Source organism: Bubalus bubalis, chromosome 11 (assembly GCF_019923935.1).
Source record: "Bubalus bubalis isolate 160015118507 breed Murrah chromosome 11, NDDB_SH_1, whole genome shotgun sequence".
In the NCBI taxonomy this organism is placed as follows: Eukaryota; Metazoa; Chordata; class Mammalia; order Artiodactyla; family Bovidae; genus Bubalus; species Bubalus bubalis.
The window spans coordinates 91,752,417-91,896,595 of record NC_059167.1 but is presented as its reverse complement, the minus strand read 5'-3'; the positions used below and the strand labels follow the sequence as shown (position 1 = coordinate 91,896,595).

Here is a 144,179-nt window from a genome sequence, read left to right as displayed (position 1 = left end):
AGGGTTTCTCCCAGGCTGTTCTTCCCTGCTATTCAGCACACATGTCTGTGTAGGAGGCCTCTAAGCTCCTGGGCCCTTGGATGTCAGGAAATGTGGCCAGCGGGGCTGCAGTAAAAGTGAAAGTTAGTCGCTCAGTCTTGGACTCTCTGCGACCCCGTGGACTATAGCCTGTAAGGCTCCTCTCCATGGGATTCTCCAGGCAACAGTACTGGAGTGGGTTGCCATTTCCTTCTCCAGGGGATCTTCCCGACCCAGAGATTGAACCCAGGTCTCCTGCATTGCAGGCAGATGCTTTACTGTCTGAGCCACCAGTGATATCTTCAAACAAACACTGGGTGTCCAGGTGTCTGGAGCAGTGGTCAGGGGAGATGTGTGTTTGAGTGGGATAAGATGCTGAGCCATCTATCTACCAAGATGGTAGTCCTGTTTTTCCTCTTTCCCTTCCTTCCTGTTCAAGCAGATAACAGCTGACTCTGTGTTCCTGCTTCACAGGAGGTTTGTGGCAGGGCATAAAGCAAAGACATTGCTTCCAAGCTTTGGGAACAAAAGCCAAAGCCCTTGGCAGAAGAAGACTCAATTGAAAGAGAAAAGGGGTGGGAGTGGGGAGGCAGATTGTACTGAATAGGGAAAGAAGAAGCGATTTCCCCAGACTAGGGCGATATTCTGTTCGCCTAGGAGGAAGTGAGGAGGGAGGTGACAGGGAGAAGGATGGGTAAGCTCTGCTTCCTGGCCAAGTGCCGTCAGCTGGGTACAGAGGTGCTTGGGGGCAGAGTTAGGTGGGGAGGGAGTCACATGCAGCCAGAGGCACAGAGGAGCTTGGCCTGAGGACCAGTGCAGACGGGCAGGGGCCGGGGGGGCTGGCTCAGAGGTGGACTGTATAGATGAGGGCAGGTGAGCCCCACCCTAGAGGCCTTGGCACCACCTAACAGAAAGACTGGCACAAACAGTAGTAGGGAGGGGTCCACAGGAAAGACTGGGGTTATGCATTTTCTGTTTGTTTAGCTTTTTTTTTTTTCTTTGTTTTTTCTGCTAGCCGGGAGAAGTAAGAGCTTGGCATTGGGAATTTAGCCGTTAGAGAAAATGAAGCAAGTTATTCTTAAACCTAGAGTCGGTGGGCTGAGATCGGAGCCCTCTCACCCGTGCGTGCACCTCTTGTGTGAACCCAGGAGAGGAAAGACGGTGCTCATGGTCTGGCCCAGGCCTTTGGTGAGCTTCAGGCCTTCCTTCGCGGACCTGAGGATAGGTAGCCTTGCTTTCCTATTGTACTTCCGTTCCCATTCCACCAATCATTCAGTGAAACAGTTTTAAGTGGAAAGCACTCAGTAAACAGAATTGAGTTTTTCCAGGACATGAACCTTCAGAGGGATGTCACAAAATCACCTTCAGAGAAGTGGAGTGCTTGTGAGGCCAGGAAAACAAGAGTCCTTAAAGGAAAGTTCTTATCAAACCCTGCAGAGTGCTGTATTTCCTGCCTTATAATTGTGATGAATGGTATGGCTTTGTTTTTAAACAACACCTAATCTTTAAAATACTCTGCTGGGAAGCCTAGCATTTTTCCCCCAGAATACGTCCACTGTGTATATTAAATTGACTAAACATTCAGAAGAAGGAGCACAAACCAGGCCCAGGAGAGTCTATTGCTCAGTATAAGTAGGAGGGAGGGAGATGTTACCAATACTGAAAATACACTAAAATTCTGATTAAAATACCAGATCCAATCCCATGCAGGTCTCTTAGGAACACTGACATTATTGAAAATAAAATGGAAAAAAGCGATTACTGACTGGCATCAGCACCTAATTGTTTAATGAACATAACATGGCCTGGATCCTATTACTAACGTTCCTCTCTTTCGACAAATGTCCCCTGATGAAGGAAAGTTCTTTTTTGGTTGCAGAGTGGCCTTCAGAAGTTGGACGCTCTGAGAGATGACAAACAGGCAACATCTTTTCCTTCTTGATCCCAAGTCAAGTTCTGGCAGTTTTTGACAGGTCATAAACACACGCGAAATGCTAAACTTAGTGGGCTGTTAGATGCTTTGCTTAAAGTTGAAAAACATTTTTTAAATAAAATTTCCTTATGTCTCCTTTTTTCCACACTCTCAACTCTGACATTCAAATGTACTTCATGAACCAACATGTGATAACATTTGAAAACCAAATTCAGAAAACCCTCATGAATGCAGACTCCGCTCTTGGAGAATCTGCAGACAGTGAAGGTAAGGGAACTATTGGGAATCTTCTTAGGGACAAAGAGATGAATACCACCATTGATTGTTAAGAATGACGTTTCTGTAATCCAGAGAAACGTGTCTGTTAGAGATCACTAAGCATTTAGTTACTGTGAAGTCTGTCCTTGTTTTCGTTAGAACGCTGACATTCATCAGACCCTTCTGGAGAGGGTCTCATCCATTGGTTTTCCCAGTATCACTCTTCCTTGGGTTTCCAACTGGCTCTCAGAATATATCTTCTCCAACTCTTCTGTAGGCTCTTCTTCCTCATTCACCTTCTTAAATGCTGAAGTTACATGGGATTCCACCCATAGGCTCTTTTGTTCTTCTTCTCCTCAAACTCACTGGGTAAAGTCAATCCAAAAGCTTCAGAAATTCTTCAGAGACAACACTCCTATTTACGGCTCCAGCCCTGACCTTTTTGTTGAGGTCCCTCATGTGTCTCCTGTCTCTGAGGATGACCTCACAGTCTCCTTCCAGCCCAAGTTGCAAGCCTGGACACAGTCCTTAATTCCTCTCTCCCCATCTATCATCACCCTAAACACACTTTAGCCATCCACTCTGTCTCTTCCCACTGTCACTGACTTATTCCTGCCAACATCATTTTGTGTCTGGATTTCTTTCACAATGTCCTAACTGGGATATCTCCTTCCAACATGTTCCCTCTGACTGAGACCACAGGGATTTTATTAGAGTACACATCTGAATGTGACACTCCTCTGCTAAAAACCCTTGTTCAGGACTCTCATGGCCCTCAGCATAGAGTCCAGACTTTGTACAGGCGAACAAGGGCCTTCATGATGGAGACCACTTTCCCGTCTCAGGAAAATCTCCCCTGTCATTCATTGCACACCAGACTGAATGTACTATGTGGGCGTTTTCTGTTCCCTTTGCTTAGAATAAATACCCTTTCCCCTCACGCCAGCTCTCTTCTGGATCTGTGACACCTTCTTTTGGCTGAGACAGCACCTTTGCTGGGAAGCTTTCTCTGCCTTTGCAGTACTGCTAAGGTACCTCTCCTAGGCACTCCTGCGTAATCCCCATGGCATGGCGTGTAACTCAGTGAATTGCAGTAGCACGTTTTTCCTTCTGAACTGTAAATGCCTTCAAGGAGAGAAGTATCTTGTTCATTATATCCCCAATGATCATTTATTCCAGATGCTTGACAAATATCTGAAGCCTGAATGAATGCAGTTGCCTCAAAAATCTGTTTCTTAGTTTCTTGACTCTGAAGTCTGAGCAAGGAGAATCTCATCATTAGCTCAGCTTGGGTCAGTTTCTGTCCCTGGTCCAATGAGTTAGGGGTGTGAGGGCAGGGGTGGAATCTCTTAGAGAGGAGTGTTGGGGTGAAAGTAGTACTTACTAGAACTAGCATGTTCTAGCATGCTTGCTAGAACTATACAAAGTCCTTCATCGAAATAATAAAACTACATTTTATTAAAAAAAATCATACTTTGTATATTTTTCAGTAAATCATACAGCTTCCTCCCATTGGTCCACTATAAAGAAGTAAAACTGTTATTTTCATGATAACACATAAAATAAAAATTATAGTCATGTCTTACTCAATACTAGCCACTCACTCATCCATCCAATCATTCACAAATATTACTAAGAGCCCACTGTGGGCTAAGCTCTCTGCTAGGTACTGGAGAGGTAGTGGCAAATAAAAGAAAGCCCTTTTTTCAGAGGGTGTGTAAAAATAAGACACATTTATAATTATCAGTTATGAAATTTACCATGAAAGAAATGAGTAGGGTAATGAGAGAAAGAATAATTGGGAGGATTAGTTCATTTATTGACGTCAAGGTATGCTTCTCAGAAAAAAAAAACATACATTCAAGCTAAGATCTGACTTCTTTGGAAAGAATGGCTGGGGATGCTGAGCTGAGGGAGGTGGAAAGGACAAGAGCAGAATGAGAGATCTCCAAGGCAATATTATAAAAGTCTTGGCAAAAGGCTGGGGTGATGGTAACAGTGATGGAAAGAAGTAAATGATGAATTCAGGGCATTTTTGGAGGTTGAACTGTTTGCACTTCTGATAAGCTGGATGTGAACTGATCAGGAGTGAATCACAAAGAGATTCCAAGAATAACAGTTTGTGTAGAAATTGATTTAAGCACATAGACCCTGACACCATATCATTTGAGTTTAAATCGCAGCTCCACTATTCAGAAAGCTGTGTGGCCTTGGGAAAATCACTTAACCTCTCTGTCCTTTAGTTTCCTCATCAATGATGTAAGTGATAATAATAATAGCCACCTTGCAGATTCGTTACAAGAAAGAGTTATTACATATTAAACATTTTGGACATTGCCTGGCATGTGATTAGGTTTTCTTACAAACGAAGAAAGAGGTAAATTTTCAGGTCTCTGATTTTAAGCAGTGGGGTAGTATGGGCGATGTTTATTGAGATGGGAAAGATGGGGGAGCCTCGTGGGCTGCCGTCTATGGGGTCGCACAGAGTCGGACACGACTGAAGCGACTTAGCAGCAGCAGCAGCAGCAGAGGAAGAGGTTTTGGCAGAGTGAAGATCAGAGTTCAGGTTTAGATACAAGTTTGAGATTGCTGCACACCTCTTAGATCCCCTTTGAATAGGAGTCTGGTCTCACAGGAGATGCCTGAGCTGGAGACATCAGTCTGTGAGACTTCAGATTATAGGCAGAATTTGAAGACCAAAGATGGAAAAGACAAACAAGAGAAAGTGTTAAAGTGGATGTGTGGAGCGAAATGTGAAAACATAGCCAAGAACTAAGCCATGAGAGCTCTCAAAGCTGAGTAGTGCTCAGTCGTGTCTGACTCTTTGTGACCCCATGGACTATAGCCCGCCAGGCTCCTCTGTCCATGCGGGATTCTCTAAGGCAAGACTACTGGAGTGGGTTGCCATTCCCTTCTCCAGGGGATCTTCCCAATCCAGGGATCGAATCCAGGTCTCCCGCATTGCAGGTGGATTCTTTCCTGTTTGTGCCCCCAGGGAAGCCCAAGCTGAGTAGAGAAGTCAAACATAACTTAGGTGCGGTGCTGTTACACATGTGCATGAGCCAAGCAGAAACAGAATCAGCTAGTAAAATGTGAATATAAGGAACATGGAAACAAAGGACCTCTGTTGGGCTGCACCCCACAGGCCTGCAAGCCTTGTAGTTGCCCATCCTCTAGCCTGAAGAAGGAGCCCAGAGCCAGCACAGAGACACCGGTGGTTTAATGGAGAGGGGATCTTACACATCTGAAAAAAAGGCACCCTACCCCAGCAGACAGGATGTGGCAGTAATCTTTACTCCTTGGGGGAGAAGCAAAGGGCTACTATTTGCAGGAGGAATTGTCCTCGGGTTGGCTCATCAGTTACCAGGGCAACCGGCAGCTGGGCACATCCCTCTCCCTCATCCCTCAGGTTACCCACCATCACAGGGCAGATGTTCCCCTTTAATAAACCAGCAGGTGGAGCTGTTCTGGCCCAAAGGTTAGAACAGTCACTAGCAGGGGCAGGGGCTGAGCAGGTTCGGGTGAGAAGTGAGTAGGTGAAGCAGGGTCTGGTGGAGCAGATAACAAAGAGCGAGAGAACAGTCATCTTGAGTGTCCTGACTATGCACCCTCCCTTCCATTCCTATTTTAATGGAGCCTAAAAATAGAATTCTCTGTTGAGTCTTGTTAGGTTGGTTTTGTGGCTTCTCTGTGACTCACTGGAGCCTCTTCATCTGAAGATTTAAAAGAAAGTATGGGGTTATTTGGAGATTTAGGTGGTTCGGTAGCTGGATTTTCCATGGTGAGGATAGAAGGTGGGACACAACTGAACTTGAACCAGACAATGAAATGCATTATACACTGTGTAGAGGAGCTTAAACACAACAGTTCAGTTCAGTCACTCAGTCGTGTCCAACTCTTCATGACCCCATGCACTGCAGCACGCCAGGCTTCCCTGTCCTTTACCATCTCCCTGAGCTTGCTCAAAATCATGTCCATCAAGTCAATGATGCCATCCAACCATCTCATCCTCTGTCGTCCCCTTCTCCTCCTGCCCTCAATCCTTCCCAGCGTCAGGGTCTTTTCCAGTGAGTCAGTTCTTCGCATCAGGTGGCCAAGTATTGGAGCTTCAGCTTTAGCATCAGTCCTTCCAATGAATATTCAAGACTGATTTCCTATAGGATTGACTGGTTGGATCTCCTGGCAGTCCAAGGGACTCTCGAGTCTTCTCCAGCACCACAAGGCACCATTAAAAGGTATTAAGCAAGGGTGAAGCATGTTCTTTATGCATTTTAGAAAGATCACTCTTGAACACTGTGGAGAACAGTTTGGAAAGGATCAAACAAACCAGACGGTGGGAGGCTGACGGTGTCTCTGCGGCAGTGACCCAGGATGGCAGTGAACCATGGTAGGCCCGTTCAGATTCCAGTGATAACCACAGTGAGAAACAGTGAGGACTCAGTGAGCGACTAGATAGGGAAAGCGGTAACACCAGGGTTTCTGCTTTGTTCACAGACTAGTCTGTGCCTTTAAAACACTATACTTTTTCTGAAACATACTTAGGCTTCACACAGCATTCTCAATGCTTTCTATAGCAATAACCCTTTAATTTTCAAATGTGTTCTCATCCTGTCCCCTGATGAATGCACAGTCATTAAGTAGCTCGAATAGAAAATAAAGATGCCGATTTACTTCATTTGGGCTCAGTTTTCTGGGCCCCAGGCCTAGATAGAGGAAACCAACTCTATTACCTAAACCACAGAAGCTGAAATCCTCTAGACAAAGACTACTCCAGTGATTGACTTGGTCTCTGCTTCCTCTGGCTTAACTAAGTATAAACATACTCATATGCTAGATCTTATTCACAAAAGAATTTCACTCATCATTTTAAGAAAAAGCCCATGTTTTAAGTAGCAATATTTTTGTAATAAATAAAAAGTCCCTTGACAAACTCTGTTAAACCCCATTTGAATCTCTGTTACTGGGGAAGGTTTCCTAATGACCTAGCTCAACACTGCTGGCTGCTTGCTGACTTGATTTGCAGTTATACATAAATATACATACATAAATAGGTGGCTGCCTCCCTGGTGGTAGCTCAAGGACCCAAGGGAAGGCAGTTTTATCTCTAGATATCTTTCCCAGCTCTGTCGTGCTGTTTACAATTATCTCAGTCGTCATTTATTTCTTCTCACTCTTCCTAAATCCTCTCTTCCTAGTCCCTCTTGAACTATTTCCTATCCCCCAGTCCATGGAAACTGCTCCTCAGGGTCATTTTGCTAAATTCAGCAGTCACGTGATCCCTCTCCTACACAGTCTATCACTCTAGTCCTTGTGTTTAATCTCTCCCTCCCCCTTCTTCATGTGGCTTCAAGGACATCACTTTCTTTTGATTTTCCTTCAGATTTATTGGCCTCAGGCTTCCTCACTGCTTCTGTCCATGGTCTCTTGATGCTCAGCGTCCTGGTCTCAGTTATTAGACCTCTTCTCTTCTCTACAACTAAAGCCCTTGATGATCTCATTTAGTCTCATGGTTTTAAATAACATCATCCTCATGACTTTTCAGTTGTATCTCCTGAACTCCAAACTTACGTCTACAAAAGTGCTTACTCACCATCTCTACTTGGATGTGTAACAGATATCACAAATTCAACATGTCAAAAATGAAACCCCCAGTCTTCTCAAAATCTGTTCTTCTGAGAGTCTTTCCCATCTCAGTTGATGGCAACTCGATCCATCCGGTGCTCATGCCAAAATTCTTTAAGTCACTTTTCTCTTTTTCTTACAACCCACATCTAAGCAGTCGAGAAATCTTGGTGGTGGTACCCACAAAATACATTAAGAATCCAAGCTCTTCTTACCACTTCCACCGCTGCCATCCTAACGCATCTGAGCCACTACCATCTCTTGGCTAGATGACTATACAATGCTCCCACCGGTCCTTCTGCTCACACTCTTGTCAATCCTCAGTACCACAATTCAAGGAGTCCTTTTAAAAAGGAATCAGCGACATCACTTCTCTGCTCAGAGTAAAGGTCAAACAAAGGCTTACAAATACCCGTAGGCTCTTACCTGGTCTGCCCCCACCCCACATCTTCCTGACTTCATCTCTGTCACTCTCTACCTTGATCATGCTCCTCCAGAGACGCTGGCCTCCTTGCTGATTCTCAGACAAGCTAGACAAAACTTCCCTTAGGACCATTGCTCCACCTGTGCCCTCTGCCTGGCATGCTTTTCATCAGATATCCAGGCCACCCGATGCTTCATTCAAGGCTTTGCTCATCTTCACAGTGAGCCTATGCCACCCTGTACCGCTGTCACTTGCCCTCAGTCCCAGCGCGCCCAGCCCCCTTATCCTGCTTTACTTTCATTTTCCATGGCACTTACCACTTTCCACTACATTCTATACTCTGCTATTCATTAGGTTCATTATCAATTGTCCCCCCTTCTAGAATGTAGAGCCACAACAGCAGAGACCTGTGTTTTGTTCACTGATGTATCCTCAGTTCTAATGACAGTGCCTGGAACACAGGAGATACTCAGTAAATACTTGTTGAATAAGTGGATGAATTTTTTTAGCCTAAGGGCCTTCTGTTACAAAGCAACTACGACTGGGGATAGGGAACACATTCAGCTTCGAGCCTCCAATATGAGCCATTAACATACCTTACAAGAGAGAACTGCAACTACAAGAAATATGCCTTTGACACCTCTCCTTTCCAGCTTACGCCTTCAATAGATTCTCTGCACCGATGTTCTGCTCTTCTTTTCAGAGCGGGGAATGGATACATTAAGCATTACCTGCTCAGGGTTTGTCCTCCCTAGAATTATTTGGTCTTCTTTCTCATCTCCACGAAGTTCTCACTGTGGCCCAATTCCTCAAGTTCTTGTAACAGAAAACATTAAATGTGGTGGTTCCATTTAAAAAACAAACCAAAAAAAGAGTTGGAAATTTTTGAAGGGGGCCAATATCACCAATATATCTGATTTAGTTTATTGACATCTAGAGAAAATACAAATCATCATTAGAGGTTTATAGCAAGGGAGGAGGATAAGGGATAGTAGGCAACACAGGCAGGGGGACTCTGGCTACTAAGGATTAGCAGGATTAGCATGTTGAGGCCATGATACTGACGAGCAGACGCAAACACAGCAGCCACAGGAAGAGAGAGTGGGGGGCATGGCTGGAATGGACAGACTGCCTCGAGGACTCACATCTTATTTTTGCTTAAACTGGATCCTGTACTAACTCATGAAGGCTTTGTAGGGCCCCCTCATGCTGCTGGCAACTGGATAGCCTGGAGGGAGCTGTTCCAAGAATTCTTGGCAACACCCACTGAATGAGCGATGCCCAGGTAGGCGTATGGCAAGTGATCTTTCCTATTAGGACTTCAGATTCCAGACCACTTCCATGGTCTTCTCTATACTGATGATACTCTAACAGTCATTAGGACCAACTAGAAGAGAGGTTGTGCTTTTGTGGCATTAGGTACTGAGTTAACCTTCAAATCTCTGTTTCTTGCCTAGCATCAAGTTGCTAAATCTTAGTCAAAAAGAAATCAGTGTGTAAAGAGCCACATCATAGTACTGGACATGTAGTGGGCCCTGGACACCTTCAGTTCCTGCTTCCTACTTCTCTTGTTTTCCTCTAGCCTCTCCGCACTGCCCCACCCCCCAACCCCCAGGCTCCTTTGAGATGACTGTTTTCCGTGTTTGTCACTTTCATGGCATATCTGTATTTCTTCTTCTTTGGCCCCAGATGTCAGATTGGCTTGCATTACTCCAGACTGAATCATTTGATTTCCTGTCCATGTTCCTAACCTTTCCAGCTCCTTTTGTATCATTTCTCAGTCATTCCTGATGTTTACAATACCTCTCAATTTAAAGCCATCTGCAAATCTCATTAGCGAACCACTGACTCTCTCCCGCATGATCCCAGGGCGAGTTGGACAAAGCAAAGCCTGACACCAGTTCACCTCCTTCCTTTGGAGGCACCAGAGCTCGGGATCATTTTAACTTATTACCATTTTACAATATGGTCATGTCGTTATTGCATATTTACTCCTAGTCTAGCCAAATCTGATACACGAAAATCAGAATTAATCATTTTTTAAAATTAAGTTTTTCACTTTTCAAAATTTTAATATTATGAGTAATATAACAACTAATATTGTTTTGTATTATAGAAATATTTATATTATCTTTATAAGTAAATATAATAAATTATAAAATTTATAATCTTTATAATATAAATTATAATGATATAATTCATTATAATTAAGGTGACTCTTTAGTCACCTTTCTTAGTGTACTTAAAATATGTACCCGTTAGCTCACACACAAACACCTCAATTTTTCAAGACTACATACTTATAGGTATTTAATGTCTTTATAAGCAATTATTTCTTATATAGCTTTGAGAATAAAACCTAAATTCTTCCATTTTAATAGTGAGCTTTTGGGTAAGTTTTCTCACTGCTGATTCATTGGCTCTTGGCTTCGACTTTTCTCACTCTTTTTCCTGATATACTCAAAATGTTTTCGAATCCCAGCTATTCCTCCTTCCTCAAGAACTGTTTGAGCTCCTTCTCCGCTCCAAGCACTGTACTAGGTGCTGGGATAAATAAAGAAGGAAGTCTCTATCCTCTGGGAGCTCTTAATCCAGGAAGTCACGTGGAAGGAAAGACTATTGCCACACACCTGCTGCATCCTGGATCTGCTGTGTGTTACTGCATTGAGACCACATGGAAACCCCAGCTTCCAGCGGAGAAGCCAGGGTTTCAGAGAAGTGAACTTATTTTCCTTTTAGGCAGAGTATGAATAGACCACTTACAGAAGAAATACAAATGGACTGCAAATACAAATGGACCATTAGAAGAATTTACCCTAATGTTCATCACAAGGGTGTGAAATAAACCATGTAACATCTTACACTGAAATTGCACACACCCTTTAAAAATTATATAGAATATGTAATAACCTACAAGATTTTCTGAACATTAAGTGAAAAAGCACAGTCTGAATAGTATAAATATATACTATAGGGTTATAGCATACAGGATTGTGTGTGTGTGTGTGTATAGAAAACAAAAGACTGAAAGACTAGATACCAGTATGGAAACAGGTTATTCATAAGAGGTGGCATGGGGCTCTTTTTATTGGTAGCTTCTAAATTTTAATATATATTTTTTTTTAAAAAAACAAACATATAAAAACATTTATCCAGATTCAGTTATTCCATTGCATTGTAATGAATAATATAAATAAAAAATTAAGTGACTTGCTTAAAATCACTGGTTTGGTGTGCTGTTAAGCCAGGCTTTCTAACTCTAAAATCCACTGTCTTTCTACGTTGCATTCCCCTTCCTCCCCACAGCCGGTTATATATTTAGAGTTTCTTTCTCTTTGTTTCTTTTCCCTCTTACTTTCTACATCTACTATATCCCATCCCACCTTTTTCTAAGCCATTTTATCAGTAGTCATGCTTTGAACTGGATATTATGTGTAATATAAAATGCAAACCATGTTCATTGGTGAAAAAGGCAAATCCCCACTCATGGAGAGAACTGGGAGAACACACATCAGAACAGGCACAGTCTGACAGCCCTCAGATAAGTCAGCTTGCTTCTTGCATTTAAAATAAAACTGAAATCTGTTTGGTCTTAACTGTGATATTTGGAAAGCGTCATGCTTCCTTCTATACCGAAAGATTTCTTAACTTTTTAAAAATGTAAATTCTTGAAAAGACCACCTGCCCCAAACTCAGATCTGAAACACCAATCCCTAATTTTATTTATAAATGTCAAGATTTCCCTATTTTTACTCACTTACTCAAAAAGCAGGATAAATATCCTAGCCTCTCTCTTGCTTGGTAAAGTACAACATTTGGGACGTCGAGTTGGCTGTGCTAGAAATTAGAAACGTCTTTGATGATGCACAGCTGTCTTAATTTCTTCATCACGGATGTCTAAGGCATTCCAGGAAGCTGACTAATGTACCTGGAGAAATGTACTATGTTTTCCCATCCTTTCCCCCAAAATTGTCAGATCAAAAAGGGATGAGTATCCCCTTTGCTTTACAACTAGGAACATACGATGATCTTGAGTAAGACAAGTCCTTCCATTTTCCACCGCCATTTCCTTCCTGTTCTCATATACACTTGTCTCAAACGTGTGGGCAGTACTCAGTGATCTTAGCGCTTTCCCCTTTAGCTCAGTCTCCTCAGGACAAGATCCCAGTGTGGCAAAACTTAACATCAACAGCTGCTATTCGTGCCAAAAGAAAACAGAGCACTGTCGACACTGTAGCCTTCTGTCCACCAAGGGGCATCGCACTGCAACAGGCATCCAGGAGGCCTGATCACCCGAGACCGTCCCAGGCCAAAGGCAAGGCTCCGAGCTGAGCAGTTAAGAACCAAAATTTCTGAAGGTCTTTGGTGAAAGGTTCCCAGCTTTGTGACTCAGAGTTGTCTTTCCCCAAAAGAATTCTATTATCCCACCAATACCAACTCTTCTTTCCTGCTCTCTTGTGGAAAGCAGGTGATTACTAACCACCTCAATCCACCCACGAGTGAATTGAAACCCGAAGTTCATATGCAATTAAGGCTTGTGTTCTTTGGGACAGAAGTATCAACAAAGCTGTAGTTGGCTTTCCATGTGAGAGAAATACATACCTAACAGCTCTACGTGGAAGGAAGACTACACATAAATTATACCTCAATTAAAAAGAAAACAACTCTACGAACAGACTCAACCCCTCGGGGAAACTGCTCCTACTAGACTAACAGCTCTCACAGGGTTTCTATACCTCCATATCCTGCCCCATTTTTTTTTTTCCAAAAAGCAGCAAAAAAAATATGAATATCTTCCCCTTTAACTATAATTATTTTTCTCAGTGTATGTCTTCCATCCAATTATGTGGCATATCACTGGACTTCCCAGGTGAGCAAAAGAGAAAATTTTAAAGCAACTTACAGAGCTGAAGGGATGAGTTAACTGTAGCCCTGAGAAGTTGAGCTCTCTGAGGTCACACACATACCATGGACTAAGAGCAGGCACCTACCCTCCTTGAGCACAGGCTGGGAAAACCACAAATGACCTCAATGCATCATGGAAAGAATGGGCATTTTGTTTTATTTTTATTTTTTTAAATCTTTTTAATGTTTGTTTATTTTTTAATATAAATTTATTTATTTTAATTGGAGGCTAATTACTTTACAATATTGTATTGGTTTTGCCATACATGTAGCTCAGTCCCAGCACAGAACTATGTTCAACCACCCCAAAATTCTTCCCAATGAAATACTCACCTCAAAGAATAAATAACATTAAACCAAGAGTTAATAAACATTCAAGCAACTTGAGATTTTATTTTGAAAATAGCTATTTTGACATAATATCCAGTTTCTCGTGTATCAGAATAAATTCTTTACAACATTGATCATCATCACTTCTGTACATAATCTCTGAGTAAAATATATTCACACTAGGCAAGGCTAGAATATTGAAACTATGACAAATAATGCTTAAGTTTGTTAATAACAAAACTATAGTAGTTGTACACTAGAACAGATGTTTCAAATGTTTACCATTCAAAGACAAGCTTGGTGGAACAAAACCAATATAAGTATACACAAATTTCTTGTCATCTTTGCTATCAGTCTTTCAGAAAGCTGAAGTTACATTACAAACACTTCAAATTTCCACTTCAGAGTGAGCAGAAAAATGAGAAGACATTATTTCCTATTTTACAAAATAAAACACCAAGTCAGAAGAAGAATAAAGCTCATCTTTATGCAATTAACATAAAAGCTTGAGTACACCGATCCTTCCCCAAGAAATAGACGCCAGCCCTGCAACACAGGCAGCCAAAGGGCCAAAGAATGGATGGTCAGCACACAGCCTTCTCCACTCTGCATGACTTACTCAGGACTGATGCAAACTCTGGCAAGTCATTTTTTCTAGACTTCCAAGGATCTTGGTTATGTAAACTCAATGATTAAAAGGCATTTTTCTGAATTTGCATGAGGAAATCTAAAGAATCAGAACAAAGATCCAACTGCTTTGCACATGGATAGGTGTTCACCATTACACCACAACTCAAACGCAATGGCAGGCTTTCTATCAAATTCATATCCAAAGCATGGAGTTCCAAACATGCAACCATATATACTGCAGAAAACAAAGAGCCTCCTTACAATGAGTAGGCTGATTTTGTACTTTGAGATGAAATCAAACATATTTGGTCCTCTAAGAAGGTCTAGTGAGGCTTAAACGGGAGTTGGGGGGGGGGATATAGAAACTGCTCAGAATAAAAGCTGTAAACACTCATCCTAGAAAAAGCATACACAAACATGCAATCCTTGTCTAGACAATGTCTTCAGTAACAAAACTTGAAAATATTAGAGTTTCTTTGCTTTTGTCACTGAAGCAAATGTAGACTTTCTACGACACGATGTGTGTATGCATATATATATATATATGTATAAAATACCCAGCTCGTATGTGACTTTAATGCTATAAATACTCATTGCCTTTTTGGTACTTTTAAAGCACAGCCAAAATCAGTTTGGAAATTTGTTCTGGATTCCCAAGTTGGTTCGCTCTGTCTTGTAGATGCCTAAGAAGTGGCTGGTTCTCTGAAACCGCCAGTTCACACCCCTGTGCAACTGTTCCAAGCTAACTGGGATTCCAGGGAAAGTGACTGGACTGACCACAGGCCTCACAGGTGCCTAAACAGCAAACTATGAAACCCGAAGCCACTTCCCAGTCAACTCTATGGTCCAAGGGAGTCCTAACCTTTCTCTTCCCATTTTCCCACCACTCACTAGAGGGGCAGCCAACAGCTGGAAGCCTTTGCAATGAGTACAAACAAGCAGAAACACTCGCAGGGCAGCATTTCTCTAAGTGTATTTCTCAGAACACAAGTCCCACATGACACTTACGTTAAAAAAAAATCCACATAAAAATAGGGAAATGGTGTGTAAAATACAGGTCCTCAATGGAGTTTGAAACCACCAACAGCATATCGAAGGTTCTGAGAAGCCTACAGTAACTTCACTTTGTCTAACCCAGAATTTTCCAAACCTATTTGGCCAAAGACCTCTCAATTCATACAATAACAATATATTCTGCCAAAATATATCTTGAACTGCTTCTCCAAAGAACTAAAATGTAGTTTTTTAAAAAAATCTTACAATATAATTTCAAATTAAGAATAATGAGGATATAAAACACTTATTTTCCTGCATTTTTTAAAGGAACTATTTTGTTTTGCTTTGAACAGTCTTTTATTATAACATTTCACTCTCTATTTATAAACATCCAACTCAGAGTAACCGTTTCTTATATCACTGTTCAAGAATGTTAGTTCTCATCAGTAATCATTGGCCTCCTCATCAGGACAAAAAATTTTTGTATGCTTACTGATTCTGAGAATACCTCTCCACCTCAATCACAATAATTTTAAGTCTAGGGCAGGTAATCTGGGCTTTAAACAAACATTATATCCCAACATGAGTTTTGGGATAAACAATTTTACAAATGCTTAAAAAAAAAAAAAAGCAAATCACTCTATGTCTCTATGAAAATCAACATTTTGAAGATTTAATTACACTTCAGTTAAACCTTTGAGACTAGGATTACTGACCTTTGGTTCACATAATTAACAAATTTCTTAATAATCTAGTAATTTCTTAGGAAATATGAAAACACTGAAAAGTAAATGCAAATTACACAGAGCTGAACAAGAGAAAAGGCAAAAAATAATTCTAAGTGCCAACAACATATACAGAATACCATCATTACAACTCAAATATGCTATGTGGCTCTGCTCAGGATTTCAATTAGATAAGTAACTAAACCAAGACAAAGTCAATCACTAAACCCCTGTAAGCCTAAAACAAAAAACACAGACACACACTACACTTTGTTCATCAAAGCATGGTCCTAGTGTTCTTAGCAAGAGAACACCTGCAAAATAAAGAAGGATTACCACATGGAGACACAGAGGAGCTTTTTTTTCAAAATATTTTAAACCCAGGTAAACCCAGGTACCATAGGAAGAAAATATATAATTATAAACATAAAGATCATAGAATTTTTTCTATCTTAGGAAAAGGGGTTCTTGGTTTTAGCTTGTTTTTTCTTTGCTGATAAGGCAAACCAAATATTTAGATAATCATATGTTATAAAGTTGAGTTTGTTTTTGTCTTTAAACTTGGAATGAAATAAATTAATTTATAATATGCATTTATTCATCTGGAACTGAATACTATGTCTGAAGCATTAAATTGTAAATCAGTTTATCTAAAGATAAATTCACTCTGTTGAATTTACTTTTAAAACCCTTTTATTCTGAAATAATTACACTCACAAAAAGAAGTTGCAAAAATAGTACAGAGAGAGCCTATGTAACCATCCCTCAGCTTCTTGTATTCACATGTAAGCATTTGCATTTTGGTTTTAGAGGGATACAATTTTTGACAGCTTATGAAAAAATAAACAGTTGATGAAAAAAATCTAATAACCTGGTAAATGACTATTCCTGGAAGAGGCTCTAAGAAAACATACTGTTGACTTCAAATGCCACTTTTATCACGAAACTACCTTTAAAAATTGGTTTTCTTAGATGCTATCACTGTTACCAATTTCTGCCTCTTTTGATGTCTAGTTTTTTCCATTTTTGTAGACTTATGAGAACTGTAACTTAGCTCTGATCGAAATAAGCTTTCCCATTCTTTTAAGTTAATGTATCTTGCCATATTAAATGAATAGAAATGACAAATGGAAATCAAAATTCTTTGGATTTAATGTAAACTCTCTAGCACTCAAAAAATAAACATATCTAGGTTGAAATTTGATTCTTTTGCCAGTGCCAAACTTTTAGGGGAAAAAATATTGTGTAGGAATGACTATCCTTAAAGGTCTTTTGTAGTTTCTTTGGTGTTAGGAGAATGGTCAGCCTTATGGACAACTGATGACAGTCTGTGGATGAAAGATGTTTATCTTACGGGAATTATCTGTCCAATTTTCTCATTCTATACTGCCAAGAAACATAAACACCAACACAGTCCTTTTAATCATATTATCCTCTACCACAGTGTTTTAAGATTGTGGATCACTTATCTCAGCGAACTCAAACTTTATCCAAAGCATATTCTGACAGGTTGATCATAAGCTCTCTGTCGAGTCCTGAAAGTTGTTTCTTTCCAAGAGTTTCCTATATATGCAGCTGATGCCTGGAGTGGTTTGTGCTCAGTGATAACTTCCTAGCATCTCATTAGCTTTTACCAAAAAAGCAAAACTAAGTAACCCAGCATATAAATTCTCACTTATCTAACTCATACTTTGCCTCTTAGCAAAGATAGTCTGGAAGTATCATGGCCTATATGGCACACAGCCAAAGGCTGTTCAAAGCAGGAATGACTGAAAGGAAATAAAATCATATTTATATTCATCTTTTCTACTAAAAAAAAAGGGCAAAACTTGCTATTCCAGAATGATACCTTTTGATTCAACTTTCAACACATCAAACATTACAGTATGCTTATTAGCTGCATCTTTGTGTCATAAGAACACAATACCTACGTTCTTTAAAAACGTAAACACATTTTTCTTACTCATGGACATTAGTCACTTTATTGAAAGAAAACTTTACATAACCCCGTATTATTCTTTGACTTTGTCCATGGGGAAACTTGGGAGTTAAATTTACCATTCAATTTTAGAGTTAGTATAGTTAGGGTTGGGTTAGTATAGTTCTATCTCCTACAAATTTTTTATTTTTCCAAAACCCAATTTTAACTGTCCTATTTTACACATGTTTAACAATTGTAAGTCACTTCAAATGCTTTTTGAAAGCTTTAATAGAAACCATAATTGAAAATGACTAACCACTAACGCATAAACAGATGTCTGATTAGTGTGCTAACCACGCTTCTTCAGTATACATTAATCCCAGAGGATAATAAAGTCCTACAGTCACGATTTCCAACATAGAATATTCATACAGATTTCTGACTGCTGGAATCTAACAGAAGACTAACACAGAACAGCACACACACACACACACACACACACACACACACACCCTCTCTACAGATTTCAGACTGCTGGAATCTAACCAGAAGACTAACACAGAATAGCACACGCACACATACACACACACACACACACACACACACACACACACACACCCCTACAGATTTCCGACTGCTGGAATCTAACAGAAGACTAACACAGAACAGTGCGCGCGCACGCACACACACACACACACACACACACACACTCTCTCTCTCTCTCTCTCTCTCTCTCTCTCTCTTTCTCTCTCTACAGATTTCCGACTGCTGGAATCTAACAGAAGACTAATAACATAAAACACGCTCACACCCCCATGCACCCCCACCCCCACTCCCACCCACCCTCCCACCTGTTGCAGAAGTAATGTGAAACAGATGAGTGACTTTCTCTCAATGTATCCAGACAGACAACCAAGACCTTGAAGATTACCTTGTTTCTCATTAAAACTTTCAAGAAAAAATATTTATGATGACTTAAAGACTCCTATATAAACAGCTACCTAATACAGAACAAATTGAGAGGATGCAGGTCAAACACTGCTGAGCTCCACTCAGCTCAAATTAGATGAGTCTACTGACTCCAAAGCTGTTTTCCTAACATGGGGGTTTCAGCAGGATGAGATAAGATTTGCTGAGCACCATAGTAATCTTTTAAGACACTAATCAAAAACATGGTCCTATATTTAAAAAACCCCAGAAGTGGTTTTAAGATGGCAGAAGCACCTCAGCCACTAAAATAAGCAAGATTCTAAGTAAAATTACCCACACAGCAAATCTTTTAACAGTTCAGCAACCAATAAATGGAAAATGTTCCTTAAAATATGCTATTTCCGATTATTCCAAAGAATCCTTCAACTGTAGTTAAGCTCTATGGAAAATAATTAGTTGTCATAAAGCTTCTGACTATGTGGTATGTTTCTCAGGAAAGAACACTAGTCTGAGCCAAGCATGGTGAACTTGGATCAGATACACAGTAGGTGCTTCCAGTTCTGTGGCGGCGGGCTCCTCCTGAGTAGTGTCTAACAACTGATCAAGTGTCGTAAGACTTTACAGCCTAACATAAAAGTGATGCTAACATTCAGCTCTCCTGAAATCAATCCAAGAAAGAGATGACTAGTGTTAAAGATGTACTACAAATACACAGGCCTAAAGCTTCAATTACTCTTGCCTGGAAAATCCCATGGACGGAGGAGCCTGGTGGGCTACAGTCCATGGGGTCGCTAAGAGTCAGACACAACTGAGCGACTTCACTTTCGCTTTTCACTTTCATGCACTGGAGAAGGCAATGGCAACCCACTCCAGTGTTCTTGCCTGGAGAATCCCAGGGACGGGGGAGCCTGGTGGGCTGCCATCTATGGGGCCGCACAGAGTCAGACACAACTGATGTGACTTAGCAGCAGCAGCAGCAAAGCTTCAATAAATTAAAACAGCCCTTGCTAACCTATACTGAACACATCAGCAAATACTGTTATATTGAAGTGCATATAGTCAGACAAATATTATATGTTACTACCTTTAATATTTATATATATGGTAACTCCCCCAAAGGTTAGACTTGTGAGATTATTAAGAAACACATTCCTTGTTTTTTAACATTAAATACAGGTTTTCTATTAAAGAGAATATTAGAATAATATATTTTTCCTGGTGTCTAAAATAGGCATCAGATTTCTAAACAGAAGAGAAAAGGCCTTAGGCAAAGAGCCACATATTAAATATTCAGACTGGTCTAAGGATACTAAATTAATAAATTAACTTAAATAAATTAAGTGTGCACATTCAGAACAGAAGTGGAGCTTTGGGCCAGCAACATGTGAACCAAAGGCAAAAATCCGCCAAGGTTAAGGCTGGTTTTTATATACAGTACAATGTATTTTCTGCCCCCCTCCCCACCAAGTTCATTTAGCATTCACGCTGCTGTTATTTAAAGTGCATTGCCAAGCTAAAACAGAAGCTTCCTAATGAAAAAAAATTGCTGTCATAGAAAGTTTCTTTTGTTTTAGAGTCTTCCTTCTACCTATTTTTAGCATTTTCTTTTTGCCCTTCACACACTTAGTGTAAGAGATTGCTGCAACAATTACATGACTCTGGACACAAAGCATGATGACTGTCAGGGTGATAGCCGGTGTAAGGAATTACTTTCTTCTTCTGCTGGAGTCAATTTAAGTGTTGGCAGTTTCCGAGGAGGAAGCTGAGGGCTTTGGCGAAGATTGTCATCCATCTGTGGAAAGTACAAAAGGTACATCTGACTAATAGCTGTGGTACCACGAATATGGACTGTGGCGTCCCCACCTAAACTATAGCCTAGACGAGTACAGAACCTTATGTTTCTAGCACTGCTAGAGAAATCTCTTCTTGCAAATAATCTCTAAAGAATTCTAAACATCATACCTAAATACTGCCTGACGTAGTACATGTATGGGGCTTCCCTTGTGGCTCAGCTGGGAAATAATCCGCCTGCAATGTGGGAGACCTGGGTTCGATCCCTGGGTTGGGAAGAGCCCTGGAGCAGGGAAAGGCTACCCACTTCAGTATTCTGGCCTGGAGAATTCCATGGACTCTATAGTCCATGGGGTTGCCAAGAGTCAGACACGACTGAGCGACTTTCACTTTCACTTAGTGTATGTATAAAAGCAGTATGGCTCATCCTGGATGGCTCACAAAAGTACAGTAATGACACAAAATGAACAGTCTACCGAATGCAACCACAGTGCAACTGGGTTTAAGAAACCTTCTCATATTAAGTGTAAAAGCAACATTTCTGTTAGACTACTTTCCACAGGTTACAAAGTATGTTCTCATTTGAGCTTCCCAAGACAATTATAAAGAAAAAAAGACAATCATTCTCTATTTTACAGATTAGCAAAAGGAAGCTCAGGAAGGTTCTCAGATTTGCATTAGCAAAGCTAGCATTAGAGCTGAAATGTGAACCCTGGTCTTATACTAATACTATTGTTCTTTCAACTATACCTCAATGTCTCAATAAAAATGACCTGTACTCCACTCAAAAAGATCACCTCTTTTAGGCTCTGAGTATTTAGACCAAGGAAGGCTAGGAAAAGAGAGAGAAGGATAAATACTTTAGACCTCATCCAGAGGCACTGCAAACAATGGATCAGTTCTAAGTCTGCTCTACAGAAACAAAGTAACGTGGAGCACATTTAGAAAATGTCCAAGAGTTTTAGGAGTACATTAGCATCCCTGAAAACATCAGAAGAGGGGTTATTTAGATCTGAGTCAGACCCTAGAAAGCTACCTTTAACCAGGGTACCCCAAAACCAGAGTGCAAGGTCCTGGTGTTAAGCTACTTCATAAAAGTCTTGAAAGCAGCTGCCATCAATGACCCAAAACCAACAGAATACAGCGTCTTATCACCTAGCTGGTAGACAGGCTTTTTTTAGAGTTTTAACATGTGTAGCGCAAAACTTGGAGAAGGCAATGGCAACCCACTCCAGTGTTCTTGCCTGGAGAATCCCAGGGACGGGGAAGCCTGGCGGGCTGCTGTCTATGGCATCGCAGAGTCGGACACGACTGAAGTGACTTAGCTTAGCTTAGATTAGCGCAAAACTCTCTCCTTTCAAGATGCTTTTATAAAGCACAGAGGAAATGTTTCAGCAGAGGTACATGGGGTTTATAATCAGAGGAAAAGAATAAAAGACTAACTCAGTTTTCCAATGGACAAGAGTATTCCCAGTGAACTATTTGAATCAGTTGTGTTGTCTTTTTTCCTTGCAAGAACTAAGTTCCTCAAACATAACTCTTTTTTTTTTAAGCTCTAGATTTTCTGACTAAATGGTGAACAGTGGTAGTCAAGAGAATTTGTTGTTCTATTGTCTTGTAGCAAACAGTGATCTGTACTGAAGAGCAGATGGGAAGTGGGGTGGGGAGAGGTGCTGGCATAGGGCTAGGAGACTCTCATATAGTGATGATGCTACAGTGAACTCTACAGAAGTGGTGGCAGGGCCTCTTGGTTTCACTTTCTGCACATGTAGGTCTGAAATGAATTTGCCACAGATGGAAATGAAAACTATACTGGATAGTCTTCATCCTGCAGAAAAGTATCTACAACAGTCTGAATAATTTTTCCATTATCCACACTTAACTCTTGGTGTATTTCCTCTCATGAGATTTACTGCCTTGGGCTAAGAATTAAGACAAACTCGGCTTTCACTCAGCTTACCCAAACTTTAACAAGAGGTACATAGGTAAGAAGTTAAGTGTTAGTCGCTCAGTTGTGTCTGATTCTTTGCAACCCTGTGGACTATATAGCCCATCAGGCTCCTCTGTTCATGGGATTCTCCAGGCAAGAATCCTGGAGTGGGTAGCCACTGTCTTCTCCAGGGGATCATGAAGTGAAGTGAAGTGAAAGGTGCTCAGTCGTGTCCGACTCTTTGCGACCCCATGGACTACACAGTCCATGGAATTCTCCAGGCCAGAATACTGGAGTGGGGAGCCTTTCCCTTCTCCAGGGGACCTTCCCAACAAAGGTCTCCCACATTGTAGGCGGATTTTTTACCAGCTGAGCCACAAGGGAAACCCAAGAATATACCATAAAAAGAAATAAAACGGTCATTCCAGAGAGTAGCAGTTGTAAAACTGGCTATTACCACCAGTAGTAATGGATACATAATTTCATTCACGAGTTACATAGCTGACTACCCAGCCCATGCTGGAATCCAATTACTCGGGTTCAGGTTCTCTCTCTACTTCTTGCCAGCTGAATGACCTCAGGCAGATGATGTTACAAGCTACTTGAAGCTTCAGTTATCTCATCTGTAAAATGGGGATAACAGAGTACCTGCACACACAGGGTTGCTGTGAGAGTAAATGAGATAACTCATATACAGCTCATATGATACAGTGGCTGTTACTCAATCCCCCAAACCTCTAGCCAGTGTTATTAGGCCATAATGACCCCTTAGTTTGTGAAAGAATGAAGCATTATCCATTTGTATAAGAAAAAAGCAAGTTTATCAAACACTTGAGGAAAAAACTGTATAACTCTCTTTTTTCCACCTAGAATCACCCTTGAAATTTCCATTGTTGGTTCCCTCCCCTGCCCAATTCCTCAATAGTTCTCTCAACAAATGCATAGTCCCTAAGTGGCAAATATCCACACTAGCCAAAAACTGTAAGCAACATTTAGAACAGAGGATAGGAAGGAGAAAAAAATAAAAACACTTATGTGAAAGAAAGAAAAAGATACCATAGTGCTATTAGTAAGAAAGAATAAGCACAGGAGCTGACGATCAAGAAAACAACCCCGAGAGACGGAAAGGAGCAGACGAGCAAGCAAGAAGTGTTTTTCTGTTTCTTTCTCTCTCCCCCTCTTTTTTTTTTTTTTTTTTTAAAGCCAAAGTCTCCTAACTTGAAAAGCACTGCTAATTGTGTGGTAAAAGTAAACCCAATGCTATTATCAGATCTTTCCCCCAATCAGTCCATTACTGGCTTCAAAACACTGTATTTTGTACCGCTTTAGTAAATGTATAAACAACTTTCTGAAAAAAATAAACTTAAAAAAATAAAGAAAAGGGTAAAGGTAATGCATAACCCAAGTTACAATATTAACTGCAGAAAGGAAAATGCTGAACTAGTACAAAATAACGACTGAAGTAAACTTGACCTTTTCAATCAAGTTGGATTCCTTATTTACAAGTTGTGTCAGTTTCTGTAGATTTGCATCTACCGTTTCTTGTCCAGCAGGAGAGATGCCTAAGAAGCCAGGACAGAAATCAGAAAGAGGAAATTTTGAAAGCCTTACAAGCTGTTTAGATTCAAAGAATATTGAGTCTATCCACCCCCTAAGTGCTCCATCCCCCACCCACCTCCCCAAAAAGGCAAAGTGAAAAACCATTCTCGGTTCAAAGGCAAACTTAAGACATACGGTAATACTCCAAAACCAAACCCTAAGCCAAAGGACTAAATGTGTCCTTAAGGAGACCCAGTTAGCCAAGTGTTAGGCAGACAGCCAGGTCTTTAATAAGAGCACAGCAGTCCTCATTGCCTTCTCAAATTTGACTTGTACCTTTTCCCCACCCATTTCAAATAGGCCTTTAGTTACAACTACTGCATTTGAAGAGCTTTCTAAGGGCCAAACAAGTATCCACGCCTCCAAAGCACTTGAACGGACTTTAAAAAAATACAGTTTTCTGGGATCTATTCCAGGAGTGGATTCTATTCTAATTCAGTGAATCTGGTACAGGACTTAAGATTTTGTATTTGTTCTGTGGTCAGGTTTGCTAACCACTGCTCCCAAGTAACAAGGTTGAAAATTACTCAGTTTCATGACTTCCAAACTACTAACCCCTCCCTTGTTACATACAAGTGTATTATACACAAAACACATAACCCACTATATAAAAAAGTAAACTGTTCCTAAGTCAATGGTCCTTATGACTTGTTTCTTAAAAGGACAATTTCTGCCAACTCTGCCCACACAAACTTAGTGTCCCAATCACTTAAGCACAAGGCCCCACGCTCCCGAAGAAGCAGAGCCTAAGTGACCGGTGCCCTCTATTTACTATACCTCCAGTCTGGTGTAATCAGTTTGCAAGTAGTGGAATCATGGGAGTGTACCTCACCAAAATCAATCTGCTGCTCATTTCTGTTCACGCAGGAAAATGCTAGAAGCAACATTTAAAGTAATTGCCCATTTGCATTAGGATAAAGGCTATCTTTCAGTAGGGACATAATAAATACCTGTGGTTAACTTTTAGAAGAAAATGACCCACTTCAAAGGGGCAATATTTAAAGAACAAGAAGGGAGAACTGTATAAAATCCAGAAGAACAGACTAAAGGCAAATAGATATTTCTCTATTGAAAGAAGAACTAACACATGGAGGAAAAAATGAAGTTGGAAAAAATGCCACTTTTTGAAGTTTTATAAACCAGGATTTTGGAGAAGGAAATGGCAACCCACTCCAGTGTTCTTGCCTGGAGAATCCCAGCGACAGAGGAGCCTGGTGGGCTGCCGATTATGGGGTCGCTCAGAGTCGAACACAACTGAAGCGACTTAACAGCAGCAGCAGCAAACCAAGGTTTAAAGACAATATACACACGTTTTAAATAAGTAATGGATTTGGTGTATACCTCCTTAGGAGAATATGCAAATATTCTATGCAAACAAAGATTAGCTGAAGAAGAACCAACTTACCTCCAAGACTAACCCTAAAATAACTGTTTAGGATGTCATCACAAAAGCGACACAGGTTGGAGAGCTGCTTCAAATGTTCTTGTAACTGAACTTTAGGAAAACGTACTTTATAAAGAGGTGCGAGAAAACCAAACACATAGGCATCCAAAGTGGAAGGCCTGAAAATAAATTAAGGATTTTTAAAAAGCACATAAGAAAATATTAATCTGGGATTATGCTAAAAACTTTTTCTCAAATACATTTATCAATTCTGCAGTATACAATATAGTCTTTTAAAAGGTTTATTACCCATTTGGGCTTATAAAAATGAAACAACTAGGGTTTTACTCATTAGCAGTTTTTTAAAATACTCTTATCCATTTTATTTAGAAGAAAATTTAAGTTGTAAATTAAAAGATTTACTCACAGGCATCATATAGAGAGAGACTAGAGACTGGGTGGGAACAGTCTTAAAAGTTTCAAAGTCACATATGCAACATATGAAGTCAATATTAGATTACCCCAACAGAAAGTTTCCTATAGTAAAAAAATCCACCAAGTATTTTTTTAAGTGGCAAACTCATTGGGGATGGGGTAAAAGGACCTGGCAAGGGAACTTGCTTTAAGTAACTGCTCGATGGATATATGCAAACAAAACATTAAAATGGTTTTATAAGGGAATGTACTCACATATCTCCAAAGAAAAACTGAGATGTTCCCAATCTGTTTGACAGAAGATTTAGGCACTCCTTCGCATCTCTGTATATCTAATAAGGATGAAATTACATCTCAAAAGTAGGAAAGATGCTCGAGAACTCCTTTTCAGGCTGGCATCAATAAGTATTGGGCAGGCCAAAAAGTTTGCTCAGGTTTTTCTGTACCATCTTATTGTACAGAAAAACCCGAACGAATTTTTTGACCAACCCAGTAGTTTCATCTCTGCTCTCTCTTGTCCCTCCTCCAGAGAGCCCTTGCTGTGAAGGTAATTCCAACCATACCTGAGCTTCTACTTCTCGAAGGTGGTAGAAGGGAGGCTCTCCCCTGGTTAGGAGAATCCTATTCAGTGCTCCTTTAGACATTCTTCCAGGCAGGATCAAACTCAAGGGAAAAGGCATTCGTGAAGCAAACCATGGCTTTGTCACAGTAAAGTAATTGTCACTCTCAACCCAGAATGTGTGAAGCTGCAAAAGGAGGGGGGAAAAACACTACAAGGATATTCTTTTATTAAAAGAAGATCATTCAGTAGATGTAAAACTTTTTCATAAATATCTCTGAGTGAAGTTAACTTCATACCCATTTTCCAGCTAGGATGATTCAAGGATAAATCAAGATTTTTAAACATGAGAGTTTTGTTTTGTTCTATCCCAAGCATCCAGAATAAGGCCTGGAACATACCAGGTGCTTAATGAATATTTTCTGAATGAGTTACAGTTGGCCCAAATCTATACATGCAGCAACAAACTCTGTCTTTCACAGAGAATTTTTATTTCCAAAATGACACTGTCATTCACTTTGTTGGTTCCTATACTAGTTGAATGTCTAACAGAATCAACCCAGTTTCACAGTTACGTGAAACAATCGAAAATAATACATAAATGAAATTTCCTCTCTTAAGCCTCTTCCGTTATTTTTCTTTTAAGCAGACTAAGTACCATTCTCAGTAAGTCACTAAAATACTATAATATTCACCAATGCTCACCACTGCAGGAAGAAGCTTCTCTTCAAGGAGAGCAATGTAAGCTAGCGTATCTGCCCCTTGTTTTGCTGAAAGTTCATAATCAGCATTGTATTTCTGTTAAAAAATATAAAACCCAAAACCTCATAAGTCAAGAACATCCCACAACAGTGAAGCTAAATAAACTAGGACTCCTATTCTTCTTCAAAAATGGCAAACATATTAAAAGGGAAAAAAGAAATACAAATTCAGTAACAAATGCTACTTAATGCAAATAAAGTTCTGAGCATAGCATCATGTACACAGTAAGGTCCATAAATGTTATAGTTAATTTTTATTTTTAACTATTATTTCAATGATTGTTAATGACCTTAGTTTAGTGCACGGCATGTAGTACAAACTTAATATAAGCTATTATTATTTCTGTTAATTTATAACAAGGAAAAGTTCTAATTAGTTGTATTCCCCATGAAAAGAGAAAACTTTCCCATTTAGAAAAGTTCTAAATTTTGTTGACATAGGACTTCCTTAACTATTGGCAAAACCATGATAACTTTCACATTTATATAAATTGCTACATGTTTAAACATTTTAGATACATAAACCTTGGCATGTTCAGATATATTGGATACATTATTTCATGAAACATTTAACTACAAGTATTAGTATCAGTATTAGTATCAGTTCAGTTCAGTCGCAGTTTAAGTAATTTTAAAAAATAGTTGCTAGTTGATAGGAACTCAGATCTCATACCAAGAACAAAATGTGTAGCAGTTATGGAACTAAATTTACAATCATATCAATAAGTGTAATAGTGAAGATAGCTAAATTGAATCTACTTATACCTAAACTTCAATAAAAGCCAAGCAAAGTGCATGATCATATAAGTTGACTGTAACTCACTATATGGCTTTCGAATCACAGTACAACTCAATTTAGAGCAGTGACTCTCAGATTTATGGGTTTTTTTTTTTTTTTTTTATCAAATCCTATGTATCTCCAAGGTGGTTAGGTGGTAAAGGTTAGGTAAAGAATCTGCCTGCAATGCAGGAGACCCGGGGTTCGATCCCTGGGCAGGGAAGATCCTCTGGACAAGGGAATGGCAACCCACTCTGATATTCTTGCCTGGAGAATCCCCATGGACAGAGGAACCTGGTGGGCTACAGTCCATGGGGTCACAAAGAGTCGGACTCAACTGAAGCATTGCATGTATCTCCAAAAAGGAATTCTAAACAAGTATTTTTAATGTTTTTCTTTTTTTTAAGTAACATGCAGGGATGGAGAATCTACTTATTCAAAAAGGACCACCCACCTGTTTTCTTAAAAAGTTTAGTATTTTTGCTGGCTGAGAAATAGTATTGTCTTCAGTTGTCAAAACTGGTACATCTCCTATAATCAAAAAACATTTTACACACAAGAAGGCATTTCGATATCCTTTGAAGAGATCCCAGTACCCTTAAAACTACACCAATCACATTTGGAGGAGGAAAAAAATGAGTAAGATATTTTAGGTTTTTGCAGTGTTACACACACACACACACACACACACACACAGTTTTGGAGAGCATTTCATTTCTCATAATTTCCACTTATTTGGCTTGTCCTTTGAAGTATTACTCAGAATGAACAAAACATAAGCAACATACAATCAAGGTCATGGTGAGAACTAAAACCCCAAGGTACTCCATGGCTACATGCCTTCTAGCTTTAAATGAGAGGGGGGAGGGGGCAGAAAGGAGCGTTTAAAAGTTTACAGTGTACCTCTTGAACCTCTCCAGTTGTTATCTATGACATTGACTTTCAGGGGTGCACCAGAAAATTTGGCGTAAGCCTGAAAGAGAGTTTGCAATAAAACATTTTAGACTGAGTACTAAAGGAAATCTGCAGAGCAGCTTGACTTCAAATCTGGGTCCCCCGAAAGGTAGACACATCAGACTCCGGGGCTGCATCCCTCCCCAGACTTCTAGCCACCGTTGCGCACGCCAGCTACCAGGGCTTTGGGGGTTTATTTCACCCCCACCCCAACATTCAGGGGATACAGAGCAGGGAGCGCGCGCCCCCTGCTTTGGGCTTTCATTCCACCGCCCAGACAGCTTTGCATGATTGAAAACACTCGGAGACAAGCGGTGAAGCCATGACTTCCCCGCCGTGGCTTCGGCGGGGACACAGGCTAGGCTGTAACTTCTCGGACGCGAGGGAGCCCAGATTGCTTCAGCAAGCAGCGTCCGGGCCGGCCCGGGCCGGTGCGCCGCGCGGGAACCACCTTTAGCCGCCGGGACCCGGCCAGCCAGCCTCGCGCCTCTGGCCCCGCCCCTCCTTGCCCGCGCCCGCGCCAGCGAGACGGCCTCACCATCACCACCAGGGAGTCGCTGTGCACCGACGGGAGCCCCCAGCCACCTCCCCAGCAACTGAGTTCCAAGGGGGCCGCCATCTTGCCGGGGCCGACCTTTGTTATCCCGGAAGTGCTTTTGCCACCTACTTTACGGCAGGTGGAATCACGGGGGCGGGGCGAGGAGAGAAGAGATCTCTGGGGACCGGGAGAGATGCGAGAAGGACCCCTGGAGGGATTAATCGCATGCTTAGAATCGGCTTGGCCTAGGGGTTGAGAGTCCTGGGCAGTAAGTCAGATAGCCTGCTAGTAGTAAGTCCCCAGATCCTTATTGCATGCCTAATGTGTCCCATGGAGAAGGAAGTGGCAACCCACTCCAGTATTCTTGCCTGGAGAATCCCAGGGACGGGGGAGCCTGGCAGGCTATACAGTCCATGGGGTTCGGACACGACTTAGCGACTAAAGCAAGCAATGTGTCCCAAGCCCTTTGACCATTACTACCCTGGGCCTAAACTAAACCATTTGTAGAACTAGGCATAGCAGTTTAGTCACAAGATTGTTCTGTTTAAAACTATGACATGGGGGTAAAGAACTTGACATACATCATAGGCACTCTGATTGTTTGACCCCTTTCCCCTATGTATTTGGCTTCTGCTTCTTGCCATTCTCAATCTCAATTGGTCACCTTCATGTTTACTTGTTACACTTTTTCTAAAAGTAGCAAGTTTCCTGGAGTTTGTCAAGTTTCCTGAAGTTTGTCAAGTTTCCTGGAGTTTGAAGAATTCTGCCCCTCTTCAGTCTGGAATATCTTTCTTTCTTCCCTGGCTCTGCTCCCTCAAAGATGAACTTAACTGTCATCTCCCTGGTACAGTTTTCCAAAGTCAGGAACTTCTGGATCCCTGCAGCCTCTTGTACATACTTGAATTGTAGCTTCTACCTGATGCAAACTTTTTGCCTTTCAGTGTACTGAAAGTTCTTGGAAGACAGAACTGGGCTGGCTTCCTAGATGTGAGACCTCAGCAATTACATAGAGACCTGTGCTTAGAAAGCTCACACTTGCCTTAAAGTTCTGGTCTTATTGTTTTGAAATTCTTAATTTTTTAACAGAGGGCCCTGAGTTTTTTATTTCAACTGGGCCCTGCAACATGTCATCAGTCGTGTCTGTGGGCCTTGTGGGCATGAACTAAATGTTTCTTAAACATCAAACTGACAATTTCTTATAAAAACTGAGGAAAGAAAAGAAAGATGGACCTTGGAAATGCCTTGATCATAACATGCTCTCTGGGTCTTGAAATTAGGACTTGGGTACCAGGTGTCTTTCTAGAAGGCACAGTAGACTTTCTGGGATATTTTCTCAGGCATTCCTCTGAGCTCTTTCCTTTTCCATGCCCCTGAGATGATTGGGTCCCTTTAAACAACTGAAAACTCAAAAGAAATCTCTGCAAACTTTCATAAAGTTACAACTCAACAAGTAATTGCTAAACAGTCTCTTCCTGTTTACATAGCCATCTAAATTACAGTATCAATCTGCTAGAGTCCTTTTTCATGTTTCAAAAGCAAGAGTTTGAAACTTCTCAGAAATGGGTAGAGAAGTTATATCAAAGGTGAGATTCCATTAACAATACTTAAAATTGGAAAACGTGTAACATAAATATCATTAAAATTAAATGTCAAAGTATTTATTGAGCAGCTGCTATCTCCAAAACACTGTAAAATTCTGGGATGATACAGAGATAAATAAGTTATTAATTCTATTCTCAGGAGTTTATAGTCTACCAAGTAGACAAAGAATTAGGTGTAACAAATCAGATTATCAAGAGAAAAGTTGGAGATTAAAATACTATGGAAGCAGAGAGCAGGAATGATACATCCTCTGTGGAATCAGTGGAAACTGTCTGTGTAGTCTTCCGTATAAAGAAGGTAATTCAACTTTCAGATTCAAGTAATTGGACTCCCTGTTTAGAGGATTAAAATCCAAAGCCATAAATCTCAGAGTCCAGATACGACAATTAGGCATTTTAAATAATTGTACACAGAGAATGTATGTTGCTTGAGTCTTGTTTATAGAAGGGAGGGGGATTAAAGTGGATGTACATTCTTTGTGGACACACAATTATTATTAATTACTCAGCTCAGCCTTCTCCCTTATTGCTACTGTTACAAAGGACAGTTTCATTTGCATTAAAGGGAAATTGAATCTCTTAGCATTGGGTTGAGACAGAGAATGGCATGCTATTACTTTTGATGAGAGAATCTTTACACACAGGTTTATTTGTATCTATTTAATAGCAGTTTTTTTTATTGCTGCAGTTTCTCTGGAGAGTCTATATTTGCTAGATTGAATTTTAAAACCCTAGCACAGTTGATTGCACAACCAGGCTGAAATATTGTTCCAGAGAACCACACAGAAAGCCGAAACCTTCAGGAATTATGCATGGTATGGGTAGTTGGCTCCTGTGCATTTTTATGGCTGCTAAAGAATATTGTTCAAAGTTTGTCAAAATCATAATTTCAGATTCCTACCAGGAAACATAATATCTGCAAAACATTTATGTATGTGTGGGATGACCTGAATTACAACTTTCTAATGAGTATTCCAGACAATGTTTTCCCTGAAAAAGAAATCTTATTTTTCAAAAGATAGACATTAAAAATAGTTTCATCTAGTGATGGTCATCTGGACTCCAGGGACTTGATCTTGGCATCCATTCCTATCCCTCATGTGTTCCTTAACTTAGGAGCCATGTTACAGATTCTGTTAGGATCCTTGGTCTGGGTTGTTAAGAATCTGAAATGGAGCTGTCAGCAAAGATGACAGTAACAAGTGATCGTGCATTATGAACTAGAAATCCTTGAATGTTGCTTTTAACTCTAAACTTCTGTAAGTCACATCCATGTTCAGATATGGAATTCTTGGGGAGGAAAATAATGAATACTGAATGGCGATCAGCAGAACCGGTTTCCTGACTTTGTTTCTAAATAGCCCTATGACCTTGAGCCAATTATTTTACCTTTATTCCTTGACTCACTCACTTATAAAGGAAGTAGTTCTGAGATACTATCATTTTGTGTCTGATAAGCATTTAATAATAGTTGACATTCGTGGAACAATTTCTGCACGCCGGAAATTGTTTTAAGTATCCAACATAGCACATTTGACCTTCATAATGACTCCATGAGGTAAGTACTATAATGTTCCCCTATTTTCAGGGAGGGAAATTAAGGGCCGAAGTTGTTAATTAACCTTCCCAAGGTCACCTAGCCAACAGGTGATAGAGACAGGATTTGAGCCCAGGCATTCTAGGCTCATACTCTTAAACACTATGTCATTCTGCCTGTAGCCTTCATCTTTTAAAAAAGTTTTTATTGAAACATAGTTGATTTCAATTTGTGTTAGTTTCAGGTAGTACAGCAAAGTGATTCAGATGTATGTGTGTGTGAGAGAGTGTACAACAACAAAATATATATATTTGTTCTTTTTTAACTTTCTCTTTTATTGTAAGGTATTAAGAATAGTTCTCTGTGCTATAAGTAGGTCCTTGTTGGTTATCTGTTTTACGTATAGTAGTGTGTGTATTTGGAGAAGGCAACGGCACCCCACTCCAGTACTCTTGCCTGGAAAATCCCATGGATGGAGGAGCCTGGTAGGCTGCAGTCCATGGGGTCGCTGAGGGTCGGACACGACTGAGCGACTTCACATTCACTTTTCACTTTCATGCATCGGAGAAGGAAATGGCCACCACTCCAGTGTTCTTGCCTAGAGAATCCCAGGGACAGGGGAGCTAAGTGGGCTGCCGTCTATGGGGTCGCACAGAGTTGGACACGACTGAAGTGACTTAGCAGCAGCAGCAGCAGCAGCAGTGCGTGTATTTTAATCTCAAACTCCTAATTTATTCCTTGCTCCCTTTCTCTTTTGGTAACCATACTTTTGTTTTCTATTTCTGTTTTGTAAAGAAGTTCATTTGTATCATTTTTTTACATTCTACATATAAGCAATATCACATGATATTTGTCTTTCTCTGTCTGGCTTACTTCACTTAGTATGATTATCTCTAGGTCCATCCATGTTGCTGCAGATGGCATTATTTCACTCTTTTTTAGGACTAATAGTCCATTGAGTGTATATATAAAACAGATCTTTATCCATTCAGCTGTTGATGGACACTTAGCTTGTTTCCATATCTTGGCTGTTGTAAATAAGTGCTGCTGTGAACATTGACGTGCATGCGTCTTTTTGAATTATGTTTTTCTCCAGATATATGCCCAGGAGTGGGATAACAGAATCATGTGGTAACTCTGTTTTTAGTTCTTTTAAGGAGGGTTCCTTTTTCTCCATACCCTCTCCAGCATTTATTATTTGTAAACTTTTTCTTTCTTTCTTTTTTTTTTTTTTTGCTGTGTTGGGTCTTAGTTGCACAGGATCTTCATTGCATCATGCAGGATCTTTTCATATGGCACACGGACTCTAGTTATGGTTCGAGGGCCCAGTAACTGTGGTGCATGGACTTTAGCTGCTCTGCAGCATGTGGAATTTTAGTTCCCTAACCAGGGATTGAACTCATGTCCCCTGTGTTGCAAAGTGGATTCTTAACCACTGGACCACCAGGAAAGCCCCTGTTTGTAAACTCTATGATGGACATTCTACCTGTAACCTTCTAAGTAGTCCTATAAAAATCCTGGTTTCACTCAGAGTAGAATTATCAGTGCCGTGAAATCACTATCAATACTTATTAGTATTTGTTTAGAATTAAACCATTAAACAAGTTCGTGAAGCAACTTCTATATGCCCAGCACCCTGCTGGGCAGTAAGAAAATAGAAACTTGTATTTGTGCTTTCAAAGGGATAGTTGATAAAATAAGGTCTACATATTTGAGGTAACTAGAGATGGTTAGGAGATACCATTTTGTCTAGCAGACCACAATTTTGTCTAAAGTCTAATGTGGCTTTGGAGAAAGTCTATAATGTACTGCTGTGTTTGGCAAAGGCCTGAGAGAAGAAGTAGGGCCTTGGGTGACCTTGGATGATCTTGAAGGATGAGTACGCTGGGTTTAAATTGGCACAGAGGACAGCACTACATATGAGCTATGCTGCATGAATCAAGGCTTGGAGAAGGGAATGACAATGGCAAAGCATCTAAGACAATTAATGGATATGGGATTTGATAATAAGCTAGAGACTGGTCAGGAAGAGTGTTTATTAACTTGAGAACCAGAATTAGTGATATTGGAAGGTATGGGAATATGTAGTTTTGAGGAAGTGAAAAAGAAGATTAAGTCTTAATACAATATTAATGGATTTACATAGTCATGGATGCGAGGTGGAATTCTATTGTTTTATGAACATGATAGGAGGAAAGGTTTTATGAACTAATACATTGTATTATATACATTTAAATGGTGTGAAAAAATAAAGGGAGGAAATGCAGGATATTATCAGACAAGAGTCACATTGCATCCTTGCAGTGAGCATTTCTCATTGAATAGGCTGTTATAAATCAAATTGAATGATTACTAAAGAAAATGGTATTAGGAATAGAGGCAGGTACAATATCACAAGGAATATATCAGATAAAGTATATAGAAAATATCTGAATGTACAAGATATGACCAGATGAAGGAAAGGAATAGGATGGGAGCAGAAGACTCAAGGTACAGTTCTTGTAGGAGATGACAGGGTGAGTCTACATACAGATGAAGACAAAACTGGCTGCTGCTGAGCAAAAACCTGAAGATGACAGAAAGAAGATGAATGGGGTCCTAGGAATTACTATAAGCGTTGAGAGGCAGAGATCAGGAGCTTGAGCAGTGGAGCTAGCACTGAAAATGAAGAGACATGCTTTCTTTCTGACACCAGAGGAAGTTTCAAGGACAGCAGGAGGTGCTGAGTTAGCTCAAATCAATTACCTTCAAATTTCCCTGTTACATTAGAAAACAAGTCAAAAGAGCATGATGGAAAGAGATTGGGGCTCTAAAGAGAGAGAAAGCAATTTAGAGGATATACCAGGGAGTTAGCAAAAGGTGAATAGAAGCATTGCTGACGGTGGCAAAGGTCAAATTTAAATGAGCATAAAGGAGACAAATCCAGTGAAAGCCGTGGGCAGGCTAATAATTAGATGCCCTTTCAAAGAGATATTCTTTAAATATTTATTCAACTTTTTATAGAAATGAAGTTAGCTGGAGAATGTTACAGGATCAATTTACATTTTAACAATTCTATTTGTTAGAAATCCTATGTGGAGACCTGGGTTTTAGTACCTTTTAAAGCTTGGTCCTGAGGATAATAGAAAAAGGAAGGGATGCTAGGAATTCCCCTTGGAATTGAAAGAAAATGGAATCTAAACCTACAGGAGTGGGGCTCAGCCATTCTGCTGCTGCTGCTGCTAAGTCACTTTAGTTTTGTCTGACTCTGTGCGACCCCATAGACGGCAGTCCACCAGGCTCCCCCGTCCCTGGGATTCTCCAGGCAAGAATACTGGAGTGGGCTGCCATTGCCTTCTCCTGGAGCCTAGCTAAGTGAGCACAATTATGTGACTTCCTCTAATGATACTTTATTGCCTAGAAATGTAAATGAGACGCAGGTTCATTTATTTGTTTGATATCAAGGCTATTAGAGAGTGATATATATTGAAAGAGATTCATTTTGCACTTCCCATGCAGTGAACCTGTTGTATTTTGTACAGGCATACCTTGGAGATATTGCGGGTTCATTTCCAGATCACCACAATAAAGCAAATATCACAATAAAGTGAATCACATTTAGCTTCCCAATGAATATAAAAGTTATGTTTACACTATACTATAGTCTGTTTAATCTGTACAATAGCATTATGACTTTAAAAAAACACTTTATAGCCCTTAATTAAAAATACTTTATAGCTAAAAATGCTAACCATCATCTGAAGCTTCAGTGACTCATAATCTTTTTGTAATAGTGACAGTAAAGATCACTATTAGAATCACTAAAACAAATATAATAATGCAAAAGTTTGAAATGTTTTGAGAATTACCAAAATGTGGAACAGAGACACAAAATAAGCAAAAGCTGTTGGAAAAATAGTGCCAATACAGGATTGTCACAAAACTTCAGTTTTTTTTAAAGCAGTATCTATGAAGTGCAATAAACAGGTTCAGTGCAGTCACCCAGTCATGTCCAACTCTTTGCGACCCCATGGACTGCAGCACGCCAGGCCTCCCTGTCCATCACCAACTCCCAGAGTTTACTCAAACTCATGTCCATTGAGTCGGTGATGCCATCCAACCATCTCATCCTCTGTCATCCCCTTCTCTTCCCACCCTCAATCTTTCCCAGCATCAGGGTCTTTTCAAATGAGTCAGCTCTTCACATCAGGTGGCCAAAGTATTAGAGTTTCAGCTTCAACATCAGTCCTTCCAATGAACACTCAGGACTGATCTCCTTCAGAATGGACTGGTTGGATCTCCTTGCAGTCCAAGGGATTCTCAAGAGTCTTCTCCAACACCACAGTTCAAAAGCATTAATTCTTTGGTGCTCAGCTTTCTTTATAGTCCAACTCTCACATCCATACATGACTAAGAATTAAGTGAAACAAAAATAGTATTATGTGACACAGTGATCAATTATGTATAAACAGAGGAATCATATTTTAAAAATGAGGGTCCTAAAAGGAAATAAGGTTCCTATTCTTCACTCAAAGTCATAAAACATCATATACCAGTAGACTGTGATAAGTTATATATGTATATTGTAATACCTAGAGCAACCAATAAGAAAATAATACAAAGTGATATACTCAAAAACATTAAATAAATCAAAACAGTATTCTGAGAAATGTTTAAGTAACCCCCTACACCAAAACAAACAAACAAACAAACAACAAAAAAAACCGAAACAAGAGTGTGTGTGAGCAACAGAAGAATGATTAGCAAGGAATGAATAGAAAACAAATAATAAAATGACAGACTTGAACTCACAAAGTCAATTATTATTCTAAATGTAAATGGTCTAGATACACCAATTAAAAGACAGAGATTGGCAGAGTGAATGAAAAAAATCACAACCCATAATAAGGACCTACCATATAGCACAAGGAACTCTTCTCAATACCCTGTAATGACCTATATAGGAAAATAATCTAAAAAAGAGTGGATGTATGTTTGTGTATAACTGATTCACTTTGCTGTAGAGCAGAAACTAATACAACAATATAAATCAACTATATGCCAATAAAAATTTAAAAACACACACACACAACCCAGATAAATAATGTCTACAAGGAACTTCAAACATGATGGCATAGGTAGCTTGGACAGAAAAGGATGGAGAAAGTGATACCATGCAAATATTGATCACACAAAAAAGTAAGAATTGGCATATTAATGTCAAATAAAGTAGGCTCCAGAGGAAAGAAAACTACTAAAGACAAGACAGATGTTGTATAACAACAAATGGGCCAGCCCACCAGGAAGCCATACCAATCCTAAGTGTGTGTACCAAAGAGCAATGCTTCAAAACACATGAAGAAAAAGCTGATAGGTGTGAAAGAATAAATAGACAAACCCAGAATTATAGTTATCACTCCCTCCTCAGCAATTGGTAGAACTACTGGACAGAAAACAAGCAAACATCTCAATGAATTAAACATAGGCTTTAATTCATATTTATAGAACACACCAATCAACAACAGAACACACATTCTTTCCAAGAGCCCATGGAACATTCAGAATACTCACCAAGATAGACCATATCCTAAGTCATAAAGCAAGCATCAACAAGAAAAAAAAATTGATGAACTCATACAGGAAGTATTTTTTGACCATACTAGAATCAAGCTGGAAATAAGAAATAGAAGGACAACAATAAAATCTCCAAACTCTTGGAAATTAAATAACACACTCATAAATAATCAATGAGTCAAAGAGGAAGTCTCAAAGGAAAAAATACATAAAATTTAATAATAAAAATACAAAATATCCTGCTAGGTGAATGAATAGATAAAATATTTACAAAACACCTGTTAATGGATTTGTATCCAAAATATACAAAGAACTCTTGAAACTCGAGAACAAACAATCCAATTTAAAAATGGGGAAAAGATGTTAACAGATACCTCATCAAAGAGAATAGACAGATGAAAATAAGCATATAAAAAGATGCTCAACATCATTTGTCATTCAGTTCAGTTCAGTCGCTCAGTCGTGTCCGACTCTTTGCGACCCCATGAATTGCAGCACGCCAGGCCTCCCTGTCCATCACCAACTCCCGGAGTTCACCCAGACCCACGTCCATCGAGTCAGTGATGCCATCCAGCCATCTCATCCTCTGTCGTCCCCTTCTCCTCCTGCCCCCAATCCCTCCCAGTCATTAGAGAATTGCAAATTAATCCAAGGAGATATCACTATACACTTATTAGAATGGCTAAAACCCAGAAAGCTGACGATCCCAAATGTTTTGTAAGGCTGTGGAACAACAGAAATGCTTATTCATTGCTGGTAGGAATGCAAAACTTTGCGAGGCAGCTTCTCCCAAAACTAAAGACTCTCTTACCATATATTGTGGGTTGAATTTTTCCACTTCCCCCAAACTATGTTGAAGTCTTAACCCCTAGTACCTGTGATGTGACCTTATTTGGAAATAGAGGGTTTGCAGATGTAGACAAATTAAGATGAGATCATACAGAATTAGGGGCTTCCCAGGTGCCTCTAGTGGTAAAGAACCAGCCTGCTAATGCAGGAGACATAAGAAACGCGGGTTCAATCCCTGAATCGGGAAGAGGAAGTGGCAACACATTCCAGTATTCTTGCCTGGAGAATCCCATGGACAGAGGAGCTTGGGGGGCTATGGTCCATACGGTTGCAAAGAGATACAACTAAGCAAGTTAGCATGCACACATACTGAATTAGGATGGACCCCAAATCCAATAACTGATGTTCTTATGAGATGGAGACATAGAGACACAGAGACACAGACCCACAGAGAGGGAAGATGGCTGTGCAAGGACTGGCAGAGGTTGGATTGATGTATCAAGAGGCCAAGGAGTACCAAGGATTTCTGGCAGCCATAAGGATCTAGGAAGAAGCAAGAAAGTTTTCTTCCATAGAGTCTTCAGGGGGAACTTGGCCCTATTGACACTCAATTTTCACTTCATTTCTAAACTCCAAACTGTGAGAGAATAAGTTTATGTTGTTTTAAGCTACCTAATTTATGGTAATTTGTTAAGCAGACCTAGGAAACTAATACATCATAAAATCTGGCATTTGTACCCCTAAGTATATATTCAGCTGATTTGAAAACCTGTGTCCACACAAAAATCTGCACAGGAATGTTTATAGTAGCTTTATTTATAATCACCCAAAACTGGGAGGAACCAATGTCCTTCAACAGCTGAGTAGATAAATAAACTGTGAGATATCCATACAATGGAATATTATTCAGCTATAAAAATAAATGACCTATCAAACCCCTGAAAGACATGGATGAACTTACAATGCATACCGCTAAATGAAAAAAAGTGAATCTGAAAAATTATATGATTCCAATTACATGACATTCTGGGATAGGCAGAAGTAAAGATACAGTAGAAAGATTGATGGTCACCAGGAGTTTAGATGGAGGGAGAAAAGGTTGAATAGATGAGCACTGGGGATTATTCAGGGAGATGAAACAATTCTGTGTGATACTTTAATGGTGGGTATATAACATGATCCATTAGTTTAAATCCATAGAATTTTACAGCACAAAAAGTGACCCTTAATATATGAAATTTTAAAAAGTATTTAGGGGGTCAGAGGATCCCACCATGAGATGTAGACTGTGACAAAAGAATCTTTCTTACAAATATATGGAACAGCCACACTGAAGGGGATGGAGGGCTGTCCTCATCTAAGCAGCTTTGGAAATGCGTGTAATCTGTATGACTAAAGGCAAAAAGAACTGCACACGGCACTGCACTATAAGTGATAAAGCTGTATTCCAGAGGTGCTGTGCTGTGCTCAGTCACTGCAGTCGTGTCTGACTCTTGAAGGAGTACATCAAGGCTGTATATTGTCACCCTGTTTATTTAACTTATATGCAGAGTACATCATGAGAAGTGCTGGACTGGATGAAGCACAAGCTGGAATCAAGATTGCTGGCAGAAATATCAATAACATCAGATATGCAGATGACACCACCCTCATGGCAGAAAGTGAAGACGAACTAAAAAGCCTCTTGATGAAAGTGAAAGTGGAGAGTGAAAACGTTGGCTTAAAGCTCAACATTCAGAAAACTAAGATCATGGCATCTGGTCCCATCACTTCATGGCAAATAGATGGAGAAACAGTGGAAACAGTGTCAGACTTTATTTTTCTGGGCTCCAAAATCACTGCAGATGGTGACTGCAGCCATGAAATTAAAAGACGCTTACTCCTTGCAAGGAAAGTTATGACCAACCTAGATAGCATATTCAAAAGCAGAGACATTACTTTGCCAACAAAGGATCGTCTAGTCAAGGCTATGGTTTTTCTTATGGTCATGTATGGATGTGAGAGTTGGACTGTGAAGAAGGCTGAGTGCTGAAGAATTGATGCCTTTGAACTGTGGTGTTGGAGAAGACTCTTGAGACCCCCTTGGACTGCAAGGAGATCCAACCAATCCATTCTGAAGGAGATTAGCCGTGGGATTTCTTTGGAAGGAGTGATGCTAAAGCTGAAACTCCAGTACTTTGGCCACCTCATGCAAAGAGTTGACTCATTGGAAAAGACTCTGATGCTGGGAGGGATTGGGGGCAGGAGGAGAAGGGGACGACAGAGGATGAAATGGCTGGATGGCATCACTGACTCCATGGACATGAGTCTCAGAGAATTCCGGGAGTTGGTAATGGACAGGGAAGCCTGGCGTGCTGCGATTTATGGGGTCGCAAAGAGTTGGACACTACTGAGCGGCTGATCCGATCTGATCTGGACCATAGCCCACCAGGCTTCTCTGTGCATGGGATTCTCCAGGCAAGAATACTAGAGTGGACTGCTATGCCCTCCTCCAGGGGATCTTCCCCACCCAGGGATAAAACCTGCATCTCTTATGTCTCCTGCATTGGCAGGCAGGTCCTTTACTGCTATCACCACCTGGGAAGCCCCAAGCAGAACTGACAACTCCGGCTGCCTGGGATTAGCAACTCTGATACATCTATGTATACTATGCATGCATGTTAAGTTGCTTCGGTTGCATCCATGGGGTCACAAAGAGACAAAACCGAGCGACTTTCACAATGCCTCATTTGCCTCATTTTTTAATGGCAATAATTCAAAAGTTAAAAAGTACCATTTTATAAAATATTTAAAATGAATATGTAAAATAATTTTAGTCATTTCCAAAATGTAAGTCATTCCATGATATTGTTAAATTTTGGGGAGCTGTATTAACTTTTCCAGATTAATAATCTACTCTTCATGGTGAAGAACAACTAAGCTCTGTCTTGTGAAGTCCTGCCATTTGGATCAGTAGGGATTCATTACTCAGGGGTTCTTTGCTTTATACACAAATTGTGTTAAGCAAGCAGCATTTAAAAATATTCCATATCCATAAATTATATCTATGTGCACAATCATATCAGTTGTGTAAATAACATATTTTTTCTGGTCTGATACCCCACTTTACTGAAATCTCTTCTTGAAATGTCAACCATTACTCACATCAATGTTTTAATGTTAATGTATGCTTTGCAGACTAAGCATGTATTTTACTTAGTGCGTATTTTAAGTAATGGGTGTGAGTTAGGAAGAGCCCAGTGATGACAGGGTCCAGTGAGTTTGAAATGGTGTCACGGGACAGTTTTGCACTTTGTATTTTTCACAGCTCTTGAACTTGCTTCTTATACACATCAAGGTTACTAAGGCAACATCAAGCTAGATGTTGATGTTACCTTCGTAAAATAAGACAACTAAAACCAAGGCAAAACACATATAAGAGAATGGAGTATGTGTTGACTACTTGGCAAAATATCTTTGTATATGAATACTTGCTAATATTATTAATTTTGTACAACAGTATCTATTCATGCCATATGTTTCCCACACATAAAGTTCTGTCCTGGTTTTCTACTTCATATGTAAGTGTGAAAGTGTTAGTGGCCCAGTCGTGTCTGACTCTTTATGACCCCATAGACGGTAGCCCACCGGGCTCCTTTGCCCATGGAATTCTCCAGGCAAGAATACTGGAGTGGCCTGCCACTCAATTCCAGAAAAATAAATGACCCAATCAAAAAATGGGCCAAAGAACTAAATAGACATTTCTCCAAAGAAGACATACAGATGGCTAACAAACACATGAAAAGATGCTCAACATCACTCATTATCAGAGAAATGCAAATCAAAACCACTATGAGGTACCATTTCACGCCAGTCAGAATGGCTGCGATCCAAAAGTCTACAAGCAATAAATGCTGGAGAGGATGTGGAGAAAAGAGAACCCTCTTACACTGTTGGTGGGAATGCAAACTAGTACAGCCACTATGGAGAACAGTGTGGAGATTCCTTAAAAAACTGGAAATAGAACTGCCATACGACCCAGCAATCCCACTGCTGGGCATACACACCGAGGAAACCAGAATTGAAAGAGACATGTGTACACCAATGTTTATCGCAGCACTGTTTATAATAGCCAGGACATGGAAGCAACCTAGATGTCCATCAGCAGATGAATGGATAAGAAAGCTGTGGTACATATACACAATGGAGTATTACTCAGCCATTAAAAAGAATACATTTGAATCAGTTCTAATGAGGTGGATGAAACTGGAGCCTATTATACAGAGTGAAGTAAGCCAGAAAGAAAAACACCAATACAGTATACTAACACATATATATGGAATTTAGAAAGATGGTAACAACTACCCTGTATGCGAGACAGCAAAAGAGACACTGATGTATAGAACAGTCTTTTGGACTCTGTGGGAGGGTGGGGGGGGATGATTTGGGAGAATGGCATTAAAACATGTATAATATCATATAAGAAACGAATCGCCAGTCCAGGTTCGATGCAGGATACAGGAAGCTTGGGGCTGGTGCACTGGGATGACCCAGAGGGATGGTATGGGGAGGGAGGTGGGAGGGGGGTTCAGGATGAGGAGCAGTGTACACCCGTGGCGGATGCATGTTGGTGTATGGCAAAACCAATACAATATTGTAAAGTTAAATAAATAAATAAATAAATAAAACCTACTATAATAATAATGAAAAAGAATACTGGAGTGGGTAGCCATTTCCTTCTCCAGGGGATCTTCCTGACCCAGGAATCGAACCTGGGTCTCTGACACTACAGGCAGATTTTCTTACTGTCTGAGCCATCAGGGAAGCCCTCAAGTGCAAAAGCTAAGTCTTATTAATATGTCCCCCAGAGCATCCAGCAAGTGGATAATAGATGCACACGGTTGATGGGGGCTCCCTTTAAGGGGAGAGGGGGACACAGAATATGCTCAGCTGTTAAAGGAGCAGAGTTTTTACTGGCCCTTCAGTTTTTCTAACTTTGTTTTTTGTCACTTTGTTTCTAACTTTTCTACACTTTGTTTTTTGTCACAATGTCTATCTGTCCTTGTATCACAATGTCTATCTGTCCTTATAGTGATTTCCTCTGCTTTTTGTGTTCTCTTTCAATTGCATCTTATCCCCAGTTCTGGAAACTCCCTCCTTTTGCTGACCACGCCTCTACAAGGCATATCTATTCTCTGGCTTCTAAATACTTCATGTCTTCTGTTACTGCCACCACTGCCTTCCACCCTGTACCTCTGATTCCCATTATAAGGATGGGAGAATAAGACTATTGTGTGAATAAGCACAATTTCTGTGCCTTTCCCCCTCTTTGTTGGAGGAGGTAATTAAGTGACCTTGAACTCTCATCTAAGGCTAACTAAAAACTGAAAACCTACAGGATAATGAGAGTGAGTAAGGCAAGTGCAGAAGGAGTTCTCTTGAGTATATCTTCCAGAGTGTATCAATATCCAGGGGTGGTATACCAAGAACTTGTGTGTGTGTGTGTGTGTGTGTGTGCAATGATGGGTGAAGGAAGCATTACCTGGCAGAATTTGTTGAAGAAACCTCCTCAAGCAAAAGAAATATCCCCAATGAGCTCCATTTTGAAGAAAAATTCTCTTCTCCCTGATCTTCTTAAGTATAAATGTATTCACCGTGTATGTGGATCTGTTTGAAAGCCAATGTATTTTTACATTTATTCTTCTTCAAGATAATGTCATAGCAAATGAAGCAACTGACAAACAACTAATCTCGAGAATATACAAGCAACTCCTACAGCTCAACTCCAGAAAAATAAATGACCCAATCAAAAAATGGGCCAAAGAACTAAATAGACATTTCTCCAAAGAAGACATACAGATGGCTAACAAACACATGAAAAGATGCTCAACATCACTCATTATCAGAGAAATGCAAATCAAAACCACTATGAGGTACCATTTCACACCAGTCAGAATGGCTGCGATCCAAAAGTCTACAAGTAATAAATGCTGGAGAGGGTGTGGAGAAAAGGGAACCCTCTTACACTGTTGGTGGGAATGCAAGCTGGTACAGCCACTATGGAGAACAGTGTGGAGATTCCTTAAAAAACTGGAAATAGAACTGCCTTATGATCCAGCAATCCCACTGCTGGGCATACACACTGAGGAAACCAGAAGGGAAAGAGACACGTGTACCCCAATGTTCATCGCAGCACTGTTTATAATAGCCAGAACATGGAAGCAACCTAGATGTCCATCAGCAGATGAATGGATAAGAAAGTGGTGGTATATATACACAATGGAGTATTACTCAGCCATTAAAAAGAATACATTTGAATCAGTTCTAATGAGGTGGATGAAACTGGAGCCTATTATACAGAGTGAAGTAAGCCAGAAAGAAAAACACCAATACAGTATACTAACGCATATATATGGAATTTAGAAAGATGATAACAATAACCCTGTGTACGAGACAACAAAAGAGACACTGATGTATAGAACAGTCTCATAGACTCTGTGGGAGAGGGAGAGGGTGGGAAGATTTGGGAGAATGGCATTGAAACATGTAAAATATCATGTATGAAACGAGTTGCCAGTCCAGGTTCGATGCACGATACTGGATGCTTGGGGCTGGTGCACTGGGACGACCCAGAGGGAGGGAATGGCGAGGGAGGAGGGAGGAGGGTTCAGGACAGGGAACACATGTATACCTGTGGCGGATTCATTTTGATATTTGGCAAAACTAATACAATTATGTAAAGTTTAAAAATAAAATAAAATTTTAAAAAAAAGAGCAAAAAAAAAAAAAGATAATGTCTACTTGCAGATATGGCCAACAGTTTATATAAATTAAGAGAGACAAGTTGACTTTCAATTAAACTGTTCATCTGGTCCATAAGCATCTTCCTGCTATTTGGATTTCATAAGCCAAGTGGTATCTTAAAATTAGCAAATATAGTTGTAACTCTGTTGCACATACTTTTCTATGGAAAATGTGAGTATAAAAATGACATCTAGAAGTGACTGTCAATATATATTTTATTTGCATGTATGATATATTTGTTTCTGTGTTTTAGAAATACATTGGAAGAAGGCTGGGTAACAGAATTAGCAGCCAGCATTTTAATATTTCTCCTTACAATAATCCTAGGGTTGGTATTATACTCATTTCACAGATATATCCCTTCTAATCCAGCAAATATTTATTGAGTTTACTTAAGGCTGTTACCAGTGATACAAAGATAAATAAGACGTGATTCTTGTTTCTGAATGGCTTATATTGAAGGAGATAAACATGTAACACCCATTCGTGTGCTTCGTGCTAACAGGGATAAGTTCAGGGTATTATGAAATTGCATGAGAGGGAATCAGTCACCATCTGCAAAGCACTTGAAGATGAAGCAGTGTCAGGCAGACACCCTCATGGCCAGGGAGTAGTTCCTAGCAGAGATAATGACTCCAGTAAAGACAGGGAGGAAAGAAACAGTATTCTGTGATCTGAGGACGTGTAACCCAACATTTTAGGAGGATGAAGTGAGCAGCAGATGATAATGAGAATTAAGACTGCAGGCCTAGTCAGAGGTCTATGTAGTCATGCTAAGGAATTCAGACTCGGAGGAACCAAGGGTAAATATCTTGTCCTAAAAAGTGATTACGTGAGGGTTTTTACCCAGTTCTGTTTGTCTCCAAAGCCTGAACTTTTTATACTAAGCCATATTTACTTCATAGACATTCTTGAAATTAACTGTTAGCCAAAGATGACAATAAATCATATGGTAAGAATGAGAAAAAAAAAAAACAAAAAACGGAAAACAGTTAAATAGCATTACTTGGAAAAAGCCCGTGTTATACAATCCTACTTCCAATATTCTTTGTATTTTGAGTCTATTGGTTAGATATCTTTTACCCTCATATTTTATACCATACCATGCACTCTCTTTTGTTAATTGTAATTAGCATTAAAATTCTGGGCTTACCCTTGGTGGGTACCCCACAGCCATCACTCTGCTATTTGGGCGCCCAGCCACTGCCTTCAGTAGCTGCCCAAGACAGAGGTGAATCTGGATCTAAGACCAGAACTTGACAGCAAGGGCACCTCTACCCAGGCACTTTTGCTGGGCCTGCTGGGAGCAGAGGCCTCTCTCAGTGCTGGCATCGGGGACAGACATCCCCTCAGTGGATGTCAGGAAGGCCCAGATGCCAAGAATGACTCTGCTGCCCCTAAACCATTAGCATTTCCCAAAAAGGAACAGGGGCCCAAGGACCGTGACCTCTGCCATGTTTAATAGTCACCCCGCTTCCGGAGGGCTGGAAGCACCCCTCTCAGTGACCTCCTGCTCCATCCTAATGTGAATGGCCTTCATTCTTTTTCACCAAATGACTTAAATAGAAAGGTGCCAAGAAAGTCAAGTATATTCGTTTAGGGCAGAGCAGAGAGAAAATTTTATATTTGAGATAAAATTGTCTAAGCAGTAAATGTCACTGGGTTGAATCCCATAACGAGACAGGCGAGAAACATTTGGACAGTTGGGGAAATTCCGAAAGAGAAAAAAAAAAAAATCAAAGACTGAGAACTAAACAAGAGTATTAAAATTACAGAGATTCAAAAAAAGACTTCTGAACATGGCTGTGTTGATGGTCCTGGGGACTTTAGTGCATGCCCCTGCAGCAGGAGGTAGCTGGAGGAACGGTTATTTCAATGTACATTCCCTTGAAAAACTTAATTTCATTTTTCTCTTTTAAAATTTAATTAAATGTCCTGATTCTTTTTTCAGTTTGTTTTATTGAAGTATGTTGATTTACAATGTTGCATTGGTTTCTGCTGTACTATAAAGTCATTCAGTTATACATATATACTGATGAATATATGTGTTGTTATTCAGTCGCTCGGTCATGTGTCTGACTCTCTGCGACCCCATGGACTACAGCACACCAGGCTTTTCTGTCTTTCACTATCTCCCTAGCCTGCTCAAACTCATGTCCATTGAGTCGGTGATGCCATCCAACCATCTCATCCTCTGTCGTCCCCTTCTCCTGCCCTCAATTATTTCCCAGCATCAGAGTCTTCTCCAGTGAGTCGGCTCTTTGTATCAAGTGGCCAAAGTATTGGAGTTTCAACTTCAGCATCAGTCCTTCCAATGAATATTCAGGACAGATTTCCTTTAGGATTGACTGGTTTGATCTTGCCATCCAAGGACTCTGAAGAGTCTTCTCCAACAACCACAATTCAAAAGCATCAATTTTTCAACACTCAGCCTTCTTCTCACATCCATACATGATTACTGGAAAAACCACAGCTTTAACTAGATGGACCTTTGTCAGCAAAGTAATGTCTCTGCTTTCTAATACACTGTCTAGGTTTGTCAGAGCTTTTCTTCCAAGGAGCAAGCATCTTTTAATTTCATGGCTGCAGTCACCGTCTGCAATGATTTTGGAGCCCAAGAAAATAAGATCTGTCACTGTTTCCACTGTTTCCCCATCTATATGCCATTGAGTGATGGGACTGGATGCCATGATCTTAGTTTTCTGACTGTTGAGTTTTCAGCCAGCTTTTTCACTCTCCTCTTTCACTTTCATCAAGAGGCTCTTTAGTTCTTGGCTTTCTGCCATAAGGGTGGTGTCATCTGCGTATCTGCAGTTATTGATATTTCTCCTGGCAGTCTTGATTCCAGCTTGTGATTCATCCAGCCTGGCATTTCACATGATGTACTCTGCATATAAGTTAAATAAACAAGATGACAATATATAGCCTTGATGCACTCCTTTCCCAATCTTGACAGTCTGTTGTTCCATGTCCGGTTCTAATTGTTGCTTCTTGACCTGCATACAGGTTTTGCAGGAGGTAGGTAAAGTGGTCTGGTATTCCCATCTCTTTAAGAATTTTCCAGTTTGTTGTGATCCACACAGTCAAAGGCTTTAGCATATTCAATACAGCAGAAGTAGATATTTTTCTAGAAATCTCTTGCTTTTTCTATGATCCAACAGATGTTGGCAATTTGATCGCTGGTTCCTCTGCTTTTTCTAAATCCAGCTTGAACATCTGGAAGTTTCCAGTTCATGTACTGTTGAAGCCTGGCTTGGAGGATTTTGAGCATTACTTTGCTAGCGTGTGAGATGAGTGCAACTGTGTGGTAGTTTGAACATTCTTTGAAATTGCCTTTCTATAGGATTGGAATGAAAACTGACCTTTTCCAGTCCTGTGGCCACTGCTGAGTTTTCCAAATTTGCTGGCATCTTGAATGCAGCAGTTTCACAGCATCATCTTTGAGGATTTGAAATAGCTCAACTAGAATTCCATCACCTCCACTAGCTTTGTTTGTAGTAATGCTTCCTAAGGCCCATTTGACTTCACACTGAGGGATATCTGGCTCTACGTGAGTGATCATGCCATCATCAAATCTTTTTCGTACAGTTCTTCTGTGTATTCTTGCCACCCCTTCTTAATATCTTCTGCTTCTGTTAGGTCCATACCATTTCTGTCCTTTATTGAGCCCATCTTTGTGTGAAATGTTCCCTTGGTGTCTCTAATTTCCTTGAAGAGAGATCTAGTCTTTCCCATTCTATTGTTTTCCTCTATTTCTTTGCACTGTTTACTTATGAAGGCTTTCTTCTCTCTCCTTGCTGTTCTTTGAAACTATGCATTCTGGTGGGTATATCTTTCCCCTTCTCTTTTGCCTTTTGCTTCTCTTCTTTTCTCAGCTATTTGTAAGGCCTCCTCAGACAACCATTTTGCCTTTTTGCACTTCTTTCTCTTGGGGGTGGTCTTGATCTCTGCCTCCTGTAGAGTGTCATGAACCTCTGTCTATAGTTCTTCAGGCACTCTTATCAGATCTAATTCCTTGAATCTATTTGTCACTTCTACTGTATAATCCTAAGGGATTTGATTTAGGTCATACCTGAATGGACTATTGGTTTTCCCTACTTTCTTCAATTTAAGTCTGAATTTCGCAAAAGGAGTTCATGATCTGAGCCACAGTCAGCTCATGGTCTTGTTTTTGCTGACTGTATCAGACTTCTCCATCTTCAGTTGCAAAGAATATAATCAATCTGATTTCGATATTGACCATCTGGTGATGTCCATATGGACATATAAGAATGTACATATATTCATAAATATATGTATATATATAATATATATAATGTATATATATATATATAATGTATATGTTATATATAATGTATACGTTGTTGTTCAGTCACTCAGTCGTGTCCAACTCTTTGTGACCCCATGGACTGCAGCACATTAGGCTTCCCTGTTTTCATCGTCTCCTGGAACTTGCTCACACTCCTGTCCGTTGAGTCAGTGATGCCATCCACCCATTTTATTCTCTTTTGTCCCCTTCTCTTCCTGCCTTTAATCTTTCCCAGCATCAGAGTCTTTTCCAATGAGTCGGCTGTTCATATCAGGTGCCCAAAGTATTGGAGCTTCAGCATCAGTCCTTCCGATGAATATTCAGGGTTGATTTCCTTTAAGATTGACTCGTTTGATGTGTGTGTATATATATATACACACACTTTTCCCTATTTGTTCCATTATGGTCTGTCACAGGATGTTGAATATAGTTCCCTGTGCTGTACAGTAGGATGTCGTTTATCTATTCTATATATATGGGTTTTTAAAAATATATTTTATTTGTTTATCTTGCTGCACTGGGTCTTAGTTGGGGTGCAGGGATTTTCACTGTGACGTGCAGGCTCAGTAGTATCAGTACACATGGGATCTTAGTTCCCCAGCTAGTGGTCAAACCCGTGTCCCCTGCATTAGAAGGTGGATTCTCAACCACTGGGGCACCAGACAAGTCCCTATATATGTATTAGTTTTAAATGCCCTGATTCTTATCACAAGAACAAAGAATGTTTCCAATGAGAGCAAGTTTTTTTAAGTTCCATATTATAATCTGTTACAGATAAATGAGTTGCAAGTTAGGCATTATGTTTAACTCCTGGGACAGAGAATGGAGGGTGGATATATCAGGACAGAGATATAGAGTTGGCTGTAATAATTGTAGTAACAAACTTAGCTGAGTAGTAGGAACAAATATTTGTTGTATTATTCCTTATATTTGTTTTTTATGTCAAAGCATTTCGTAGACTTTTAAAGAACAAACTGGAGATTCAGGAAATTTTTAGGGAAAGGAGAGAGGGAGCAAGAAAGGGATCAGGGAGCCAGGAGATTAGACCAAGAAGAGGAGTAAGTAAGGGGAGCTTGAAAGAAAGGAGAGGAGTGGTTTTGAACCTAGAGAGCTTGCTGAAGGGTTAGGTTAGTGGTCACACTCTGCTGTTTACTAGTGATTTGCCCTGACTAAGCTTTCCAACCCCTTCTCACCACACAGGAGGCTCAAGCAACTGCCCATGGCAGTTCTGATCTCTACAAACCGGATACAACGGCTAAACTTCCAAGAGGAAAGGGGAAGAAGAAAAGAGCTTATACAGTTCCCTCACGAAGAAAAGAGAAACAGTGCACACACATATATGAATGAACCTACAGCACCTCAAAACTGCTCCCCTTTGGGGGCAGAAGCAGACGCCATGGCCAAGTTCAAAATGAAATCCCATTTCCCTTCCAGACCCTGTCTTGCCATGACCACATAGTTTACATGCAAGTTGTCTGTATAGTTCATCTTCCTCCAAAGCATCTGGTATTCATCATCAGAAACAGATTGGGGAGAGAGTCTGGAGAAGCTCTTCCTATATTGTGGGTTTTAAGCATTCCTCTACAAGTCTGTTTCTTTAAAAGTTAAAAGTGCAGCCGAGTACATGGAAGTAAGTACGTGATAGGAATTAGGGGTAGGTCACTCATACTCGGGGCTCTCCCGGAGCGGCAAAAATGAATCAGGGCCAGAGAGGTGAAGGTAGAGGGAAGGCAAGCTTAGAGCTAGAAGGACTTTGAAAACTGCCCAGTTCGTTTCCTGATTTTCTCCCCTCGGCAGGTCACTTTCACAAGGAACCCGAGCTGCAATAACTGAGCTGGAACTGAAAGTGTCCTTCAGGGTTGCCTTAAGTGTTTATGTTTTTCCCCAAGAGGAGAAAATAGAAAAAATTTAGATTATCCGTTTTAGAATGATGACTACGATGTGTGAATGACACTGGTCATTCTGTATGTGGGATCAGCACTGCACTCGAGTGGCCTGGGGAAGCCAGGACCCCGTGCCTCCCAGTGACCCAGCGTCTCTGGGCCTTCCTTCCTGAGACACAGTTCCGAGGTCCTGCCAGACCCGTCCTGCAAGCTGGGCCTTCGAGGACATCGAGTTGGACCCTTCTTGCTTCTCAGCTGCTAGAGTCTTCCCTTCTCTGTGGTTTGTGGATTTGATTTAGAAATTCAGAAAAACCTGAAGATGGACAAATAGACTAAAGTTGAAGGAAGCGTTTACCCCCACTGGGGCAAAGTGGCAACTTTTAGCATTCTGTAACTGTGGTAAATGAAAAAAAATAAAAACCAATTTTAAATATTAAAATAATGAGAGCTCAGAAATGACAGTAATTAAACCAAGATCATGTGCAACAGTTGCATTCAAAATACACATATGTTTTTTTTAATTTTTATTGGAGTATAGTTGCTTTACAGTATTTTTCTACTTTATGATCGTTTCTACTGTACAGCGAAGTGCATCGGCTATACGTATACGTATATCCCCCTTCTTGGATTTCCTTCCTATTTAGGTCACCACAGAAATTGAGTAGAGGGCTCCATCTGCTATACAGTAGGTTCTCATTCCTTACCTATTTTACACATTCAGTATATTTTGGAGCAAGATAGTTTTTGCTTGCTCTTTTTCTTAGCTCCTTTTGGGAATATTTTAGTGCTTCCGTGCTACTACACAGAAAACACTGTAAATGTCTTTGTTTTTACTATTTCTCCAGCTCTTCCTATATTGGCAAAAGGTAATAGATTATGGATTTTTAAAAGTTTACTGCTACTGCTAAGTCGCTTCAGTCGTGTCCGACTCTGTGCAACCCCAGAGACGGCAGCCCACCAGGCTCCCCCGTCCCTGGGATTCTCCAGGCAAGAACACTGGAGTGGGTTGCCATTTCCTTCTCCAATGCATGAAAGTGAAAAGTGAAAGTGAATTCGCTCAGTCGTGTCCGACTCTTAGCAACCCCATGGACTGCAGCCTACCAGGCTCCTCCATCCATGGGATTTTCCAGGCAAGAGTACTGGAGTGGGGTGCCATTGCCTTCTTGTAATTCCATGTGTAATATAAAGAAATATAGTTAAGGGTTAATTTAATTAGTAAATTTGCTATTATCTGATTTTCTAATTATTATTAAATAACTACTTTTTAACATTTCATTTAGTAGATGTGACAGTTATGTGATCAAATTAAGTCATTTCTCATATATTTTTCTATACCTAAGCCACAAAGCATCTTAAACTTTGTAAAGGGAGAGCCTAGTATAGAGGGGTGAGCACTAGATGAGAGGCCCAGAGAAGCCAGTGGCAGAATCTCAACCAGAACGCAGGCCTTCTAACCCCAGCCCTGGGTTCATACACATATATATTTTTATGAAAGAAAGATGTTAATGTTTTAGTTCTTATAGTCACTTTTCTTCCAGGTGACGTGGCTGGTGTATTGGATTTTGTCTGAGATTATCAATATTAATTATTCATATTCTTCTCAAATTGTAACCACTTACCTTTATTTTGAGACTGAAGAACGTAATAGATGGTCTGGCAGGAAAAGAAAATGAAAGAGCCTGATTTGTATGTTGGGGGAAATATCTTAGAAGAGACTGAGCCCAGATCCAGAATCAATGTGGACCGTTCCTAGCAAAGCATAAGAACATTAGAAAGTTTATTATCACATCACAGCAATTTAATAAAAATCAGATTGACACAATTTTCGGAAAAGAAACTAAAGATTCTCTCAAGCTGCATTCATCGTAATGTAGTTTTTTGGAAAGATAATTAATTTGTTTACGTACCACATTAACATAAAGACATTTTTTAAAAACAGCGAGCATCTTTTAACTAAAATCAGTGGTTTAAAATATAAAAGTGAATCTACCAGTGAAAAGTAAGGCAAATATCTCTATCTAAGAAAAGGTTGCCAGATAAAACACAAGATGCCCAGTTAAATTTCACATGAATAATGGATTTTTTCATATAAGTAAAAACTTCAAATTTAACTCAGCTTCCTGTATTGTTTAGAATTTTTATTTATTTATTCAGGGCTGTGATAGGTCTTCATTGCCGCCCGGGCTTTCTCCAGCTGCAGAGAGCAGGGGCCACTCTCTACTTGCGGTGCACGGGCTTCTCACTGCTGTGGCTTCTCTTGTTGCAGAGTGTGGGCTTCGTGGTTGTTGCCCACAGGCTTAGCTGCTCTGCAGCATGTGGAATCGTCCCAGACCAGAGACGGAACCCTTGTCCCCTGTATTGGCAGGTGGATTCCTAACTACCAGACCACCCGGGAAGTCCCCAGCTTCCAGTATTTTTATTTGCTAAATCCAGTAACTATAATCTAAGGGGCAAGTTTTGTTTCCAAATACTGCTCCCAAGTAAAATTCAGAGTAAATGATATCCAGTTACTTTCGGGGATAAATAAAATTTCAAATCTAATTTAGGTAGGATTTCTCAACCCAGCCCTACTGGCATTTTGAGCTGGATAATTCTTTGTCTTGGGGGCTGTCCTGGGTGTTGCAGGATGTTTAGCAGCACTCCTGGCCTCTGTTCACTAGATTCAAGTTGCATCCCCCAGCTGTGATAACCCCTATTCCAATACATTGCCATATGTCCACCAGGGAGTGGGGTAAGGGGACAAAATCGTCCCTGGTTCAGGACTACTGTTCTGAGGAAAGAAGTTTATTTATAAGTAAGTATACCTTGGGAGAAAACTAGTCTGTCCTGGTCTTGAAGAAAGAAGAGGAAAGCTCTATTTTATGTGGTTTTCATTTTAAAGCATCTTGGGAGAGATACCAGGGGACGGCTGATGAGAGATGGTTGAGGAGTTGAGCAGGTAGACGTGGGATTGTTTTACAACCTGGGGCTCTGTTAGAGATGCTTCTGTGTCCTCTTTGAGAGAAAAAGACAGTAGAAAGTACTCGAAAGAAGGCTCAGGTTCCCAACATAGTCTTCATCCAGGCTCTGAGAGAACAGTTAGTACAGTCCTCTGATTTCTGGAAAAGAAGTGTTTTATTTGGATAGCAATAACTGAAATTCCAACCCAGGCCACCTAGCTGAATAATCATGTCTGTGTGTCCAAAACCAACAAATTGCCAAGAGATGTGTTGCGAACCAGATTGGGGAAGCTGTTTACTATTTGATTTTCAGAAAACAGTTGAACGGGGAATTTTGCTACAATGTTGTTGCTTCTGTTTCCCCCAAGAAAACATATGAATTTAGTTTGCTGTCTAAACCAAGAAAGTAGTGTGGTTACCCATATTATAGAGAAGTTTTTAAAAACTTGACCTTTCAAGTCTTTGTGGCTCCAATTTACTGTTTTTTAGTTATATAGAGCCACTAATCATTCCTTCCTGCAAGGAATTTTCAGCATAATCCTATTTTCCACTCAAGTTCTGCAGGATTGCCAGATTGGAGGGGAAAAAAAAATAAAATCTACTTCCAGTAAAGAGAGACTCAAAAGAACAGTGATTTAAACAAAATGCCAAAGAGAATACATCAACTTCTTATTCTGCCTTTATTAATTTGAAATGTACAAATTTGTATTTTGTAAGGATAATGCAAAAAAATTTCTAATTATTGACTCATTCTAACTCAATTTAAGCAAATAGTCCGGTTAATGTTACTATTTTAAAAACATATGTCAAGGCAATTCTACTCTAAGAGTGAAGCAACTCAGTTCCAGAGTTTTTTCTTAGACAAACAATATACACAATGCCTAAGGATGCAGCAAAAGCCATTGCCCCTAAGATAAATTCCTGAATTCTTACTGTGGTCTACAAGGTCTTATCTGACTAGAGTTGATCACACTTTCTTCAACTCCTAAGGTATAGACTAAACTGCTCTAACATAGCGATCCAGCAGTGTGTGTGTGTGTGTGTTTGTGTGTGTTAGTCACTCAGACATGCCTGACTCTTTGGGACCCCATGGACTGGACTGTAGCCTGCCAGGCTCCTTTGCCCATGGAATTTTCCAGGCAAAAATACTGGAGTGGGTAGTCATTTCCTTCATCAGGGGATCTTCCCGACCCAGAAATTGAACCCAGGTCTCCTGCATTGCAGGCAGATTCTTTACCATCTGAGCCACCAGGGAAGCCCAGAGACCCAACAATAGAATGACTCAAATAAGACCAAAAATGATTATTCTCTCACATAACAGACTAGAAGGACGCAGATGGTCAGTGGTCCAGAGTTAGTGGGGAGCTTGACCATGACATCATCCAGCAGCCCATGTTCTTTCTATCTTGTTGCTCCGCCACCCGGTAAGGCATTTTCCTCATTCATATGGTCAAAGCTCACTCATCACCACCCTCTCTGTGTTCCCACCTACAGAAAAGTAGGCAGAGATAATAACTTTCTTTTAAAGAGGGTGGGTTTCCTAGGAAATCAGAGTTGGGAATTAGGGCAAAGGAGTTTCCTGTTAGGGAGTTCTCTTGACATTAAGCTCTGTGTGGAGAGAGAAAGAAAGCAGAATTGTGCAGAGAGAGAAGCTAGACTTCAGGACAATCACAACCAGTTAGTTGCTTGACTTCAACTAACCTGACAGTTAACTGTGAAGCAGAGATGACCCTTCAGAGTTAGGATGGAGAGTTATGCCTTTATGGGGCTTCCCTGGTGGCTCAGATGGTAAAGAATCTGAAGAATCTGCCTGCAATATAGGAGACCCTGGTTCGATCCCTGGGTCTGGAAGATACCCTGGAGAAGGGAATGGCAACCCACTCCAGCATTCTTGCTTGGACAATTTCATGGACAGAGGAGCCTGGCAGGCTACATGCCATGGGATCACCTTTATATCCCTTGACCAGTTATTGATGTGAGTTGCTCCATCAATAGGAAGAGGGCATGACCTTGGATGAGATGGCTCTTTTCAGTGGAGCTAATTCTCCAAGAGGGTTGTCAGCCAACAAACCCCAATGGCAATGGCAGCATACCCAGCATCCATGACAGGACGTGACCCAGAAGTTGTACAAACCCCTTCTACTTGCATCACTTTATCTAGAATGTCTATAACCACCACCCCAGCTGCAAAAGAGGCTGAGAGATACAGTCTTTAGCTGAGTCTTAGGCTTGACTAAGTCTTATGGTTGGACTAAAAGGAAGAAGGGGAGAATGGACATTGGGGAAACATTACAGGAGGGAAGAGGAATCATTGCCTAAGTGTGTTCAGCTTGTTGACTCTTACCGATCAAAAACTGTTACATGGAGGAAGCTACCCACCAAGCACAGAAGCAGAAAGAGAGGTAAAAGAGGGACAAGAACAGCTGCTGCTGCTGCTGCTGCTAAGTCGCTTCAGTCGTGTCCAACTCTGTGCGACCCCATAGACGGCAGCCCACCAGGCTCCCCCGTCCCTGGGATTCTCCAGGCAAGAACACTGGAGTGGGTTGCCATTTCCTTCTCCAATGAATGAAAGTGAAAAGTGAAAGTGAAGTCACTCAGTCATATCCAACTCTTAGTGACCCCATGGACTGCAGCCTACCAGGCTCCTCCATCCGTGGGATTTTCCAGGCAAGAGTACAGGAGCGGGGTGCCATTGCCTTCTCCAAGAACAGCTGAGAGGTGAGCATATCCAGTGATGATGGTACTCGGCAGACGCGACAGTGGTTTCCAGCAGACAGGACTGTGGTCCCCAGCTGATGTGACAGTGGTGTCTTGTGGACATGAATACGGTCCCCTAGAGATGTAACAGTGGTCCCCAGCAGATGTGAAAGTAACTCCAGAGGCAGAATGGTGCTCTGAAGATGCAGCATGGCCCTTGGAAGCTGCAGCAGTCTTAGGCTGATTGAGATCAAGAGGCTGCTGGAGCCCTAGGGTATGATGTTGTCAAAGGTTGGGGGAAAGAGGAAGAAAATGATTGATACCATGGAGTAGTTGCTCGTACTTATTTGTGAGCATGTGTGAGTTTATATCCCCATGTACAGAAATTTGGAGTGTGGGGGAAGTAGAGAACAGACTCTGAGTGGAGCCAGGCTGAGGCAGGGAGCTATGGAATACACCTTGATTGCCTGGCATCCCCATAAGGGTCAAATGGAGGGCTTCATTTAAAGCACTGTATTCTGATGAGACGTGGAGAGAGCCCCGCACCGGGAGCCTGGAGCACTGGCTGCTCCTCCTAGTCTGCTGCTGACTCTCTCTGCAGAGATAAGTGAGCCCGCTTGAACCCCAGCCTATCCGCATACAGAAAGGAGAGAAGAGGCTTGCACTTGATAACAGAGGCCCTTCCTGTGATAGCGTTATGTCTCTACCACGTACAGATAAAGCCAAGTTCTCCAGAACACTCCATCCCCATGGAAATGTGTAACGCCCAAGAACTTGGAAATGTTACCATTCCTGTAAGTAATCTTATAATGGAAAACTTACATCCTTTAAAATAATTAACATTCAGTACTCAACCTTAGAACATTATCCAAACTTAGATGAGAAAAGATGAAGCAAGGAAAAAGGTGTTACCCTATCATACTTTTTTTGGCGTTAAAATAAGGACTAAATTAGGGGATGGGGAAAGTTTTCATTTCTTTAGTACTTAGTACTAAGTTGGTGGCAGCAAAAGCTAAGTAGGAGTTGACGATCTCAGAAATGGACTTTTCCTAGGTGACCAGGTATCAGGTGCATCGTTCTGGGGCTTGCGTGAACTGGTCATAAGTGAGAGACATTCTGTAAAGGTCTTTGGGGACATAGGAGGGTACATTCTAAAGGGCTAATGCCCACTCCCCGTGGGTGGGTAGGTGGGAAGAGTTAGCCAGGACCTCTGTGAGCTATACTGGCAAAGGTGAACCCATGTTCCAAAGCTCATCCCTAACCCTTCTGGAACATCCCCTCTTCTGATAAGGAACCTCTAGTGGTCATGTGTATGTGATGTTGAAACGATGGCTGACTGCCAACATTCATGCAGAAGGTCCCTGGGGACGCCAGGTGTCAGAGGGAAGACTGGCTTCCAATGGGCATGTTCCTTCCCATGGTGAAAGCACCCAAGATCCAGGCTGGGGATTCAGTCCTAAGAGACAGAGAAATGCTCCTCTTGTCAGTGTGGGAGGGAGGCTGGAGGATAATAAGGAGACTGCCCTTGTTTTCATTAAAAGGCAAGGTGTCTTTTATGAGACATTGACATTGGCCTCAGCCTGGCAGGCACATTCTAAGACAAACTGCAAAGAAGCCAATTTAACAGAAATCTGCTTGGCAAGCAGCAAGGGTGAGGTTTAATGGGGTCAACCTATAATTACCTGATGCATCCATTCCCACCATGTGGCCTGCCGGCCACTTGGACCAGAGGAGTTGTGTCTGGGGCCAGGACAACTCACGTGTCCACCCCCAGCTTTTGCCTCACTGACTCTCCCCATACCACCCACTTCCAGACTTCAATGTCTGACCAATTCCCTTCCTGACTGCCCCAGTCTTTCCTTAAATGTGTTAAAATTTTTCATCAGGACAGGTTAAAGTCAAGTCTCAGTAGTCTACAGGCTGTGGCTGCACACTGGGTTTACCCACTGTGTGTGCTCCACTGGCAAAAGGCTATTTCTTTTCATCGCCTAATTCCCAGGGTCACCCCACTGTTGGCCTCCTCCCATATAACACCCACACTGTAGTCTTAAAATGTCGTTGTGTTTTATTGCATTTTTATTTTCTGTGTTCTTTTGAATGTCTCCACGGATTTTTTTGAGTGGGATTGCTCTGAGAAAGAAGGTTATTTTTAGCATAAAATGAATCAAATGAGATGTACTCTTATAACAAATTCAACAGTCATAATCAGCTTCATTATATCAAAAGAGGGCAGCTTCTTCCTCCATTACGATTTCTTCTTTAGAGACAAAAAGTGTGTTCATAAATGATGGAACATATATACGTATATTTTCATATTTAAAATACTACCAGCTCTAAACGTTGCTCAGCACTAAGTTCTCTTTTCTTTTTCTCATAATAGATTTTGCTTGTCTTGTTAGTGGTTTGCACCACTAGCAGCTATTAAAACCCCAAGCATAGACAGACTGCTTGGAATTCCAACACTGGATGAATTGATTCAGACAGAGCTAGACTCATTCATACCACTCCTTTGTGCTGCCACTAACGAAGAAGACTAAAGAGCAATTAAAACATTGGGTTGGCCAAAAAATTTCATTTGGGTTTTATGGAAACACCCAAGTGAACTTTCTGGTCAACCCAGTAGGTACCCTTTCCAGATTTCAATTTTTTGTTTGTTCCAATCATTTTATTTTTACTTATTGACCCATTCAATTATATATTTACTCATCCCTACCTGATTCGTCTAGAGAATTTAAGACAAGAACACAAGATGAAAACTAAATGTTAGGTAATCAAAATAGGAAGGAAGGGTTGAAACATCTGTAGGATAGTGGTGATGGTTGAGTCGCTCAGTCATGTCTGACTGTTTGCGACCCCGTGGACTGGAGCCTGCAGGCTCCTCTGTCCATGGCGTTTCCCAGGCAAGAAGACTAGAGTGGATTACCATTTCCTTCTCCAGGGGATCTTCCTGACCCAGGGATTGAATCCATGTCTCCTGCTTGGCAGGTGGATTCTTTACCCCTGAGCCACCAGGAAAGCCCCACATATGCATATAACACAATGTATATGTGTAGGTATAGGTATTAGCATAAGTATAGAGAAATTAGCGACTCTAGAACTGTTCATTGTACTTTTCCCTTGACTTCTCTGTAGGTTTTAAAACATTAATTTTTTAAAATTTCATGGGAAAAAGCAAACTAAAAAAACACATGCAGGATAGCTGTGGGTACAAATTCTCAGGGGAGATATTTCCTTCCCAACACAAGAGCCAAGATCAAGACAGGCCAGATTCCTGTTCTCCCCTTCTGAACAGAGGTTTTATTTCTAATGCTGAGGGTGTGACTCCTTCTGGTCTCCGCTTTATATGGGGAGGGTGTCTTCCTAGCAGTCTCTTCACCCTAGGAGGGCCTTGGGCTTTTTTTTTTTTTTTAATCCCTTCAACCTGTGAAGCTGATTAAAACAGAAGTTTAATATCCCAAAGTTTATCAGCTGTTCTCAGTGTAAAAGCTGACTCCAGTGCTCCTCGAGCTTTCAGGATTCTGGCTCTCAGTTTATATTTGGCCTCTAGGAATTACTTTATTACAGTGCAGTAGATCTAATTTAAAAAATATTGTCTAATCTGAAATGTTAATGTTTTTATTGATACAGGGAGGATTATTCTAGGCATCTTCTTCTATTAGACTACCAGAAACAGAAGTCTTCAAGTGACAACATTTCTTTTTTTTTTGGCTGCATCGAATCTTAGTCGTGGCACATGAGGTCTTTTTGTCGTGGTGTGTGGGCTTTCCTCTAGTTGTGACTGATGGGGTCAACAGTTGCAGTGTGCAGGACAACAACTTTTTAAACAAAAGTTCAATCACAGCTATATTTCTTCCAATTCTTATAGCGATTTAAATAGCAGTTATAACCACAAGCAAGTTTCAAAAAATATTTCATATCATATCATTATTAAAAAGCCCTTGGCCTTAATACATAAATCCAGTATATTTACCTTTCAGCTACCCAGGTGAAAATATAGTTGTCTCAAAAAGTACCCTATTGAGCCAGTCTTTTCTCCTGATTTATGAAGGTCATTTACTCAAGTCATTGTTAAGTCATAATCAACCTTATGTACCATAAATGTATATAGAGACTTCGCTGGCGGCCCAGTGGCTAAGACTTCACCACTGCAGGGGGTGTGGGTGTGATCCCTGGTTGGGGAGCTAAGTAAGATGCCACATGCCTCGTGGCCAAAAAACAAAAACATAATATAGAAGCAATACTGTAACAAATTCAACCAAGACTTTTAAAAATATATAGACATAAAGAGAGGCTAGGTCATGAAAGAACACCTTCTCAGTGTCATAAATTCCTTTCATAACAACAGTGGAAATAGCCCTGTTGACACGTGTGATCCATCCCTTTTTTCATGCTTCATTTATTTGCCTGTAGGATCAGACTACAAAGTCCACCTCTCTCCCATTTTCTTTTTTACTGTAGTGGACTTGGGCTGCTCTGGACCAAGCCACTCTATAAAGATGTCATGCTTCTCTCAACACAAGGCTCCATTTAAGAACAGGGCAAAGCTTTCCCCTAGATAGCTGAGTAGGTTAGCATCAACTTCCTCAGTTAGATGAACACCAGCCTCAACTGAACGGAATACTTATTAAAGAAAAATAAAGACATGAAAAGTAAACAAACATCTACTCAGCAGTGAGCAAATCTCAGAATCTGAACATTCCACAATGTCCCACAGTCCCTGATTAAGACCGAAAAATAATTCCCCAGTGTCAATTACAAGTGTTGATGGAGGATATTTTTATCCAGGGCTTTCCTTAGACTTTACAGCCTCCCAAACCCTCTGGTTTTCTGATCTCTATGTTGGCCAACATATCTAGCTGTACCTGCACACACAGAGTTACCCAGGAAACAAACAGAAGTTAGATTACAGTGTTCCATACATAACAATAGCACAGACTCTCCCCTTGATTTTGATTTCAGTTTTTGCCCAAGGTAAGAAAGGTAGCAAAAGCATTACTTCTATTTGAAGTCAGAGTAATTATAATAAAATTTCCTATAAGTCCTGCCGTCCTTCCCTTCTTTTTACAACAGGGTTGGGTACTGTCTCTAAGAGAATATGCTCCACTTGTTTAAAGATTGTTAAGGCAACCTGCTGCTTTCCCATTTCCTCCCATTTAGGCTCTTGTTAATAATAGATTAACAAACTCAATTCAAAATGGAAATACCTGAACCTCATCCCCGCAAAAATGAAAGTAATAATGAAACAACTTTGTGCCAGGAACTAGGTTACATGTGTTGATTTATTCTCTCACCTAAAAGTGATGTTGGCATCTACGCTCACGGTACCACGGGTGCCATTAACACCTCCATCTTACGAATGACACTTCCGTCTAAGGAACAGGGCCATTAGATGCCTTTCTGAGGGCACGCAGTATGGAGTCAGGATCAAAGCCAATATGGCCACAGAGATGGTACATTCCCAACCAGGACGCTATCCCCTGCTAATTTTCATCAGCCGTTCTCAGAAATGTTTCCAATTCACACATCCTGGGAGTCAGCTTCAGATCCCTGAAGTTAGAGCCTCAACCTTGGAATAAACCAAGGAATACACCTTCCTAGAGCTGGTTCTCATACAACTCACAAGGTAGGTGTCATGCCCACTTCCCAGCAAGGAAACAGAGACCCTACCCTCACCCACAGCAAAAGCTTAAGGAACTTCCCCAAGGCCACACCAAGGAAGTGATGAGCGGGGTTTCAAACTCAGGCATGTCTCCATGTGCCACGGCTCCAGATCAAACATGGCTATCCTTCACAGCCAGTACGGTCTTAAACAGTAGAGAAAGAAAAAGCAAATACTGGGAAACTGAGGTTTGGGTTTTACATAGTATATTAGAAAGAAATAAATTAACAAGAAGAAATTCATTAGCCTATCCAGGAAGCAGGGGTTTCTGCACAGATTCTCTGAGGAAGTGTGGCAAAGCAGAAGGGCGCTGGGCCCGAGTCATAGACCTGAGTTTGAGTCCTAGCCCCGTCATTCCCTTGGGTAGGTTGTTCAACCTCCCTGACCTTAGGTCTAGTCTATATAATGGGAATTATAACCATCTTATCTATTTCACTTCAGTATCATGAAGACTGAAAGTCGCTCAGCTGCGTCTGACTCTTTGCAGCCCCACAGACTGTAACCTGCCAGGCTTCTCTTTCCATAGGATTTCCCAGGCAAGAATACTGGAGTGGGTGACCATTCCCTTCTCTAGGGAAGCTTCCCATCCTAGGGATCAAACCTGGGTCTCCTGTCTTGAAGGCAGATTCTTTCCTGTCTGAGCCACCAGTTGTGAAAATTAAATGAGATCAAATATGACAGAGCTCTGTATCCAAATGAGATCAAGTTGATTAATATTATTATTATGTGGATTAGTAAGACTCTTCTACAGAAAAGAGAAAAAGATGTGTGTGTGTACTTATACATATATAAGAATATATATGCGTGCATGAATATGCATATAAGTACATATGTACAAGTAAGTTGTGTTGTGCAAATGAAGATGAAAAAATTAGTCATAATGTCACAGAAAAAACCCTGTTCAAGTGTGCTGGGGAAAGCCTGCGGGCCTTGATTTTAGTTGCTTGCACTGTGCTGTGCTCCGTCACTCAATGTCTGACTCTTTGCGACCCCATGGACTGTAGCCTGCCAGGCTCCTCTGTCCATGGGATTTTCCAAGCAAGAATACTGGAGTGGGTTGCCATTTCCTCCTTCAGGGGACCTTCCCCAACCAGGAACTGAACCTGTGTCTCCTACATTGGTAGGCATATTCTTTACCACTGAGCTACCAGGGAAGCCCCTATCAAATCTGCAGGTAGTGTTGAAAGATTGCTGCTGTGACCAAGATAAGAGGGACAGTAGTCCTCAAAGGACTAACACCAAGGTCCTTGCTCCCACAGGTGACTTCAGGGAGCTGCACTGTAACAGCGAGTTCCACCCAGAGGGCACTGGAAAAGGAGCTCTTACATTCTCAGGAGAGAGAGAGTGTGTGTGTGTGTGTGGGGGGTGTATAATAAGAAAAATGAAGATATCAAATGGAGAACGAGGCTCTTTGACAGGTCCTTTAAAAGGAACCAGCACTCAACACCTCTAGACACAAGGAGCTTACTCCTGAGAGACCCCAGGCTGCCCCCTCACCTTTCCTGCCCCCTTCACTCTCCTTCTTCCCCCAAGTCCTCTGCTACCTTTGTTCACTTCTGGTTTTTCTGCTGAAGCTTGTCCTTTATTGGATTTATCATGTCTACTTTCCTTCCCCACTGGTTGGTTTTTAAACACAGCAGCCAAAATCATCAACATCAGTAGCAATTACATCCATACTCAAGATTACTTTTGTGAAGGGACTTGCCAGAACCCCAGAAAGCAATCTCTTTCTGAGGATTATGCAAGTCAGAATCTCATGTTTAACTGACATGTGTGATGAAATACATACTATCTACCAATGAAATTTAATGCTCAAGTGGCATAATAAAATGTGTGTGCAGTGCAGACTTCCCTGGATCCATAAAAGGAAGGAAATTTTCTTTAGACTTTTAAGTCAGTGACCAAGTCCCTTAGAAAATGTCAAAACTCCCCTTAGCTTGTCAACCCTACAGAAAAAAGGTGGCAAGCCAGATCTAGTCTGTGGGCCACAGTTCGCCAATCCCTGGTCTAGAACTCTTTATATATTGAGTATACTTCACACTAAACCCATTGAGACTGAAGTCCTTTGTCTCTTTTTGCCCATCCTCTTTCCCCTAAGCTCATTATTTTCCCCACCCCCTCCCTCCTATTCTGATTTACCAGTTTATCATTTCTCTTCTAGCTTCACCAATGTGAACTATGACCCTCAAAAGAGAATAAGGATCATTTGCCACTCGCAGGTGTACTCAGCCTCGCAGGGGGCACTAATAGAGTGGGAGACACAGAGCCTGTGGTGGCCACGTTGGCCTGATCAGTAACCCACCACCCCTCGCTCGCCCTTCCTGGTCGAGCCCGCTCCCACAGTGGAGGCTGAAAATACCAGTTGTCACTTTCCTATCCTTCCTGGCAGACAAGACACAGGTATGTCTGTGGCCCACTCCTGAACAATAAGACTTGAGGAGAAAGAGGCCTGTGTGGGTGCTTCGGGGAAGGGCTTTCCTCACTGGAAAGAGCAAGGGTGGAGACTGAGAGAGAGACAAGAACAGAAGACTCACTCTCCCCTTGCTTCCTGCTTTTGGATGATGCCACGTGAAGACATGACATTTGGAGCTACAGTAACCAGCAGGGAAGTTCAAGAGCCAATGCAGAAGCATAACAGTGTTAATTCGTGGAACCGCCCCTACAGTTCCCCGCCTCTGGACCTCATGGTTCATAGGAGGTTACAAACCCCTGTGTTAACACAGACAGCCTTCATTCTTGCAAAGCTTCTGTTGTGACACAGAAAATGAAAAACTGTTATAAGAAAACAGGAAATGCCAAATTTAACAGGCCACCACATGATACTAGTTATACTCTTAATGTCTCCCGATTAAGAAAAACCACAGAACAAGCCCCTCCCTGGCAGCTCTGTCCCATTTACATCAAAACGTGTTCCTATTTCTCCTAATAATGACTGCTCTATCTCCACCTTCCGAGTCACAGGCAGGCTTCTTGGAAGTTATCTTACTTTTATCATTACCCTTATTCTCCATTTCCTTTTCAGTCATCCTCACTCCTCAAATGGCAGAACACTGTTTTTCTTTCACCCACACTATTCCATCAAATGCTTTCAACAAGAGTTGTCAATGACTTCCATGTTGATAAGCCTAAGTACAGTTTTCAGTTCTTATCTTGCTTGACCTCTCCAAGGTATTTATACTCTTCACCATGCCTCCCTGACACCATGTTTCCCCAATTTCCTTCTACATCTTCCTGTCTTTTTCACCGCCTTCTCCTTCTCTACTGGTTCTGAACATTAATGTTCCTCAGTGTTCTTTCCTCATCTTATACATGCTTCTTCATCTTAGGCAATCATCTACAGCTTTCATTGCTGCCTAAAAATTGATGCCCATACCTGTCAGCCATTCCCCTAAGTTACAGACCCATGAAACTAAGTGTCTGATGGATACTGAATGTCTTGCTGCTGCTGCTAAGTCGCGTCAGTCGTGTCCGACTCTGTGCGACCCCATAGACAGCAGCCCAACCGAGTCCTCTGTCCCTGGGATTCTCCAGGCAAGAATACTGGAGTGGGTTGCCATTTCCTTCTCCAATGCATAAAAGTGAAAAGTGAAAGTGAAGTTGCTCAGTCGTGTCCAATTCTTAGCGACCCCATGGACTGTAGCCTACCAGGCTCCTCCATCCATGGGATTCTCCAGGCAAGAATACTGGAGTGGGGTGCCATTGCCTTCTCCGACTGAATGTCTTAAAGGTGACTTAACCTCAACATAACCAAGCCAAATCATCATCTACCCCTCCTGCCTCAGTGAATGGCACTACAGTCTGCCAAGTGGCCCAGGTCAGAGCCTCAGACATCACTTTGACATCTCTCTCTGTGGTCTTGCATATAACATGCATCCCCTCTGCTTGTAACATTCTTCCCTTATTTTATGACATGGGAATGCCTCTTCATCCTTCAAAACCCCAATGAAAAGTCAGCCCCTCTAGGAAATCTTTTCTAGTTCTAACTGTAAGTTGCTTTATGCTCAGCCTTTCCTTATTTCTTAGGTTACATGTCTGTTATAGCCTTCATTATATTATTTATATCATCTGTACATCTGGGCAGTCTATGAGCTGGAGAACAAAAACTGTATTTCATTTATATTTGTATGGCCGTTGTCTAACACAGGGTTGGGCACATTCAAGAAGACTATCAAGAAATAGATGTTGAGTGAAATAATGAATACGTATCATTATTTCTTGGGTAACTATATTAATGAGAAAAAACTCTATGATTTCATGATTGGTAGGCAAATATTCTTTCTAACTCAATGCTTGTCAATGATTGGATAGCAACATCCACATAATTTTAGAATTTAGAGTTGGAAAAAATATATATGTATACATATGGTCCAGCTCCTTTATGAACCTGCTAGGATGCATTTGTAACTAGCAGTGTGTTCCCCCACGGAGCAGTTTGGGTCATCAGCCCTACTGCTCCTGTCTCGGGCGCCACCTGCCGAGGGCAGTGCCAATCTTCCTGTTGACAGTTTATCACTAAAATCCTTCAGGTGTTAGTTCCTTTAGTAAGGTTAAACACACCCCCAGGAATTCAAGGAATACTATTCACTTGCTTACAAACCTTTTTGCCCACATTGATGAATTTCAATCCAAATCAAATCCTCCCTAATTCCAAACACATTCAAATGGACAGAATTCTAGCATATTTTGCGAGGTTGCTTTACATCCTATTGTTTCATCGCATTTCGTGTCTTATTTTCTCAGCAAATACATTTAGACTTCCGGCACTAAGCTGGGACTTCCCTGGCACAATAATCATTTCTATCACTAGATTTGGCAGGAACCACCATTTTGACGGATTAACGTATTGTTTAATGAAGCAGAGCAGTTACTTTAACAAATGCTAATTGTCAAAACTCTGGACTTCAAGTTGGACTCACAATGGCACCCCCCTCCAGTACTCTTGTCTGGAGAATCCCATGGACGCAGGAACCTGGTAGGGTGCAGTCCGTGGGGTCACTAAGAGTCGGACATGACTGAGTGTCTTCACTTTCACTTTTCACTTTCATGCATTGGAGAAGGAAATGGCAACACACTCCAGTGTTCTTTCCTGGAGAATCCCAGGGACGGCGGAGCCTGGTGGGCTGCCGTCTATGGGGTCTCACAGAGTTGGACATTGGAAAAGACTCTGATGCTGGGAGGGATTGGGGACAGGAGGAGAAGGGGATGACAGAGGATGAGATGGCTGGATGGCATCACTGACTTGATGGACGTGAGTCTGAGTGAACTCCAGGAGTTGGTGATGGACAGGGAGGCCTGGCGTGCTGCAATTCATGGGGTCGAAAAGAGTCGGACATGACTGAGCAACTGAACTGAACTGAACTGAACTGAAGCAACTTAGCAGCAGCAGCAGCAAACATAGTTATTAGTAATAAATGTCCTCAGAGTTGCATTTCTGGCTATTTTTCTAAAGAAAATGTCCAAAGTATTTAGTACAGGATATTAAAGAAGCTTAATAATGATTTTAATAGTCTACTTAGACCTTTATAGAGATTGAAAATAAACTGTTTTCTTGCTTCACTAATCTTTAGACCCTAATTGCTAAGGGTAACATATAACATATGTTATATGTTATATGATATAACATATCATATAACAAAAAGATATAACATATCTTTTTTGAGTTCTACAAAGTTTTTTACTTCAAATTGTACACCAGTCAAAAGCCCCTTGCTTCATTTACTGGGCCCTTATTCATGTTAACTAGTTTCTAGAGAAGCTATTTTCCTATTACTTAATCAAGAACCTTCCTTTGTTATTAATATTAAACTAAACAAGAGCCCAAAGTCTACATTTCCCAGAACTGCAGCATAAATGTCATCACACGTTAGAGTATAAACCATACTCCCTTCAGACCATCTTTTTTTTTTCAGATTTATCTATTTTTGGCTGTGCTGGGTGTTCGATGCTGTGCGCAGGCTTCTCATTGTGGTGGCTTCTCTTGTGGAGCCTGGGCTCTAGAGCACTGGCTAATTAGCTGTGGCACAAGGGTTTGGTTGCTCTGCGACATGTTGAATCTTCCTGGACCAGGGATTGAACTCCTATCCTCTGCATCGGCAGGCAGATTCTTAACCACTGGACCACCAGTGAAGACCCTCAAACCATCTTTAAAGGTTAACAATTATCTTCCATTTCTATTCCCTTCAAGAATTCAAGTGGTGAACTTGACATTATTAGTCATAACTTTATTCAAATATCAGTGAACAAATATGTTATAAAGCTTCCATTTAGCTATGTCAAATAACAATGTATAATATGAGTAACTTCTCCCCCTTCTGAAGAACAGGAGCAGAAGCAAGATGGGTATCCCCATGCCCAGCTGTGAGAAGCTTTGAAAAGCTTCATGACTCATGCATGGATGCTTTCTGGGGAGAGCAGGGTGGCCCCCCAAGCTGTCTGCAGATGGCTTGTGAGAGCGGGGAAAGGAGGCTGGCTCTGGGATTGCATTATGGTTAAGGGGTGGGCCAGGACGGGGTTCCCACGCATGATCTAGGGCTTGCACAGCACCCAAGGAAGGAGCACCCAGGCTTTCTCATCAATTTGCTCAGAGATGGAACTGAAGTTTGATATGTCAGCAAACATCAAAAATGGAGAAATAGCTCTATGTTATTAGAGTCATAATATGTCATAGAGTTATGTCTAAGTCTATGATACAATAGTTGGAAATGGAAGGAAGCCTAGTATATCAGTTGCTACAATAAGATTGTAATATTATAATAATGTTACATAATAAACAACCCCCAAATCTTACTAGCTATTCTGTTTGAAATCCTAAAAGATGAGGTTGTTAAAGTGCTGCACTTGGTATGTCAGCAAATTTGAAAAACTCAGGAGTGGCCACAGGACTGGAAAATGTCAGTTTTTATTCTAATCCCAAAGAAGGGAAATGCCAAAGAATGTTCAAACTACTGTATAATTGTGCTCATTTCACATGCTAGCAAGGTTATACTCAAAATCCTTCAGACTAGGGTTCAGCAGTATGTGAACTGAGCACTTCCAGATGTACAAGCTAGGTTTAGAAAAGGCAGAGGAACCAACGATCATATTGCGAACATTTGTTTGGTCATAGAGAAAGCAAGGAAATTCCAGAAAAACATTACTTCTGATTCATTGACTATTCTCAAGCCTTGACTGTGTGGATCACAGCAAACTGTGGAAAATTCTGAAAGAGATGAGAATATCAGAACTTCTTACCTGTCTCATGAGAAACCTGTACGCAGGTCAAGAAGCAACAGTTAGAATTGGACATGGAACAACAGACTGGTTCAAAACTGGGAAAGGAGTAAGACAAGGCTGTAAATTGTCACTCTGTTTATTTTACGTATAAAGTGAAAGAGGAGAGTGAAAAGTTGGCTTAAAGCTCAACATTCAGAAAATGAAGATCATGGCATCTGGTCCTATCACTTCATGGGAAATAGATGGGGAAACAGTTGAAACAGTGCAGACTTTTGCTCCAAAATCACTGCAGATGGTGACTGCAGCCATGAAATTAAAAGACGCTTACTCCTTGGAAGAAAAGTTATGACCAACCTAGATAGCATATTGAAAAGCAGAGACATTACTTTGCCAACAAAGGTCCGTCTAGTCAAGGCTATGGTTTTTCCTGTGGTCATGTATGGATGTGAGAGTTGGACTGTGAAGAAAGCTGAGCGCCGAAGAATTGATGCTTTTGAACTGTAGTGTTGAAGAAGACTCTTGAGACCCCCTTGGACTGCAAGGAGATCCAACCAGTCCATTCTGAAGGAGATCAGCCCTGGGTGTTCTTTGGAAGGAATGATGCTGAAGCTGAAACTCCAGTACTTTGGCCACCTCATGTGAAGAGTTGACTCATTGGAAAAGACTGTGATGCTGGGAGGGATTGGGGGCAGGAGGAGAAGGGGATGACAGAGGATGAGATGGCTGGATGGCATCACCGACTTGATGGACGTGAGTTTGAGTGAACTCCAGGAGATGGTGATGGACAGGGAAGCCTGGAGTGCTGCAATTCATGGGGCTGCAAAGAATCGGACACAACTGAGCAACTGAACTTAACTAAACTGAGAGTACATCATGTGAAATGCCAGGCTGGATGAATCACAAGCTGGAATCAAGAGTGCCTGGAGAAATATCAACAATCCCAGATATGCAGATGACACCACCCTTATGGCAGAAAGTGAAGAGGAACTAAAGAGCGGCTTGATAAGGGTTAACGAGGAGAGTGAAAAAGCTGGCTTAAAACTCAACATTCAAAAAAGTAAGATCATGGCATCCTGTCCCATCACTTAATGGCAAATAGAAGGGGAAAAAAAAACAGTGACAGATTTTATTTTCTTGGGCTCCAAAATCATTGCAGATGATGACTGTGGTCATGAAATTAAAGACATTTGCTCCTTGGAAGGAAAGCTATGACAAACCTAGGTGGCGTATTAAGAAGTAGAGACATCTCTCTGCCGACAAAGGTCTTTATAGTCAAAGCTATGGTTTTTCCAGTAGTCATGTATGGAGGTGAGAGTTGGACTATAAAGAAAACTGAGCACTGAAGAATTGATGCTTTTGAACTGTGGTGTTGGAGAAGACTCTTCAGAGTCCCTTGGACAGCAAGGAGATCAAACCAGTCAGTCCTACTATGAATATTCATTAGAAGGACTAATGCTGAAGCTCCAATAATTTGGCCACCTGATTTGAAGAGCTAACTCATTGCAAAAGACCCTAATTCTGGGAAAGATTGAAGGCAAAAGGAGAAGGGGTCAATAGAGGATGAGATGGTTGGATAGCATTACCAACTCAATGAACATGAGTTTGAGCAAACTCCAGGAGATACTGAAGGACAGCGAAGCCTAGCAACAGTCCAAGGGGTTGCAGAGAGTCAGACACAACTTAGCAACTGAACAACAAAATTTTAATGGCATGCCAAAAAAAAAAAAAAAAAAAGTTGTTGTTCTCATGGCTGGAATCAACAAGACAGCTCTGCTGATCTTGCCAGAACGGACTCATCTGGGTAAGTCAGCTGTAAGTGGAGCTCAGCTGGCTTTGCCTAGGATGACTTGTACCTCAGCTCTGCTCCATGTCTCAAACTCCAACAAGCTAGTGCGGCCACACTATCAAGGCAAAGGCAGAAGGAGAATAGTAAGTCAGTCCAGTTACAAGTATGTTTTAAACTTCTGTTTGTAGGAGTTTTGCTACATTTTTATTGACCAAAAAAGTGACATATCTAAGCCGAGAGCTACAGCAGGAAAACACAAGCTGTATGGAGAAAAAGAGTGAAGCACTGGGGCCATTTTTGCAATCTACAGTACAAATAGATTACTAACATATCATAACCTCTTACCCTACTTTACAGTACTAAAAGAAAGAAAGTCAGTTCAATGAGCTACTTACTATCAAGTGCCAGAACTGTCCTTGAAATTGGGACTATAAAAAATAAATGAGATACTACTAAAGAGTTTACAGTTTGTTACTTGGAGGAAATTAAATAAATTAGCACATTATTAAGATAAATTAAAAATCAGAGTGGTAAGAATAACGACAGATAGTTTCATTAAGTGGCACAGAAAAGACACCGATCAACTCTTTTGCCTCCTTTACCATATATTTCACAGCCAATTTAATAGATTTTTATGGAAATTAAATTTCCTCCTGGTTTTGACGACATAAAGAAAAAGCTGACTGTGATTCCCCAAAGAATAGCCTCATAAAATTGCAGTGTCTTTAAAAACAAAAACTAAATTATAAGTTCTATCAGGCTAGCAGAAAGTCATTTGACTCTTTTGTTGCTCAGTTACACTTAGTAGTCATCCAGTTTCAACCCAAATTTATTGTGTGCCTACCTGTGCAAGCTGTTTTTTCTGGGAATCTGCTGGGATTTGGGGACACTTGGGAAAGAGGACTAAACAAAGATGATTTAAAAATATGGTATCTGCCTTCAAATAACTTCCAGCTTAGTCCTACTTACTCTGAAGTCCATTGTATAAAACATATACAAGCAAAGCTGCTGGGCTTAAAGTAAAAGTTGGGAGTCTGGAGCCCCCTCTGTCCCAGGCCACTGCTGAGGACACTGTCTGCAGACTTGAAGACTCTGCACGCGTGCTCAGTCGTGTCTGATTCTTTGTGACCCCATGGACTGTAGCCTGCCAGGCTCCACTGTCCATGAGATTTCCCAGGCAAGAATCCTGGAGTGGGTTGCCATTTCCTTCTCCAGGGGATCTTGCTGACCCAGGGATCGAACTTGCATCCCCTGCACTGGCAGATGGATTCTTCACCACTAGGGCCACCTGGGAAGCCCAAGTCGAATCCATCTCACTAGTGTATAGTGAGAAGGCGATGGCACCCCACTCCAGTATTCTTGCCTGGCAAATCCCATGGATGGAGGAGCCTGGTGGGCCGCAGTCCATGGGATGACTGAGTCAGACACGACTGAGCGACTTCACTTTCACTTTTCACTTTCATGCATTGGAGAAGGAAATGGCAACCCACTCCAGTGTTCTTGCCTGGAGAATCCCAGGGACTGGGAAGCCTGGTGGGCTGCCGTCTCTGGGGTTGCACGGAGTCGGACACGACTGAAGTGACTTAACAGTAACAGTGTACACTCACACTGCTGGAAACATGTGCCTTTGTCTCTTCAGTGCTCTCTCATATGTAGACGTATGGTGACCCACTCCATACAGAAACTTTAGTGTAACATGGCATTAAATGAAGCCCCAACTAGAATATGGTAGACCTTGAATATATACAATAGAAAGGAACTCTGAATATAGCTCACAAATTTCCAGGTCATTAGCTGTAAATGGAATCATAACTGGTTATTCTAGCACTGTTTGGGAATAAGATGATGAGTTAATCTTCCAGCTTGTGGCAGTTTGTGGCTTAAACTTTGAAATGGAATTCTTTGAGACTTAAAGAAAGGGATATAAATACATTGCTGGATTTTCTCCATTAGTCAAGATTGTTTATGAGGGAAAAGTTTATCATGGTTCTGAAATATTTTTTCCTCTAGTTAATCCACATTATTTTTAGGGGGCTTTGCCTAGAAGGAAGGCTAATTCCTTATATTCCTTTCCTCTCTTTTAGGTCCTGTTCCCATAGCTTGAAACTGTCACTTGGAATCTTTTGGGAGGGTGAAACAGAAGTGGGCAGACAAGTGTTTGGAAAATAAATTCTCCATAAAACTCTACCATCCTATAAATGGTTCTGTCTGGATGGATTCCTTGAGATGTGTTTTATTTCCATTAAAAACTCAAAAACTTTGAAACATTCACTGTTCACATCCCAAAGCCTGATGGGGAAAATATTCATCATCTGAAGTATTCAAGACAAGCTTGAAGAAATAAAAGAAACGAATTGTTCACCGGACCACCTTGGGAGGCACAAGTTCCCGCAGAGCCCAAGACGGGTGTTAAAAGTTTGTCCAAACAATGTTCTGTTCAGAAAAGAAGAGGTGGGGGACGGACGGTGCCCAAAGCTAGCGGGTCAGTGTCATTTTCTGCTTCCTTTGCCCCTCTCTTCTCCTTCTTCGCTGTCCTGCACGTCCTCACTTCCTTACCAGCCCCCTCCTCGCTCTTGCCATCCTCCTAACTTCCTCGTCCGTCCGGGGTCGGCGACCACGCCCACCTCCCCAGAACCCAGTCGGGCGGAGGTGGGGGGCGTCCCTTCTCGTCCCCAGTGCCCACGCTCACGCCTTTCTCTCCGCCGCTCCGGCCACCCCCACGCTTCACGGCCAAAGGGGATCCTGGCCAAGGGGGCCGCCCCGGCCTCGGCCCTTCCCCGCCCCGGCAGGCCGGACCATAAAGCGCCCAGCCCTGCCTCCAGCGCACCCAGCTCCGCGGCGCCAGGACCCGAGCGCCGCCCCCCGACGGCTGCCCGGACGCCGCCGCGCTCGCCTTACCTGCGCCGCCCGCGGGAAGCCCGACCGGGGGCCGCGCGCCGCCCGCACGCCCAGGCGGGGCCCCCGCTACCGAGACTCCCGCGCGCCCGCGGGGAGCGCGGAGAGCCAACATGTTGGCCCCGCGCGGAGCCACCTTCCTCCTGCTGCACCTGGCCTTGCAGCCCTGGCTGGGGGCCGGCGCCCAGGCCACCCCGCAGGGTAAGTGGGTGCGAGCCGGGCTCCGGGCCACCGAGCCCGCCGTCTCGCAGCTCCGCTCGGGCGAACGGAGGGACCAGCCCCGCGCGCTGCTCCGCCTTTGGCTCCTGGGTCCCTCTGGGTACCTCACTGTGCCTCTGGGGCCCGAGGCAAAGCGTATTGTGCTTGGAAGCGGTCATTAGAGATTAGAATTTTCGGGGATTCGATTAACCGGCGGTGAGATCAATTCCCTATACAATAGTTTGGGGGGGGGTGTAAAATTTATTTTCAATCTAGGCAAAGAGGTGGGGGTTCACTTCCAAGCTTGTAGCGCGGCCCTAGACCTCGAACAGGTCCCGTCTGAAGTACGGTGAAATCTGGATTCTGTGCCCTGCGGCTCTGTGGGCCGCCCTCCCTTCGGCGATGACATCCTAAATCGTTCGATGTTAGCCTAGTCTGAGGCCACATACCCAAGAAAGGTGCAATATTACTCTGTTGCCTTGCCGCTCGCCTTTTTCTGCTCCAGCTCTGCTGGGGCTTTGGGAGTTGGCTTGATCTCTTGAATCTGGAGGTAAATTGAACAGGAAGGCTAAGAAATGAGTCTTTCTCTACAGAGGTTAAAAATTAGATAAATAATTTGAAAAGCACTTGGATAATCAATCTTCAAAACCCCTTGTGAAAAGAACCGTTGTGCAGAAAGCACTTAAGCTTAAACAACTTTGGGAAGACCGAAAGGAAGAAGTTATTTAACCAAGAAAAGCTCTTAGGGCTCTAATTGGCTAGCCAGTGATCGCCTTCATCTGCTTGAAATTGATGCCTGGGGTTAATTTCTTTCCGGCTAAGGAAATAAAACTTGAAGTAAAAATTGCTATTTCTAGGAAGCCAGAATCAAGATTGCTTATCCTGGTCCCTTCCCCTCCCCCTGCAGTAATTACCCGTTTAAACTTTGCATTTCACCAAACAACTCACTCTGATTCCAGACCAGGCTACCAGAATTGTATTGTCAGGGGGTAGTGAACTGCTTTTAGTTTGAGTTGAAATGTTTAAAACGCTGCAGTTTATTCATTGCAACCTTGCTTCTGGGAAGGTAAGAAAGGAAACTTTTTAAAAAAATTAATATATAATTGGCATATAATGTTATATCAGTTTCAAGTGTACAACATAATGATTTGATAATTGTATACACTGCAAAACGTTCACCACAAGACTAGTTAATACCTGTCGCCACACATGGCTGCAATTTTTTTCCTTGTGATGAGGACTCTAAGATCTACTCTCAGCAACTCTCAAATATGCAATACAGTACTATTAACTGTAGTCACCAGGCTGTACATTACATCCCCACAGCTTATTTTATAACTAGAAGTTTGTAGCTTTTGGCCTTCTTCGTCTATTTCACCCCCACAACCACCACTCCCACTTCTGGCAACCATTAGTCTGTTCTCTGTATTCTGTGAGATTCTAATTGTTTTTAAGATTTCGCATATGAGATCATACATAATTTGTTTTTCCCATTACACTTAATGCCCATGAAGTCCATCCATGTTGTTATAAATGGCAAGATTTCATTCCTTTTTTATGATTGGATAATATTCTATCATATATGTGTGTCTACACATATATATATATGTCATTTTTTATATCCATTCATCCATTGATAGACACTGGTTGTTTTCATATCTTGGCTATTATAAATAGTGCTGTGATGAATAACTCCATGTATCTTTTAGAGTTAATGGTTTCATTGTCTTTGGATAAATACGCAGGGGTGAAATTGCTGGATCGTATGCAAAGAGTCGGGCACGACTGAGCGACTGAACTGAACTGACTGATGGTAGTTCTAATTTTTTGAGAACCCTTCATACTGTTTTCCATAGTGACTGCACCAACTTGCATTCCCACCAGTGATGTTCAGTTCAGTTCAGTTCAGTCGCTCAGTCGTGTGCGACTCTTCATGACCCCATGAATTGCAGCATGCCAGGCCTCCCTGTCCATCACCAACTCCCAGAGTTCACTCAAACTCACATCTGTCGAGTCGGTGATGCCATCCAGCCATCTCATCCTCTGTCATCCCCTTTTCCTCCTGCCCCCAATCCCTTCCAGCATCAGGGTCTTTTCCAATGAGTCAACTCTTCGAATGAGGTGGCCAAAGTACTGGAGTTTCAGCTTTAGCATCAGTCCTTCCAAAGAAATCCCAGGGCTGATCGCCTTTAGGATGGACTGGTTGGATCTCCTTTCAGTCCAAGGGACTCTCAAGAGTCTTCTCCAACACCACACTTCAGAAGCATCAATTCTTTGGTGCTCAGCTTTCTTCACAGTCCAACTCTCACATCCATACATGACCACTGGAAAAACCATGGCCTTGTCTAGACGGACCTTTGTTGGCAAAGTAATATCTCTGCTTTTTAATATATTATCTAGGTTGGTCATAACTTTCCTTCCAAGAAGTAAGTGTCTTTTAATTTCATGGCTGCAATCACCATCTGCAGTGATTTTGGAGCCCCCAAAAAATAAAGTCTGACACTGTTTCCACTGTTTCCCCATCTGTTTCCCATGAAGTGATGGGACCAGATGCCATGATCTTCGTTTTCTGAATGTTGAGCTTTAAGCCAACTTTTTCAGTCTCCTCTTTCACTCTCATCAAGAGGCTTTTTAGTTCCTCTTCACTTTCTGCCTTAAGGGTGGTGTACAAAGGTTCCCTTTTTCCCACATTTGCACCAACACTTGCTGTTTCTTGTCTTTTTAATGATAGCTGTTCTAACAGGTGTAAGGTAGCATGTCACTGTGGTTTTGGTTTGCATTTCTCTGGTTACTAGTGATGTTGGGCATCTGTTCATGTATACGTGGGCTGTCTTCTTTGGGGAAAAGTTTATTTGGATTTTCTGCCCAATTTTAAACATGTTTGCTTGTAGTTCTTGGTTGTTTTGCATGTCTTTTCTGTTGAGTTGTATGAATTCATTATATGTTTTGGATATTAACCCCTTACAGCACAGATGTGATATGCGGTTATTTTCTCCCACTCCGTAGGTTGCCTTTTCATTTCACTGGTTTCCTTTGCTGTGTAGAAGCCTTGTAGTTTGATGTAGTCTCCCTTGTTTACTTTTCTTTGTTGCCTTTGCTTTTGGTGTCAGAAGGAAGCTTTTTAACACAGTTCAAAAACTTTCTTACTGCAGACATTATTTAACAGGTTTGAATTCATGGGTCCAATATTTTGTGTTACTCAAATTCTTGACATTTGAACACGCAACTTCATGGTGTGCAGGTATGGATTTTGCTTCTCCTGAGACAGAGCTGCCTGTTTCGTGGAGACTCGAAATCAGGCTATACCTACATTATCTGGTTAATTTAATTGCTGTAGATGATCTGATTAAGTCAAGTTTCTGATAGATGCCTTTATTGAATTGATTAGTCTTACAGGTATCAGCTCAGCTGAAAAATTTGCTCATCTCCTTTTTCCTCTGAGCTTCCTTGCTATTCTTATTAGTAAATATTTGATTTTCATGACACGGTGGTTGGGCTCATTGGTAGCAGTAATTTCACCTGTGCACGACTAGAAGCTTGTGCTTAGATCTTGGCACTATTACTGAAGTGTAATAACATTAATAGAAACTTGTAGTGTCTCATTTCCTTTTCAGAATGCTCTCCAAGCTCATTACTAACTAATCCCAACTCTGCCTCTTGAGAGAGAAACCAGTGGATTAGAAGAACCATGCAGATTGAAATGTGATTAATTTAGTTTGAGGTGAATTATGAAGTAATTGTGGTCAAAGCAAGAATCAGGAATACCAAGAGTTTAGTTCTGCATGCAGTTCCCATCCTTGAAACACACATCTCTTTCCTGAAGATGTCTTGTCCTAAAGGGAACGTTTAAATATGTTGTCTTATTTCCCTTCTCTTTGACTGGTGAAAATATAAAGTTTCCAGTTCTCTGTAAATTTAAAAATTGTCCACCCCCTCTTGAAGTACACTGGGCAGCAATCCTCATGTTTGGGGAATGTGGGACACAAGAAAAAACGTAATAGATAATCTGCTTTCCAACATAGCTAGTGTTAACTTCATTATTGTGAAAGGTTCTCGGTATATATGAAAGAAAGAATACAGATCCAATCTGAAGACAGGTCATCTTATAAAAAGAGTAGACATTCCTAAGTAACTAGGCTTTTACCTGTTTCTTTTATAACTATTTTTTCTTACAAAAGCAATACATCTTCATTGTATTGTAAAAAAAATAGAAAATTGGATAAACAAAAGAAAAGGAAGTTTAAAATGTAAATCATACAAACAAGAGAGGGGTACTATTCATGTCAGCATTTTGTCATATTGCTTTTCAATTCTTTTTGTAGTTCAGTTCAGTTGCTCAGTCCTGTCTGACTCTTTGTGACCCCATGAACTGCAGCATGCCAGGCCTCCCTGTCCATCACCAAATCCCACAGTTTACTCAAACTCATGTCCATCAAGTCGGTGATGCCTCCAACCATCTCATCCTCTGTCGTCCCCTTCTCCTCCCACCTTCAATCTTTCCTGGCATCAGGGTCTTTTCAAATGAGTCAGTTCTTCACATGAGGTGGCCAAAGTATTGGAGTTTCAGCTTCAGCATCAGTCTTCCAATGACTATTCTGGAATGATTTCCTTTAGGATGGACTGGTTTGATCTCCTTGCCGTCCAAGGGACTCTCAGAGCCTCCTCCAACACCACAATTTAAAAGCATCAATTCTTCGGTGCTCAGCTTTCTTTATAGTCCAACTCTCACATCCATACATGACTACTGGAAAAACCATAGCTTTGACTAGACAGACCTTTGTTGGCAAAGTACTGTCTCTCCTTTTTAATCTGCTGTATAGGTTGGTCATAACTTTTCTTCCAAGGAGCAAGCATCTTTTAATTTCATGGCTGCAGTCACCATCTGCAGTGATTTTTGGAGCCCAAGAAAGTAGTCTGTCACTGTTTCCATTGTTTCCCCATCTATTTGGCATGAAGTGATGGGGCCAGATGCTATGATCTTAGTTTTCTGAATGTTAAGTTTTAAGCCAACTTTTTCACTCTCTTTCACTTTCATCAAGAGGCTTTTTAGTTCTTCTTTGCTTTCTGCCATAAGGGTGGTGTCATCTGCATGTCTGAGGTTATTGATATTTCTCCTGGCAATCTTGATTCCAGCTTGTGCTTCATCCAGCCCAGCGTTTTCTCATGATGTACTCTGCATATAAGTTAAATAAATAGGGTGACAATATACAACCTTGATGTACTCCTTTCCTTTTTTCGAACCAGTCTGTTGTTCCATGTACATTTCTAACTGTTGCTTCCTGAACTGCATACACATTTCTCAGGGGGCAGGTAAGGTGGTCTGGTATTCCCATCTCTTTCAGAATTTTCCACAGTTTATTGTGATCCACACAGTCAAAGACTTTGGCACAGCCAATAAAGCAGAAGTAGATGCTTGTCTGGAACTCTCTTGCTTTTTCGATGATCCAACGGATGTCGGCAGTTTGATCTCTGGTTCCTCTGCCTTTTCTAAATCCAGCTTGAACATCTGGAAGGTCACAGTTCATGTACTGTTGAAGCCTGATTTGGAGAATTTTCAGCATTACTTGCTAGCATGTGAGATGAGTACAATTGTGCGGTAGTTTGAGCATTTTTTGGCATTGCCTTTCTTTGAGATTGGAATGAAAACTGATCCTTTCCAGTCCTGTGGTCCCTGCTGAGTTTTCCAAATTTGCTGGCATATCGAGTGCAGCACTTTCACAGCATCATCTTTTACGATTTGAAATAGCTTAACCGGAATTCCATCACCTCCACTAGCTTTGTTTGTAGCAATGCTTCCTAAGGCCCACTTGACTTTGCATTCCAGGATGTCTGGCTCTAGGTGAGTGATCACACTGTCGTGATTATCTGGGTCGTGAAGATCTTTTTTGTACAGTTCTTCTGTGTATTCTTGTCACCTCTTCTTAATATCTTCTGCTTCTTTTAGGTCCATACCATTTCTGTCCTTTATTGTGCCCATCTTTGCATGAAGTGTTCCTTTGGTGTCTCTAATTTTATTAAAGTGATCTGTAGTTTTCCCCATTCTATTGTTTTCCTCTATTTATTTGCACTGATCTCTGAGGAAGGCTTTCTTATCTCTCCTTGTTATTCTTTGGAACTCTGCATTCAGGTGGATATATCTTTCCTTTTCTCCTTTGCCTTTCACTTCTCTTCTTTTCACAGCTATTTGTAAGGCCTCCTCAGACAGCCATTTTGCCTTTTTGCATTTCTTTTTCTTGGGGATGGTCTTGATCCCTGTCTCCTGTACAATGTCATGAACCTCCGTCCATAGTTCATCAGGCACTCTGTCTATCAGATCTAATCCCTTGAATCTATTTCTCAGTTCCACTGTATAATTGTAAGGGATTTGATTTAGGTCATACCTGAATGGTCTAGTGGTTTCCCTACTTTCTTCAATTAAGTCTGAATTTGGCAATAAGGAGTTCATGATCTGAGCCACAGTCAGCTCCCGGTCTTGTTTTTGCTGACTGTATAGAGCTTCTCCATCTTTGGCTGCAAAGAATATAATCAATCTGATTTCGGTGTTGACCATCTGGTGATGTCCATGTGTAGAGTCTTCTCTTATGTTGTTGGAAGAGGGTGTTTGCTATGACCAGTGCGTTCTCTTGGCAAAACTCTATTAACCTTTGCCCTGCTTCATTCTGTGTACTCCAAGGCCAAATTTGCCAGTTACTCCAGGTATTTCTTTACTTACTACTTTTGCATTCTAGTCCCCTGTAATGAAAAGGACATCTCTTTTGCGTGTTAGTTCTAGAAGGTCTTGTAGGTCTTCATAGAACCGTTCAACTTCAGCTTCTTCAGCATTACTGGTCGGGGCATAGAGTTGGATTACTGTGATAATCTTTCTCCCCATAATATATCATGAGCATCTTTCCATATGTAAGTATTCAGCTGCATTACCGTTTTTGATAGTATTACTCTTTTTGGGTGGACCAAAATTTCCTGGGTAGCTCAGCTGGTAAAGAATCCACCTGCAATGCAGGAGACTCTGGTTCACTTCCTGGGTTGGGAAGATCCCCTGGAGAAGGGATAGGCTACCCACTCCAGTATTCTTGGGCTTCCCTTGTGGCTCAGATGGTAAAGAATCCGCCTGCAATAAAGAAACTGCGGGAGACCTGGGTTCTATCCCTGAGTTGGGAAGATACCCTGGAGGAGGGCATGACAACCCACTCCTGTATTTTAGCGTGGAGAATCCTCATGGATAGAGGAGTCTGTCTGGCTACAGTTCATAGGGTGACAAAGAGTTGGATGAGACTAAGCACAGCATAAAATATATTTAGCCTGGGCTCTAGCATAGGACAGTTGATTGTTTCCAGTGGTTTGAAATTGTAAATAATTTATTGAACATTTGTAGTGCCACAGGATGGTTTGGGATGGCTGAACCCCTGTAATCTCTGTCAAACCCTACCATCTCTGGTAAAGAGAGGCGAAATGCTATGCCAGCAAAGATCCAGGTTTCCCACCTCTTCCAATTAGATTTTCACGTAACTCCTTCCTACATAGAAGCTTTAGAATTAATACTGGTGGTGAATCTCTTTGTACCTAAATACATTACTGTGTTATCCATTATTTTCTTAAGATAAATTGCTTTAGTAGAGTCACTAAATCAAAGAGCATGTGTGTCTTAGGGTCTTTGATACTGTTTTTTAAACTGGCTTCAAAGTGTTTATTCTAGTGTAAATCTTTACCCACCGGTATATGAGTACCCAGTTCCCCGAATTCTCACTAACAGTTGGGTATTGTTGTATTTATTGTTTTCAATTTGATGAGGGAAATAATACCTTAATGCGTGTTTTTAATGTTTATTTATTTAAGAGTTGGACACGACTGAGCAACTTCACTTTCACTTTTCACTTTCATGCATTGGAGAAGGAAATGGCAACCCACTCCAGTGTTCTTGCCTGGAGAATCCCAGGGACGGGGGAGCCTGGTAGGCGGCCGTCTCTGGGGTCGCAGAGAGTCGGACACGACTGAAGCGACGCAGCAGCAGTGTTGTGTCTTCATTGCTGTGTAAGGGCTTTCTCTAGTTGCAGTGAGCGGGGGCTCCCCTTCCTTGCACTCTGCAGGCTTCTCAGTGTGGTGGGTTCTCTTTTGAGGAGCACAAGCTCTTGGCACATAGGCTTCAGGAGTTGCGGTGTGTGGGCTCATGAGTTGTGCCTTGCGAGCTCTAGAGCACTGGCTCAGTAGTTGTGGTGCACACACACACACACACACACACACACTTAGTTGCCCTGCAGCATGTGGGATCTTCTCAGAGCAGGGATCGGACCAGTGTCCCCTGTGTTGGCAGGTATATTCTTAACTGGACCACCAGGGAAGCCCTACCTTGATATTTAAGTTAGCAATTCCTTCATCATTAGTTAAGCATGTGAACACATTATTTGTGTACTTATTTGCCCTTGTAATACTTTTTCTATAAATTGTTTTTTCATGTTACGTGCCCATTTTTTTTTCTGTTAGGATGCTTATTTCATTGATTTGTAAGAACTCTTTATAAATTACGGATACTATGACCATCTTTAGTAACCAGATTATTATATCCAGAAAACAGCTCTGGAGCCTGAAGTTCTTGCAGGCTGTGGGATTGTTCAAACAATTTTGCATAAACCAAAAGAAACACTAGGTAAGTCTAGTCAGAGTTACCCAAATTTGGCCTTTGCCTTTGAAATTAACTGGACACACTTTTTTATTGCTTTCATAAAGTTTAAAAGTGCAGCTGGCTTGTATCAAAAGCAACTTGTACAATATAAATTTAGATTCTAGATTTTGTAGACCAACTCTGTCAGGTTATACAGTCAAGAAATAGAAAGCACATTGTACTGTCTTGTTTCCATTTTGTTTCCACATGGTCAGAGTCACAATTTCTTAGCAGAGAAATACTGGAGAACTGTAAATGCACAAAGGTGCACTTAGGTCCCACAAAGGTAGCAAATTGTTTTGTTGACACTGTATCTCCCACCACATCCATGCTTTCCATGGCATTCCCCGTGTCATTGATTACTGACCAGGAATAGACAGCTGGATTTGATCCAGGAGGCACATGAGGGATCCCAAGGCAGAAATTCACTACTAGGGGACATAAGGAAAACAGTGACTTGGATGCTCTTACCTGTATGCATGCATGCATGCTAAGGTTGCTTCAGTCATGTCCAATTCTCTGCGACCCCATGGACTATAGCCTGCCAGCCTCCTCTGTCCATGGGATTCTCCAGACAAGAATACTGGAGTGGGCTGCCATGCCCTCCTCCAGGGGATCTTCCCAATCCAAGGATCAAACCTGCATCATTTCTTATGTCTCCTACACTGGCAGGTGGGTTCTTTACCACTAGCCCCACCTGGGAAGCCCATGTTCTTTCCCAATCCCCCGCATGCTAAACATTTAGTGCTTTTCCTGGTGGGCATTTTCAGAGTCACTTCTTCAGGCAAAATGGGTTTGCAAATTTTGTCTTCTCTTGGGGTCTATAACTTGGTGATGAATATTGTGCTATATTTCTTCTGGTTCAAATATCCAGTCACCATAGAGTGATAAGAGACAACTGGCAAGTTTGACAATGTGGAAAAATGATTCTAATATCAGCTTACTTCATAGCTTACTGTGAAAATTGTCCCCCCTCAAAAACAACAAAACAAAACAAAAACAAAAACCATGTTTGTCTGTAAGTTAAACTTTCACTGATTGTCCTTGTCTTCCTGTTCTCCCCAGTCTTTGACCTTCTCCCATCTGCCAGCCAGAGGCTGAACCCGAGTGTTCTGCAGCCCATCCTGACAGATCCCACTCTGAACGAGCTCTACGTGATCTCCACCTTCAAGCTGCAGTCAAAAAGCTCAGCCACCATCTTTGGCCTTTACTCTTCAGCTGACCACAGCAAATATTTTGAATTTACTGTCATGGGACGTTTAAATAAAGGTAAGCAAATTTGTAGAAATGATTTTCTTAAAAATCCTCTCTGCCTCTTCCAGAATTTGGGGGCGGGGGGTCTTCTTTCGTTCAGGTGGTTCCATCCACCATTCATTTCAGCTTTCAATACCAAATTCTTCTACTGGTACATTTACCTGTATAGGGAGGGTGAGTTGATATCGGGAGAAAGAAGGAAGACTTGCCTGTGGCCAAAATGCGCTTTGACATTGCCCCATCCTCATGTTATTCTGGATCCAGTTCCTGAAGGGACAGGACCCAGCGCAATTAAGCCACTGTATTAGTTCGATCTGCTGTAACACATACCATAAACTCCGTAAAGTCTGTGGCTTAAGCAATAGACTTTAATTTCCCATAGTACTGGAGACTGGGAAGTCCAAGGTCAAGCTGCCAGCAGATTGGGTGCCTGGTGGGAGCCTGAGTGCTGACTTGTAAATGGCCACCTTCTCGTGGCCTCTCCTCGGTGTGTACTAGTGGAGAGAGAGAAAGAGAAAACTCTGTCTTCCTTTTCTTATAAGGACACCGATGCCATCAGGAGGGCCCTACCCTCATGACCTCGTCTAAACCGAATTCCCACCCAGAGCACTTCCTCTACCATCACTCTGAGGACGGGGGCTTCAGCACATGAACTTGAGGGGAACACAGCACTCAGCCTATAATAGTTACTCACTCATTTTTATGCTCCCGTAGAGGCATGTGGCAGACTTAACTCCTAGCTCTGCAAGCGGCGCCTGGACTTGACGGAGACAATATATCTCACAGGTGGAGCTAAATGAACAGCTCTCTTTTCTACCTGTTTTGTGCCAATTTACACAGATCTGTCACTTGGTTGTTGCCCCAGCTGTCAAATGTTTCACTGTCAAAGTGAGTTACTACGGTATACTAAGAAATGACTCCAGGAGAAAAAGGTCACTGTTTTTTCAGCTCCTCCTCTTCCACCCGTGCCCTGGGGACAGCACCTGTTCCTGCTTATTGAGGAATGTGACAGATACGTGTCTGTGCTGCCTGATGTTTTTAATAAAAAAAGAGGAGGATTGGTCCTTCCTGCAGAGATTTTTTTTTATTTATTTCAATTTACTTTATAAAGGAGATCCTTCGAGCACTTCAGACTCTCAGACTCTAATTGTGATTGAACACTTAAAGCTGCAGGTGTTAGGAACTGAAAGAAACCCCTAATTCTTAGCGTTCATAGGACAATAGAGTTAAAAGCAAAAAGGAATGGGCTTTTAGTGGCTTCTTTTCTGTCCGTTTCCAATATCCTCCTTCCCTCCTCCCACTTCCAGCCCACTCTCAAGTCTGCTTTCTCTGTTCCTCATGGCATCTCAGGGGCTGAGGTGCAGTTTCAGATCATGGAAAGAGTTGGGGGACCTGGCTCATGATTTAGCCGATGGCTCAACCATTCCTGCTCCCTTTGCCCCACCTGAAGCCATGCTGGGAGGTCATTTCCCCCATCTCTCTACCGTGGTTCTGATAACCCCATTTTGCCTCAGATCTACTGAAGGAACAGCTTGTCTTCTGAGAACCCAAGCTACTCAGTTTATGATATGTAAAAACCACCCTGCTCTTTAAAGGAGGAGCTTCCCTTTTAAGAAGCTATCTAAACTATTTTAAATACTCTGGAAGGTTTTTCTTTTAGCTCACTCAGCTTGGCGGCTAAAAGACCTTCGGTAGAGTGAAGAGCTCTGCCTCTAGGTTTTCACTCTCGCTGAATCTCACTCTACTTCTAAATCTGCCATAGTGGAAAAACAGGAAGAAACTCCCCCCTCCGCCTGCACTGATTTCTTTCTATTTGCTCTGTAGAGGCTGGGGGAATGCTTGGGCAGGTAGATGTTTTTCCTTTGAAGAGTCATCAGTGAGTCAACCAGAGGAGCCTGGAAGGCTGCAGTCCATGGGGTCGCTAAGAGTCGGACATGACTGAGCGACTTCCCTTTCACTTTTCACTTTCGTGCATTGGAGAAGGAAATGGCAACCCACTCCAGTGTTCTTGCCTTGAGAATCCCAGGGACGGGGGAGCCTGGTGGGCTGCCATTTATGGGGTCGCACAGAGTCGGACACAACTGAAGCGACTTAGCAGCAGCAGCAGCAGCAGTGAGTCAACTGTTAATACCAGCTGATTTCCATGTTAAAGGAGAAAAAAGAGGAAATGGTTGTGAATTCCTCTCCACCTGCCAGCCTACTAGAAAAGATAAATAGCTCTTAGAAAAAAAAATTTTTTTTATAAAGGAGTCCTATGACAATTCTCAGAAAACGAAGAGAAATTTATACCAGAATTAGAGTTGTGAGCGGAGAAGGCAGTGGCACCCCACTCCAGTACTCTTGCCTGGAAAATCCCATGGATGGAGGAGCCTGGTGGGCTGCAGTCCATGGGGTCGCTAAGAGTTGGACATGACTGAGCGACTTCACTTTCACTTTTCACTTTCATGCATTGGAGAAGGAAATGGCAACCCACTCCAGTGTTCTTGCCTGGAGAATCCCAGGGACTGGGGAGCCTGGTGGGCTGCCGTCTCTGGGGTCGCGCAGAGTCGGACACGACTGAAGTGACTTAGCAGCAGCAGCAGCAGAATTGTGAGAGTTGAAGAATTTGACATACAAGTTTCCCTGGAGCAGTAGGAAAAAATGCAGAAATCTGCCATCACTGAAAGGTCTCGGAAGGAGCAGCAGCGCATTCTGACTGGAACAAGAAAGAGAAGTCAGTGGGTCCATCAGGCCCAAGAAAAAGATGTGGTGTGTGGTTGTAACTCCCTGTGGAGGTGTTCAGAGGTGGTGTTGGGTTGCATCCTGGGCACCTGTACGTCTTGTTGCCCAACCTCAAGAGTTAACAAACAGCCCAGACATCATTGGTTTACTGGAAAGGAGCGCTTACAAGTCTGCAGCAAAAGGTCCTGGAGAGACATCCCACTGTATCTGACAGACAGCAGGCAGGACATGGCAGCAATCTCGGCCGTTCAGGGAGATACGGAGGCTACCATTTGTAGGGGGAACTGACATCAGGTTGACTGTCAGTTACCAGGGAAACCAGCAGCTGGGACACATCTCTCACAGCCCCCTCAGATTAATGACCTCAGCTTAATTAAACGCAGATGTATGTTACTGAGTCCAAGTTCACTCTGCTCACCACATGACAGGCCCGTGAATCATGAGACAGGTGTCAAGGCAAGGAATATGACTTTATTCAGAAAGCTGGCAGACCGAGAGGATGGCAGAGTGTTGTCTCCAAAAAATCATCTTTTCAGGGTCTGGATGCCAGTTTGTTTTATGGAACAGAGTGGGAGAGGAGGTGAGGAAGTAAAGTAAAAAGACCACTTATTTTGCAGAACAGGAGAGGTTATGTTAACTTCTTTTCTGCAGCCATGCACAGATGGGTAGAGTCTGATTGTTTCCCTGTGAGCTCAACACAGACACTTTAACATTCGGGCAGAGGGACCGTGTTCCCTGAGGGAGGCCATTATCTATGATTATAATAACAAAAGCAACAGAAAGCAAAGGTTAAAGTCAAAGAATCAGATCCAACAGGAGTCAGAATTGATTCTTCCCTGTTACAGTAATAAATTTAGTAAACCAGCTGCTGGAGTTGTCCTGGCCTAAGGATTAGAACAGTCACTAGTTGGGGTGGGGGTGAGCACAGTCATGTGAGTAGGGAGTAGGTGAAGCAGGGACCAGGCGAGCAAGAGATCACAAAGGGCAAGAGGACATCTTTGGTGGCCTGACCCTTCGGGTGACCCTGCACCCCTGCTGTGATCTGTGGAGGGTGGGGAAGAATCACCATCCTGGAAGGTGAACCCCAGTCATCATTCAGCTGACTCGCCTCAGCTGATCTTCACGGAGAGTAATGACACAGAAGAACTCAAGATATATCTCTTGTGACTAAAAACACTGGAGTAGGAAATAGGATACATCTTTACCCCTATTAAAGTTATGGTTTGGGAGAGGGCATCTGCACAGATGGTGTCAAAGAGCAAGGTTTGGTCATCTGGGCCCTAGATGAGCTCTTAAGAGAAACTCTAGCATTTCCCATGAGAGCTGCAAAGAAGGGAGTTTGCCACTGGGCTCTCTGTTTCTCTGTGACTCTGTTTCTTAGGCTCCAAAATCAGTGCATATGGTGACTGCAGCCATGAAATTAAAAGATGCTTGCTGCTTGGAAGAAAAACTATGACAAACTTAGACAGCATATTAAGAAGCAGAGACATCACATTGCTGACAAAGGTCCATCTAGTCAAAGCTATGGTTTTTTTCAGTAGTCATGTATAGATGTGAGAGTTGGACCATAAAGAAAGTTGAGCACCAAAGAACTGATGTTTTTGAACTGTGGTGTTGAAGAAGACTCTTGAGAGTCCCTTGGACTGCAAGGAGATCCAACCAGTCTGATTTCTAAAGGAAATTTCATTGGAAGGACTGATGCTGAAGCTGAAACTCCAATACTCTGGCCACCTGATGCAAAGAACTGAGTCATTGGATAAGACCCTGATGCTGGGAAAGATTGAAGGCAGGAGGAGAAGGGGACCACAGAGGATGAGATGGTTGGAGGGCATCACCGATTCAATGGACATGAGTTTGAGCAAGCTTCGGGAGTTGGTGATAGGGAAGCCTGGCGTGATGCAGTCCAAGGGGTCACAAAGAGTCGGACCCAACTAAGCAACTGAACTGAACTCTCTGTTTCTCACTCTCCAAGTCATCTTCTCATAGCTGCCTCATTACTGTTCACAAGGCATAACTTGGATCTAGTTATATCTGACCCCAGAGACCTAGAGTGACTTCCCATCCCAAACTGAGTAAGATACACACATCCCTGCTGGGCATTCAGGGCTTTCCGCTGCCTGACTCCCAACCAGCCTTTCCAGTTTATCGGTCCTTCCAGCCATCCATGCAGCCTATGCTTCCATGGGATGGATTTAACTGTGGTTCCCTGGACCCACACGTGCTGTCTCTCCTTTTCTGTGCTTTTGCTCTTGCCCTCTGCTGCCCCCGTTGCCTGCCCTGCACCATCTCCAGATACTGAAATTTTCCACATGCAAGGCACATCTCAAATTTCTCCTAACACCTTTCCTTATAACTTCGCACCTCCACGACTCTTAATTTGCCTTGGATTTGAATGACTTATATGCCTTTTCTCCAGCTGGTTATAAGCCCCCTTAAGGCAGGGACCAAGCATCCCTCAGCTCCCCTATCTGCTGCAGCACATAGCTCAGTGCCCTGTACGTGGAAGTGTCTCATGAAGAGACTGAGTAGAATAAATGGAGGCTGAGAAGAGTAGCTTTGCTAAGAAAAACATTCACTGTTGTGGAAATTCTAGATGTATCCAATGTCTGTTACTTAGTAGGTCTGGCTCAGAATCGCTTTTGAGTGAATGAGTGTTGAAGACCGTTTGGATAAAGATTTAAAAGAAATGCAGATAGTGTTTCTGATAGAAATGATCTATCAGATTATTGGTAACACAGGTGATATAATCTTGATAGAAATGCGCATTCTGTAGAAACCACCGGGGCTGGGTAGAAGATATGATTGATTTTCTTGAATCTGGCATAGAGACAACTTTGCAGGTAGTATCCTGAGTTTGAGACACAGTTAAAAGTCTTAACAACTGTGTCACCATGAAAACATCTCTGAATCGCTCTTAACCTCAATTTACTATCTCTAAAGTGAGGGTGATAATAGCTACCTTTCAGGGTGATTGCAGAAACTGACTTATATAAAGTATAATAACTTTTTTAGGCTGTGAAGCTCAATAAAAATTTCAGATTCCTATATTAGATAGATAGACAGACAGAGACATCTCTCTACTATTTAAGAAACTGTCTTCCAAAACTGATGAGTTGGTGAACTCTTGGCTTGCCTTAGCGAAAGCCTCACCTCTCAGAAAAAGCATGAAGACTGCTTCTTCAGCCTAAATTTGACAGTCACAGAAACACAACTTGGTGCTGTGGAAATGAAGGGAGCTCTAAGAACTGGTGGTAATGACTAGACAGAGCCAGCCGAGCTCCTCAGCCTGCGATAGGAGAAGTCAGATAGCTCAGAGTGGTTGTTCTGAAGCCTGCAGGCTAATGAGAGATAAAATTTGAAAGAGATGAAAGGGTTTAAAAGTTAGAATTCTGGAATTCCTTGTCCAGTGGTTAGGAGTCTGAGCATTCCCTACCAAGGGCCCAGGTTTAGTCCCTGGCCAGAGAACTAAGATCTTGAAAACCATGTTGTATAGCCAAAAAAAAATAGTTAGAATTCTGAACGAAATACTGAAGGGGAAAAATGAGACACTTATAATACTATTTCTTTATGGAGCCATTACAGTGAAGTAAGGCTGTACTGCAGGTTCAGTGCTCATTTTCCCTTTTAACTTTCACTACATTCTTACTAGGCACCATTGAATGAGCTTAGTTTTAAAGTGGTCATATGCAGAAAGTGCAAAGAATTTTCATGAACTTTCAGACAAACTCCCAGAGGGTTGTATTATTATTCATACCTTTGGGGATTTCCTGGGAAAGAAAGCTAGGGTTATTTGAAGGCGGATAGATTTACTAAAACTAAGTCCTAAACTTTTTAATCAGTTTTATGAAGTCACTTACTATACCTTTCTGAATAATGTAAAAAAAGAATGAGCCAGATAAATAGTACTATTGGGGGTTGGTAAGTTGCCTCGTAGCAAAGTATGTAGTGTTTTCTGACAAGGCTTTGTCTTCGGCATTGAACTTTTCAGTGAATCAGTGACTTGGGTGAAAACATGGACAGTATTTCGTAATGTTTGCAATTGGCACAAAACTGGAAAAGACCGTTGAACATACAGGATGCCATCATCAAGATTTCCAAGGTCTTACCAACCTGATACAACAAGCCACAATCAGATGAAATTTAACAATAATAAATGTAAATCCTTTCTCTAGTAGTGAAAAGTAAATTGCAGATACATAGGTTGTGGGAGACCCAAAAACTAAGATCATGGTATCTAGTCCCATACTTCATGGCAAATAGATGGGGAAACAATGGAAACAGTGAGAGACTTCTTTTATTTTCTTGGGCTCCAAAATCACTGCAGATGGTGACTGCAGCCATGAAATTAAAAAATGCTTGCTCCTTGGAGGAAAAACTATGACAAACCTAGACAGCATATTAAGAAGCAGAGACATCACATTGCTGACAAAGGTCCATCTAGTCAAAGCTATGATTTCTCCAGTAGTCATGTATGGATGTGAGAGTTGGACAGGAAATCAGTCCTGAATAGTTATTGGAAGGACTGGTGCTGAAGCTGAAACCCCGATATTTTGGCCACCTGATGCAGAGCCAACTCATTGGAAAAAAACCTGATGCTAGGAGATTGAAGGCAGGAGGAGAAGACAGAGGCAGAGGATGAGATGGTTGGATGGCATCACCAATGGCACATGAGTTTGAACAAACTCTGGGAGATAGTGAAGGACACAGAAGCCTGGCATGCTGCAGTCCATGGGGTCACAAAGAATCGGACATGACTGAGCGACTCAACAACAAGAACAACACCCTAAGCATTCTAATCAACAGTGTTAAGAACCACCCAGTGTTGAGCTCAGTGCCTGGCACTAACTAGTTGCTCAAAAATGTTTGCTGAATGAATAAACAGATAAGGTGATGCAGCTTTTTAAAAAGTTTCTTAAATTTTCAGTTCAGTCAGTTCAGTCCAGTCCCTCAGTCGTGTCCAACTCTTTGCAACCCCACAGACTACAGTACACCAGGCCTCCCTGTCTGTCATCAACTTCTGGAGCTTGCTCAAACTCATGTCCATCACATCGGTGATGCCATCCAACCATCTCATCCTCTGACGTCCCCTTCTCCTCCTGCCTTCAATCTTTCCCAGCATCAGGATCTTTTCCAGTGAGTCAGTTCTTTGCATCAGGTGGCCAAAGTATTGGAGTTTCAGCATCAGTCCTACCAATGAATATTCAGGACTGATTTCCTTTAGGATGGACTGGTTGGATTTCCTTGCCATCCAAGGGACTCTCAAGAGTCTTCTCCAACACCACAATTCAAAAGTATCAATTCTTCGGCAGTCAGCTTTCTTTATACTCCAACTCTCACATCCATACATGACCACTGGAAAAACCATAGCTTTGACTAGACGGATCTTTGTTGGCAAAGTAATGTCTCTCCTTTTTAATATGCCGTCTAGGTTTGTCATAGCTTTTCTTCCAAGGAGCAGGCGTCTTCTAATTTCATGGCTGCAGTCACCATCTGCAGTGATTTTGGAGCCTAAGAAAACAAAGTCCCTCACAGTTTCCACTGTTTCCCCATCTATCTGCCATGAAGTGATGGGACCAGATGCCATGATCTTAGTTTTCTGAATGTTGAGTTTTAAGCCAACTTTTTCACTCTCCTCTTTCACTTTCAAGAGGCTTTTTAGTTCCTCTTCACTTTCTGCCGTAAGGGTGGTGTCATCTGCATATCTGAGATTATTGCTATTTCTCCCGGCAATCTTAATTCCAGCTTGTGCTTCCTCCAGCCTGGCATTTGACATGATATACTCTGAATATAAGTTAAATAGCAGGGTGACAATATACAACCTTGATGTTCTCCTTTCCTGATTTGGAATAAGTCTGTTGTTCCATGTCCAGTTCTAACTGTTGCTTCTTGACCTGCATACAGATTTCTCAGGAGGCAGGTAAGGTGGTCTGGTATTCCCATCTCTTGAAGAATTTTCCACAGTTTGTGATCCACACAGTCAAAGGCTTTGGCATAGTCAATAAAGCAGAAGTTGATGTTTTTCTGGAACTCTCTTGCTTTTTTGATGATCCAACGGATGTTGGCATTTTTTTTTTTTTTTGAGAATAATATTTTTATTTTATTTTATTTTTTGGTGATTCGTTTCACACATGATATTATACATGTTTCAATGCCATTCTCCCAAATCATCCCACCCTCGCCCTCTCCCACCGAGTCCAAAGTACTGTTCTATACATCTGTGTCTCTTTTGCTGTCTCGCATACAGGGTTATCGTTACCATCTTTTTAAATTCCATATATATGTGTTAGTATACTGTATTGGTGTTTTTCTTTCTGGCTTACTTTCTGGCTTACTTCACTCCGTATAATAGAGTGGTTCCTCTGCCTTTTCTAAATCCAGCTTGAACATCTAGAAGTTCATGGTTCACATACTGTTGAAGCCTGACTTGGAGAATTTTGAGCATTACTTTGCTAGCATGTGAGATGAGTGAAGTTGAGTGGTAGTTTGAACATTCTTTGGCATTGCCTTTCTTTGGGATTGGAATGAAAATTGACCTTTTCCAGTCCTGTGGCCACTGCTGAGTTTTCCAAATTTGCTGGCATATTGAGTGCAGCACTTTCACAGCATCATCTTTCAGGATTTGGAATAGCTCAACTGGAATTCCATCACCTCCACTAGCTTTGTTTGTAGTAATGCTTCCTAAGGCCCACTTGACTTTGCATTCCAGCATGTCTGGATCTAGGTGAGTGATCACACCATCGTGGTTATCTGGGTCATGAAGATCTTTTTTGTATAGATCTTCTGTGTATTCTTGCCACCTTTTCTTAATATCTTCTGCTTCTGTTTGGTTCATACAATTTCTGTCCTTGATTGCACCCATCTTTACATGAAATGTTCCCTTGGTAAAACTAATTTTCCTGAAGAGATCTCTAGTCATTCCCTTTCTATTGTTTTCCTCTATTAATTGTACATGAATATGTACATGTGACCAGATTTGTGGAAGCTAGTAGTCCCCCTGGATTCTTAATTATCCAGCCACATCTAGCATACTCTGTCTGGTTGTGAGCACATTTCATAGGGACATGGTCAAGTCAGAGATTACTTTGAAGAGAGTCACTAAACTGGCACCTTTCTGTGTCCTGTGGTTTTTTTTTTTTTAATACCACATCACAGGTCAAAAAGTTAAAGGAACTGGAGAAATCAAGGCGCCAAACAGAAGACATGAGAGAGATGAAAGTTGCCTTAAAAATATTTGAAGAGTATCACTTCGATTGAGGATAAGATTAAATCTGTCTATAGTCCTGAAGAGTAAAATTAGGACACACGGGTGGAAGGCAGAGGAAACAGATATTGGCTCTGAATTAGGAAAATCTTGGGGAGCACTCCAAAAGTGAAATGGGTTTTTCTGCAAAGTAATGAGTTCTTTGTTACTGGAAATGTGCTGGTAGAGGCTACATTTTTATTGAAGGGATTTGTGGAGTGAGATATTAAGCTGGATGACTTATAATGCTAATATTCTGTGGCTCTGCTAAGGCTAGAGAGAGTTTCATGGGCATCAAAGTTGCTTTGTAATTTTGTCCTCTATGGTGACCTTAGGATTCTGTGCACACTTAAAACTGTCTCCTCTAAGGTGACCTTGGGATTCTGTGCACACTTACAACTTTCTCCCCTACCAGGTAGATGTGTAGTGATGCCTCATACCTTATCCAAGCATAGAGCCCTCTGCAGAAGTTCATTATACTTGCTGTGCTTCCTTTCACTGGCTGGTTTCTTTGCCTTGTGTGGATTCTGTAAGCTTTACATTGGTTGAAACTGCTATAAAAAAATTTCCAAACACACATACTGCATTTATCACACCTGGGAGTCACCCACAGTACTTTCAGGAAAAGCAATTTGATGGTTTTCCTTTTATATGTATTTCCAAAGCACTAAAGTTACAAAGATCCAGTGTGTAGGGCATAAAGACAAATGAGTCAAGGCAAACAAGAACATCCATCACAAGAGACATTAATGGCAAGAAGGCTTTTTTAATATACAATTATTTAAGAAGAAGAGGAAAGGTTAACAGCAGCGGCTTTCATCATATCTTTAAAAGTGCCAAAGAGCAAAGCCATTTGCCAAGCAAAGCAGAAGGCCCCGGACTACCTTGCCGAGTTTGCTGCCTGGGCAGGCCACGTCACTCTGAACTCCTTAGCCCAAGCAGACAAAATATTATCGTTTCCAGTTCTTTAAAGCTGGCATCCTGCTTCATAGCCTTGACATTCAACACATCATAATATTTTTGACTACCATGTCCATCCACTTTTCAAAAAGCACCTTTTGAAAATTCTTTCTCAAGTAGATAGCAATATTTCAAATCTTCATTGCTTGTGTTTGCTGCTTCCTCTCCTAGCAGTCACTGCGATGGCATTTAATCAGGCGGGGTTATGTGGTTCCTCTGTTAGGCTAGTACCCGGACATGGAAATGTAGCCATAAAACCAGGCTCCAGATTCTCAAGTACACAAAGATGCTAAGTTTATAAGGGAAGGATTTATATAAGTAAACCAATAGAAACTGCTCTTTTTTTTAAAGACTGTGGGTTTTAAAAAGTCAGAGTAAACACAAGAATACTCTATACTCAAGAATCTATTTTTCATTCAACAAACAATTGTATTTGGTGTTCTCAGATGCTGTGGTGTATGGGGAAATTAGTAAGAAATAGACTTCTTATCCCAAGAGTTTATGCTGTAGTAGAGAAGATAAATAGTATAGCAGCTGATAGTTTTGCGTTTTCTTATTTGACCACCACTGAACAGAAAATGAAAAAGGAAGGACAGCTTTTATTAACTCCTTTTAATAGTTTAAGAACTGGACTCTTTAGGCACAGGGTCACACAGGGATTAAAGTATCTGAGTTTTGGCTGGAAAAGTACACCTAGCAAAGCACTGAGAAAGTGCTAAGGGAATATGCTGCTGCTGCTGCTGCTGCTGCTGCTAAGTCGCTTCAGTCGGTCCCACTCTCTGCGACCCAGTACTGCAGCCCACCAGGCTCCCCCATCCCTGGGATTCTCCAGGCAAGAACACTGGAGTGGGTTGCCATTTCCTTCTCCAATACGTGAAAGTGAAGTCGCTCAGTCATGTCTGACTCTTCGCAACCCCATGCACTGCAGCCTACCAGGCTCCTCTGTCCATGGGATTTTCCAGGCAAGAGTACTGGAGTGGGCTGTCTTTGCCTTCTCCGAAGGGAATATGAATGAGGCAGATAACTTCCAGTCATGGTGAAGATGGAGGACTAGAGGGAGTCAGGTGCATTTGAGCTGGATCTTGGCTTTCGATTTGTAGCAGTGATAGAGCAGGAAGGAGAGGGATGGAGAAGAGAACACTCTGCACAGAAAGAAAAGGATGAGAGAGGCTGGATAAAGCTAGAGAGGCATGAAAACCAGTTGTTAAAACAGGTTGTCCAGCTTGGCAGTGATCAGCAGAATGGAAGGTGGCTAGAAGGTTAGGCCAGTCCTGGGATAAGTTACACATTAATTGGGAACCACTAGGGAGCTAGTGAAGGATTCCATTGGCTCGCTTGTGTGTTGCACTGAGAAGGCAATCGTTTGATCAGAACAGTCGTGTAGACATCTCAAGCTGTCCGCCCAGAAAACCTGCACAGGAAAAGACCCTGAACAGGAAGATGAGTCAGGAATCTGGCAGAGAAACCCAGAGATGGAACAGCGTAGAGACAGAAATGTGTTTGAAGACCTGCAGCCTTTTGTTCTAATCAGATGGGTTCTTGGTGCTCATCCTGAGAAAGAAGCAGGTTGAAATCACCAGGTCAACTTGTTTCCGTGAGAAACAAGCAGAACGGAATGTGCCTTAGCTGAAGAAGCAGAGCTGTCCCCAGTGACGGCTGTTTTCCTGAGTGCAGTGCTCCCTGGGGTGCTGAGGGGCAGGGGTGGGATGGAGCGGAAAGAAGACTGCTCCTTCCAGCTCCCAGGCCTGACTTTTCATTCCTTCTGGAGGCAAAGTGATGTCCTGCTGGCTGACTAGTATTCTCCCCTCTGTTCTGCTCCCCTGTGTGTGTATGTGTGGCGGGGAGGGGGCTAAGATTGGGTGAGGTGAGCACTGGTAAGGGGGACAGAGAGAGAAGATGGGAACTGGGTCTGTTCTCTCCCTTCTGACGGTGCTGCTTCTGAAGAAGCTCAGGGAGTGTCCCAGGTCGCGGACTCCTGGCTTGAGTCTGCCTCTAGGCTCAGTATGACTGGTGGGGAAATGTGTTTTCTGAGCAGGTGCCTGTTGACCCTCTGGGTAATGTTACAGCTCTGAAGCTAAAATAAGTATAGAAGCACTGAAGTAAGGAACTTGCAATAAAAAAGAAAAATGAAAGCCATAAGCAAAATGAGAATTATTGGATCAAGTGTGAAGCGTAGTAAATGTCGAAGCCCTTGATAATTTTTCTGCTAACAGACCTTGCGAAGATGGAAGTTTCCATAATTCTTTTCCTTTTTTTTTTCTCCCCTCTTGCTCTTGTCGCAAGATCTGGGAGCGGGAGGAACTTATTTCAGTGTCGCAGTGCAATGCAAAGCAAGGCAGAAGTGTGGAATGCCCTTAAATGACAGCCTGAACACAGTAGCAGGTTTGGCTGTCTGCAGTAGATGTTAAATTGCCACTTGCTAAACTTTTCAATTTATATGTGAAAAGCTTTCAATGCAGTCATCTAATTATTCATTGAAATTTCATATTCACAACATTTAATGAGCACCTCTTAGGTGGAAATTACTCCATTAGGTAGTATTTATAAAACTAAACTTAGCGATTCAGTTATGAAAATAAATCATGACCCACATGGCCTGGAAGGCCTGCTAAAAGCAGGCAAGAGGTCCACTAAAATATGTCTCCTTTGAATTCCACCAGAAATCTCAGCTGGGGGAGAAAAACCACGACTATTTGTTTTAAGCTTCTCTATGTATCCTCTTAAACTGTTAATATGAGGAACAGAGGTTGTGGCCGAAAGGAAAATAAGGAGATCCTGAGTGTGTGTGTGTGTCTGTGACCAGGTTGAAGTCTGGTGGTCTGAGTAGTGTTTTCATTGGCCTGTAAAAATGCTGGGGATTTACAAAACTATTTCAAAAGTAAAGGGATGGAGGTTTTAAAATATTGAATTAGTGCATATGTTTGGGCTCAATTTACCCCCTTTTGTGTACTTTATGCCTCAAATTTCAAGCCATGCTGTTACTATTATAAATTCTCAACAATATTTTAAAAAAGAGGGTAAAAATACTGTTGTATCCCGTATTTAAAATACCTCAAGAAGTCTACCCACATCTATTTTCTTTGTCCTCATTCCACATTTAAGTCTTACCAATACTTTGCTTCAGGAAGCATAGTGTTGCCCTATAGTCATAGACAGGCCTTCTAGGCAGTCTGTCCTGCCAGGTCTCACCAATCCTTCTCTCTCAGTAAGCAAGTGGTGGTGATCCCATGGGCATGAGGGAAGATCTCCTGACTCCTCCTCGTTTCTTTCTATACCACGGACCCAGATGCCAGCTGCCAACTCCCACTCCAGCCATGGTCAAATGGAAAAGCAAATCTAGTCAGATTCTAGAAGGGTGGGGAAATCGACCTAGAAAGTCGAATGTATTTGGAGGAAGTCTTCAAAAACACCCTTAAATTTCATAGTGGTGGTTATTTTCTCTGGCAGTACTGCAGCATAAATGGCTATTCCTGTCTGGGCAGCACCAAGTTGGCATTTACACTTCACAGAAGAGGCACCCGAAGAGAGATGGTCCCAGTTGCTTGCTGTGAATCATACACATTGATTGTAGCACACTCTGGGTTTACAAGTGGAATTCTTCTTTTTTTTTTTTTTACTTTTTTGAATTATATAAATAATGCATAAGTTTCTTGTATAGAAAGATCAGACAATGAAAATGAAGAAAAAAGAAACATATATCGCCAAGCACCCAGAAATGACCATACAAATATTTTCTTCTAATTTTCTGTATCTGTGTGTATACTATATGTACATACATACATAGTTTTTTGGGGAGCAAACCTATACTGACCTGTAACTTTTTTTCACTCCACATAATACTGAGAATATCTTTTTATGTAAGGCAGTGGCTCTCCCATGGAGTCTTCCTTTTGCATCCATGGATACCTTTGGTTTTCTAACTGAGCATTGTTAAAATTTGAAAATAGGTTCTACTGAGGGATAATACAACAGATTACACCTGATTCAACATATGCTTACAAAACCCCATCCAGGCCTAGCATTCTTTAGCCATGGAATAAATCACATTCGGCTTTAAATTCTAGTCCTGTCACTTACTATATCCTTGAGCAAGTTACTTCACTTATCTGAGCTTCACTTTCCTCACCTGTAGTCAAGTCCAGTTTCATAGGGTTGCAATGAATAGAATATAAGTGTTTAAAACAATGAAGGACAGCACCCAGCCCCATAGTAGTACTCAGGAAACGTTGGTGAATTAATGAATTCGTGCCCTCAGGAGCTTACTTGGATGTGAGTTGACTTTCAGTGTGTTCTGCTTGTTCAGTGTACTCATCATTAACTGAAATTATATTGTTTGTTTTCAAATTTACTACTTATCGTCTCTTCTCATGAGCACAAAACATCCCCAGCAACAGTGGGTGGCCAGTGCACACAACACATTGAACATTTATGGTTCTGACTTGCTTGCATCTTTCTGCTGACCTGGCCTTGTCATTGTCACCTGGAGGCTGTTTGGCACAGAGTCAGCCCCTCTTCGCTTCTCTCGTCATTCATTGGTCCGTGCTTGGTTCCAGCCGTCCTCCGTTACCTGAAGAACGACGGGAGGATTCACCTGGTGGTTTTCAACAACCTGCAGCTGGCTGACGGCAGGAGGCACAGGCTGCTGCTGAGACTGACCAACCTCCACCGGGGGGCCGGCTCCGTGGAGCTGTTCCTGGACTGCACCCGCGTGGACTCCATCCACAACCTCCCCAGAGCCTTTTCCGGCCTCGCCCAGAGTCCCGAGGCTGTGGAACTGAGGACTTTCCAGAGGAAGGCACACGTAAGAACCCACAGACCATCTCCAAAGTGGAAAGATGGTTTCTGAGAATGCAGATGAGTGGGCTGAGGTCAAGAATGGATCTAATTCTGACTGCATATTAGAATCACTTACTGCACTTAAAAACCAACTGCTAGATGGCCCACACTCCAGACAAATCACAGAGTCTATGGAGGTGGTGCCTCGGCATCAGTCCTTTTAAAAATACTGATTCTAATGTGAAGTCAAAATTGAGAGCTACTCCTTTAGGTAAATGGAGACTTTGGGCATATAATTATAAAGTAGAAAAGGAATAGCAAAAACTTTTAAACTATCTTAGGGCAGTAAGATGATCTATTTTTAATCTTTCATAAAATTATAATTTTTAATAGAAGTAAAAAAGAATGATTGAAACTTGCCAAGCACCAGGAACAACATTTTCCATAGGTCTTCCTACAGCATCTCTAACAAAAAAGAACCTTATTGCCAACTTACTTCCATGAGGCCTTACATATCACATCACTTCTGTCTTCTGTTTTATGCCATGTTGATGGTATTTTTTATATTATGTCATTGCACCTACTGTAGAAATTGCCACATATATTTCTTCTATAATTTTGTTAAAAAGCAAAATATAATTTTGTTATTTATAGGAAATACTCCATTTCCTATAAATAATTAGTATTCTTTGTCTTTTCCAATTATTATTATAACTGGTCATAGTTCCTGAATTTCATCTGATATGGAAGTCAGTACCAAAATCAATAACCATGTTCATCCACTGTGGCCCATATTGTTGTTGTCTTATTTATCACAATCACAATTTTCCATTTGTGTTTCATTACTTCATTATATGTGGAGAAGGCAATGGCACCCCACTCCAGTACTCTTGCCTGGAAAATCCCGTGGATGGAGGAGCCTGGAAGGCTGCAGTCCATGGGGTCGCTGAGGGTCAGACACGACTGAGCGACTTCACTTTCACTTTTCACTTTCATGCATTGGAGAAGGAAATGGCAACCCACTCCAGTGTTCCTGCCTGGAGAATCCCAGGGATGGGGAAGCCTGGTGGGCTGCCGTCTATGGGGTCGCACAGAGTTGGACATGACTGAAGTGACTTAGCAGTAGCACTTAGCACTTCATTATATGTGCTTTAACTAATTTATATATGCTTGTATAGTGTTGGCCAAAAAGTTGATTTGCGTTTTTCTGCACAATGTTATGGAAAAACTCTGAACGAGCTTTTTGGCCAACCCAGTACCAAGGTGTTCTGAGCCCTTTGTACAAAGAAGCAGGTTATGAACAGCAATTTCGGTTATAACTAGGAATGCTGAGAAACTTTAGATACTGATATAAAAACTGTGAATCAGATACTAGAATTTGTGCTTAAAATATAGACAGCATTTTCAAGCAGAAATTTCAAGACTAAAATCTAGGTTTGGAGAGAGAGAAGATAGATAGATAGATAGATATAGTGTAGATTTATAGAAAGAGAAAAAAATTAATGGAGAGATATGCTAAATTTTATTTCTGAATCCCCAAAGTAGCCCAGATAGTCAGAATGACAGTCAGAAATTATGTCTCTATTTCATAAATTAGTATCCACCACCAAATAAATCAATTTCTAAAATTCCATCAGAAATAGATGGAATTTTTTGGATTTTTTTTTCCCCCAAAATTCTACTTCCTTAGATTGTCAGCAAGGACCACAGTGCTCTATCTTCATATTCATCTTCTCATTTACTCAGTCAGTCAGTCAATATGCACATTCTAGGCATTATGTATCCCATAGTTGGCAAAATAGTCATGGCCTCCATAGAGCTTATGGTCTGGTTCCAACACAATATCTGTTACATAAAACGTGTTGCATACCTCTTAACTAAATTGAAAATCAGAGTCCCTCTGAAAATCCTCAGCGCACTCATATCTAAAATAAGGATGAAGATCTTACATCAGCAGTTAACATAAACATTTTCTATCATCTGTGTATAAAATAATGGGTACAGGTAAAAGCTACAAAATTAAGGGGTGAGAATATTAACTTGATGACTAACAATGAATGATTGTTATCATCCAGTAATGTGAAAATACATGAAAATATACAAAAATATACATCATAGAATATACTGTGTATTCTTTCTCATAATCCAGGGAAACCAGAGACTTTGCTAAAACCTAGAGCCAAGACATCCTAAAAATAATAGTGTTTAAAATTGAGATCAATGTCTTACTCATTGCAGTCTAAACTTCATAAACAGACAATTAAAAGGCTCCTACCACAAAAGAACTTGTTTACCATGAAGGAAAAGGGCCTTTTCCTTTCTCCAAGTCACCTTGATGAACTCTCATCAAGACCACACTGGATGCCAGCACTCTCCGAAGCTGCTGGCTGCTTCCGTATTTGCCTCAGTCAGAAGGGCAGGGCTCTCGGGCGTCAGGAAAAAATGCAAACCCACAAAATTATGTAAGATGTCAGAGTCCAAGTATTCAGGCCTACTGTGTTATGAAAATTGTGAGTCTGCATGCCCACTGGCTTTTGAATGGCACCAGCAATGTGTGGTATGAATCCAATTTCTTCCAGGACTCTTTGGAAGAGCTGAAGCTGGTGGTGAGAGGCTCGCTGATCCAGGTGGCCAGCCTGCAAGACTGCTTCCTGCAGCAGAGCGAGCCACTGGCCACCACAAACACAGGTGTGTGTTCTCGGGCCGTTTGCTCACCTCCATCAATAAACCCCCAGGCCCGTGATGGGCTGGGTCCTATCCCTGAAGGGTGGGCTGTCAGCAGGGCAGTCCTGTAGGAAGTGTCTACAGAAATCAGGCTTTTGTGCCAAAGTCCAGGGCAAGAGGTATCTTCATTGCACTTGTGTTTGTATAACTCATAGGAATTTGGACTAACTAGAGCAGCGGCATCATTATCTTTTAGGCAAATTAGATGAATTTTACCTGATGTTAAATTCTCATACCCTGAGTTTTTCATCGTGATAATTCTCTGGGAAATCATTTGTTTTTGAGTCACTGTAGAAATAGCTGTCACTTTCTGATGCTCCTTTCCTTCCACTGTTCCTACAGGAGACTTTAATCGGCAGTTCTTGGGGCAGATGTCACAACTAAACCAACTACTGGGAGAGGTGAAGGATCTTCTGAGACAGCAGGTAACAAGCTGGGTGGAGCATAAGAAAAGCCCTATAACAGGGACGCTCTCTGTTGGAGCTGATAGAGCTGCAGGCCTGCAGAGGCAGGGAAGGGCCTGGAGCCAGACCTCAGGTGGCCCCGTGCAGCCTGCCGCGCTGGGGCTCTGCTGGAAGGGCTCTGAAAATGGGCCATCGGGTGATAAACACACCAGGGCTCCAGGCAGAATGGGAGCCACCCAGGGCTGTGTTAACATTCCTTTAGGTTCTGTTTAATAGTTTGCCACTCATGGATTCTTTCATTCCTGGATTATACATCAGGTACTCCTTTTCCATCTTTTTTTTTTCCCCTTCCCATTTCTAAAGGTCAAGGAAACATCTTTTTTGCGAAACACCATAGCCGAATGCCAGGCTTGCGGTAAGTGCTTTTCTAGTAACTGGCACGCTTCGGAGTTGGACAAGCAAATGCGGACTGCTGAAGGCCCTGGGTGGGTGAGGCTCCGCCGGCTGCGGTCGGTGGAGGTTTGACACTGAGGTGTAGGGAAGGGAAAAGAAACTCACCGGGGAGCTGAACCACATCCTGTATCAGCTCTATTTTCTTGGTGGTTTAGAAACCTGTGGATGATGGTTTTTGTCTAGGTCCTCTCAGCTTTCAGTCTCCAACCCCCAACACTCTGATGCCCGTGGTACCCGCGGCATCCCCGACACCCCCCGTGCGCCGCTGTGATTCCAACCCGTGTTTCCGCGGCGTGCGATGCACCGACACCAGAGACGGCTTTCAGTGCGGACCCTGCCCCGAGGGCTACACAGGAAATGGGATCGTCTGTTCCGATGTCGATGAGGTAAACACTCAACTAGACAGAGGGGGCTCCCTCGGTATCGCCTACAGCCTATCTATGGCTTATGGGAAGAGAAGCCAGGTCGATGACTGAGGGCTGACTTGGGTTGACCTCCAGGCCACATGAAAACGACTCCCTCGGGAATCTTCAGAGACCCATGGGTGGTGGGGAGGCGGAGGCGCGACCTACGGTTGTGGCTGCGATCATTGTACCTCCTGTCTGGGCTTCCCACCGCAGTGGTTCGCGTTGCTGCAATGCTGAGATTTCAGCCTTTGACTCGACTGCTGATTCTCATAAGCAGTCTCTGGGACTACTGTGATCTTTTTGTACACTTGTGAATGTGGAAAGGGAACCATCTGGGTAAGGGTATATTTTAGGGGTTGCAACTGATTTCTTCAGGCTTCCTCAGTGGAGGAGTGAGAGGAATCTCAAACCAACAAGACCTTTTGAGGAGGCCCCATAATCTGTGAGTAACCGAATGTGCCAGAGACGGAGCCAGAAAGACATGTAGGGCAAATACAGGCTGTTTGGCCAGCTGACAAAGCCTCTGACAGAGATTGTTTCAAGACCATAGTTATCCAATCACTGGTCCAGTCTCAAGGAAGGCAGTGTTCACAGCGGGTGGCAAGGCTGCCCCCAGCATGCACCTCTGTCCTTCCATCAGGGCAGAGGAGGGCTTCCCTGGTGGCTCAGATGGTAAAGAATCTACCAGCAATGCAGGAGGCTGGGATTCAATCCCTGGGTCAGGAAGATCCCCTGGGTAAGGGAATGGCCACCCACTCCAGTATTCTTGCCTAGAGAATCCCATGGACAGAGGAGCCTGGCAGATTATAGTCCATGGGGTCGCAAAGAGTCAGTCACAACCGAGCAAGTAACGCTTTCACACTTTCAGGCCAGAGGAAGGCTGGAAGGAGCTTAGCTTATATACATGCATCCTACAGACTCGTGGTAGCCGATTACCTCCCCAGATAGTAAGCAATTAAGACGATCTCTAGTCATCCCTCCTTTGGAAGAGCATCTACACGTGTTTCACAGAACTGCATGTGGTTCTTATCTGTGAACTGGAATTTTCCTTCTTTTGAAAGGGCAGGAAGTGGTCATGTTTTTTACATTAGTTGAAGTGGTTTAAAAAAAAAAAGAAGAATGAATCTCCTAGACTGTGAGAGCCTTGCAACAGCCATGGGCTTGATAGGGTCCAGAGTCAGGAACAGCCCCTGATGAATCACATCTTACTGAAGAAATGACAGCTGCCCTGACTTGATCTTCTCAAGGTCTTTTTCTTTGAGTAGTTGCTGTAATAATGCCTTTGGACTCAATGGCCACCTAACAAGTGGTCCAGGAGCACTGTTCTCTCCCAGACATTTTTAAATTCCAAGTTAGGATATCGGGGAGTTTGCCCTGGAAGGTGGACTGGTTAACATTAGGACCCTTTCCACTCGGCTGTGCTTCATTCTATATTATAGCGAAGCTCACAACAAGGCAACCTCCAGGCCGTGTGGGTCAGGGATTCTGTGAATAACTATGAAATTGGAAGCCTTTATTGCCTTTGATCATTTCAGCCCCCCAAAAATGGATAGTTAAGTGATTCCACAAGTTTGTGCAAAGAGATGAGCAACGGACATTTGAGCGTGTGTTCTCCCTGTGGCTACAGACTGAATTTTTGTTTCTCTCTAGTGCAAGTACCACCCCTGCTATCCTGGTGTGCGCTGTGTAAACCTGGCTCCTGGCTTCAGATGTGATACCTGTCCGGTGGGCTTCACGGGGCCCATGATGCAGGGCGTTGGGATCAGTTTCGCCAAGACAAACAAGCAGGTGGGCTGAAGTGGTGGTCTTTTGATCTTTAATCGCCAACAGGAAACCTTTGGTTGGTTCCCGTCTCTTTCCATTCCACAAGGGTGTGTGGAATGTCCTCAGGCACTATGGGCATGTTAGCAGGATTTTCCAACTCATTTCTGAATATACGTGTCCATCAAGGCTGGTGAGGAGCGAGCTAGTCAACTGGGATCATCGAGTATCTTTAGAAAAGCAGTGAAGGCAGTAAGACTGGATGTGTGGCTGGATCCAGGCTTATTTTGTTGGTAGCCATTTGAACGATTAGTGACACAATAACTTAAGAACTGGGGAAACAAATAAAAGCTTTGGAAAATTAGGTCACTTCTATAGAGTCATTGTTGCTGATCAGAAGCTGTTTTAGAGATGAGAGGATTTCAAGAGTAGACGTAATCCCCTGGGGAAAACCCCCTTTCTTCTTATATCAGCTATAAATTGCCATAAAGCTCTTGAGCAGTTTGTGACAGTCTCCATTTATTTCTCGATGTTCTACTATATCCTGGTCATTATTTAACTGACTGACTGTGAAATTCTTTCTGATGTATTCAGCCCTTAAAAATGGTTGGTCTATAAATATATTTTACTACCTTAGGGAAATTATTAGCTTTGAAGAGGACAGAGGTTCATTATTTCCTAGCTGCCTATCAAAGAATTCTAGAGGGCATCATTTTTTAGGCTGGAAAAAGGAACCAAGCTAGACACACAGGGGTGGCAAGAAGTCATTAGAGTAATGACCTAAAGCTTTACTTCCTCTTCTGTAAAGACAGAATCTTCAAGACTAAGCCAAGGGAAACAGACAAAAAGAAATAGAAGGTGCCTTATGTAAGCTAGGAAGGAGCCCTTCCAGTGGATTTCCAGTATGGTAGAAGGAACTCTAAGTCGAAGGAAGCCAGCTTGCTAACATTTAACAACAAATTTTAATGCATGACCAATATCAAAAGAACTATAAGGAAATGTGCAGCTTCTAGAAACAAAGTGGGAACTCAGAGTCAGGGCTGTAGATGGAAGCTGATGCCACAGCAGCTCATGGGAGATGGAAGATGGGTATAGGCCCTCCCAGTGGGAAACTGGGGTTCATGCACTATGTGGGTATAGCAGATACTTTTGGAAAGACCTAATACCCCCGAAGAAAGCCAGAAGCCTCAGAGAGCTACCCTCCTCATTAAAGGAGATGAAAAAACTTTCCTAGCCACTCCCCTGCAAATCAACAGAAAGCTTGATGTCTGTTTTGGGACATGGTTGACAGCAAATCATGGTTCCCCACAGCAAATCAAAGCTCCAAGCTTGTACAACATAAAGTCATGATATCTGAATCTGTGTTACACATAGAATGCAGAAACAAGCCCCAAAATTGACATAAAAACTAGCCTTAGAGCAGTAAAATCCCTAGGGCCCTGGCTGATATCACTTTGTGAAGACACTCCAAATCTCAGGGCCCGTGGGACACCCTCAAGCAAGGCCACTAAAGATATACTCATAAACAAAAATGTAATTTATATAAAGAAGCTACCCTGAGGAGATATGACAGATATTAAAATGAGTTCAGAAGGAGAAAAAGGAAAAAGTAGATGCCATAGTTAAGGGATAGGGCAATGTGGGGAAAAAAATATAGTCAGGTTTGAAAAAATAACTAAGTGAAATTTAGTCAGTGAAAAATTTAATAACTGACATCAAAAATAGATGAGCAAAACAGCTAGCAGGGGATTTATTGGCTAGAAGGTGTATCTAAGGAAATCATCTGGAATATAGCACAGAGAAAGAAAAATATGGAAAACAGGGACGAGAGGTTAAGAGTCAAAAAAGATTAAGAAAATCCAGTATTTGTTTAAGTGTAGTTACAAAGAAAGAATAGAAGGAACAGGAGCAGAGGAGAACTAAGAATTTTTCAGAACTGAGTAAAGATAGGAATCCTTGGGTAGAAGAAGTGCATGAGTCCCAGGCAGGGTAAAGCAGAACCTTCCTGAAGTTGTGGAGCAGATTAATCATGTTAAGTTTCTGAACAACTTTAAATACCAAGGAGTCAGCTATCACTTGGAATTAGGTTGAGCTCAGACCAAAGCAAACACAGGGAGATGGCCAAAACAGTGCTCTAATGACCAGCCACTCTGAAAGGCCATGTTGTCGCTTCAACCAAAGATGTCAAAACAAAGCAAAGTGTATTTGCCTGTCTACTTAAACAGTGTGCCTCTTTCAACTCTTTCGCACTAGGTCTGCACTGATATTGATGAGTGTCGAAACGGAGCATGTGTTCTTAATTCTATCTGTATTAACACTTTGGTAAGTATGTTTCATGGCTCTTGTTATTGATGACCAGTTATTAAAACAAGTGTGTGTCTATAAGTCATAACCCCAAGGCAGCAGAGAACATATGGGCATACTATATTTGATTTGCAAATGAGGATAAAAGTTTGTGCTGAGGGGCTTCCCTGGTGGTCCAGTGGTTAAGGCTCGACACTTTCAATGCAGGGGTTACGGGTTCAATCCATGGTTGAGGAACTAAGATGTCACATGCTGTGCAGCATGGCCAAAAAATAAAAAGTTTTGTGCTGAAAAAGTTTTTACTGTAAGAGTAATGGATAAGTAATTTTTTATATAAGAATAACTTTATGATGGAATTCCCTGACAGTCCAGTGGTTAGAACTCTGTGCTTTCAATGTTGAGGGCACAGGTTCAGTCCCTGGTCTGGGAACTAAGATCTCACAAGCAAGAGTAGCATGTCCAAAATAATCATTTTCAAAATGCCAGACTTGTTCTTTACCATCTCTCAAAGTCGCAGTGTTGGGCTTTTGGATGAATGTTTATTTAATAAAATATTAAATGATTCTTATGTTTTTTAAATAGGAAGAGCTTCTTAGTTTTGTGTTAATAGTTCAGTATTCCAGAATAGGCATTTTACTGGTGACAATTCCCAAATAGTATTCATTGTTTTTACAGAACTTCTCAAAAGTCATTTGTATTAAATTAAACTGCTTAACACTTAGGGGTCTAAATTTTAACTCTTTGGAAAAGGGCTTTATTTCTGGAAGTTCCTATTGACTCTTTCAAGGTGATAGATGTAGCAGAGTCAGGAAAGAACTAGTGGCTCCAGCTACCGCTGCTTCTCGCTTTCCCGGTGGTTCAGCAGTAAAAAAAAAATCCACCTGCCAATGAAGAAGATGTGGGTTCAGTCCCTGGGTCAGAAGATTCCCTGGAGAAGGAAGTAGCAACCCACTCCACATACTCTCGCCTCAGAAATCCCATGGACCGAGGAGCCCGGTGGGCTACAGTCCATGGGGTCGCAAAGAGTCGGACATGACTGAGCAACTAAACAACATCACTGCTTCTCACTTACTGTATGTCCCTGGGAAAGGTTTTAATCTCTAGCTTCCTAGTTTCCTTATATGTCAAAGCATTTTATAAATATTGCCATTTACTTTAATCCTTACAACAATCTGTCAGTAGGCACTATCATTATTCCCATTTTACAGCTGAAGGAGCTGAGGCCCAGTAAAGTTAAACAATTAGGCGAAGACCACACATGTCATAAGATGTCCAGTTTGCCTGCAGAACCGTTTTTATTCACGACACTGCCTGCTAATATACTGGGACTTCCTGCTTCTTAGCTTTTTACCAGGAGAAAGCTAGTCTGCAGAAATAGATCTGGGAGACACTGACATGAAGGTGATAACTAAAGCCACCCTGGGAGAAGAAAAGTAGGCAGTGGAATTGTCTAGAAAGTAGAACTCTAGAGAGCCTCAAAAATGAACAAGTAGGTGAAGGAAGATGAGCAGAGGAGCAAAGAAAAGCAGAGAACTGACCAAAGGCTGTGGTCCAGTGAGGCTGACAGAGCAAGAAATATCACTGGAGGGAATTTCCTGGCAGTCCAATGGTTAGGTCTCTTCCAGGGCCCAGGTTCAATCCCTGGTTAGGGAACTAAGATCCCACAAGCCCTGCGGTGCAGCAAAAAAAAAAAAAAAAAATAACCGAACTTCCCTGGTGGTCCAGTGGCTAAGACTCCATGTTCCCAGTGCAGAGGGCCTGGGTTCTATATCATATATGGTCAGAGAACTAAATCCCACATGGCACAGCTGAAGATTGTGTATGCCACAGCTAAGTCCTGCACAGCAAAATAAATAAATATTTTTTAAAAATCACTGGAGAACATCTTTTGAGCTTAGTGTTGAAGGAGTTGTGAGACTAAAATCACTGAATTGTATACTTTACATGGGTGTCTTTCATGGTATGTAAATTCTATCTCAGTAAAGCTGTCTTTAAGAAAAAAAATCAGGTTTGCCTTGGAAGTGCTATCCCAATGGACCTGACAGCTCATTTGCCAGGCTTCTTCCACACCAGCCCACCTCATCAGAAATCCTCAATGCTAGGCCACCAACAGTTCTCTGTCCATCACTTGATTAAAAAATAAATAAATAAATTTTTTTCTAATTTGCCTTTTAACCAAACCATATCCTTTGTCCTCAGAGTAAATTCTATCTCTCCACCTCCCAGGACTTCATTCAGATTTTCACCCCTTTCCACCTTACCCTCCACAGTGGAGCTGGCAAGACCAAGCAGCTCCCCAGCCAGCCTTCTTCTGCCTTTGGTTCTGTTCTCTCATGTCTCTGTGTCTGGCTGTGGCTTCCAGTCTGCTCGTGTCTCCCTCGATATTCACACAATGTTATAAGACACACACATAACAGAGGCAGGCGTGAGGCTCACTTCGTCCTGGCATCATCAAGTCCATGTACAAACAGACACCGTCATAGGCCCTTGGCTCCCAGGTCCGAGCATCGTCTTGCTCTGCTCCTTGCAGGGATCTTATCGCTGTGGGCCTTGCAAACCAGGGTACATCGGTGATCAGATGAGGGGCTGCAAAATGGAAAGAAACTGCAGAGATCCAGAACTGAACCCTTGCAGTGTGAACGCCCAGTGCATCGAAGAGAGGCAGGGGGATGTGACGTGCGTGGTAAGTCATCTGCTGCTTGCTTTGTCGTTTCCCCCCTTCCCTTTGAACCACCACTGCTCTCTGGTTTCTGCTTGCTTCAGAGTAAAAGCACTCAAAAACAAAAGCAATTCCATCAAAATAAACGAAGGATGTGGCTGTAACAGAGGCAGCTGAAGTTTGTGGGGAGCAATCTGAAGTCACCTACCCATCAGCCGCCTTTGCTGTCTCTCGGCCGTGGGGCAACAACATTTTCTTGAGCATGCTGGTGGTGGAGCCCCAGCTCCCATACATCCTCTGTGGGAGGCCCAGGAGGTGAGCCCCAAGACTCTGGGGAGACGCCTTCCCTTGACTAGTCCCTCGATAAGCTGCTGGTTTACATGAGCACACTGCTCTTCCTCATTGTCCTCACCCCGAGGACGTCCAGTTTCCAAGTCTGGCCTAACACTCCGGGAGATGAACTGCCCTGGAGGGGTGGCGGGCTGCTGTCAGAAGCCCTGGGAGTAAACCCTCCACCTTCCACAGCACCTGCTGTTCTCTGTGCCCGCCTCCGCCAGGCTCAGGAGGAGCTCGGTGGGTGCTCACCCTCCTTCCCGTGCAGCATCCGGCCCTGGAACTGCCTGGGGAGGAGAGGCCGGGGGAGAGGGCAGGGCACTTCAGCCTCGCGAGGGTCTCCCTCCACTCAGGTGTGGAGTGGGCCCTTGGTGAGGAATGGAGCTTGTTACTGCCATCCGTCCCCAAACCCCCAGCCCCAGAGTCCTGGGGCGGGAGTGGGGGCTTCTAGACATGGCTAAATAATCCGTCTTCAGCTGTTCACTTCCTGCTTCCTCCCTGGGGAGCCAGGCCCCTTAGAGTCTGGTGTAGCAGTCAGTCTGAGCAGCAGGATGGATTCTGGGAGACTTCTCCCTTCTTCATACCTCAGACTTCTTTACCTTTTTGTTCTCAAAATTTTCTACTATGAGCATATGGCTTTCAAATAGGAAGAATGAGGAGAATCAAAACCAAGTTAAAGAAATAACTGTAATACCATCCCCTCTCTCCAGTGGTACAAGTAATTTGTACAAGGTACTGACAAGGGAACGAGCTGGGTTGAAGGGGGAGAAAAAAACCAACAATTCCTTTAATTCCTATCAATGGGGCTTGTTTATTCCCATTGAGAGGCAAGCATATATCTATGTTTAAATCCTCATCTTTTGTGAACAAATTAACAACTCCCCTGGGATGGTGGGTGATGGGGCTCTTAATGTGTTTTTGAATTTGTAATAAGGCACAGCGACAGATGGTGAAGGATTAATACACTTGGAGTGACTACTAAAATAATTTAATCTGTCAGAAAATGGCTCATTAAAAACGTATTTGTTCCTAGAGGAAATTTTTTCTTCATTAAAATGAGTCAAGGACGATACCCCCATGGCTGTGCTTTCCAGGCCTTCTAAAGTCCTACTGAAACAACTGAGCAGAAATAAGGGTAGTTATAGGAGGGGTGTCTTTGGAACCCTGCCTTCTATGTCTCTGGTTGCAGAAGAGGGGTGCATGTGATTGAGAACAGACAGGCTGCAGCCTAGGAAGTCACCGGTCTTAAATCACCTTTTCTTGATTGATGAGGGCAGGAAATTTAATGTTAACTCGTGTCAAGCTTCTTTTCCCTTGGCCCTGACGCTGTTCCCCAGACTCTTACCCCACCTCCCTCCCCCACCTCACTGGTTCCTTGTCACTTTCCAGGCCGCCCTGTCCCTTGTTCCTTCTTCTGTTCTGCCTGTCCCTTCAGGTACCGATCCTGCTCCTGGGCTGAGCTCCCAGGTACCACCTCTTACCCCAGATGCCCTTATGGAAGGATTGCCTTTCTCTTAGGTTTATCATTATCTTTTAACCAGGCCCACTAGGATATGGATATGAGGGGGAGAACTCATGTTAACCAAATACATATGGCAGAAGACATTGAACTGGGACAGTGTTGAGTTCAAGTCCCAGCCCTGAGACCTTGGGCAAGAAGGGACTTCGCTGCTCTAAGTTGACTCTTGTGTAAAATTGGGTAATGATGACCTTGCATCATCACTGTAAGGACTGGAGAAAATGCCTGTAGAGTCTGGTCTGGAATAACTGTTACTTGAATGCCTATTCTACTGGCAGTGAAGGCCTCCCCTCAGCAGCTGGTGGTGGCAGGGAGCTTGGGTAGACTTTTTCAGAAGAATGGAGAACGCACAGACCCAGCAATGCACCTGTGGGAACCTTCTCCTCTTAGGGGATATGAACAGAGGTTAAGCACCTTGGAAGGTTCCCTGTGTGGTGGAAATTGATCTAGAAGACCGTTAGATACACAGATATGGGGCCAGGATAAGGAAAGTGCCTCAATAGCCTCTCTCCCGATGTGTGCATTTATTTCCACCGGACAATGTTTTGACAATAATCCCAAATTACAAATACTAATACAAATTAATACCCTTTGAACCAGGAATTCACACAAAGAAACCAGAAGGTCAAATGTACTAGAATTTGTCAAATGTGCAGGACAAATGTACTAGAATTCTTTGTGGCAGCATAGTTTGCAATAGAGAAAGGTTTTAACAACTTGACACCCACCAGTAGGGGACTAGTTGAATTAATTAAGGCACATGTATTCCAATTTATGTATAATAGATCTGTGCCCATTACAAAGAATGACACAAACCTACATGCAGTGATATGGAAAGAGTCCCAAGATGTAATGTTAATTTTTAGAACTCAGGGTGCAGAGTGGTATGCATGTATGCTACCAGTTGTGCTAAAGGGCAAAAAAAAAAGGAAAAGAATATGTGTTTGCTGGTCTCTGCCCAGCATGTCTCTGAAAGTATTCAAAAGAGCGGTTTGCCTGGATTCCTGAGCCCAGGAGCAGGAGGGAGCTTTCACTCTGCCTTTGTATCTTTTGAATTTTGAACCATTAGACTACAATATTCAAAACACAGCTTAATAGTTTTAAAATCCTCCCCACAAAGCCTCCTGGCTCTGGGCCTGTGTACAGGAGCAGAGGCCCTTGTAAGCCCCAGCCTCCCACCAGGCTCAGCGCCTGGGCGTTTGACAAGCTTTCTCTTCACAGTGTGGGGTCGGCTGGGCCGGTGACGGCTACATCTGTGGGAAGGATGTGGACATTGACGGTTACCCTGATGAGGAGCTGCCATGCTCGGCCAGAAACTGCAAAAAGGTGAGGGGACGAGCAGGAGAAGACACACGCAGACACACACGCGAGCACATATGCACACTCGCTCTGTGGCTTTCCAGAGCCACATCTTATATCAGGGAAGGGTTCTGTGGGTTCCATTCAGAATTGTATTTTTAAAGTAGCCGCATCTCAAATGTAGCAGAACAGCTATTGACAATAAAGTCAGATAGGTACAGTGTGTTGAGGTCAGAAATAGTTTTTGATTTAGATGGAGATGGGGTGGGGAAATGGGGAGAAGTTGGTAAAAGGGTACAGACTGTCCATTATGAGGTGAATAAGATCTATGGATCTAATGTAGTTAACACTGTATTGTATGCTTGAAATTTGCTAAGGGTAGAACTTACATGTTCTCAGCAAAATAAAGGTGGGGATAAATGTAAGGTGACAGATATGTTAATGAAATCAGTGGAAGCATCACTTCACAATATATACATGTATCAAATTATCACATTATACATTTTAAATGTCTTGCAATTTTGTCAGTTAAAATACCTCAGTAAAGCTGAAAAAAAGACAAACTTAGATGTCCCTCTGAGCTGTGTTTCTCCAACTTAGGACAACTGCAAGTATGTGCCAAATTCTGGCCAAGAAGATGCAGACAGGGATGGCATTGGAGACGCTTGTGATGAAGATGCTGATGGAGACGGGATCCTGAATGAGCAGGTAGGCACTTGCTTTGCTGGGAGGGTCTGGGAATGGCCACGTGCCAGAGATGGTAGAAGAAAGTCCATGAAGTTCACTGTTTATATGAATCATCCCAAATGTCCATTTCCACGCCTGTGTTTCCACAGCACTGTAACTTTTTCTTCTAAGATTCCGAAATGTTTAAAATTCAAAACTGAGGAGCTTTGACCGCCTGAGGTCTGACATCTCGTGCCAGCGGCAGGGGGGTGGGGTGGGAGGAGGTTGACTGGCATCCACCACAGGACCAGGCACACAGGGGGTCTCAGTAAATGTCGGTCTCGGGATCCTTTAGGATAACTGTGTCCTGACCCACAACGTGGACCAGAGGAACAGTGACAAAGACATCTTTGGGGATGCCTGTGATAACTGCCGGAACGTGCTGAATAATGACCAGAAAGACACTGACGGGGATGGGAAAGGAGATGCCTGTGATGACGACATGGATGGGGACGGTGGGTTTGCCTCGCGTTGTCTTTTCCTTGGGACCTATCTGCGCTTTTCTCCTTGTTCTCTCTTAGGAGCAGGAACAGAATTGCTGATTCTGAAGGCCTTCCTGCTTTGGGGGGTTCTACATGGCCTGAGCCTGGGGGACCCCAGGTCCACTTATTTTTGTCTACTTATTTCTCCCATGTTTAATAACCTTCATGCTCCAGGAACTCAACATCATTGCCAGACGCTGTAGGAGTCCCTTCAAGCAGTGTCTTCTCAAGGCTGTGTCTTTGGAGGACATCTGTCTTCTCAGACTACAGCTTCCTCCCTCCCACCGTCCTTCTCAAGCGTAAGAGCCCTAGAAGTGGAAGATTGAGGGAGAGGGGCAGAGCAGGGTCAAGCGCTATAGCCCCAGGTCAGGCTCCTCATGCAGAGAATCAGGTCTTTTCCCAGAGAGTGGAAAGGGCCATCAGGCAGGTGGCTGCATCAGCCAGCTCCAGGGTCCACTGAAGGGCCTCATACTTTGGTCTGTGTGAGTAGCACCCCTGGAGAACAATTCTAGAGCTCTGCAGGCCATAAGGAAGGACATTTCTTTCTGTATAGCTCCCATAAAACACAGATGATTGCCATCAAAGTATAGGCTGGATCTGATCATTTCTGAAAAACATATCACTTTATAGGACCTTGAAGGAGTATCCTTTTAGAAATACACTATACCCACCAACACCCTACTCCAGAAAATCCACACCTCTCTAAAATGCAACCTTACCTTCTATAAGCCGGACAGCTGGTAAACCAGCTCGGCAAAATGAACAGAAAAGGCCCTGAGTTGTAGCATTTGCATTTCCATGATATACATACCACTCCCACCATCCCTGGTTCCAAGGTACCAAGAGGAGATGACACAATTGAACAGGAAGCTGGGGAGAAATGATGTGAAGGGCCTGGCTCCAGCCCACCACCGCCCAAGCCCTGGGGCCCTGGTAGTAACAGACCCACGAGCTCCTCCCTCCCCAGGCTTGGCCCTCTTGATGCCTCATCTGGTCACAGTGATAGCCCTCAACACCTTGGACAGATTCTAACTCGCTGGATAAATGCCTCAAGTCACTGTTCGTTTTTCAGCCTCCCAGAATTCATCCTTTGATGTTACCTCAAGATAACTGCACCCCTGGAGAAGGGAATGGCTACCCACTCCAGTGTTCTTGCCTGGAAAATCCCATGGACAGAGGAGCCTGGCAGGGCTACAGTCCAGGGGTCACAGAGAGTTGGACATGACTGAGCACGCACACACAGCAGATAACTGCTGGAAGGGGTAGTGCTCCCCGAGGATGGCCTGGGCGGATGCCACTCCCTGCGTGCTGGCCTAATCGCTACAAGTCCTGAAAGTTTGTGCCCCAGACCTTTCTGTGACGTTCGCCTGACTCAGGGAAGCATTCCTCTCTTGAAGGAATAAAAAACATCCTGGACAACTGCCAGAAAGTTCCCAATAGTGACCAAGAAGACAGAGACGGTGACGGTGTGGGGGACGCCTGTGACAGCTGTCCCGAGGTCAGCAACCCGAACCAGGTTAGTAGGACACAAGGGAAGCCGAACCCCAGGCTGAGTGCCCCGTGCAAAGACGCACTTTATGACCAGCATCTGGAAGAACCCAGCAGAGCCCACCAGCCACGTTTGCTGCTGCTGCCTTCCTCCTAACAGCAGAGGTGATAATGTTGTATACGTAGGACTGGAGGTGATGGGAGGGACACTGCAGGACATCTGGGGCCCGCTGACTCATCTCACAGGCTGTAGAGTCCCTCTGATGTCAGCCTTGGAATCTAAGGAGGCCCAGAACAAGTTTTTTTTTTTCTGCTGAAAGGAAAATGTAACGGAAATTAACTATGGGGAGCCTCATGTCCCTTTCATCCCCAAACCCCTGTGTATGGACATTTCAAATTAGGTTCAGTCAGCGATGTGCAGTTTCTCTTCTCTCTCCTCCTTCCTGTCTGGATCCTTGGGTGTGACGTGTCACGTATTTTGAAAGCCCTGGGAAGGGGTCGTCATTGTTGCCCTCTGACTCACTCCCGTTCTGGCTCCGCTCCAAAATGCAGAAGCAAAGCAAAACCTGCTTGCTTCATCCTCGTGTCTGTGGTTGGCCCCCTTCCGACCTGTGCCGGAGGGCCACGTCTGCACCTGCCCCCACACTGCCCCGGCGCCCTTCTCCAGGCAGCTCATCTGGTGTGTAGGCAGCCCGTCCTTGGAGCTTGATATTTTGGAAGGCTTTTTTGAAAATTCAGCATTGTGCCTACACCAATATGGTGTTGTCCTTTTGCAGCTTGCACCACCCCAATTTCAAAGAAATAATTCCTGAGATCCAGTGATGATGGGCCAGGTCTGCCTTCTCCGGAACGTTCTGTGCAGGCCTAGGGATAAATAACACGTTCTGTTCCCTTTGCAGTCTGACGTGGATAATGATCTGGTTGGGGACTCCTGTGACACCAATCAGGACAGGTATGGCATGTCTCCCAACTGCATAGGACCAGATGAAAAATCCAGAGGGAGTTTTCTCTCTCAGAGCTTTCTGCTGCTACCATGCTTTGGGGGCTCTCTGGGTAGATTGAGTTGCTAGAGGAACAATAGCTGTCTTTGGTCAGGGTCACTGCACCTCTGTGGATGGGGGAGTTGACTGTATCAGGAGGGGCCACGAGGCACTCGAGCAACTGAGACTCCATCACAGGAGAGGTTGTGTGGCATCCCTTGTTAGAGATGGGCTCTGGAGCAACACACCTGGATGTAAATCCCAGTTCTCCACTTAACACATCAGCTGCCCATCTCTCTGTGCCTCTATTTCCTCATCTGTAAAATGGGGCTAAAACTGGAATGTAGCTCTTAGGACTGTTGGGAAGGTTGAGCTAGTTTTATGGAAAGTACATGTCACAGTTTCTTTTACATGGATATTAGCTCTTTTGCTATTATATATTCTTTCAGCTCAGGGAAGCTTCACCATCAGCCCCAAATAGAGACCTGCCAGCTTGCTGAGAGATCTTTGTGATTTCATTGTCTCTGGAATCATTTCGTTCAGTTTTCTTGGGTGGAATTGTTCTATGCAAATGAATGCTGTCAGCCCTTCTAGTCCCACATGGATGGAGGCCTATGTAAGGACAAAGAGCTGGATCCAATGCTATAAGAACATCAAAAACGTAGACATGGGCAGCTCTGCTAGAGGCATCTGCGGTCCGAGACTCTGGACCCTGTCATCTCCATAGGGAATCATAGGGGGAGCAGGACAGGGATGAGGGAGGGAAAGGGGCCTGAAAGGCAAAAGGAACAAGGTAGCTTCCCTCCTCAACCTCTCCTTAGAGGCTGCCCTACAGCCAGCAGCTCTGAAGCCCAGCCTTGCTCAAGGATAGATCCTGTCAAGCCCCATCTCCATCCACGTGCTCCATGTCCTTGCTGCAGAGTACATGCTGGCTAAGTGAACGTCAACATACTTCTCAGTCTGTCTCAATTTCTTCATCTGCAAAGTAGAGATAATTGCATGCCTCTTAAAAGTGATGGTGCAAATGAAAGATAATGTGGGTAAAGCTCCCAGCACAGTACTGGCCCCTGGGTGACCTGCAGAAAATGGTAAGTGAGGTATTTTTGTTCCCACAGCATGAGGAGAGGCGAGTCCGTGACAGGCTGACACAGGATATCTCTGTTGTTGAGTGGAAGGTGGGACTGGTACCCTGACAACTTCCCTCTGTGATGAGCATCACGAATGTTCCCTGTTGCAGGTCATCCTGCACTCTAATTGCCATCTGAGTGCTTTCTAAAATATCCTGTCCCACCAGCCTCTAGAAGTTGCCTAAAATAAATGACTCATTTGCTACATTTTAATTCCCACAGACTTGAGGACAGAAACTACTTGGTTTTGCATAAAAACGTTCGGGGCTATATGGCATGGTTGCTGACGGCAATAGCTCAGGCTTATGTTTTGGAAAACAGCCCTGCCACAGGCCCAGGAATCCCGCTGTTGGAGCCGACCTCACTTTCCCTGGGTCCCATCTGGGAAGCCTGGCCTGAAGGGCATGCACTGGTCCCTGGCCTCCTTTTCCCATCCCACTGTGGGGGTAGTTGTTGGCCCAGGATGGGCCATGGGTAGAACTGGTGAAAGGAATATCTGCTCTAATCCCGAGTAGCCATAGGAGGCCACTCAGGGAAGCCTGGGGACAGGGCACACTCTTCCCCTGGTTGCTGTCAGGCCTGGAAAGAAATTGAGACTCAGAGACTGAGAAGTATGTTGAAGGCCACTTCTTATGCACTCACAGCTGATGCTTCTCGGGTCTACTGGCCAGGCATGGTGAAGAGTATTAGAAAAGGAAACACCATAGGGCCTCCCAAGGGCCAGGCCCCTGGAAGTGGTTTTTCATGTATAAAAATGTAATATGCACTATTCTAATCAGCCTTCAGTCTTCAAGCCTGTGAGGTGGGCTGTTACTGTCCGCATGGCACAGAGGGGGATGCCAAGTGTCATGTTGGGGCCACGCGCACAGCTGGGCCAGGGCTCTCAGCCAGCACTTTGGTGCCCTGCCCCTCCCTCTGTTCCACTCCCAGAGTCTCTGCAGGGATCGTAGTCGTGCCAGGGACTGAAAGGAGCATCTGGTCACGGAATCACAGAAATTGACCCTTATTTTGAATAGAAAAGATCTACTTGTTGCAACAGGTCGGGGAAGTAGGAAATGGTCTCTGAGGCCCATAAGGCAGCCTTATCTCAGGACCTGTGAAAGTCGCTCAGTCGTGTCCGACTCTGTGACCCCAAGGACTGCAGCCCGCCAGGCTCCTCTGTCCATTGAATCCTCCAGGCAAGAGTACTGGAGTGGGTTGCCATGCCCTCCAAGGGATCTTCCCGACCCAGGGAGCAAACCTGGGTTTCTTGCATTGTGGGCAGATTCTTTACTGTCTGAGCCACCAGGGAAGCTTGATAAAAGACCAAGCCTGGTTAAGACCCCAAACCCAACCCCCCCCACCCCAAGAACTGGCCTCCTCGTGTCCCCTGCTGAGCTGTGACGTAGCCCCTCCCTCCCTTCTCCCACAGCGACGGAGACGGGCACCAGGACAGCACAGACAACTGCCCCACCGTCATCAACAGTGCCCAGCTGGACACGGACAAGGATGGGATTGGCGATGAGTGTGACGACGACGACGACAACGATGGCATCCCCGACTTGGTACCCCCTGGCCCGGACAACTGCCGGCTGGTCCCCAACCCCGCCCAGGAGGACAGCAACAGTAAGCGGGCTCGGCCCAGGGCTCCCCTCAGCCAGGCTCACGGCGGCCCACCTCTGTCAGGGTCCAGCTCCTCCGAGCAGCCGCAGCTTGTGTGGACAGGAGAGCCCTGGGAGCCACGCGTCTCCAGCTGTCAGAGGCGGGCACAGCCCTGGGCTGAGACCACACGGGGCAGGGAAGCAACCACGCGCTCCCCCTTGGGGCCTGCCCACCCGTTTCACCAGTGTCCCAGCGGGAGCAGGAGGGAGAGGAGGCCAGGGCAGCACAGGCGGGGGTGGGGTTTACAGGCTCTGATGCCTGCAGGGGACAGGTGTGCACAGGGCCAGAAATGAGATGGCAGAGTTGTGAGCACGATGGTAAGCGTGTCTATGCCGCATACTCAAATTCAAGTCTTGATACTAATACCATCCTGTTAGCTGGACAAAAGACACTTTGGGCTAGATTCAGCCTAAGGGTCACTGTAAATTATTCTGAGAGAGTGTCTGGTGGCCATAATTTCTCTGCTTTTTATGTGTCATAGTCCAGAAAGTACTGCAGACATTTGCTTACGTAAGGTCAGACTTAATATCCACCCGTCGTTGAGGTGCGATCCTAGAGGACACCCAGGGTTTCTTGTCAGGTCAGCTTTGAACAGTTACCCTCACGCTGCTGCTGGCAAGTCCATCTGACCACCTGCAGTGGGATTCACCCACCCACCACGAGGACCCCGGGGCCAGCTCAGCCACAGCTGACTCCAGGACTTCTCTCTCCATGCAGGCTGAAGACCTAGCCCTGGCGCTGGGCTCTCTTTGGCTCCTGTCACAGAGTGGGTGGTGTGGGGGTGGTGGGCATTACCCAGCTCCCCTCCTCCATTCCCTCAGGTGATGGAGTGGGAGACATCTGTGAGGCAGACTTTGACCAGGACCAGGTCATTGATCGGATAGACGTGTGCCCAGAGAACGCAGAGGTCACCCTGACTGACTTCAGGGCCTATCAGACCGTGGTCCTGGACCCTGAAGGGGATGCCCAGATCGACCCCAACTGGGTGGTCCTGAACCAGGTGAGTGCCATGGGGCTGGCGATGGCTCAGCTTTGCCTCTCAACACAGGCTTTTTTTTAAAACTAATTTTTATTGGAGTATAATTGCTTTATAATGTTGTGTTAGTTTCTGCTGTACAGCAAAGTGGATCACCCAGACATACACATATCCCCTCCCTTTGGCCCTCCTTCCCATTCAGGTCTGAGTAGAGTTCCCTGAGTAGGTTCTCACTAGTTACCATTTCATACACGGTATCACTAGTATGTAGGTGTCAATCCCAGTCTCCCAATTCCTCCCCCCAACACAGGCCCTTCTGAGAGAAGTGGGTTAGAGGGTGCCGACCGTGAGCCAGGCACTCTCCCACGTCACATTTATTCCCCACAACAGTCCTGTTGACGGAGCACTTTAATTAGCCTCATTTTACAGATGTTGAGCTCGAGTCTTACAAAGCTTGAATGATTCCTCATGGTAGCACGGCAGGTAAGCAGCTGAGACTGCTGGATTTGGGGCCCAGGCAGTCTCCCTAGACCCATGCTCCCAGTCTCTGCAGCAGGTGCCCCTGTGCGTTCGCCTCCTTGTGGAACTAAAGAAGGCAGGCACAGAGAGGCTTAGTAGACTTTCCAGCGTCACCCAGCAGGCCACATTCATTAAAAGCATATGTATGTTGGGCTGCCGTCTATGGGGTCACACAGAGTCGGACACGACTGAAGCAACTTAGCAGCAGCAGCAGCAGCATGCATTAATATACGACATTCATTTTTCTCTTTCTGACTTACTTCGCTCTGAATAACAGGCTCTAGGTTCATCCACCTCAGTTCAGCTGACTCAAATTTGTTCCTTTTTGTGGCTAGAAAAATGGTTACTGGTGAACCTATTTGCAGGGCAGGAGTAGAGACACAGACATAGAGAACAGACTTATGGACACGAGGGAGGGAGGAGGTGGGACAAACTGAGAGAGCAGCGCTGAGACGTGTATATTACCATATGCAAAATAGATGGCTAGGAGGGCATTGGTGTGTAACACAGCTCAACCCCATGTTCCGCAGCCCAGAGGGGTGGGAGGGAGGTTCAGGAGGGAGGGGACCTATGTATACTTACAGCTGATTCATGTTGTTGTATGGCAGAAACCTGGAGGAGGAAATGGCACCCACTCTAGTATTCTTGCCTGGAAGATCTCAGGGACAGAGGAGGGTGGCGGACTACAGTCCATGGGGTTGCAAAGAGTCGGACACGACTGAGCGACTGAACAAGAGCAACATGGCAGAAACCAGCGCAGTATTGTAAAACAATTATTCTCCAATTAAAAATTAAAAAAAAAAATTTAAAGCATATGTTCTCTAATTAAGAGTCTATTGAATCAACTCAAGTGACAGTTTTAGCAAAACTGTTTCTACTCAACACTGAGGTTTTGTTTTGTTGAAAAGTGTATGTTTCACATAACAAGGTAAGGCAGTTCTTCAAATAATGAAATCTTTACATGGAGCTCAGACATCACTGACTTCTCACCGGTGATGCCCGAGAATCTGAGCTTCCTCGAGCTTATTCCATCCCCTCTGAGGTTAATCTTAACTCCTGCATTTCTCTCTGCAGGGCATGGAGATTGTGCAGACCATGAACAGCGATCCTGGCCTGGCAGTGGGTATGTCCAGGGCCTCAGTCACCACTTGTGTGGAATTCACTCTTTCCAGCTACCCGCGTGGCTTGTCTGTTTTTCTCATCTGCTTTGATCTTTACAGGGTACACGGCTTTTAACGGAGTTGACTTTGAAGGGACCTTCCACGTCAACACCCAGACGGACGATGACTACGCCGGCTTCATCTTTGGTTACCAGGACAGCTCCAGCTTCTACGTGGTCATGTGGAAGCAGACAGAGCAGACGTACTGGCAGGCCACCCCGTTCCGAGCTGTTGCGGAACCTGGCATTCAGCTCAAGGTACTTGTCTCCCTTTCTTCTGGGCCCTTCACCCTCCTTTTAAATTCTGTGTTCTCCCATATGGCATTTATTCATTAAGAAATCGATGCATTTGTGCTCAAATCTGGGAACTCTGCAGCCCATCCAGGGGGCCATGCCTTCGCTTCTCTGTACGAGCTGCATGCTCCCCTCTGGGTGAAAACGTCTGACCCCAGAGGTGGGGAAGATTTAGGGGTACATCTTCGGGCACAATACCCTTGGAAACTGACTAATGTGTTTCCTCGGGTGGCCAACTTTGTACAGGAGGGCTGGGAAACCATGTCCGTCACTCCTGCTGGGAGGAAAGGCAGAGGTCAGAGCCCTCCTTGGCCAAATGTGGGGAGCGATGGGGCTGACAGCAGGGAAAGCACGGACCAAGGTAGTGGAATGCCAGCCAGTGCTGATCACTGAAGGCTGGGGATGACCACAGCAGAAATGGCACTGAGGCGTTTATGCCTTGTGTCCAGATTCAAGGCTGCTGGTTGCACCCATGAATCCCAACCCCATCACCACCCCAGGGATACGGGATGCAGAAAGTGCAGTCTTTGTATCTAAGACCTTGCTCGTGTCGTTGTCCAGGCCGTGAAGTCCAAGACGGGTCCAGGGGAGCATCTCCGCAACTCGCTGTGGCACACGGGGGACACCAGTGACCAGGTCAGGCTGCTGTGGAAGGACTCCAGGAACGTGGGCTGGAAGGACAAGGTGTCCTACCGCTGGTTCCTGCAGCACCGGCCCCAGGTGGGCTACATCAGGTAGGCGCTGCGCCCCCTCCTCCCACATCTCAGAGCCTTCGCTTCCCTGAGCAGACAGCTCCCGAGGGCGAGCCAGGAACTCAGGCTCCCAGGAAAGAGGTAGGAGGAGGACACCCGGCTCAGACTGACCACCTGGATGGTAGGGCCACACTGGGGGGTAGAAGGACCTTCTGTGGGGGAGGCCTGGGCACCAGACCAGTCTGCCCCTCTGACCCGTGTGAGGCAAGACTGACTCTCATCCGCCCTCCTGTGTGGTCCCTCTGGACCCTGTATCATCACTTACCTCAGCATTTCATGCTGCAGTGAGTCCCTCATGGTCTGATAAACTCCACAAGAGCAGCACCCGTGTCTCATTTTATCTTGGTCTCCCCTGTGCCTGACATAGGAATGACATATACTGCCCTCGGCATGAACTGACCCTCTTGTGAGCCCACGTTCTGCCTTATTTCCCTGCCAAAGTGTTAGTTGCTCAGTCAAGTCCAACTCTTTGCAACCCCCTGGACTGTAGCCCACTGGACTCCTCTGTTCATGGGATTCTCCAGGCAAGAATACTGGAGTGGGTTGCCATGCCCTCCCCCAGTGAATCTTCCCCACCCAGGGACTGAACGTGGGTCTCCCACATTGAAGATGAATTCTTTACTGTCTGAGTCACAAGGGAAGCCCTTGGAATTTCCCTGTAGGACTGTTTAAAAAAACAAACACCTATACTCAGAAGCTAGGATATATTAGAACCACATCTTTGACATGTAGTCAGTGTACTTTGGAGAAGGAAATGGCAACCCACTCTGGTATTCTTGCCTGGAGAATCCCAGGGACAGGAGCCTAGTGGGCTGCCATCTATGGGGTCACACAGAGCCGGACACGACTGAAGTGACTTAGCAGCAGCAGCAGCAGCAATGTACTTTCTTTTTTTTTTTTTTTTTTTTTTGTACTTTCTTTCTCATTCCTCAGACTTGCAGATCCACACCAGCTTATGTAGCACTTCTTTAGGAAGGCGTGCTGATTGCATTTTCCTGACTGGGTCAGGAAAGCTGCCGAGTGGAAAAAAGGAAATCATGAAAGCTAATTCATACTTTGTCTCTCTTTGAGACTTTACACCAAAAGTGATATCTGCCTAGAGGGAGGTTGTCATATTCTCAGCCCTATTAAGCTGCATGCCCCCTTTTTTATAACAAATATTTTGAAATGCCGCCTCTTTCATCCCAAATGAAGTCATAGAAAATATTACCTACCTGCATGATGTTAAGGATCAATCTGATCCCTAATGGAGAGATAAGATTTATAACAAAATCGTGTAAGTGCTTGGACACAACTGTAGCAGAACCCACAGTGAGGTTGCTGCTGGCCCGTGTACCTAGAATCACTGCAGAGGTGATGTCCTGCTACAGCTCGTGGGTTGTGGCCACAACGTGGTATTGCCAGCAGTGTTGTGAATTTCTAAAATAATGAACAGCTACAGAGAAGGACAAATATCGTATGATACCTCCTATGTGGGGAGTCTAATAAAAGGGTACAGGTGAACTTTGTTACAAAACAGAAGCAGTAGACGTGGAAAACAACCTTATGGTTACCAGGGGGGAAAAGGATAGATTGGGAGGTCAGAACTGACATATGCACACTACTGTTTATAAAATAGATAATAAGGACCTACCGTATATAGCACAGGGAACTCTACTCAGTACTCTGTAATGTCCTTTATGGGAAAAGAATCTAAAAAGAGTGGATATAGGTATAACTGACCTACTTTGCTATGCAGCAGAAAGTAAGACAACATTGTAAATCAACCATACTCCAATAAGATGAATAGTGAACAGCTTAATTTTTAAACAGGACAATGAAGTATAGTTGACTTGAACAATTCAGGGGGTGGTTCCCAGACCTGCAATGGACAAAAATCCACAGATGCTCAAGTCCCATGGTCGGTCTTCTGTATCTGTGGTTCATATCTGCAGATTCAACTACCCGCAGATCATGTAGTGAAATAGTATTTATGGGGGGTGGGGGGAAATCCACATATTGGTGGGCCCATGCAAACCCACATTGTTTTAAGAGTCAAATGTACTCAACAGTTTATCAGTTTACCCTGGAAAAAAATCAGCTGATATTAGTGCAAAAATACTTGATATTCACACCTGAGTTGGGTTTTAAGCACAGATAACTAGAAACAGGCCAAGGGTCTGTTCCTACCCAAGGGTCTGAAGGAGCACCCCAAAGGTGTCTGGATGCAGGACAGGTTTTCATTGTTCTCTCCAGGGCCTTGTAAGCCACCCAACTTCCCTGCCTTCTGCCACTAAATGCCATGGTTACAGCCCCAAATGCCGCCCCACCCACATTTCTAAAATCCTGCTTAGGGAATGCTGTTCCTCCTGAGGAAAATCATTGCTCCTGGATCCCAAAGAGCAGTGGTTTTTAAGCATGATGTCTGGACAGGGTAACTCACTGCACAGTGAAGTCACAAAGCCTCTTGGTCCTGGGTCGTATTGTGCTTTCTGACTCATCAGCGAGGACCCATTGAGTTGGACTCAGTGCCCAACCTCATCTAGGCCTTTCGAGGGACAAAAGAAGGGCAGATGTGAACAGGTGGTCCCTGACCTCATGGATCTCCCAGTCTAGCAGGGAAAGGGGAAAAGAGCAGCCGGAAGCACAGCCCAGGTCTGAGAAAAGTGGAAGATGAAACAGAGCAAAGACGTAGGTGGCCAAGAAGTAGGACCCCCTGTCTCCTGATGGGTGGTTCCTCCTGACCTTGGTTTGAAACCCACTCTGGCTGTGTTGTCCACAGGGTGCGATTTTATGAAGGCTCTGAGTTGGTGGCTGATTCTGGGGTCACCATAGACACTACCATGCGTGGAGGCCGGCTCGGCGTGTTCTGCTTCTCCCAGGAAAACATCATTTGGTCCAACCTGAAATATCGCTGCAATGGTAATGTACATTCTTGTTACTGAATAGTATTACTACTAGAAAGAAAATCAAACAATGCCACCTTATTGTATAGCACACATCTCTCCCAGAAGCCGAAAGTCATGCCACATATTCCTGAAATCTGAGGGTCCCTCTGTGATCCAAGCAAAAGGCAGATCTCATGTTTCCTATTTGATAGATGAGGAGATGGAACCCTAGAGAATTAAACTATTAAACTGCTTGGCTTGGGACATAGGGTTCTGCGAGAGATGGAGGCAGATTTAATTGAGAGGCAGCCTTCATTTTCATATAGCTCAAACACAATCATAAACTCAAAACCCATTCTGCCTGCTCATTTTCTTTTGGCCTGTGAATGACGCTCCTGGGCTTTAAGCCAACAGTTCGCAAAGCTGCCTGAGGTAGAAAATGGCTGCGGGGTTGGGGAGTATGGGGGGTGGTTCTTTGGGGGCTTGTTGGGCGGGCTGACAGCGACCCCTACAGGATGCCTCCCAGCTCAAGATGCACTAGGGCTGGAGGGAGCCTTCCTAATGCCCCTGTGCCTGTCCCCCTTTGCAGACACCATCCCAGAGGACTTCCAAGAATTTCAGACCCAGAGTTTTGATCGCCTGGATAAATAAATGGAGGACGCAATCTGTAACTGCTTTTCCAAACACTAAAGTCATATGTTTTTTAACTTCCTACAATTTTCTTTGTATACAGTGTGGCTTTCTTTTTGCCCACCCAGATATACCAAACTTCTTATATGAATGTGGCAATAAAGAAGAGATGATTTCTAAAAACCATGTTACCCAGACATCACTCCCACGTGACTCAGGCTTTGACGGGGACTCTGCTGTTCTCTGTGGAATCCACAGACAATCGCCAGGGGATCTTTCTTCCTCAGTCGTGAGGTTGACCATGTACATCAGTCAGAAGGCTCAGGCCAAAGGTCTCACCTTCTGTTTCTTTCACAGAGAAGCCTGACAGTTCCTCACCTCAGCAGCCTCCTTATTTGGGGTAAGGAACCTCAGAAACACTGCTCAGGGACACTATTCCTATGAAGACTTTTCCTGACCGATCCTGGGTCGTTTGTCCAATTCTTTCTTATACCCTCTCCACCCCACACGCCTTCCACCCAGACCTCTACCAGTACGTCCAACAATTGTGCTTTTTTATATATTTGGCTCCCCCTAGTGGAATGTCAGCTAATAGAGAATTAAAGGACCACGTCTTACTACAATCTATATACTCTGAATACCTGGTATGGAGACTACCTGTCCATTTTTTGCTAGATGGCTGACTCTTAAGTAATAAGGACAATAATGTATATGGATATGAGCCCTCCTCCAGCTCAGAAAGCTGCTCACAACATACACTATCTATGGTGGTATCAGCAGCCTCACTTTATGTTCAGGACAGAAACTTGCCTGATTTTTACATTAGTTCTTCTCCCATTTCATTTGTAAGGCAAATGATCCAGGCAAATTTTTTAAATAAATTCCCTTAGATTTCTGTTTCAAGGAATATTGCTGGGCAGCAATATATTCTCCGATTCCAGAATTCCTGGAAATACCTTAAGTCATAAATAAAGGATAAACACTGTCACCATCATTTCATTATGATTTCGGCAGAAACTACAGCGGCATATGCATGACCGATGCAAGACGTGGAGGATTTCGGTCCACCTCACATGTAAAGCCTACGGGTGTAGGTTGCTTCAAAAGTCGGGACTAGGGTCTTCGATCAGGGTCTTCAGTGACGGGACACAGCTTGGGCCTGTCCACCAACCCCCTGCTTGCTGACACTGTCTAATCGCCCAGGCAGACCCTGCTACAGGAGCCGCCTCCCAGGGTCACGGGGCCGCACGGCTACTGTTACACATCTATAGATTGATCCCAATTCAAGAGAGTCCAGGAAGGAGACGTAAACTCGTGTGGTTGGAGAATGTCATCTCTCAATCCTCCCCCCTTTTCCTTGCTTTCTGTGTCTCACTGAAAGGTTATTTCCTGAGCCCTAAGGCCTTCAGGAGCCCTCGGGCCCTCCTGGTCCTCCACCCACTCTATGGTATAGAGTATACCTTTATAGGTATAAAAGCTATTTTATACTATAACATTTTAGTGCCCTTTCTCTGGAGGCCTTGGCACTTTACCAGGCGATATGTGATGAAGGCCAAAGACTCTCGGGATTTCATGCTAGTCACTGAATTGCATGCCAAACCCTCTACCTTGAAATATTAATACACTCATTTGTAAGAGGAAAATGTGTTAGTTGATCAGATATGGATGTTAATTGGAGCTGAAGTCTTATGGTATCTTGATCTGACTTTCAGTGACACTGGTGTACTTACCAGATCTCTCCTGTGCTCCTGTATTTCCTGTACACTTCCTCCCTGAGGCTGGCAGGACGTGGAGGCAGCCTCCCTGCTGGGCATCCCTCCCTAAAAGTAGCAGTCCACAGGAAAATCTCTAGATAATCAACACTGTGGTGTCTATGAACACGACAGTACCGTGGGCTCACAGGACATTTAGAACATAATTCCATACCTCAGAAGCCTATTAACATTGTGTATGTAACTTTTGCATTCCCACCAATTAGAGGGCAAAGTAGAACAGGTAGCCCCCCTGGTGTGTTTAAACCAGAGCATGCCAGTTCTTGAGAGCTAGTCTTGGAAATTTTGTGAGCCAGCTGTTAAATCTGTTGAAAGTTTGAAATTAGCCATCATGGTATTTACACCACAGAAATCAGCAAACACTACAAATTAGATCTCCAGATTGCTGACTGCCAAGCATTTACCAACACAGGACTGGGTACTCTCACCTTATTCCTAGTCATTCTTCATCATTGAAAGCTGGTGTAGAAAGCTTGAAACGTTCAGAAAACTTCTTGTTTAAGAAGTAGAGAAGTACTCCTGAAAGAAAACTTAGGAAAGAAGCTCTTTGATCTTGGCAATGACTTTTTTTGGGGTATGATACCAAAAGCATAAACAACAAAAGCAAAAATCAACACATGGGACTATATCAAATTCACAAGTTCTGCACCAGAAAAGAAACAATTAACAAAATGAAAAAGACAATTTTTGGGAGAATGGGGGAAAAATTTTGTAAACTGTATATTGGATAAGGGATTAATATCCAAAAATACATATATTGAAAAACCATTCAACTCGATAACAATGAAAACAATCCCGTTTTTAAATGAGCAGAGAACTAAATTGACGGTTTTCCGAAAAGACATCAATTGGCCAACAGATACATGAAAAGATGTTCAATATCAGCACGCGTGAGAGATGCAAATCAAAACCACAGTGAGAGTCATCCCATCTATTAGAATGGTTATCATCAAAACGACAAGAGATGCTGGCCAGGATGTGGTGAACAGAGAACCCTTATATACTGTTTGAATGTAAATTGGTCCAGCCACTGTGGAAAACAGTATGCAGTTTCCTCAAAAACTTAAAGATCTACCATAAGATTCACCAATTCCAGTTCGCAGTATATATCAAGAGGAATGAAAATAGTATGTCAAAGCAATATATGCACTCCCGTGTTTATTGCAGCATTATTCACAATAGCCAGGATATGGAAAGAACTTAAATGTCCAGTGGATGAATGGATAAAAAAAGATGTGGTATATAGACAATGGAATATTATTCAGGCACAAGAAAGGATCTCCTGCCATTTGTAACAACATGGATGGACTTTGAGCATTATGCAAAGTCAGACACAGAAAGACAAATACTGTGATATCCCTTATATGTCAATCTAAAAAAGTTAAACTTTTGAAAAACAGAGTAAAATGGTAGTTACCAGTGGATGGGGAGTGAGGGGATAAGACTGCTATTGTTTAAGGATAGAAATTTGCAGTGAGAAGTAAATAAGTCATAGAGATCCAACACACGGTACAGTAAATCTACACGAAAATATCGTACTCCAATCATCAAACCAACTGAGACTAAAACTTAATTATCCCAACTGCTAAAAAGAAATGATAATTACATAATATGATAGAGGTGCCAAATTCCACTGTAACAGCAATTACAACATACAAGTATCAAATTAACACATTGTACACCTTAATTTCACACGTTACATGTCAAACAGATTCAATTTAAAACAGCAAAGAAGTGCAAAAGTTGTGAAAATCAGGAAGCACTTGAGAGAGGCTAGTCAAATGGCAGATAAAAACCATAGGAACAGACTAGCAGGTGCCTCTTCCCCAAGTCGCAACCCGGGACTTTTGAATGTTTATACTCAACTTTAGGCTTCCCTGATAGTTCAGTTGGTAGTGCAGTGCCTCAAATTCCTATTAGAGTTCCATTTAGTAAGGTCCTTCTCTGAATTTCATTAACAACCCTAGGAGTCTGAGCAGCTATCACTCACTCACCAATGAGGATAAATTCATTCCACTGCTTGTCCACCCCCTGACTTCTGACTGAGATCAAAGGTCCTGCAACATGGAAGGTATGCCTGGGACAGAGAAGAGGTGAGTCCCTGTGGGAAAAAGACTGTGCCTAGGCAGACTCCCACCGGAATGGGTAGACTTCCTGGGGCAGAGGAAGGGCATGGAGAGCATCGTGAGACAGCCCCAGGTTTGGGGGCAGGGGCAGAGAGGGAGGGGAGCACGTTCCATCTCCACCCAAGAAAGAACAGAAGCTCCTCCCTCTTCCCCCCACGTTATCACTCCTGTATCTTAGAATTAATTAAAGATGCAAATTGCAAAATCTTAAACTTCTAAGTTCAACTTAAAAATCTTACTACTCGGGGAAAAAGAGAGGAGAGATAAATTAGGAGATTGAATTAACATACACTACTATGTATACAATAAGGACCTACTGTATAGCACAGTAGGTCCTATTCTGTAATAACCTACAAGAGAAAAGAATCTGAAAAAGAATACATGTGTAACTGAGTCACTGCGCTGTACACCTGAAACTAACACCACATTGTAAATCAGCTATACTTCGGTTAAAAAAAAAAAATGTACTACTCTTCTATACTCTATAAATATGCAAATCTACTTAGTCCTCTATAGCAAAATTCATAGTCACCTTTAAGCTTGATTGTTTAGTCCTATCTGCAAACTTAAATTTCCTTAAGCATTTAAAATTGCATTTGTAAATTTTATATTATACATTATAATACTACATTTTTAATATACTATAAATCTACAATGTTTACAATTTTAATTATAAATTTTTCTGTCATTTGTCTGACAAAACCTACCTAATTAACTCATAAACATTACATGAATATTGTGTACCATAAGTTATCTTAACACCTGACTATTGTTTATATATTCAGCCAAATTCTTCTATACTTTTTGGCTGGAACAAGACAAGGGTGCCCACTTTCACCATTACTATTCAACATAGTTTTGGAAGTTTTGGCCACAGGAATCAGAGCAGAAAAAGAAATAAAAGGAATCCAAATTGGAAAAGAAGAAGTAAAACTCTCACTGTTTGCAGATGACATGATCCTCTATATAGAAAACCCTAAAGACTCCACCGGAAAATTACTAGAACTAATCAATGAATATAGTAAAGTTGCAGGATATAAAGTCAACACACAGAAATCCCTTGCATTCCTATACACTAATAATGACAAAATAGAGAAATTAAGGAAACAATTCCATTCACCATTGCAACGAAAAGAATAAAATACTTAGGAATATATCTACCTAAAGAAACTAAAGACCTATATATAGAAAACTATAAAACACTGGTGAAAGAAATCAAAGAGGACACTAATAGATGGAGAAATATACCATGTTCATGGATTGGAAGAATCAATATAGTGAAAATGAGTATACTACCCAAAGCAATTTATAGATTCAATGCAATCCCTATCAAGCTACCAACAGTATTCTTCACAGAGCTAGAACAAATAATTTCACAATTTGTATGGACATACAAAAAACCTCGAGTAGCCAAAGCTATCTTGAGAAAGAAGAATGGAACTGGAGGAATCAACCTGCCTGACTTCAGGCTCTACTACAAAGCCACAGTCATCAAGACAGTATGGTACTGGCACAAAGACAGAAATATAGATCAATGGAACAAAATAGAAAGCCCAGAGATAAATCCACCCACATATGGACACCTTATCTTTGACAAAGGAGGCAAGAATATACAATGGAGAAAAGACAATCTCTTTAACAAGTGGTGCTGGGAAAACTGGTCAACCACTTGTAAAAGAATGAAACTAGAGCACTTTCTAACACCATACACAAAAATAAACTCAAAATGGATTAAAGATCTAAACGTAAGACCAGAAACTATAAAACTCCTTGAGGAGAACATAGGCAAAACACTCTCCAACATACATCACAGCAGGATCCTCTATGACCCACCTCCCAGAATATTGGAAATAAAAGCAAAAATAAACAAATGGACCTAATTAAAAGCTTCTGCACAACAAAGGAAACTATAAGCAAGGTGAAAAGACAGCCTTCAGAATGGGAGAAAATAATAGCAAATGAAGCAACTGACAAACAACTAATCTCAAATATATACAAGCAACTCCTACAGCTCAATTCCAGAAAAATAAATGACCCAATCAAAAAATGGGCCAAAGAACTAAATAGACATTTCTCCAAAGAAGACATACAGATGGCTAACAAACACATGAAAAGATGCTCAACATCACTCATTATCAGAGAAATACAAATCAAAACCACTATGAGGTACCATTTCACACCAGTCAGAATGGCTGCGATCCAAAAGTCTACAAGCAATAAATGCTGGTGAGGGTGTGTAGAAAAGGGAACCCTCTTACACTGTTGGTGGGAATGCAAACTAGTACAGCCACTATGGAGAACAGTGTGGAGATTCCTTAAAAAACTGGAAATAGAACTGCCTTATGATCCAGCTATCCCACTGCTGGGCATACACACTGAGGAAACCAGAAGGGAAAGAGACACGTGTACCCCAATGTTCATCGCAGCACTGTTTATAATAGCCAGGACATGGAAGCAACCTAGATGTCCATCAGCAGATGAATGGATAAGCAAGCTGTGGTACATATACACAATGGAGTATTACTCAGCCATCAAAAAGAATACATTTGAACCAGTTCTAATGAGGTGGATGAAACTGGAGCCTATTATACAGAGTGAAGTAGGCCAGAAAGAAAAACACCAATACAGTATACTAATGCATATATATGGAATTTAGAAAGATGGTAACAATAACCCTGTGTACGAGACAGCAAAAGAGACACTGATGTATAGAACAGTCTTTTGGACTCTGTGGGAGAGGGAGAGGGTGGGATGATTTGGGAGAATGGCATTGAAATATGTATAATATATATGAAACGAGTCGCCAGTCCAGGTTCGATACACAATACTGGATGCTTGGGGCTGGTGCACTGGGACGACCCAGAGGGATGGTATGGGGAGGGAGGAGGGAGGAGGGTTCAGGATGGGGAACACATGTATACCTGTGGCAGATTCATTTTGATATATGGCAAAACCAGTACAATATTGTAAAGTTAAATAAAATAAAATTTTTAAAAAAACATCAAAGAAAAAAAATTACAAGGCTAAAATCAAATACTCAATTATACATTCCTCATTATAATTACAAGTTCAATTTATTAGATATTCTAATATACCAAATTATCTTAAATATTTCAAGTACTTTAAATACTACATCAGTTCAGTTCAGTTCAGTCGCTCAGTCATGTCTGACTCTTTGCGACCCTATGAATTGCAGCACAACAGGCCTCCCTGTCCATCACCAAGTCCCGGAGTCTACCCAAACTCCTGTCCATTGAGTCAGTAATACCATCCAACCATCTCAGCCTCTGTCATCCCCTTCTCCTCCTGCCCTCAATCTTTCCCAGCATCAGGGTCTTTTCAAAAGAGTCAGCCCTTTGCATCAGGTGGCCAAAGTATTGGAGTTTCAGCTTCAACATCAGTCCTTCCAATGAACACCCTGATCACCCTTAGGACTGATCTCCCTTAGGATGGACTGGTTGGATCTCCTTCCAGTCCAAGGGACTCTCAAGAGTCTTCTCCAACACCACAGTTCAAAAGCATCAACTCTTCTGCACTCAGCTTTCTTTATAGTCCAACTCTCACATCCATACATGACTACTGGAAAAACCATAGCCTTGACAGACCTTTGTTGACAAAGTAATATCTCTGCTTTTTAATATGCTGTCTAGGTTGGTCATAACTTCCCTTCCAAGGAGTAAGCGTCTTTTAATTTCATGGCTGCAATCACCACCTGCAGTGATTTTGGAGCCCCCCCCCCAAAAAAGCCAGCCACTGTTTGCACCATTTCCCCATCTGTTTGCCATGAAGTGATGGGACCAGATGCATGATGTTACTTTTCTGAATGTTGAGCTTTAAGCCAGCCTTTTCACTCTCCTCTTTCACTTTCATCAAGAGGCTCTTTAGTTCTTCACTTTCTGCCATAGGGGTGGTGTCATCTGCATATCTGAGGTTATTGATATTTCTCCCGGCAATCTTGATTCCACATAGTCAAAGATAATTCCAAAACACCACACAAAAACATTAAGACAATGGGTTCAGCAATTCTGTATTTAATTTTAAGATTTCCCAGGAATAAAAGACCCTTACACACTGTTGGGGTCCTTTAATGGATCAGAACCTTGTGGTCCAGAGTCAAGGAAAGAGGCTAATATTCCCTGGGTCACGCAGCTGGCTGTCGCGCTCCAGGAATCAGCCAGAAATAGAGATGAGAGAGAGAGAGAGAAAGAAGGACACAGGGACCCAAGTCTCTGGTTGAATAAAGGTGCTTTATTGAATTCTGTGTGAGTATATATACCTTATTACAAGGTAGCTTCTTCAGATAAAGATCAAAAGACCAGACTTTACAAGTTACCAAGGAAATAAGGAGCAATAGAGGCCATAAGGCCGAAAGGCAATCCATATCAAAAGAAGGTCGTAGATAATCCCTTTCACCATATGGAAAGGCTAACAAAGGAAATCCTATGCAAGTATCCCATCTCTGTGATCTCAGTCCTGGGAGTGGCTTGCCAGTCCTCTCTGACAGGCACTGATACGGAACAGAGGGCTCAACAGAGATAGGAAACAGCACACAAGAATCCTACTGTTAAACATTCCTTGACAACACACTAATGAAACTATACTGTTTCAAGAAATTTGGGGTGAACTCAGTGGACTGAGGTTGTTTATGGGTTGAAGATTTGGAGCTCTGGACACTGAAGTGGATTTTTCTTTTTCTTTTTCAATTTTTTGGGGGTGGGGTTGTCTGCTTGGTTTTTGGGGGGAGGGCTGTGTGGGTTTTTTGGGGGGACAGGGTGTGGCTACACCAGAAGGCTTGCAGGATCTTAATTCCCTGACCAGGGATTGAACCCAGGCCCTCAGCAGTGAAAGCCAGGGAATTCTCTGAAGGGGATGTTTTTCATGACCCTTCAGGAGAAATTGAGCCCTGTGGATCACAATAAACTATGGAAAATTCTGAAAGAGATGGGAATACCAGACCACTTGATCTGCCTCTTGAGAAATTTATATGCAGGTCAGGAAGCAACAGTTAGAACTGGACATGGAACAACAGACTGGTTCCAAATAGGAAAAGGAGTTCGTCAAGGCTGTATATTGTCACCCTGCTTATTTAACTTATACGCAGAGTACATCATGAGAAATGCTGGACTGGAAGAAACACAAGCTGGAATCAAGATTGCTGGGAGAAATATCAATAACTTCAGGTATGCGGATGACACCACCCTTATGGCAGAAAGTGAAGAGGAACTCAAAAGCCTCTTGATGAAAGTGAAAGTGGAGAGTGAAAACGTTGGCTTAAAGCTCAACATTCAGAAAACGAAGATCATGGCATCCGGTCCCATCACTTCAGGGCAAATAGATGGGGAAACAGTGGAAACAGTGTCAGACTTTATTTTTCTGGGCTCCAAAATCACTACAGATGGGGACTGCAGCCATGAAATTAAAAGACACTTACTCCTTGGAAGGAAAGTTATGACCAACCTAGATAGCATATTCAAAAGCAGAGACATTACTTTGCCAACAAAGGTCCGTCTAGTCAAGGCTATGGTTTTTCCTGTGGTCATGTATGGATGTGAGAGTTGGACTGTGAAGAAGGCTGAGTGCCAAAGAATTGATGCTTTTGAACTGTGGTGTTGGAGAAGACTCTTGAGAGTCCCTTGGACTGCAAGGAGATCCAACCAGTCCATTCTGAAAGAGATCAGCCCTGGGATTTCTTTGGAAGGAATGATGCTAAAGCTGAACCTCCAGTACTTTGGCCACCTCATGCGAAGAGTTGACTCATTGGAAAAGACTCTGATGCTGGGAGGGATTGGGGGCAAAAGGAGAAGTGGACGACAGAGGATGAGATGGCTGGATGGCATCACTGACTCGATGGATTTGAGTCTGAGTGAACTCCGGGAGTTGGTGATGGACAGGGAGGCCTGGCGTGCTGCGATTCATGGGGTCGCAAAGAGTCGGACATGACTGAGCGACTGATCTGATCTGATAGTCCCAGTGTTATTAGGGACCCCAAGCGTATGCTCTCCAGACAGGGGTGTCTTATATCCCACTCCCCTAGATTCATGTATAGATGACCTAGTTCTTAAGTCTCCTCACCTCTAGACCAGACTCTGTTTCATTGTTGCAAGAACCTAAAGAAGCCATAAATTGTGTTTTCTGTGTACAAAGGCTTCCCTTATAAGGAAAAAACAAGACCAACAAAAACAGCCTAATGACAACACTTAGATTTTTTCTTTAATTTTGGAGGAGTCTGGGAAATGCATCCTCAATGCCAGTCAGTCGCTGACAAGTGTTCTAGAGCACAGCCCATTTCTACAGGGGGGACTGTCACCACCTTGGTGCAGCTCTCCCTGGCTGTGGTGCCATCACCACACAGAAGGGGCATCACCAGGCAATCCTCCACAGCCCGTCTGAGATAATAAGCTCAGGGTCTACCCTCTTCCTGAACAAAAGGACTGAGGGAAAGAGAAATATGAGCAGGAGGTAGGTCAAATGCTACCCCACCACATTCTGAATGACCTCAAATGTTGGCGATCTAAAGGGTACGGTCATCTTTGGATGTCTGGGGCACACCTGAGAAAACAAAATAGCCTCCAGTGGTACTGTTTGAGAAAGTCTGACTTAAGGAATGGAACAAGTTGCTCTAGGGACAGAGCAGGGTTGCCAGGAAAAGAAAAAGGGATTCCCCAAGGTTGGTCAAGCAGAAGCATAGTGGGGTATGGGGAGGTGGTCTCTGGCGTGGTGGGGTCTTGCCCACTCCCATGAGGAGGTGGAGGAGCCTCTGATGGGGCACTTGTTGTGACTGAGGACTGGACACTTAGCCCACACCCTGAGATCAGAGGTGAGGCCTCTGGGTAGCCAAGCCAGGGGCAGTTGAAGTACGTAGAAGTGTTAGTCTTTCAGTTGTATCCAACTCCTTGCAACCCCATGGACTGTAGCCCATCAGATTCCTCTGTTCATGGAATTCCCCAGGCAAGAATACTGGAGTGGATAGCCATTCCCTTCACCAAGGGATCTTCCCAAACCAGGGATTGAACCCACATCTCCTGCATTGTAGGCAGATTCTTAACCAACTGAATCACCATGGAAGCCCAGGGACAGACAAGCCTATCGTAAGGAGCATGACTGCAGCCACCAAAAAATAGCGCCCCCGTGTGGTGGAGGACCAGATCCCCACAGGCACATCCAGTGGCGAAAGGGCAATGGTGGAGCGGGTGACCACCAGAGATAAAGCCCCAAGTCTCACATTCTGGAGCCATGTAAGCCCAGGGATCCTGTGTAGGGGGCAGGGGTGAGGAAGGAGCCCTAGGAGGAATTGATATTGGAGATCAGCTGGGTGAGAGGGCAGAGGGACAGAGTGAGAGCAGGGACATCAGCTCAGTCCCAACAGAGAGGAACGGACAGAAGAAGCGTCAAGGAAGGAAGAACAGGAGGGGCAGGGCCAAAGCGATTTGCACTCAGAGGAGAGAAGTGGGCCATAGGGCGAGCAGGACCACCTCGACGACCTGTACTCCCAACTCCAGAAGGTGCTTCTGGTGACCCTGTCCATCCAACTGCACTCAACAGAGGCGGAAGCAGGCAACCCCAGAGCCACATGCAGAAATGGGGAGCCTGCAAAGCATATGTACTGATTAAAATAACACCACTGCACACGTATTGTTTCTATAAGAAGGAATAGAATACAAATTTTAAGTGTCAAACAAACCAATGAGCAGTTTAAATGGGTTCAGCAGAATATTGTCTAAGAGAAGTATAGATGATTAAAGGATATAAATGAGAGCAATTAAAATAGAATCAAAACAAGCAGCCTTGATTTTAACCCCAACTTAGTTTCTTAAGCCACTACAAATCAGTCTTGAATTATTCAGCTCCTACTAATAAAATTTTTTCTTAAAGTTACAAGATGCCTGGTTTAGACCAGGCCACATCCTTCACCTTAGAAATTTCACAAAAGAGCTCTTGAGCCGAGTGCTCCAGGTGGGTGGCTGGCTGTGACATAAGTCACAGCTTCACCTCAAGATACTCTGAGAAAAGGATTCATTTCAGGGCTTGATCCAAGCTGTGAACTAGCACCCAAGTTTTTCCCCATGAAGTTTAACTTGTTACGTACTATCAATTTGATAAACAATAAAATACAACAGGAATCAGTGTTGGGAGCATGTGTCCACAAAAAAAGACGTGTCCAACTAAGTGTGAACCCCTGTTGCCACGTTTCAGGTTTTTATCTAAATATTTGTTCATTAATGCTTATTTTTTAAATTTTTATTTTATTTTTGGCCTTATCTCATGGCATGTGGGGATCTTAGTTCCCCAACCAGGGATGGAACCTGCAACCCCTGCGTTAGAAGCACAGTGTCTTAACCACTGGACCAGAGGGAAATCTCCTTTCATGCTTATTTTATAGCATTGACTAGAGTAAACAGTAGCAGATACCTAAAATCTAAGAAAAATTTATAGAACAAAAATTCTCATTGAAAACTTCTCCATTAATGTATGGTGGCACTATGGTAAAGAACCCGCAGTTAATGCAGGAGACGTAAGAGATGCGGGTTCGATCCCTGGGTCAGGAAGATCCTCTGGAGGAGGGCATGGGAACCCGCTCCAGTATTCTTGCCTGGAGGATCCCATGGACAGAGGAGCTTGGCAGGCTTCAGTCCATAAGGCCGCGAAGAGTCAGACACAACTGAGTGACTTAGCACAGCAATGAGTTATCTTCACAGGCCATACCATCCCCACCCCTCTCCCACCACAATTCTGAGGATCAGGGTTTGAGAACATCTCGAAAGTCCCTTCTCACCCCATGGCTACTGAGAGCTCCTGGACTCTCAGTCTAGAATGAGGACTGTGTAATATTCCTCTGCATACTCTCCCTACCACCTCCTAAAGTGTTTGCTGAATTGGAAAAGCCTACGACATCAAATCCAATAGCTATCTGCTTCAAATTCCTGTCTTTCTCCAAAGAATCCACGAGGTGGCAGAAATCCTCTAAAAATTCGGAAGAAAAAAAAAAAGCCTGCTCTTTTTATTTAACCTATTAATAAGAGACATCTCCTAAAGTTCATTAAAAGTAAAATAACAACAGCAACAACAAAAAAGTAAAATAACAACCACTGCAATTTATTAAAAACTTATAAATAGTGCTCTACCCATAGCAGTATGTTAACTGTGAATAGTTCAGTGCCTAATAATTCTCATTTACCGAAACATGCAACTCAACAAAAAACAAGCACCAGACATAAAACAACCTAAATTTGAATCTTTGCAATTAGGCTTTGAATGAACACTGAAGACTCATTATCTTTGGTTTCTTTCAGGAATTGCCTGAAGAAGCCTTTTTCCATGTCCCTCAACCTAAGTTCACAGGACAGCTTTCTGTGAATCAAGCAAAGAGCCATTCTCCATCTGTTCATTATACATTCATTCACTTACTCATTCATTCACCAAACACGCAGGAAGCAATTACCACGTGCCAGGCACTATGAGGGCTACAAAAAAAGTACACAAATCCAGTTGGCTTCAGTCCAGGCCTCTGTATGAGTGAAAACCATTTTCATTCTAGTACTGATTGTGATTGCAAAAACAATTTCTTTCAGGATTAGATAAATCTTAAAGCCAATCTCTAGATTCCCTTGCTCTTAGATGATCTATAACATATTTCGCTATTGGAGAACCCATATTTACTCAATCCTGAGAGTTCTTAGCTGGGTCAAGAGAGCCTTGTCCTAAATGTCCTAAATTCTCCCAGGAAGAATTTTCCAGGGAGCAGAAGGCAGTGTCCCAAGCCAGGACAGGTGGCTTAACAGAAATGGAGTAAATAACTATTCAGCCTGCAGTGTTTCCACTGTTGTTTGCTTGTTTGTTGGTTTTGTTAACCTGAGCAAACATTTAAAACATGGAAGAGTTCACAGAAAAATTCGTATTTCCAGCATCTCTCAAAAAATTCAAAAGCTCTGGCCACACCATCTACATCCCTGCCCAGGAACCTCAGGGAGGGCCATGTCCTCCGGGCACCCCTGGACCCCGTTCAACCCTCTTCACTCATTAGGCTCCTGCCTGGCCCCTAAAGGTGACCTTGTCTGAGACCCTCGACTTGCGATGTCCACGGCAGTCTGCGAGGCTGGCTGGGATTATAGAGGAGGGTCAGATTCCAGCCCTCCGACTGACCCGTTCCCCGTCCCATGGCTACTGAATGGCTCACCATGGCTACTGAATGGCTCAGCCTGGACTCTAACCCAGGGGTCCTAACTCCTTGTCCCAGCACTGCTCCACAAGATACAGAAGGTACTCAAATTCATAATTGAGAAGAAATTAATAAAAGAGCTATTTCAAAGAAGATAGCGGCCAGGAAACTGAGAGTATCCCATTCCTTCCTCTGCTCCCTGCCCCCCTCTAACCACCAAGCAAGAGAGGGGTGCTGTTCCCACGACCCTTGACAGAGCAAGTGGGAAGAGTGGTCACCACTTCTGGAGAGGGTGGGGCACAGTGAGTGCCAGCCAACAGGACCTTGGGTAGAAGGGCGCAGCCATCCTGCACAACCCCACACGGGAGCCAAGGAGATAAGTGGCCCACCTTCCATCTCCTCTCCGACCCCAACTACTCTGACTTGGCCAGAGCCGATGTGCCAGGGGGTCCACTGATGCAGAGTGCTCATGCCAGCCCCTCCAGACAGAAAGTAGAGAAAGGGCAGGTGGGGATGGGGCCCCACTTTGCCCCAGGACAAAGAAAAGGCCCCCTACTCGTACCTCACCTTCACTCAGCTCCATCACACTGCTGTCCGCCCCAGGCATCAGACTGAAATATCACACTCCAACAAAGACAGGGAGGAAAAAGACTAAGGATAACAGTAGCAGCTTGACTTAGCATTCCAGACACCTTGTACACATGACCTGTAATCCTGACAACAACCCGCAAGGGAGGAGAAGGGGGAGGGAAAGTTTGGGGCAGGGAAAGGATTCCTTTTTGCTGAAGAAACCGAGGCACAGAATGGTAAAGGGACTTGGTAAACAGACACCTACTTTATAAATGGCAGAGGGAATATTCAAACCTGGTGTCACTGGCTCCATAACCTGAAATTATCATATAGTTGTGGAAAATGTTTATCAATGGTGCAGAAAAGAGTTAACAGAGCAGGCCTGGGGTTGCTATCCTAAAAGACTGCTTGCAGTTTTAATCATGAATTGATGTGAATGATAAAATTGTTTTTTCTACATACAAGGACTATTTGGTTATTCTGCTTTACTCTGTTTATACAGTGAATTATATTTATAGGTGTCAGTTCAGTTCAGTTACTCAGTCATGTCCAACTCTTTGTGACCCCATGAATCGCAGCACAGCAGGACTCCCTGTCCATCGCCAACTCCTGGATTTTACCCAAACTCTTGTCTATTGAGTCAGTGATGCCATCCAATCATCTCTTCCTCTGTTGTCCCCTTCTCCTCCTGCCCTCAATCTTTCCCAGCATCAGGGTCTTTTCAAATAAGTCAGCCCTTTGCACCAGATGGCCAAAGTATTGGAGTTTCAGCTTCAGCATCAATCCTTCCAATGAACACCCAGGACTGATCTCCTTGCTGTCCAAGGGACTCTCAAGAGTCTTCTCCAACACCACAGTTCAAAAGCATCAATTCTTCAGTGCTCAGTTTTCTTTATAGTCCAACTCTCACATAATATTAAACCATTCCTTAAAAAAAAAAAAAAAAAAAGCTTGCTGGGACTTCCCAGGTAGTCCAGTGGTTAAGACTCTGCTCTCAATGCAGGGGACCCAGGTTCAATCCCTAGTCAGGGAACTAGATCCCACATGCCACAACAAAGAGTTTGCATGCCACAACTAAGACCCAGTGCAGCAAAATAAATAAATAAATATTAAAAAAAAAAAAAAAGCTTGCTGACCAAGTTAGCCACTGGCTGGCACCTGCAAGCTTGGGTTTGGGGAGGG

At 42.8% G+C, this 144,179-nt stretch overlaps 2 protein-coding genes and 1 long non-coding RNA gene across 6 annotated transcripts; 1 reads left to right on the top strand and 2 right to left on the bottom strand.

The window, feature by feature from the left end:
- Nucleotides 1–19,931: 19,931 nt before the first annotated feature.
- Nucleotides 19,932–29,563, bottom strand: MTX3 (metaxin 3). Of its 4 annotated transcripts, XM_025296352.2 has the most exons (10): nucleotides 29,422–29,563; nucleotides 28,833–28,902; nucleotides 28,384–28,460; nucleotides 27,096–27,188; nucleotides 26,395–26,601; nucleotides 26,087–26,163; nucleotides 25,418–25,575; nucleotides 24,790–24,886; nucleotides 23,887–23,975; nucleotides 19,932–20,484 (listed from the first exon to the last, which is right to left on the bottom strand). In XM_025296352.2, the coding sequence occupies exons 1-9, from the start codon at nucleotides 29,500–29,502 to the stop codon at nucleotides 23,909–23,911; spliced, it is 927 nt and encodes a 308-aa protein (XP_025152137.1). In that variant the 5' UTR covers nucleotides 29,503–29,563; the 3' UTR covers nucleotides 19,932–20,484; nucleotides 23,887–23,908. The 4 variants fall into 4 exon arrangements, with proteins under 4 accessions (XP_025152137.1, XP_025152136.1, XP_006054041.1 ...); XM_025296351.2 differs by lacking the exon at nucleotides 24,790–24,886; XM_006053979.3 differs by lacking the exon at nucleotides 24,790–24,886 and having other exon boundaries at nucleotides 26,395–26,577.
- A 45,276-nt stretch (nucleotides 29,564–74,839) lies between these two features.
- On the top strand, nucleotides 74,840–128,556 carry THBS4 (thrombospondin 4). Its single transcript, XM_006053983.4, has 22 exons — nucleotides 74,840–75,265; nucleotides 84,984–85,187; nucleotides 100,647–100,894; nucleotides 103,449–103,557; nucleotides 103,936–104,018; nucleotides 104,361–104,412; nucleotides 104,634–104,836; nucleotides 106,508–106,645; nucleotides 108,872–108,940; nucleotides 111,453–111,605; nucleotides 114,655–114,759; nucleotides 115,333–115,440; nucleotides 115,754–115,913; nucleotides 117,338–117,456; nucleotides 118,328–118,380; nucleotides 120,947–121,140; nucleotides 121,998–122,176; nucleotides 123,746–123,794; nucleotides 123,892–124,088; nucleotides 124,686–124,858; nucleotides 127,638–127,777; nucleotides 128,333–128,556. Exons 1-22 carry the CDS (start codon nucleotides 75,178–75,180, stop codon nucleotides 128,392–128,394), a joined length of 2,886 nt encoding a protein of 961 aa, XP_006054045.4. The 5' UTR covers nucleotides 74,840–75,177; the 3' UTR covers nucleotides 128,395–128,556.
- LOC123328236 lies at nucleotides 87,730–88,190 on the bottom strand. Its single transcript, XR_006543046.2, has 2 exons — nucleotides 88,060–88,190; nucleotides 87,730–87,867 (listed from the first exon to the last, which is right to left on the bottom strand). It is a non-coding gene; the product is annotated as an uncharacterized LOC123328236 (long non-coding RNA).
- Nucleotides 128,557–144,179: the final 15,623 nt, after the last annotated feature.

Coding starts and splice junctions, on each gene's coding strand:
- MTX3 (XM_025296351.2), bottom strand. CDS start 29,502: ATGGCGGCCCCCTTGGAACTCAGTTGCTGGGGAGGTGGCTGGGGGCTC. Junction 27,189..28,383: donor TAAACTTTTTAAGAAAACAG/GTGGGTGGTCCT, acceptor ATTTTTTAACAG/AAATACAATGCTGATTATGA. Junction 20,485..23,886: donor AATCCAACTTGATTGAAAAG/GTCAAGTTTACT, acceptor TACTTTCCACAG/ATGGATGACAATCTTCGCCA.
- THBS4 (XM_006053983.4), top strand. CDS start 75,178: ATGTTGGCCCCGCGCGGAGCCACCTTCCTCCTGCTGCACCTGGCCTTG. Junction 103,558..103,935: donor ACTGGCCACCACAAACACAG/GTGTGTGTTCTC, acceptor CTGTTCCTACAG/GAGACTTTAATCGGCAGTTC. Junction 124,859..127,637: donor CCCCAGGTGGGCTACATCAG/GTAGGCGCTGCG, acceptor TGTTGTCCACAG/GGTGCGATTTTATGAAGGCT.